Source organism: Paramormyrops kingsleyae, chromosome 19, assembly GCF_048594095.1.
Source record: "Paramormyrops kingsleyae isolate MSU_618 chromosome 19, PKINGS_0.4, whole genome shotgun sequence".
Classification (NCBI taxonomy): Eukaryota; Metazoa; Chordata; class Actinopteri; order Osteoglossiformes; family Mormyridae; genus Paramormyrops; species Paramormyrops kingsleyae.
Window position 1 is genome coordinate 22,786,609 of NC_132815.1, and position 144,179 is coordinate 22,930,787.

General features: G+C 42.6%; 4 protein-coding genes and 1 non-coding gene across 7 annotated transcripts; 4 read left to right on the plus strand and 1 right to left on the minus strand.

The window, feature by feature from the left end:
- The first annotated feature begins 1,685 nt into the window (after positions 1-1,685).
- Positions 1,686-1,767, plus strand: trnas-cga (transfer RNA serine (anticodon CGA)). Its single transcript has one exon. It is a non-coding gene; the product is annotated as a tRNA-Ser (tRNA).
- Positions 1,768-8,655: 6,888 nt separating this feature from the next.
- On the plus strand, positions 8,656-27,758 carry emilin1a (elastin microfibril interfacer 1a). 2 transcript variants are annotated; one of them, XM_023806723.2, is made up of 8 exons: positions 8,656-8,725; positions 18,178-18,303; positions 22,083-22,297; positions 22,473-24,557; positions 25,157-25,282; positions 25,562-25,579; positions 25,740-25,874; positions 26,073-27,758. In XM_023806723.2, exons 3-8 carry the CDS (start codon positions 22,096-22,098, stop codon positions 26,393-26,395), a joined length of 2,889 nt encoding a protein of 962 aa, XP_023662491.1. In that variant the 5' UTR covers positions 8,656-8,725; positions 18,178-18,303; positions 22,083-22,095; the 3' UTR covers positions 26,396-27,758. The 2 variants fall into 2 exon arrangements, with proteins under 2 accessions (XP_023662491.1, XP_023662490.1); XM_023806722.2 differs by lacking the exon at positions 8,656-8,725 and adding an exon at positions 8,739-9,378.
- Positions 27,759-30,012: 2,254 nt separating this feature from the next.
- Positions 30,013-37,091, plus strand: ankef1a (ankyrin repeat and EF-hand domain containing 1a). The gene is made up of 10 exons (XM_023806771.2): positions 30,013-30,189; positions 30,647-31,020; positions 31,450-31,649; positions 31,984-32,133; positions 32,552-32,675; positions 33,015-33,849; positions 34,106-34,332; positions 35,785-35,945; positions 36,531-36,668; positions 36,913-37,091. The coding sequence occupies exons 2-10, from the start codon at positions 30,669-30,671 to the stop codon at positions 37,063-37,065; spliced, it is 2,340 nt and encodes a 779-aa protein (XP_023662539.2). The 5' UTR covers positions 30,013-30,189; positions 30,647-30,668; the 3' UTR covers positions 37,066-37,091.
- Positions 37,092-57,722: 20,631 nt separating this feature from the next.
- Positions 57,723-85,059, plus strand: snap25a (synaptosome associated protein 25a). Of its 2 annotated transcripts, none has more exons than XM_023806727.2 (8): positions 57,723-57,886; positions 69,153-69,297; positions 72,035-72,076; positions 75,193-75,241; positions 77,885-78,002; positions 82,273-82,392; positions 82,677-82,821; positions 83,630-85,059. In XM_023806727.2, exons 2-8 carry the CDS (start codon positions 69,226-69,228, stop codon positions 83,696-83,698), a joined length of 615 nt encoding a protein of 204 aa, XP_023662495.1. In that variant the 5' UTR covers positions 57,723-57,886; positions 69,153-69,225; the 3' UTR covers positions 83,699-85,059. The 2 variants fall into 2 exon arrangements, with proteins under 2 accessions (XP_023662495.1, XP_023662494.1); XM_023806726.2 differs by lacking the exon at positions 77,885-78,002 and adding an exon at positions 78,198-78,315 and having other exon boundaries at positions 57,728-57,886.
- A 28,792-nt stretch (positions 85,060-113,851) lies between these two features.
- cnstb (consortin, connexin sorting protein b) lies at positions 113,852-137,371 on the minus strand. The gene is made up of 11 exons (XM_023806720.2): positions 137,126-137,371; positions 132,441-132,671; positions 130,682-130,821; positions 128,235-128,265; positions 125,939-126,025; positions 125,411-125,498; positions 124,734-124,755; positions 124,544-124,604; positions 121,061-121,779; positions 117,860-118,001; positions 113,852-116,014 (listed from the first exon to the last, which is right to left on the minus strand). The coding sequence occupies exons 2-11, from the start codon at positions 132,610-132,612 to the stop codon at positions 115,806-115,808; spliced, it is 1,671 nt and encodes a 556-aa protein (XP_023662488.2). The 5' UTR covers positions 132,613-132,671; positions 137,126-137,371; the 3' UTR covers positions 113,852-115,805.
- Between the last annotated feature and the right edge of the window lie 6,808 nt (positions 137,372-144,179).

Here is a 144,179-nt window from a genome sequence, read left to right on the forward strand (position 1 = left end):
TAATGAATAACACACCAATTTTATGTGAACATAATATATATACGAGGAAGAGATAATTAGATAATTTTGTTCCACTGCTTTACATTTTTGTGTAAAGGGTTATAAATTGTGTGGCCATTTATTACAGCCGTGGTTAGTAATGCACTGCCACCAAATATCTTCACAGCCCAAACTTTAGGGTACGTGAACCACATAATTCTCTGAGAGCCATAAAACAGCTGAAATTTACAAAGCAATTATGTGTCTGCGAAGTTTTCGGTTTTCATAGTGGGTAAATAAATATATTTGCCCTGGGTTACCCTTCAGCTTTCCGATTAAATGGCGTTTAAAAAGTGCATTTCCGTCCGCAGCGGACGCAGCGCTGATGTCGGGAGATTGATGATATCATTGCAAAAAGACAACACTTGGGAGGCAGGAGATGATGAAATGATCTGAGTTCACCATCAGAAATCTGCAGGGCTTCCCTTCCCACCCAGGCTGGCTTGGGGTCGGTTCCTGCTGCTCGCTCTTAACTCCTGTGCTCTCATCTGGCAGTTCTTGGAAGGAGGTATTTCTCTCCTAGTGTTGCACCCACTAAGCTTCGGTGCCGCAAACTGGTGAGTCGGTAGCCGGTGACAAACTAACTGCTAAGTCTACATGCCCATTCACACTTGAAAGCATCAAAGTGATTACGCCTTAGTTTGTCCAGCAGTGCTCTAAGCGCTTATCCAGTAGAGGGCCGGGGGTTTGGAGAGTGCACCAGCTAGCAGACGGCCAGGAAAGGGCATTGTAGGGCACACACACAATCACTCACGATGGGCAAATTAGAGATGCCAGCTCACGTGTCAGCATGCGATTAGGCTGAAATAAAAGCACCCGAGGATACCCTCATGACACGGGGAGAGCATGAATACTCCCCAAACACGGAGCAGGGTGACACTTAATACTCCTAGCCCTGGAGTGTGAGGTGATCAGCCAATGAGCCGCTCTGGCACCCTTCTTTAGGTGGAATATCATATGTAAATAATATAAAACTTTAAAAGTTACAAACAGTGGACAGAAATTTTCCATGTCCAAAATGAGGAATTTGTCAATATGGTTTTTGAACATAATTGCTAAAAAGCACCTTGGGGTTTAAATGAACTATCCTGCAGATAGAGTTATTGCTTTCTTTCTCGCTCTGCACTGTAAAGCAGACTATTTTTAGTTAAAGGCTGGAGAAATCGTGATAGCGCTCTGACTCCCATCCGCTAGCTTGCAGAGCACTTGTTTTATTGGGGGGGGTGGCTGACATACTGGTTTGATTAAACATATTTTCTTTAGCAGCTGGAATGTGAGCCGGGGCCTTTCCACGGTCTTGAAAACATGCAAAGCTTTGCTTACATCCAGAGATTTATTTTGTGGTTTCTATTAATTGAGTGTTCAGGGTAACTAAAGGACCTTCATTTCGTTTCACAGCTCGAAGCATGAAGTTAGCTCTTGCAATAGCTGGGAGTTCTGTAAACACACAATTTGTTTGTCTGAAGATTCCAGACCTACTCCTGAGGAACTCTGGACCCATAACTGGCTCATGTGTTGTTTTTTGGTATGTCCTTTTACTCCTAATTATACTTATACTCTTTAACTATAGTGTGAAATAATATTTTTTTAGTCCCTTCCCCTTCATAATGTCATAGTGTGCCTATCAGCATTAAGTTTTGCTCAGAGTCACAGTGGCCGAGAGGTTAAGGCGTTGGACTCGAAATCCGATGGGGTTTCCCCACGCAGGTTCGAATCCTGTCTGTGACGTGGTGCTTTGCTTTCGGTTGGTGCTGTTTCTTTTAGCTCCTGAAACATGCCTGTGATGCTGGCTTTTTTAATAAAAATATAATGTCCTAAGGATGCGATCCCTTTGGGGAAAAAGTCCCAGCAACATCTGATGCTCTACAAATAATCTGAAAACGTGCTGCCAAATCATCTCTGGGCCGCTTGTTTTAGCGATGGCATTGCGATATAAAGAGGCATAAGGAGCCTCACGCATCACATTCCGATTTTAAGAGGCTTCTCATTGAAAAGCACAACCTCAGACTACAAAGCCTCTTCTATTGCTCATGTGCCTGCAACCTCCCACAAATCAACAACCGTAAAAATGGCACCTACTGTGAACCATTTAGCTATTAAAATGTGTGCTTCAAACCAGTCCATACAAATGAGTGGGTGGCCCCTCTCCTACTACAAAATCAAGCAACAAGATTCAAATAAAAATACAGAAGTTTTTATAGGACAGGACCTCCACACTATCTATATTTACCACAAGTAGAGGCTGAACCATGTGTTGTATGTTAGGCTGAGTTATCAGCTGGCCCAGGACACTGGCTCTCGGAGAAGCCTGGAATCCTCCCAGTGGTCCACAAAGTTCACAGTCACTCCGCAGCCCTGCATGCACTTATCGTCTCCAAAAACACGGAAAGATGTGACCGTTGGTAATCTCCAACTGGACAGTTGTGGAGGAATGTGTCTTGGGAGAATGACCTTGGGTTATTCATCTAATGATCTGTGCAGAAGTTCGGGGGATGCGCTCTGACTGTTATCTGTGCATATGCATTAAACACCAGTTCAGAGTATCCGGCCTTCCTGGAGACCTTAGATGGGGTGTTGGAAGGTGCCCCCTCTGGGGACTCCATTGTTTTGTTCAGGGACTTTAATGTTCATGTAGGTAACAAGGGTAACGAGAAACCCGATTGGGAGGAACAGCCTGCCCGATCTGAAACCAAGCAGTGATCTATTTTTGGACTTCTGTGCTAAACCCAGTTTGTCCATAACAAACACTATGTTTGAAAATAAGGGTGTTTATAAGTGCATCTGGCACCAGAACAGCTTTGGTCGCAGTTTAACGATCAATTTTGTAATCTCGTCTTCCAATTTGTGTCCACTTCAGTGACACTCGACTTCTGGACACTCGACTGAAGAGAGGAGCTGAACTGTCAAAGGATCAGCACTTGGTAGTGAGTTGGATTCGGTGGTGGGGTAGGATGCTGAAAAGACCTGGTAGATCCAAAGGCATAGTGAGGGTGTGCTGGGAGCATCTGGCGGAGGCTCGTGTCCGGGCGATCTTCAACTCACACTTCCGGAAGAACTTCTCTTGCATCCTGAGGGAGTCAGGGGACATTGAGCCTGATTGAGCAATAATCTGGCATTGCAGTTCTGAGGCAGCTGTACAGAGCTGTGGCTGTAAGGTTGTTGGTGCCTGTCATGGTGGCAATCCCCAAACCCAGTGGTGGATACCAGCAGTAAAGGGAGATGTCTGACTGAAGAAGGATGCCTTCCAAAAACTCGGTGGTGGTAGGGCTCCAGGGGTGGATGATATTCACCCTGAGTTCCTGAATGCTCTTGAAGTTGATCGGCTGACACACCACTTCAACATTGCGTGGAGGGTAGGGACAGTGTCTTTGAATTAGCAGACTGGGGTGGTGGTCCCAATCTTTAAGATAGGATGTGTGCCAGCTTCAAGGCGATCACACTCCTCAGCCTCCCTGAGAAGGTCTATCCTGGGGTCCTGGAGTGGAGGATCTGCCCATTGGTTGAACCATGGATTCAGGAGGAATAATGCAGATTCCATCCTGGTCATGGCGCCCTAGACCAGTTCATCACCCTCACAAAGATACTGGAGGGTTCATAGGAGTTTGCCCAGCCTGTCTACATGTGTTTTGTGGACTTAGAAAAGGCATATGATCATGTGCCTTGGGGGGTTCTCTGGGGGGGGGGGGGGCTTCTGGAGTATGGGGTATGGTATACATTGTTGCAGGCCATCAGTTCCATTATGAATGGAGTGAAAGATTGGTTTGCATCGCCAACAGTAAGTCAGACTCGTTCCTGGAGGTTGTTAGACTCTACCAAAGTTGCCCTTTGTCACCAATTCTGTTCATGACTTTTTTGGGCAGAATTTCTAGGTATAACCAAGAAGTGAAGGGGGTCCAGTGTGGTGACCGCAGGACCGCATCTTTGCTTTTTGCAGAAGGTCCTGTTGGCATCAACGGGCTGTGACCTACAGCATGCACTGGGGTAGTTTGCAGCTGAGTGTGAAGTACTGTAGCTGAGATGAGGATCACACCTCCAAGTTCTTGACTGGAAAAGGGTAGATTGTCCTTTCCTCATGGGGAATGAGTTACTGCATCAACCAGAGGAGTTCTCAGAGCATCTTGTTCATGAGTGAGGGCAGAAGGGAGTGGGAGATTGACAGGTGGCTTGGTGCAGCACTGGCAGTAATGTGGACACTATTGTTCTGTTATGGTAAATAGAGAGCTCTGTTCTGTATTTCCCATTCTATATTACTCTCTCTAATGATGTTTAATGTATCACAACACATCCATGTAAAGTACGTTGGGACGACACTGTTGTGAAAGGCGCTATATAAAAATAAATTGAATTGAATTGAATTGAGAGCTGAGCCGCAGGGTGAAGCTATGCATTTATTGGTTGATCTTCGTTCCCACCTTCATGTGTGGTCACGAGCTCTGGGTAGTGACCAAAAGAATGAGATCATGGATTCAAGCGACAGAAATGAGTTTCCTTCACAGGGTGTCTGGCCTCCGCTTTAGAGTGAGGAGTTTGGATTTTCGGTAGGAGCTCAAAGTAGAGTCTCTGCTCCTCCACATCGGAAGGAGTCAGTTGAGGTGGTTAATACATCTATGTAGGGTGCCTCCTGACTGGCTCCCTGGGGAGGTGTTTCAGGTATGTTCAACCTGGAGGAGACCTCAGGGCAGACCCAGGATACACTGGAGAGATTATATCTCTTGGCTGGCCTGGGAATGCCTTGGTTTTCCGCTGGAGGAGCTGGAGTAGGTGGCTAGTGAGAGGGAGGTCTGGGCATCCCTGCTTAGACTGCTGAACCCATGACCCAACTCCAGATAAGTCGCACATAATGGATGGATGGATGGATGGATGGATGGATATCTTCATAAATATTGGTGTCATGTTCATATCTCATCTTTATATCTCATGCATTTGTTTCTGTTTTCTTGCTGCTGTTGATGTTTTTAGCAAATTGTATTATTTTAGCTTACGGACATAATACAGTTAAACAGATCTTCATATCTTGACTGAGGCTACAGTGCGTTACTTGACTGAATCTCCTGATTCAATGAACGTCTTTGGACAAATATTTGGACTAAGACAAAAATAGAAAATTGACAGTTACTTTCTGGCAAAAATTAGGAGTTACTGGGAAAAAAGATAACAATCTTTTGTATAATTCTGAGGAAAGTAAAGGTAAATTCAGCAGGTCCTAGACTCCAAGCAACAAAGCTGACCTGTCACATGGTGAGTGTCATGTGCTTAGTCTGCCACCTGAATTCTGGGTGAGCAAAACTGTGGCCTTTTTTCTCAGGTTCTAGTACAGCTGTGCATGGAAATTAAAAGCCACATGCAGCTGGATCCTTGCAGCCCAGGAGCTGTTTATATATGTAAGTCACACCATACCTGGTTTCCAAAGACATGCTATGGGCACATTTCTACAGCATGCAGAAGGGGGTGTGTATGAGTGGTATGAGAGGAATGTGATATTGTAAGCATTAGTGATCATTATGGCCGGCAGTGCTCTGAGGCCTTGTATATTTTAATAGTGTAAATGTAAAATAACAAAGCCTTGTAACTGCCTCTAATATTCAACCATAAATTTCTATTAAGTTTGTTTTATGATGCTGGCGTCCTGTCTAGAGTGCTCCCCTGCCCCGTGTTTCCAGGATAAAAGTTTGGAAGATGGATATATTCATCCTCAAAAGCATAGTGTTTTTATATGTGTACATCATGTCAGTCTTTTCAATTTTAAACTGTATTCAGATAGAACTGCTCAAAAACAGACAGATTTGGGTGTCTCAGTCCCATCAAGCCTCTGCGTGACAGACTGGGTGCACAAAACCGCTAAAAAAGTGACACATATTTTTGAAGACCTTTGTGTGGAGTAGAATCACGAATTCCTGCCTCTGTGGTAACCTCCCTTTGCGTAGGAATATTTGGTATATGTCTCAACATCACACTATGTGAGATAATAAGGTATATTAAAAGACACACGCTATTGTGACATTGTTGCGGCTGGGTGGGCGGTCAGCGTGGTGGGCTGTGCCATTTGCGGAAACCCCCACGTCGGAGGGTCACACATCCGCCCACCTGCTTGTCCCTTACCCTCTGACCCCAGATTAACAGAAGATCACTGGGTCCCTGTTCTGTCACCATTACCCCTGACAAGACCCAACAGGCACCAATATCAATGATCCTTCCCCCAGGACTGGGGAGTCAACCTGGACCCAGTTTAACCCCTCCTAGCTATATTTCAGGGTACAGGGACGTTACTTAAGCATGAGGGCAGCTTGGAAATGCTAATGGGATTGCAATTAAAATATCTCCATGGATCCCTCTTGATTCCTTTGTCCTAGGGCAAATAACACTGCCTTGTTTTATTTACCTTAAATCAGTATGGTTTTCTTAAGTATCCACCATTATGTCGGTGGAGATTATTACTTACAGTAGTGATGGTTTTTAGCTGTAATTGTTAATGGCAACTATATGTTCAGTCATATTCATTGTAAAACACTTTGGTTGGCTGCATGTTGGGACACAGGTCCTTGTGTCTGGTTGTACTGCTGACATGCTGGAGCCCAAGGCAATGTTGCAATGAGACCCATCTCCTCTGCTGCCAGAAGATGTTTTATCCAGTCGCAATGCAGATAACATCTCCCCAGCCTCCATGTTAAAATGGGCCCAATGTGTAAATATGCAGTTTATTCCTACGACGATAGGCAGAATAAAAACATGGACTGCAACCAAAAATCCTGATGCAGACTAAATGGACTTCTAAAATACACATTGGAGTAAATGCATGACGTATGGGGGGGGGGGGGGGGGGGGGGGGGGGAGCTGAATCCAGGCAGCACAGGGCACATGGCAGGGGAACAGCCTGGATTGGAAGCCAGTTCTTTACAGGGAACACTTTGGGCAAATTATTGATGCCAAATTGCCTAATAACATGGAAGGAAACCTGTGAGACACGGGGAGAATTTGTAAAATCCACAAAAAGAGTGGAGGCAGGATTTAAACCCCCTAACCTGTATGTATGACGCCCTGACCCACCCACTGAGGCACCCTGGCACCCAGAATTAAATTTTTATTGGAAAGCAGGACCAGTCCTCCGGCACGGCATTGGTCAGGATTCCTCGACAGTCAGCCCTGGACTGGTCACGGCTGAAATTCTAAAGTACAGACGACTAATAATTTCAATTTCAGAATATCACTTACTGCCCTCGAGTACCCATTTATAAAAACTACTCTGCTAAATAGTTTAAGATTGAAAACAGGATTTACTTCTTTTTTTTTTTAACAATCCCATGTGAATTCGTATCTTTCAAATACGTATTGGGCACTGTGACAGTCAGGAAAGGAACAAACTTTAACGTCTCCTGGAAAAGATGGCAAAACTTCAGAGGAGTACACTAAAATTGTCCGTCCACCCACCTAACAATCCATTAATCATCAAATCACTAATCCTGAGGAGACTCACTGGGGAGCGTGAAACCATCTCAGACAGCAGTGGCCACAAGGCGGGACTCCACCCTGGACAGGATGCCAACACAGGACACGTAACCTGCACACGTGACCTGCACACGTGACCTGCCACAGCACACTCAGTCATACACTAAGTGCAATGCAGAGATGCTAGTTCGCCTTACTGGATGTCTTTGGACGATGGGAGAAAACCAAATTACTTGGAGTAAACCAGGAGAGAACATGCAAATTCCCTGTGTGCTAAGCCATGAGTACTATTCTCTACAACTCCGGTTTGCCTGTGACATTTAAGGATGCTTGGTCACAACTGTTGAACAATACTGACTTAAATAGTAAGTCTATTCTTAGAAGTGCAAAGGCGTGTCATTCCAAGTGTCCCATAATCAGTTCTGCCAGAGGAATACAAGAAGTGGCCACTGTTTCTTTAACAAGGCTTTGAGCGAAGCCCAGGGCTGGGAGGAAGCAGGTCCGGTGAACAGGCCGCATGATTAACGATGGAGAAAATAAGGCAGCTATGGCAATGTGACCAGAGCATATGAGCATTTCTCCAGCAAGAAATCTGTGTCACTGGAAAGGAGAGGATATTTTACCTCAGCTCCCTCCAGGGGGATGACCGGAGGTAAGGCAGAGCGACGGCAGCATGAAGGACCACATCAATCAGTCTATTGGTGAAAACAACCGGAGGCGAACAGGTCAGTTAAAGGTCAATTAAAATAACCTGTCCATCTTCATACTGATATCCATAAAATCCACATGACAGAGAGGCATGAGGAGCTGATAATGGCATTTTAACAGGGGTCTTACTTGCAAAATAATAATAATAAAAATAATAATAATAATCTAACAATGATGACAGAAAGTGCACAGAAAGTTTTATTGTTCAACAGTTCGCCCTGAAAAGGGTGCTTAATCAAAAACAGATGTTTAAACTGAAGTCATAGCACAGAAAATATAAAAAACACAGCTTTATCCTAAAAAATAAATAAATAAATTGACTTGGATATAGGCTGCCCATCTAATAAAGACTTCTATAAAACACGTTGCGGTTTGCTTTCATTTAGATAATCGGAACTTTCCTGTGTATGATTCTCTACGCTGATAACTAAAATGTGGGAGGTTTTTTTCTGTAATCCTCATGGGCGAACTTTTTGGAAGCGTAGGATAGGAGTGTAGCGGGTACCGGTGGGGGAGCACAGAGAGGACGGGAAGAGTGAGTATATGCCTGAGAGAGCGAGAGAGAGAGCGAGAGAGAGAGAGAGAGATTTGGTATATGTTAAAGCATAGAGGAAGGCCAATGTTTTGTAGTTCCGTGAGTATTACCACCACTTCGTACGAATAACACTGAACTTATCGGGAGTGAAGTCTTCAGGCTACTTCAGTGGAAAATAATTTCATATGACTCTCATTATTTATATTATTTGCTTGAGATAATAAAATATCATTTTGAATGTAAAACGACCAATAAATAGACAAATTAAATATTTTCCTTGGACAGTAACCAAGAAAATCATTATGGAAAAATAGCATGAACTTCACGTACTCGAAAGTGGCAGCGTGCGTCACCACGGATTTCCACGTTACGGTTTACGATTCATTTCTGGGATCTGGAAAACTTGGAGTGTTCTTTGGAAACAGGCGATCTCTTGTTTTTTTACGGGTATTTTTGGAATATAAGTGTGTGTTGGAATCTATAGTGTGAGCTTTTTTTCTAGGGATGGCAGTATCTATTCTATATATTTTCTTAGTTTTTACGTTTTTATGGGGCACAGTCTGGAGCGCATCCTTTTCTAGTCGATATAATTCTTTCGGGGGGCAAAATCAACCCCAGACGCAGAATGGGGCAAGAGCAGCGAGCAGACACAGGTACAGTATTTTTTGTAAATTTTCCCTTTTCACTGAACTAATTTAAATCAGAAATTTACATTTGTTTTTCAACATTTGCTTTTATTTAGGTCGCGTACTGTGTAGTGTAATATGTAAAAGTATATCCATTAGGCTATATAAGTTAAAATGTTAATCGAAATACGTTTACTGACATTACAAACAGTCCCGAATTTAGCAACCTTAAAATTCTGTCAAATAAATTGCCTAATGCAAGAAAACACGGGAAATTGCGCCTTATTAACTATTTAGAATGACTGAGAGTGGAAGAAGGTGATATAAAAGTTGTTTCGTTTTTGATCCCGTTTAGTGTTTTTCCTGTCTTCGTGTGATTATGACGAATATGGCAAAATAAAATTTGGCAAGTGACAATTATGATTTTATAAGAAATTTGAAGACAATACAAGGAATTCAAAGAGCATAAAAGAGACAGATCGCTATCCTTAACAGACTGAGTATACGAGGCCCCAGAGGAAATGATAGTGTTAAGCATTTAAAGCGCTGCCTAATATAACACGACCGAATCCTTCACTGTATTTCCAGGAAAATTAAACAAATAGAGAATAAACCTGAAAACAAGTGTGCGCTGCAGGTACATAAAAAATGCGATAACACTTTACTTAAAGCTGTCATATAAATGCATTATAGATACCTTCATGATGGATTATAATGCATTCATAAAGTATTACAATCACGGCTATAAATATTTAGAAAAAGGCATAACATATTATAGCCATGTTTATTGTGCATTATCAATGCTGTCATGTATACTGCACTATAAATTCATTCATTGTGCATCATACTTACCATTATAATGCATTATGAAGCTATTTATAGTGCATTATAGATGAAAGCTTCATAGAGCATTCATAATGTGTGTTATAATTCATAAAGTGTTACCAAAAATCTTGTAGTTATTTTAGGGAATATATGCTGTATTAAAGTGATAAAATATTGAAACATTAATATATTACCATTGCACAAAAACGTGGATGTTGTTTAGTTCAAATAAGTGTTTTGGCAACTAGTGACAGAAAGATAACAGCTAGGTTCTAACCCAAGAAGGAGATTAAGATTGGGTTAAAAGGGAGGGTTACAGATTAATAATGGAGTATATGCAGGCTAATTCTGAGCCAGATTTACAGTAAGCTATTAGCCATTAGCTTTTTAGCTTATAGGAGAATTACTGTGCCATTAAATATAATGTGCTGCTTTCCCCAAGCCAACAAGCGTCCTTTGAGGAAATGTACTGGTGTCATGTAATTAGCTGGGTGTGATGTGGAAACTTCTCAGACGGTGATGTGATTGGGGCCTCCAGACCTCTGAGCTGATGTAACTCAAGGTTTTTTTAAAGTAATTTCACTAATTTCAAATAACAGGTATGTGGGAGACAACAAGCCATATCAGAGTTTGGCCTTGCTGGCCTTTGGTGGGTCTCTGTGGCTGTACGCTGGCCCTGCGGGGCTTGCTTAGTGGTGGCGTACTGCAGAGGCTGTGCCAACTGTACGTGGTGTTAAGTGCAGCTCGTTTGACTGAGTTCGTTTGAAAGGCTTAACTTGCGTGCCGTGCCTGTTTGGGGAGCACCTCCAGAGAATTTAAATAGAGCAGACGCTGTGAAACCCCCTCCTGGAATGTCACCCCAACCCCTCTGCTGTCAGCACACGTGTCATGTGGGACGCCCCTCCAGCCCTGCGACACGGGCACTTGGGGAGACAGCAGCAGACGAATCCCCCCCCAGAGCTCACGCTCACACCCCCATCCAGGGCCCAGAGAATGCGGGTCCTGCTGTAGCGGCCTGAGCATTTGTTTGGACAGATGTGCTGGCTGCTCGTCTGGAGTCTACGGTTTCTTTTTTTTAGTTTGAACACTTCACTTTCAACAGAATTCTCCAATTAAAAAATTATTTCCGAAATCTTAGCGCATTGTTGGAAATTAAATTCAGTTGTCGGTAATGACAAAATCTTAACAGTCAGTGTTTCAAACAGAGCAGTGTTTCTGCTTTAGGGGAGATGTGGTCATAAAACTGGAATTGGGGTGGGGGATGTTCCTGAGGGCTGCGTCCGTCAGCTGGCTCTCAGCTGGGGGCCTGTCAGACGGGATGTCACAGTGTTAACAGCAAAGGCCTGCGGCTCCCTGTGCCCCCCATGGGCGTTTGAACCTGGCTCCTTGCCGCAGGACGGTTCCCAAAACCCAGAGACACACCGGATTCCCCGAAGCCCTCTTGGGAGACATGTGACCACAGAGAGTGACGGTGCTCTCCCTGAGCGGCCGGCGCTCATGGCGTCATGCCAGCGTATCTTAAGCATTAAGAAGTTAGAAGTTAGCGCATGTTAGCCAGACGAAGCTAAATGGAAAGATGGAAGGAGATTTGAAAGAGTTACACACGAGGTGCAGATTTGTGACCTTGTGACACTTGGGTAAACCAAAGCAATAACATATAGCAAAACATTAACTAAATGCTTTGGAGTTTGAATGTGTTTAAAACCTGTTTCACTGACTGGTAAAAAATAGCCAAATGTAGCAGAGAAGGTAATCATATACAATGTGTATCAAACATAAACGCATCTAGTTAGTTTATTTATCTGCAAGCCTGCATTGTGTTATATTAATTTCGGTCAATGCTTGTAGCCATGAGTGCCATCAGGTACCAGGGACAACAGCGCACAGGCATGGTCACGGCGTCCGGCAGAACATGCCAATATGGTGCATGTTATTGTTTCAGGGCCTCTGTGATGAAATGGAATTATGGGAAGTGTGCGAATGGCAGAGGACTCCTCCTTAGCAGACTTTGTGCAGCATTGGCTGCATCCTTAAGAGCTACTTGGGACTCCTGGCAAGGAGAGCTTTGGGCCGTCTCGTCTAAAAATATGCTGTTTAATGAGCGAGCATCCTGAAATAATTTACCAGTGGAGTCGGTCATTAAAAGTGATTGGTGAGGTCTGGGTTAAAAGAAAAAAAAAGTTCCTCAAGAGTATTATTGTTAGGAAATAATCTCACACTGAATAATTTTTTGAAGTTTTTCTTTATTTAAATAAAAAAAAACATATCAGTATAATAAAGTTAATATATGTAGTTAAGTATGTGTATGTCTGTGTGTGGACATATATATACACATATACACACACACACGTTAGGACAAGTAGGTATAGTAAATGGGGAGATATTTGTATATACTTAAAAATACCAAAAATCTATAAGGTGATGCATGCATTTCAGGTCAAATTGATTTACTGAGATGTATAAAGGTTTTAATTTGAAAAACTTGGCCGAAGACCAAGATATTATGCTTTTATCTGAAGGTCCCATCTGTCAGCCTTGTCCTTTTCTGCTTATAAAAAGGTAGTTTCCTTCAGATAACAATATAAAGGACATAATGAAATTGTTATTGTTTTGTTCTTGAGACTCCCGTGATCTGCATATTAGGGCAGCCTAGCCGAAGTTCACTTGGGACCACATTACATTCGCTTTGTACACTTAAATCAGCCTAACATCCATATTGAAGACTTATTCTCTTGATGTGGTTTGGACAGGAAAACGGTTTGGTTCCGCAGCTCAAGTGAAAACATGGATTAGATTGAAGCTGTCGGTGATATCCTTTATCTGCCCTAGTAATAATACCTGACATCAATGACCAGACCATGTACCTAATGCTAAACAAATACTGCTGTCAATTCCCATCCCACTGCAAACACCAGTGTCCTCAGTTCCCTTCAGCTTTTGCTTTAGCTGACAGACCTTAAAATGAAGGTTGGCACGGATCGGCCACTCAGAAGCAGCTGCGTCTGGAGGATGTATCTTTTCTGAGCAACGCCTGCGCAGTTTAAGTGGTCATATGATGGCTATGGCCGCCCCGCTGGCATCTTAGGAATGGGCCGGGCCGGGTCTCTGTTTGGATCCTCAGCAGTTCCCGCTAAATGCTCTGAAACGACCCCAGTGGCTGTGGGAAAATGTGAATAAGATCGTGCAGAGTCAACATGCACTGGCTGCGAGTAGGCCGTCGGATGTGTGTGGGGGGCGGTGGATTCTGGGGGGGGGCAGTGGGCACTGTTAATTTAATCTCCCCGCATGACACGAGGCACGATGAAGGACTTTCAATAATTAGATTATTAAAGAGATTATTACCATAAACTCAGGGTGCTGGTTATTTAATTGGCAATTAACCTTTTTCATAGAACACGTGCACTACAGTGGTACATTTCATGATATAATGAGTGCTGCAGGGTGGTTTTGCGGATAACACAGTAACCTCACACCCCCTCCCCCCCCCCAGGGTTAGGAGTGTGAATCCCAGCCCCAGGTTCTGCGTGTGTAGAGTTTGCATGTTGTCCCTGTATTTGTGTGAGTTTCCTCCTGTTGTGCGGAACCCTGCCGTTTGATGTTCGGGTTTCTCTAAATCACCCCGATTGACTGCCCTCTGATGTACTGCATCCTGTCTGGGATGCTCTCCTGCCCAGTGCTCTATTACTGTTTACTGGCTAAGCGGAATGAGCAGTGAATCCTGAACTCTTAGGGCAATGTTTAGAAAACTGCAAAAATGCCTGAAGTCATTCATTGTCCAATTGTACATATTGAAGCATGAATGTATTTATTAAATTTACATTTTTCTTCTGATTTAAATATGAAGCATTTTATGTAGCATTTAGTAGCATAAATTATACATTCATGCACGCACTTAAATAATTTATAATGTCTCAGCAATAACTGTCTCCTATGCCTTTGGCCAGAAACACTAAAACCTTTGTATACCTACTCGGTACAAAGTAATGTTTCGTTAATAGCAAAATTGTCTTAAAAGCTCTTGGAAAGCTGAACCTGACCGATGTAGAGTCCGTTCCCTATTATGTGTTTTACTTGCAGGAGTAAAGGGGATGCAAACATCACAACGTTGTGTCTTGGTTGCTGTGATACCTCCCAGGTCGTAATTGCAAGTAGCACGGCTTAAGTGCTGCATAAAATATAGAGCTTAGTGTGCTTAAGCAACTCTGATAATGCTGGAACAGTGCTGTAAAAAATAATGAGATGGGCATAGTGTGAGGCAGGAGGTGATCTGGGCTCTGGTGTGGAGCAGCACTAAGCGGCCTGCAGCCCATGTAGCGCTGACAGATTACGGTGCAGTTACCGTTATCTCGCAACCCGAGCATTACGGCTCTATGTGGGGGGAAGCAGGGCGTAATGGTGAGATGGCAATGACATTCACATTCATTATTGTAACCGAAACAGATGGGGAATATCTTGATGAATCTTGTGGGCGGTGATTACAGGATACGCGCAGTTATGTTTCAACTCACTGAAACCTTCGCTTCAACTTCGCAGCGACTACCTGCAGAGTTAAAACGCAAGCGTTTGGAGAGAGGCAGGAATCAGATTTAACATCGCAGTTTGTCTTACCTCTGCCAGTCAGTTTTGATTGTCAGTGGCTAACGTTAGAGATTTCGTTTTTTGTGTTTCTCTGCTGTCGATGCTTGTTTTCGATACCAAGACGACTTTCGTGCTTGAGGCTGTTTTCACCCAACACACTAGTGCAGTGATTATTCATACCCCTGCAGGCAACCAGCCGTGTAACCTGGTTTTAGGAGCTACACATGGCTTTGCATTCTGATTTATTTCCATCCTTCCCATCATGGTCATCATTTTTTTAACCTTGTATAAATACTTTAACACACAAACATGACTCCGACTGTTTCTTCCCCGTTATAACTTGTCTGACTGGACAGAAGGCCTCTGAGAAATGCCTTTGACAAATGCACACATGCTGTTCAACCCAAGCCTGCTCAGATGCAATCTCTGTAATTCAGCGCAGTGCAAAGTGGAGATACAAATAGCTACTGTTCCTGTGAGTGGAAATGATGAGAAATGTTCAGAACAGGCATTCAAGCGGGGAAGTTAGTGCGACTGCAGGGAACAAAAAAGCCCCGCTTTTCCTTATTTTTGTACTTTGGCCTCTCTCCCCTTCAGCATATAGCCAGACCGTTGGAGAGAGTTAAGGAGGTAAATCAGACCTTTTTCCACTGCTTGGCAGGACATTGTGGCAATATGTTGACTTGATTCCAGAGTAAGACCTCGCTATGCTTTCAAGTCACTTTTCCAGTTAATTTATATACATTCCCAGCAGTTTACAGTGTGGCAATATGATAAATGTCAAACTGGGGGGAAATATATTTTAACATGAAAATAATGAAATGTCTTCTGACCTGCTGATGTAATTTATATAGTTTTTTATTTTCTATTCTGGGAGGGTGAGAAAAGACAGAACAAGACAAAGCTTGGGCATCTGATAGCTTATCTGTAAGAATGTCAGCCTTATTTAGAATGTTCCTTAATTAACATGGACTTTTCTCTCCTACAGTATGTATATAGAGCATCAGAGACTTCCTAAACAATCAATGATTTTTTTTTCTTTGCACAAAGAATATTAACAGGCCTTAAAGAATATTGTTTCTGAATATTGTGTCTGAATAGCCATTTGGTTGAAGGATGTTGCACATATAGTATATTTCTAATATGCTTTGAATTGAATTGAATGTATAGTTTCAGTTATGCTGCACGTGCACCGATCTTAGTACAGAGGGAGTGTTTCTCAGTCACACGTTCTGAAATAAATTCCTTGCAGGAATTTCCAGGAAATGTGCGGCCTCTAGGGGAATCGGATCCTTCACCCCTCTAGTGTTCAGCGGCCCGATCTGTGCCTTGTCAGAAGTCTGCTGTGCTGCTTCATGCATATCTGCTTGGAGGTCAGAACACTGGCCTATCGGACACTGAAGGAGCAGGAGGAGGTCAGAGGTCGCGACACAGCTCCCTGGGCCACAAAAAAATCTCATCATGAAGAAAATCTCAGCAGGAAAGCTTATTGTATTCATTGAACTTTTAAAGTCATTGCACTGGATCCACAGGGATTCTTATTTGGACATAATGGCACTTATTTATTTTTTTCTAACATTGCTGATGACTGAGCTGCACAATGAAAGGCTAAATGCATTTTGAGGCAGATGAATTATAGCCATCGGATTGCCTGAATCTTTCAGTCTGTTTTCAAATAAGATCTATATGCTTTACCCGTGTTCTGATTTGTGAATCAAACATTTAAAAAAATAGAATTCTTGGCTTCTGAAGACTTTAGCCACTTAAGCATGGTATTGCTTTCCTTTAATGTCATTGAACCCTGAACCAGACATTAACCAGTGCTTCTCTGTCCCTGGAAAGTTCTGCAGGTCACAGTATGAACTCGGTTACCTCTGGCAGTCACGTGTGCTAGTGGCTCCTTGGAAAATATGACAATGAAGGAACAGCATTTATAACTGCGTGGAGATTAGAGGAGCTCGTGAAAGAGGTTTCTCTGGTAGATTGAGTTATCACAGTTTGTGTTGGGCACAGAGAGACAGCACATTGAGGAAAGGCAATCTTGCCAAGAAACATTTTTTCCTGTGGGCCATCTGGACCTGACCCTGTGGTGAATGGGATTATGGAGGACTGTGAGTGTGTCAAAAGCGAAAACTCCTAATAACGGCTGCAGAACAGCTAGTGAAAATACTGGAAAGCAGAGACATGGTGTTACAGCAAAATGATAACTGTCACATAATTAACCGAGTGGATAATTACAGAAGCTGGTCACTGTGCCCTGACTGGCAGCTATATATTGTATTCATTGATGCTGTTATCCCCAGTGTTTTTCAGCTCCTTGCAGTCAAAAATAGCTGCATACAAGCAGGGTCCTCATTTTAGCTATTTAGAGTTAAAATTGGGTAAATCAGAGATAATTTTCCTGAAACAGGAATGGAAAATTAGCTATGGTATGATTCTCAGAGGGTAACACGATCTCTCACAGCCCAAGCTCACAGATTTGGCGTTAACCTTTGCTTCTTGTGTGAATATGCATTCCCTCCTTCAGTTAATATGGGTTTTCTTCAACAAGCTCTTCTAACCCCTTATTGTGGTAAGGCTCATGGGAGAACTTGAAACTTTATACCATATAGCATAGTGTATAAGGCTGGGGGTACACCCTTATGCTATTCAGATGTTTGTCTGTGCTTCTTCAGGAAGATTCCTTATTAATGTGTCATTAATGAAGACCTCATACATTTGTGCTCCTTTGCAGTGGTGGTCCCGGCAAAATGTGTAGCGGTTATAAGAGGTCTGTGCCACTAGGGGGCACTGATCAAAGCTTATGTTAGCTTGCCAACTGTAGCTGTTTGCACATGGCCGAGGGGCGAGGACTGCTGTTTAACTGGCTCAGCTCTCTTTCTGTCATGCTGAGACCAGTCTGAAGAACACGTACGAAGGCCTGCTGAGCTGATGGCCGGGAGTCACTCCAGTGGGTTACATCGTCTCAGTGGGCTCATTATTATCAAATGATCCTTATTGCATGGGGAAGATGAGGCTTTGGAGTCCAAGCAGAAGCGTATGAACTCACAGAAGAAGCAGGGAATCAGGGTCACCTTGCGGTTCTGTTCAGCATAGCAGGGGGACTGCAGTGACATGTGTCCTTTCTGTTTCAGAAGAGCACAACAAGCATTTAGGCCTAGTTACATTTTAAATGACTCTATGCAATGTTCTTAAAAAATCAATAAGCAATTTATTGAGAAACAGGTATGACTGAGGTCTTATGTGTTTTTTTTTTTTTACTTGAGGACCACAGTACTGATAAAGCCAACAATCACTCAGCAATCGAACAAAGGTGCCCCCAGTCTAATTACAGGCAGGAACTTTCGAAGACCCCTAAAGAAACAGGAGTGCCCCTCACTATGCCTGCTGGATATCCATGTTGACCTCTCCTCCTCCCCACAGGAACTGGTGTGCATATGTGGTGACGCGGACGGTGAGCTGCGTAGTGGAGGATGGAGTGGAGACCTACGTGAAGCCGGACTACCAGCCCTGCTCATGGGGACAGGGTCAGTGCACGCGGGTTGTGTCGTAAGTATCCATCCACTAAACTCTTTCATCTTTGGCTGTAAGTAAATATTAAGTCGAAAAGTGTCCAATTTATATACAGTCATCCATCGACTTTCATCCTATTGAGCAGTGTCTGATTGTGCTTACATCTCTTAAGGGCCTTAATGAAATTTACTGATCGACATCCGACGCAGACATACTGGATTTTAGCAGACGTCTTTTGCCATCTGCACGGCATGCAGCAAGACTCAAAAGACAACAACTGCAGTGCCAACATTTGGTCAAATGTGTGTGATGTTGTATCTTAAGTTATACAGTATATTTGACCTCTGCTCTTTAATGGTTGAGATACGTCCAGATTGACTTATGTCATCACTTCCGGAACATAACCCGGATGTAACTCGGTGGATACCTCTTATTGTACGATATTGTATTATTTGAAAGGAATTGTGTGATCAAAGGTTTTAGTCACTGCAGACCTCTTGGCATTCTATAACACTAAATAAATACATGGGCAAAAATAGTTTGCAGAGGTTCTTCAAAATTATTAACAGCTGCAGCCATAAAGCAATAGTTTAAATCTTAGCTGTCCACTTGCGGCGGCTTGAGGAGACAGGAAGTTTATTGCTGAAGCGCGTGTCACATCCTGTCACTGGGAGGGGAGATAAAGAGAGAGTAGTAAATGAGGATATCAGCAGCCAGACAGATGGCGCCAGATGATTTTATGACAGAACAGCACTGCTGGGTTACATAAGCCAAACACAGGGAAATGTAGAAAGGTGTAAATACCCAGTGTGTTTAGCAGTGCTTCTTCTACAGGATCTGTGTTTTCATGGGTAAGATGGGAGAAGCAGTTGAGTGCTGGAAACCTGTGCAGATGGAGAGTTCTTTGTGAGGGTTCTGGGCATGCATAAAGGTCTTTTGTTAACAGCCGCTTGGCTCTGGATCCCCGATGGCAGCCTACACGTACAATCCAGATGTAAGTGCTTAATCCCACATTCCCAGATTGGCTACACAGTGAGCGCTATGCTAAGAATGAGGCTACACACAATTCCAAGATTCACAGTCAGACCACTGCAAGAATTACGCAGGTGACTAATATCGTTACCTCTTCCTCTCTAATAGCAGAGAAAAGGAGAGGCTTCCTTTATTTTTAAGTGATTCGTAATAAGTGCGTGTCATAGGAATGTAATGGCCCATTACTGCCTTGTTTTGCAATCCTCCTTCTGCTGTTGTAAAAATAAAATGCAGTTCTGGACTGCTTTGTACACGGGCCTTAAGTGTAATCATAAGTCATTCTTTGTGCAAATGGGAAATTCTTCGAAATTAGATCAGCATTGTACATTGCAACCAGGAAAAATTAACAGCTGACTTTAAAAAAAAAAATCAGCCCAGGGTCATCTGAATAAGGATGTTGCGCAATGTTTTTTTTCATTTTTTTAAAAGTCATAAATGGAAATCAGAGTAGCAATGGTTAGAATTTAGACTAAATAATTATATACAATCTATTTGTTAACCTTTACAACTAGGAACCCAGAGTAAATGGAAATTGGTAATAAGTATATAAATTTACATGTTCATTTTGAAACCAAGCAAAATTAAATTAAAATTAAAGTTAAAATTTAAATGGCAAGATCAGGTATTTTACAAGACAGGTATTTCAGTGGTATTTTTGTTGTTTTTCTTACTGCGTGTCTGAGCTGAAATTAGGTTTGCTTTTGATTTTTCGTATAATTTTCTCTCTGAAAAAGACGTACAAAATAAACGCGACCCTAATGAGCCAGAAAACGCTGGAAGCCACGTTTTGCTTCACCCAATAATGGCTTTTCAGCAGGCAAAGCGAGAAGTGATTAATGGTCTAAAAATGCGAAATATCCTTCATTAACTATGAAATGGATATGGTACTTTAAATTTCTTTTGGAAATGAAAGAAATCCTGCCATATAGCAAGTACAACTCAGGAACAGGAAATATGCTTGAGGTTTCTCAGATCTGCAGTTCATTGGGCAGTGCTGTTCCTTCCCACCTCCAGATGCTTCCCACCTGTATATTCTCAATGCATCATGTCTACACATCGTGTTATACTCTCAACCAATCACGTTAAGACTTACAGTGCAGTAACCATTCAAAAACAAGCTGTTAACAGTACAAAGGGGGTTATCAAACTTAGCGACGTCATTCAGTTCATGGCTTAACCAGACCTATGGTTGAGGAGCCTTATACTAGCGGCACTTTTCCACTAGCATACAGGAACCAGGCTGTACCCAAGCTGTATCATCAAGAGACACTGGTTACTAGTTCCAGGTCACTTAGGTTTTCCACTAGCATACAGGAACCAGGCTGTACCCAAGCTGTATCATCAAGAGACACTGGTTACTAGTTCCAGGTCACTTAGGTTTTCCACTAGCATACAGGAACCAGGCTGTACCCAAGCTGTATCATCAAGAGACACTGGTTACTAGTTCCAGGTCACTTAGGTTTTCCACTGCAGCAGGGTCAGTTTGGTAAAGGAGAGCAACAGTGACATGAAACCAAAGAGATGCTTATTTACATTTCACATGGTGTGCATTATGATTTGCTACGTGCAATTATTCAGTGGTGGAAAGTTCAGGTTCAAAAAGGACTAATCCAGACCAAGATTTTGTTTCAACTAACCAGTTTAATATAAATAGTCACATTGGCAGAGTACTCAACTGGTTAGTTGAAACAAAATCTTGGTCTGGATTTTTACTTTCTCGGTCTGAACTTTCCTCCTCTGCAATTATTAATGTTATTATTTTTTAACTGTGTGTTAATTTCTGCTAGCACTAGTCTGTGGGAATTGCCATGTTGTGTTAGCATCAAACTAGCATAATTAGTATTGGCTTGCATAAATTTGCATTATGAATCCATTCTATTCAGCTGTTCTATAGTACATTTTCAAGCAGGAGGTTGGAAATTTTCAAGTTCCAAGTTATCAAGAATGCATCAATACTTTGCAATATGTGATATTAATAATGAATGATATACAAAACATGTCCTTTTTTCCTTCAGATAATCAATGCAAATCAATGTAGAACACTGATATCTCCATATTGGTGATTATGCAACCAGCTTGGTTTGGTCATGCTTTCTGTCTTTTGGTGATAAGCAGGGCCATGTCAGCGCGGGTACGGCTTGGGTACGGCGTGGGTACGGCGTGGGTACGGCTTGGGTACGGCTTGGCTACGGCTTGGGTACGGCGTGGGTACGGCTTGGGTACGGCTTGGGTACGTCGTGGGTACGGCGCGGGTACGGCTTGGGTACGGCTCGGATAATTTACAATGGAAAACCGTCTTGGGTTCGGCCTGGTATTAGATGGCAGTGGAAATCTGCCATGGGATACATTGTTTATCAAAAAGGGTTGTCATGGTTGCTTATACAGAGCCTTTACACACACCTCTGGGATCTACGCCCAAAAGGCTTATGTATAATGAATAGACTACAGCCTATTTATAATGAACATTTGTTAATTAAGTAAATTTCAGATGATTGAATAATAATTAATCACAATTATTCACAAAATAAGTCTGAGTTTTATACAATCCCCAAATCATTACTGAATAATATGAGACATATTGGCGTAAGATTGCACATTTGGCCTGTGATGAATTGCTACCCCCCCCAGGGTGTTCCCCAGCTTGGTGCCTGATGCATTCTGGGATAGGCTCCAGTCTCATCCATTAGCCTTGTGTTGAAGTTGGATGATGAAAGATTTCTGTTGAGTTTACAGTTTACTGCACATAAAAATGTGGAAACATTCCCCTATCTTGCCGACTTCAGGTATCGGACCTACATGAGGCCCCGGTACAAGGTGGCTTACAAGATGGTGACAGAAATGGAGTGGAAATGCTGTAATGGCTATTCTGGGGACGACTGTAATGAGGGACCAAACGAGCCATCCATCACCCAAATCTCCACCGCTGGACCTCGGCCCAAGCCATCCCGTCCAGGACAGGCTGGCTCCAGCACTAACCCGGGTCAAAATGGTCGAGACGGTATGTCAGCTTTTTGCATATGATGCCACCGTCAACTGCAGTATGTTATTCCAGTACTAAACACAATATTTAATCGGTGACTGGATAGGCAGAGATGCCTATATTTCAAATAGACTTTCTCAAATTATAAGATTAAACTGCAGTGAGTGTGACCTGCAGGTCTTTTCCACTCTAGGGAGAGGTGACTATGATAAGATGAAGCAGCTGGAGGACAAGATCCAGAGTTTAACCAAAGATCTCCACGACTTGCAATCTACTCTCCGGAGCATGAACGAGAAGTTCCAAGAGGAGCTGCGAAAGCCTGGTACCACTGGCAAGAACCCAGCAGATGCTGCACAGCCAGAGATAAAAGAGACCATCCACAGCATCCAGGCCAAGCTGGATCAGCTGGACAATATGACCCGAGCCCACGACAAGACGCTGGTCAGCATTAACAACCACCTTGTTAATGGCAAGGGTGGCAGCAATGACCTGAAAATACCAGATGGAAGTCAACTCTCAGTGATGAAGGAGGAGATCTTGAGGGAGCTGGAGCACCGAGTGAGCTTGTCCTGCGCCGCTTGCCAGTCTGGCATTGAGGACCTGCAGTGGCAGCAACAGAAGGACCGTGAGAGGATCCTTGCCTTGGAGAAACTTGTCAGCTCCCTAAACCAGAAGCATGGGCAAATGCTAGACAACATGCGCAGGGATTCGACGCGATCCCAAGCCTGTTGTGACCAGGTGAGTGACCTGACCAGGAGACTCAGCAACATGGAGCGGAAGATGAGCTCAGCTGAGAAGGCCCATGATGTCCTAAGTGACCGTTTAGAAAAGGAACTGACTGGGACCAGTGGGGCTGGAGGCATCTCAAGGGTGACTGAAGAAAGGTTCAACAGCCACTTGCATGACTTGGAGCGACGGCTGAATAGCACAGTGCAGAAGACAGAGGAGAATTGTGCTTACATGGAGAATGACTTGAAGGATTACCTTCATAAGGAACTAAATAACCACCATAATTTATTTATGCATCACTTCAATGAGCATCGCAGCAAAATTACAAATTTAGAGGTCGACGTGGGGACTCTAAAAAACAAAGTTTATGACTATGAGAAGTGTGTCGTTGAACTGGAGAACATAACATCTTACATGGACAAAAAATTAAACTCAGCAGTAAGCCTCTGTAGGGACTCCTGTGTATCCAAGGACAGCACAGGCAGAGGAGATGATACCGAAGATACTGTGAAGTCACTGGAGTGGAGGGTAATTGCTAATGAGGACGAAATTCAGAAGTTTGATACCAGGCTGAAGGATCTCAGTATAACAGGTGACTCAATGAATGACAGAATTGTGAACCTCAGTCATGATGTTCGCAAGATTAAGTCCCTCACAGGGGAAAATGGGGAGCATTTCAATAGAATCGTCACAAGGATTCAAAATCTTAGTAAAACATGTGAAGATGATGTGAATTCTTTGAGAAACAGCACAAGCAGGGCTTTTAACAATTGGCAGACGCAAATAGATAACATGTGGAATAGAATAGACAATGATGAAAGCACTTGTTCTCAGGTGTGCTCATCCCTACAAGAAGAAGTGGGGAGTCTGAAGGAAGATGTGGAGAAGTGTAGTCGTCAGTGCAAAATTACCTTGGAGCAACCAACTGAGGAGGGAGATCTGGGTCCAGAGAAGCCATTGGATGGACACAGTGTCATTGGCAGTACATCACATGGGAATTTGAAGGCCATCCAGGGAGAGCTGTCTGAGGTTATTCTGACATTTAGCTCCATCAACGACACACTGAAGGGGCTTGAACACAGTGTTCAAAAGCATGACAGCGTCATCACAGATCTGAGCAACACCAAGGACAAGATCATCTCTGAGATTGACAAAATCCAGCAGGAGATGAGCGAGCATGTGGAGGAAAGTAAGAACCGCTTTGACCGGGTGGGTCAGGAGATCCATCGGTTCGGTTTTGAGATGGGTGACTGCAAACGATCTGGAGAAGGACTAGAGAAGAGATTGTCTAAGATGGAGAATGTCTGTAGTCGCTTGGATTCCATCTCTGACAACCTGCAAAAGATCAAAGAGGGGCTGAACAAGCATGTCACCAGTCTTTGGAGTTGTGTCAGTGATATCAACACCACCGTCATCTCCCACAGTGGATTCATTGACGAAATCCAGAAAACTCAATTGGATGGAATCCATCGGAACATTAGGCACCTTAATTCTTCCATGCTACACATCCTTCAGGAGTTCCTGAATTTCTCAAACCAAGACTTTGTTGGTAGGAAACATTTTTATGTATGTCTACATCAGGGGTGGCCAATCTTATCCGCAAAGGGCCGCTGTGTATGTGGGTTTTCGCTGCAACTCCCTAATTAGGTCACTAATTAGAGGACTGATTGGCTGAAGAGTCCTCACACCTGGGTTTGAACAGCTGACCTAAAGGTCACCCCAAAAACCTGCAAATACACCGACCCTTTGCGGATAAGATTGCCCACCCCTGGTCTACATGGACATTTATATCTTGACCTTCTTACAACATGCCATTTAAATATTTTGTTGAAAACTCCTTGTAACCTATTGATGCAGCTTAACATGACATAATTCAAACAAACAAGTTTATTGTAACATTACTTGAGAGGGCACACGTAACATTGTAACTCAGTTACTACTAAAGTACAAACCATGAACAAATATAGTAACTGCATGAATACATGAACTGTTACAATTGATTAATGATGAATGAACATGGCATGAGTACATAATTTAGTTTGTGGTTAATTAATACGTTAAGTAAGAGTGTACTACTATGTTATTTGTGCTCTATCAAGTAAAGTGGTGTATTCTGAACTGAACGGAACCCTTCTTTGTTTCTGACAGGTCTGCCTGGACCTCCTGGGCCTCAGGGAGAAACAGGACCTGAAGGGCCTTTAGGACCAATGGGTCCACCAGGCAGCGATGGGCCAATAGGATTGCCAGGTTTACCAGGTCACATGGGACCACCAGGTATAGTTGGTCTATAACCTCCCACTCTACATTAATGTTGATAATCGTACCAGAAACAGTAGCCGGCTGAATAACCTTGGACAAGCTAAAGTTAATACTGACAGCACCCAATTCATGTTGAATTTTGACCTTTATCTCCTAAATCTTATCATTGTCTCGTCATCATTTTACAAAGGTTTCATGCAAAAGAATATGACAGGTGAATGAAAAATATGGAGATTTGTCCAGCTGTGCACACATCAGACCACTAATCATTATTTATTTTTTATGCTATTTCAGGCCTCAGAGGTGAACAAGGTATGCCATTTAATGATCCTTATTATCCTCATGGATGCTAATGTTTGCTGTCATATGCTGTGACTTCCTCAGAAAAAATGGTTTCTCTTTCCTGATGTTAACCCAACACAATTACGTGCACAAATCCTTTGTTTTCCCAATACCACTCTCCTGTCTCCAGGATCTCCAGGAAGTGATGCAGATGTCCCTCGACTGTCCTTCTCGGCCGCCCTCACCCACCCCCAGCTCAGCTCAGGAACCATCATTTTTGACAAGGTCTTAGTTAATGAGGGAAGTCACTATGATGCAAGCACAGGTAAAGCACCGATAGTATCACGTCAAAAGAAGTTCAACCTTGAGCTAGAGAGAGGACTGTCTAATGTAGTGCTTTTACTGTACATTTTGCTGTCATTTCAGAACCTTCTGTTGTTGATGTAAGACCTGAAGTCCTTCAAGTAGTGCCTGCTCATGGGGTATTAATATAATTTCTGTGTAATCCTTCCTTTTCCTTCAGGGATCTTCACAGCACCAGTGGAGGGAAGGTACTTCTTTAGCGCCATCTTGACAGGTCATAAAAACAAGAAGATCGAGGCTGTGCTGTCCAAGTCAAACTATGGTGTAGCACGTGTGGACTCTGCTGGGTATCAACCGGAGGGCCTGGAGAATAAGCCCACAGCGGAGGCCAAACCTACACCCGGGTCTCTTGCTGTCTTTAACATAATCTTAGCCCTGAAGGAGGGAGATACTGTCTGTATTGACCTAGTCATGGGCAAGCTGGCCTACTCTGTGGAACCTCTCACCATCTTCAGTGGGATGCTACTATATAAGGATGCATAATACACCCCGATGTGCAGGAACAGCATTGACATGCAGAGACTGCGACTCCCTCCAAAATGATGTGGCCAGACCATAAAGCACGGTTTCTGGCCCGATCACAGAAGAAGGAAGAGGAGAGGATAGTTTTCAGTCACAATGATGATTTAATACTAGTGTCACTGTATGAAGCGAATATTACGAGAAACATCTGAAGAAGATGTGTATACTTCCGGAAATACTGCTTATCTGAAAGGAAGCTGAGACAACTGACACTGCAGGTCTTTATCGTCAATTTTTTCATGCACTATAGATACAAGTGTTATGAATTATCTGCCAAAGTCAGCCGTATGATCTTGCAATCTCCTGACACGCCTTGCCAAAAATGTTCAGAAAGCAACGAAGACTGTGTCAGTATTTTTTTCAAGATATTGTGAACAAAAATGTATATTTTTAATAAGTTTTTACTTCTGTGTACTTCTGTGTGCTCTGATTCTTTTCCCTATCTGTTTACCGTAAAAAAAAGAATTAAACAAACCCTGTGCTCTGGCAGAAGAGGGGAAAGTTTCAGAACTGGCTGACTAAAGTATTTTCCTACCGTTCAAACCTTAGATTCATAGCCATGCTCTTTTTTATGCTGGGGTGAAGATGATCATTGTTATAACAATGATTTACTATTTATTCAAACACCATGCAATATTTTTCCAGCTGAAAACTTACTTTTAAGAAACTGAAGTAATTCATGTGAAGGTATGGTTGTGTGTTTATAATCATAATCAAAAATAAAGAATATTTTATATGTGACATCTTTTCGTAAAAGCTGTAGCAGGGTCTTAGTCACACAGCTTTTCGACCAACAGCCGAAGATTGTGCGCTTACTATAAGCAAAGCCTTTTAAACAACCGTATAAGGATCCATTAATGCGCTCGACCTCCCTTGGTGGATACGACTGAGGTTTGTCGTCTTCTGTAGGATCTCAAATACCTCAGTAACGAAGAGAGTTGAACGTGGCAGCCTCTTGCTTAAGCTTGAGCAAAGACATTCTCACTGGTGCCTCGATGATCTACAGTGAGATGATTCCACTCCGACATCCTCATAATAAACTAACTTAAGTGAAAAGCATGAATCAAACCAAAACCGAATACAAGTTTCCACACTGATTTGCTATATATAAAGTAGCAGAAATATCTTGCACCAGCAAACAGAACTGTTGTTAAACGCATTCTTTGGATAAAACATGGTGAAAGTGAAGTGTTTCTGTGCACTGTGCAATCTCAAAATTGGCTGTAAATTTTTCGTTAAATTTGTTTTATATGACTTTTCAGTTATCTGAAATGTGTTTGTTGGCGCTATGTGTGATTCAAATAAAGATATTTAATTTTACTCAGCTCCTTTTAACTAATTTTCTGATTTTTCCTGATCCTATCTAACCAACATTAACAATCAAATACAAACAGATGTTTAGTTGTAGGTCTGACACAAGGAGCCATTTTAGAAAACGTGGCTCACAAAAGCAGAGTTGAATAAAGAAAATATGTTGTGTGTTTGTGAGCTCAGTAACTGTACTGAATGTGTTGACTTGCTGCGGTACATGGACCAGACTTTACACAAGACCTGGGTATTTTGGCACAGAATGTTAAGTTGGCTGTTATCCTGGTGCGTATGTTTTCAAAGAAAAGTCAAGCATGTTACAAAACAATTAAGATTTTACTCAGGGCTCCTCTGAAACCTGCCATCTTGAGGTCACAACACTGGGCCCTTAGCAGCCATGTTACTTGCAACATACAGTATGCACAATACACACTGGATAGAGCCTAGTAGAGAGAATAGCCTAAAAACTGCAAAACTGCTCTGTTTTTCCAAAGCCTCATCCAAGAATGTGATTTGGAAACTAGCCCATAAGTTCATGGAGCCCTGATTTTTTTTTTCTGGGTATGTGTCAACAGTTAGGCCAACAAGATGGAGGATTCTCTCTTTGTCTTTTTTTCACACCTGCAGGAGCTGGTCTATAGCCTGTATTCTGGTAGGGGAACTGAGGGGAGCTCTACAGGAAGATTAGAAAAACACTGTCTGTGAAGAAGCCATTTGTGAGCAGCGCTGATTTCTTCTCACAGCTGAAAGATGTGGAAAATCTACAGCAGCTGGGCCAGGACTTCTCATTTAACAAAATTCATTCTGTTGCAGAAAAGGAGATCTTGGTAGCTTTTGTGTTTCTGTAATTGCTAAACTAGAACTCTGAAGTACACTAAAGGGCATTTTTAGAGAGACACAGAGATTGCATGAAAAGGCAAATAATAGATAAGCAAATACAAAACACATGACAAACATTAATATTATGAATGAAAGAAAAACGACAGTGATCTTGGAGTAGTGGTGTATTTTTAGTGTGCCTGTCATAGTTTTTATAATAACGATATGTTTTTTGATAAATCATTGTATCAGTTCTGAATGTGAGTAGGAGATGTTCTCCTTGCCAGGCCTACTGAGGCAGCACAGCAGAACATCAGATTTCCTGTTTATCTTTGCACAGAACCAGCACGATATTCCCCAGTAGGTCTGTGAGCTGTGCTCCAAAGCCTGAACAGTGAGAGCAGTAAAACAATGGAAACCACAGCTTTCTTTATGGGTCAGGATTTGGTTTTGGTCTTGCAGTTATGTTTTTTTCCCCAATTTCATAGAAACTGACAAGCTGTCATGTGTGAATTGAAGCAGAAAACATCCAACAAAAGTGATACGGTTCTCAAGCTGCCATGGCGTTTGCTGATTGGAAGGAGACATTGGTACAGCCGAAAGTTATTTTACAGCCTAACCATCATGTCGCCCTTTGCTGCTGCTGCTCTGTTGTAACATTGTTTCACGTTACTCAACTATATTCTCATCCATCCTTCTCTTTTCTGTTACTGCTTAGGCTATCCAGTTATAGCTTAGAAGTAAAATGTGCATCAATCATTGATGTCAACATGACATTTTATACAGGAGTCAGTATAGTGTTCCAGTATAGGGTTACTACCACTACCATGATTCAAGGATTCAAAGTTTTATTTTCATATGTACAAAGAACAGTTTACAGAGTACAATGAAATAATTCTTTCTTCTTACTTTATTTACTAAATTACTACTACTATTACTTTTATTATTATTATTATTATTATTATTTTTCATGTATCATTATCATTATTATTTCCGTTCATTTTGGGTGTTACACTACTGACATCTTGTGGCTAAATTGTTAACTTTTATAACAATAGGCCCTCTTATTCCTTAACCAATTTTTAATAGAATAATTTGCACCCTTTCCCATTTTCAAAGACATAAAAAAATGGACATGGTATTATTTTGATACTCAGCGATATAATTTTGCGTAGCAATAATAATAATAATGTTTAACATACATTTCATGATATTGAAGGGGTGCGAACATGGACCGGAGAATATTTCTCGCGTTTGCAAACGTCGGGTTAAAAGTATGGCCGTCGAGCTACGTAACAGTGCTGCAGTTAAAGTAATTCAAGCCGCGCCGAGCGAATAAATAAGACTAAGCCTGGAACACAATGCGGCGAGATCCTCCCGCAGACCGGCGCCGCCCCCGCTCCCACGGCGTTCTGTTGCCAAGGAGACGAAGCGCGCAGCCCGCCGGCCGCGCGCAGACGGTCCGGGGCTGTGCTTGGAAATCATGCTCTGCGAGATCTTTAATCACTCTGATTCCGCTTGCTTATAGTATAGTTAGCAACTTAGCGATTAAATTACAGTTCGAAACTTTCTCATGTTTTGATGCCGAAAGTTTTTTAACAGTATAGCCATCGCATATATCCATCAGGGTAAGTAGTAGGTTCCTCAGAAATCTATCGGGGCTGTATCTCTTAATTACATAGAAATATGGATACTATAATATTCATATTAGACACGAAAAGTTAATGTAATTAAACCGAGACTATCTGACGTCCGTTTTGACCAAAACGAATTAGACCAGAATTACACCAGGAAATTAGTTATTGCAGTGTTCTTTAGACTGCGCCGTTGTTATTGCATAACCTTAACACATTTTATTTGTATTACTCACTAGCTATTCTAATTGTATGAGATTCTTTGTATTAATCATTTTAAATATGTGCTGCTCTGGTAATAGGGTTGTCATAATTTAATGTCAATATCTGCTTCTGTTTTTACTGCCTCTGCTAAAATCTCTAGTGTTGCCCTACGATATAGGTCATACCCCTAGCCTTAGCTAGAGAATAGGGCAGTAATGGTAGATTGAGAATGTGCTTCCCATCCTAGGGGAGGTCCCTGCTGTTCCAGGATGTGTCAGTCTCTGGCTGAGGAGCGCCTGGAGGTCCTTCAGGTCTACAGACTGCTTCAATACGTGCATGAGGGCAACACAACTCAGATGGAGAGGCTGCTCCACAGGGGCGTTCCCGGGCTGATCAACCTCACAGAACCACAGGAAGGAAACTGTGCTCTACATCTGGCCTCGGTGGCAAACTGCCTGGACATGGTGAACTTCCTGCTGTCCCAGGGGGGCCACCCTGACGTGCAGGACAAAAAGGGGCGAACGGCCGTGATGCGGGCAGCTGAACTCGGCCACGATGCCATCGTTGCCCTGCTGGCCAACAGCGACACCAACATGAAGGCGGTGGACTCAGAGGGGAGAGGTATCCGTCTGCGAGTCACCGTCCACAGATTGCATGTTCTGGTTGGCCAAGTTCCCCATCTGTTATAGGATGAATCTCTCCCATGACCAGCCAGTCACGCGTATCAGACTCAGGGGAATTCTCCATGGCACCAGCGAATGCCTCACCTGATTGACTCATCACAATGCATGCTGTCCATCATTAAGTATTGATGGGTTTGGCCGAATGCTTTGAGAGGCCCTAAAGCATATCACATGACAGCCATCATAGTCAGCAGGTTGCAGTGCAGTCCGCAGGCATGGTAAAAGTACTGCACGGAATAAGCATGAACATGCATTAAAGCATTACGTCATCCAGAATGAAGGATGCCTGCCTTTACTGATAAAGCTACACTCCCTTGAAGGTCTGTCTTTAAGTTATTGTGCACGTGACGTGACTGTTTTTTTCCAGGCGTCCTGTTCTATTGCCTGTCTCCCACTAAGCGCCACATGCGCTGTCTGGATCTGGCTCTCGACCACATGGCAGACGTGAACAACGTGTCATTCGTGGGGAAGCCTGTGCTCCTGCTGGCCTGCGAACAAGCCCAGGACTGTGAGAGCATGTGCATCGCTTTACTGCAGAGAGGGGCGGACCCAAATGCAACCAATCAGGTCACTTCCTTTCTAGTGCCATGTGCACAGCCTTATGGGTTATGCGCATGCATGTATACTGGGACCATACAGTGAATTTTTTAAGCACTGTTTCTTAAGGGTGAAAGTCTACATTACATTGATTTTACTATCATGTGCCACATGTTGGTTTTATGTTCATTATGACTTTTGTAGCATATTTATAGTACAGTCCAATTAATAAAATTAATGTATCTGTATTCTAGTGAGGTTCGTTAAAGTTGCAGATATGTTTGCAGTGCTTTGCGTGCAGTGTGACTCCGTTATCACCTGACTCGGCCGTGATTGGTCTGCTGAACTGCTTGTCTCCACCCAGACGACGGGCCGTACACCTCTGATGGAGGCAGCCAGGGCTGGAGCCCTGGAGCTGGTGCGGGCCATCCTCCAGACTGGGGGGAACCCCAACGCACTGGACAAGAAAAGAATGCATGCAGCTCATTTTGCGGCTATGGGGGGCTTCTTTGAGGTAGCACACTATGGGCTTTAAATAACTGTCTATCAGTCATTATGGTTTCCTACCAGGTGTTTGTTCTAGAGTTTTGTGCATTTGGATCATGTCCCCCCCCCCCAGTCACCTTTGCTCAGCCCACCCCATCAATGGCTGTGAAAGGTGTGAAAAATGGGGTGTAGGTTAGATTAGGATTATTTTCTCTTCTGAATTTTTCAAAAACTTTCAAAGTCCTTTTTTGTAAAAATAAAATGCATAATAAACCTCAATAGAGAAGCAGCTTTGAAACTCTAATTAGGATTTCAGTCAAATAAATTCATTTCTACATGCCTTGTAATTTCAGTCATCCTTCTGCTTTTGATCCCCAGAGTTAATTTAGACGAGGTTTGAAAAGTTTGTTTGGTTAATGTTGAATATTGATTATTGGCTCCTGTAGGTCATTCGGGTGCTGTCTGCGTATTCGGCAGACCTTGGTATAATGGCTGCCGATGGGAACACACCACTCCACTATGCAGCACAGGGGGGTTTCTCCGAGTGCTGCAGGTTCCTAGCCCAGAGAGGTAGGCCACCATCAGCATGCCTTCTTCTGCATCCCCTCTTTAGGGATGGACTGGCCCAAATGCCTAGACCATGTTCTGTCTGTGTTGTGATTTTATCCATCCATCCATCCATCCATCCATTGTCTACAAACTCATCCTGGTCAAGGTTGTGGGTATATGCAACAGTTATTTAGTACTGTCAAATGTGATTAATTTTCTGCTCTCTATTGTATATTTTATGAGGGGATGAACAAAAATCAATCTTTTATCTAATCTAGTTTTATTACTGTTTGAATGATTTTTTTATTAAATATTAATTTGCCATAATAAGCAAGTGTGGTTTTATATTTGGGATTCCAGGTTGCAATCCTAAATTGAAGAACTATGAGGGTTTGTTGCCCCGTCAGATTGCTAAAGACAACGGCCACAAGCAAGCACTGAATGAGCTGAAGAAGGCAGAGAGGCTCCACAGCAAGTTCTCCAAGCCTGGAGCAGTGAACCCCAACGAGCAGTGGACTGTCACTCTTCACGACTGGTCCTGTGAGCACGAGGCCGTGCTGATGGCTCTCTTTGCGGAGGCAGAGGACACGGCCATCTCTGCTGAGACTGTCTCCAAGGAGACCTTTATCTCCATTCTGCAGAAGAGGGGGGCGCCCGTAGACATTGACCAACTGCATGCAGTCGTTTCCTCCCATGATAAGAAGCGAGATGGTCAGATCAACCTCAGTGAGTTTTTCAAGGGACTGAAGTATCTGCATAAGACGTATGTCATCTCGTCCTACAGCCCTAAGAGGAAGAAATCCAGCACAGGCAGCAAGGGCAAGAAGAAGGGTAAGCTGGTCCTCCCCATGCCTATCTGCACTTTGCCCCCTGAGCTCATCCAAAGGCGTGAGGATGGCGGTCCCCCCCACTTCATGATAGAGAGCTACCAGCAGTTCACTGACACAAGCCGCTTTAGCAGAGACCACCCACCAGCGCATGCCATTGAAGATGACTCTGCTTGGTATGTCGACGAACCTGAGAAGATCTACGTGAACATTAACTACTGCGTCAAGACGGGGGACATGGAGTCGCTGCTGCTGGCCTTCAGACAGGGCGTGCCGTTGGACGTCAAAGATCGCTACTACAAGACGCCGCTCATAACTGCCTGCGCTTGTGGGAGCTACCAAGTTGCCAAGTTCTTGATTAGTTTGGGGTTAGCGCATGTGATTATTATTATTATTATTATTATTATTATTATTATTATTATTATTATTATTAAGCCTTCAACATTAGTGTTTTGGTCAAAGTCATCTTAACCTTTGTCGTAGTTGCTGTGTAATATTACTTTTGTTTTACGATAAAATGTGTGAGAATATGCTAATTAGCTGAGGAATTATTACGCATGGCTAAAAAAAGGTACCTGCGGCTCCGCCTTATTAATGTCGCATTCATTGCCTGCTGTGCTGCAGGGCTGATGTCAACGCATGCGACCAGTTCAACTGGACCCCCCTGCACCATGCCTGCCACGCGGGGCAGCTAGACGTGATCGAGCTGTTGGTGCAGGCGGGGGCGATGGTGGATGTGGCAGCCTGGAACGGAGCCACGCCGCTGATGAGGGCCATCGAGAGCTGCAGACTGAGCTGTGTGGACTACCTGCTCAAGGCTGGTGCCAAGGTACAGGCACAGAACAAGAAAGGTACCTTAGCAGACCTTGTAGCATTTACCATTTACTGTTAGGCCCCTGAAAGTGGATGAGCTTGTGTTTAGCTATGGTTTGGAATTTTCAGTGTCAAAGATGTTAATATGTCTTTAAATAGTTTTTTGCAATTATGTTTTAAAATCTTTTCATTAAACTTAATTACATTTATGTATTACATGTTGCCTAAAGACTGATTGAGTATAACCAGAATATCTCAGCGCCGTCCAAAAGGGCATTCTGAAAATAGGGGACAGACTAAATCTGCAGAGTGCAGGTCCTCTGGAAGTATTTTTAATTGATTTTTGAAAGTCGCTGAAAACCAAAAAAAATCTGGAAAGTTCCCTAAAGCTGAGGCCTTATTCACTATTTTGAAAAAAAAAAAAAAGGCAGAGGGGAAGACTGAGAGGCAGGTGGGGGGGGAGGTTGTGAGGCAGGTCGAGGGGGGAGCCTGTGAGGTAGGTGGAGGGGGAAGGCTGAGAGGCAGGTGGGGAGGCTGTGAGGCAGGTGGGGAGGCTGAGAGGCAGGTGGGGGGGAGGCTGAGAGGCAGGTGGGGGGGGAGGTTGTGAGGCAGGTCGAGGGGGGAGCCTGTGAGGTAGGTGGAGGGGGAAGGCTGAGAGGCAGGTGGGGAGGCTGTGAGGCAGGTGGGGAGGCTGAGAGGCAGGTGGGGGGGAGGCTGAGAGGCAGGTGGGGGGGAGGCTGAGAGGCAGGTGGGGGGGGCTGAGAGGCAAGTGGGGGGAAGGCTGAGAGGCAGGTGGAGGAAGGCTGAGAAGCAGGTGGGGGGAGGCTGAGAGGCAGGTGGGGGGGCTGTGAGGCAGGTGGGGGGGGGGCTATGAGGCAGGTGGGGGGGGGAAGGCTGAGGGGCAGAGGTTAGACTCCATTCAAGGCATCGAATAGTCCGAAGCCTCAAGAGAAATCTGGCCTATCATAATGATTCAGATCCTTCACTGTCACACAAGGCTGTACATGGTTGCTTTGCAGACTATAAAAATGTAACCCAGTTTTTAAATTTCCAAGCACATGTATTATATACAGGAATGCCGGTTTAAAAGGGGAGGGCAGTCAGTGCTCACAGCTTCTGGGCCAGAGTGACCCTCCTCCTCCTTTAAGTGGCACCTGACTAAAGGTCATTATTAAAGAAAGGTGTGTCTGATTTACGTGACATTTGCACTCTCTGATGGGAGAATAGACCCCCAAGAGCAGGTCAGCCTATATACAAATGCTCATAATAGCTAAAACAAATTCGGAACAATACACACATTTGGCAGAATGGAGTTAAGCGGTCACAGCTTCTACGAAGTGCTCCTCAGATCAATCAGTTACATGAACACAAATTACATAAACCCACTGATTTGCATGTACTAGTAACTGGTTACTTAAAGTCACCATCTGCTTCAGTTGCTCTTCCTCTGTCTTAGCTGCATTCTTTCAATGTCTGGTATTTCATTTCAGAGCAAAACTGCTTGGACATTGCCAAGGTCTATGCAGACTTCAGGATAGTGGAGCTGATTCAAGCCAAGTTTGACAGTCTTCCTAAATCCAGAGACAACAAGAAGGGAAAGGGAAACAAACTAGAACCCAAACCCAAATCGGCTGCCTCCATTAGAGACAAGGTAACGTCTATAGATCTAAATTGTACTGAGACTTTATTTGCCAGTTGCAACGGTACAGAAGTGTGAGTACGTCGGAATTCCTGCAAAGATCCCTCACGCAGGATTTAGGAAAAACAGAACAAATGCGACTATGCATGGTCTCATTCCTTAAATTATTAGTTAAAATATCAACAGTTTTATATAATTTCAGATTGCAGGCTTCATCAAATCAAGAGACATTACTTTCAGTTCAAGCTCTTAACTAGTGATACTACATTGAGGAATTTCTTCCCTTTACAACAGGGACCCTATGATGTGTTTTTACAGCTTGTTTTATAGGTCTGGTTTCTTAACGATTGCTGTTCCAGTTACGCTTATTAAACTATCCCAACACATGTGAAAGTCTGAAATGAAGATAAGGGAAACATGAGAAGGTGGCTGTGTTGCTGTAGCTGGGTAGTCAAGGCGTGTACAGTTGCTTTTGACAGCGGCAGCCCAGAGATCTTGTCTCCAAAGACATTGCACCTCCTCTTTGTAATACTCTCTGACAATGTTGAGTTTCTTATCAGCTGCGACATTACAGTGCGCTGCAATTCTGCTTTGCAGGGCCCTGGTCCCGCCTCTCCCGTGGTATCAGAAATGCCTGTAAAGAGAGAAGCACAGAAGGAGAGTATTATATTCCACAACTCTCTAATCACCAGCCAGGCGGCCAACAAGCCTGACATCAGCTTTGTGCCCAAAACGGTACATTACCCAGAAGTATCTTTCATGCACCAGTTAACGTATCACTGCATTTAATCACCAATACTTTCCAGCTAAATCTGCTTAAGATGGTACTAATTTATGCAGCTCCGTATATTTTATCTGGAGGCCAGGTTCTTCTTGGGACTGGGACCAACAAATTAAATGGCCATGTTTTTCGATGTATGTGTTCTGCGTGATTTTCTTTCTATCCAGCTGTTTTGGTTCTCTTCTGGATTTGTCTCAGGTCTGGGGTCGCCCGAGGACGACCAGCCAGCTTATCCAGAAGAAGGAGGAGTGGAGGGAACGGCACTCATATGAGGTGGACTTCGAGGATTTTCTGATGCCTTTCAACAGAAACATTATGGAAAAGTCTCAACAGCTGGCAGAGCCCAACTAATGCAAATAAACCTATTTCTGTTTGTATCTTTTAGTCAGTTACCTTTATCATTGTGCTGTACTGTATGTTCTATGCAAAATACATTAGTGTTTTTACAGCTTATTCTATAGGTCTAGTTTCTTAATGATCACAGTGCCCACTGCCAGTGGGTAAAGAAATAGGTGAATGACAGGGAACCTCAGGATTTCAATGAGTTGCTTCCAGGCTCATGTTCCTACATTAATGTTTAGAACAGGGATGTTTTCCACAAAACTGGATTTTTTTAATTAGTCAGATAACTTAAGCAAGATGTAAATTATCTGGCTAATGGGGGAATTCTGCTTTGTGGAATACCCTCCAGGTCTGCAGTTTAATATGGATTATGTAAGGGATAAACCGCAACAAGGTGTGTGGTTATACAAAAATATTCAAGAACAACTTGGCGCAATGCTAACCAACCTAGAGGTGATTATTTTTGTATAACTGCACACCTAGAAGTGGTTTATCCAGCTTAAACAACGGCTGAAAAACGAAACATTTTACAAGAAGCAACTAGGTGCATTTAATTTTTCTGATTGAAAATTATCTCAATTAACAATTAGCAATGTTCCATTGTACTCTTAAACGTATAGTCCCTATAAGGATAGAATGCCTGGCCACACGGTTCACTGAAAGCGGAAAGTCCGTTAAGTAACCATAGAAACCATCAATGAACAGGTGCTTGCATTTTGAAAACCAAGGAAAATTAAGCTGATACGAATGACTTCTTATTTATAAGTAAAAAGTCAGACAGGTTTTTATATGAATATGTTTAATGAAACATTAAAATGCATTAATGTAGAACTGTTATTAGGCTGCCGGAACTACCTGTGTGGTTATATTAAAATAATCAACACCCCCATGACATCTCTGGACCAATAAGTAAATAGTAGTATTGACCGAAGCTGTGGTATAAAAAAAATTATATTGGCATGGACAGAACCGACTGAAGAGAGCTGTAGTAAACTGATTATTACTGAATTGATTGATATATAATGACCAGATCAGATTCCTTTTACAACCTGACAAAGCTTAACTTGAAGGGCTGTTCACTCGGGTGAACTCACAATGACTTATACACTAAAGGGTCATGGGGCAGGGTTGGGCAAAGGGCGGGAGAACATCCTGGATGCTAGTTCTTTGCGGGGTACATGTACACACACTACAGATCAGTGCGCCACAGTTACAGGACACATTCATCAGTCCTGCATCGCTGAAGCCTAATAATCATATCTTAAAGGGAAAGAAACATCAGCCTCCATGTAGTTTTTGACATTCTAATTAGTTAGTGAAGTTTAGTTCATAGTGCAGATTTTTCGTGATAGGGTCATTGGTAGCGTCTCTGAATCACTTTGACATTAAAATGAAAGCCATTAAAATTGAATGTGACTCAGGAAAAACAATAAATACATAGATACATAGACTACGGACAGTGACTGCATTTTCAGTGCAGTTTTGGATACTATCTTTGTAACAATATGTCCTATATCTATCTGAAAATAAATAAATGAGCAAATAAGTCCAATAAAACTTGAGTTTGAACTATATTGCGCTGTTTTATCTAAATAAAGGCCATATTGTCAAAAATTAAACTTTTACAACTTAGGGTTCTGTGAGAAGTTTGCTAACATGGCTATTCACAGCCATGTTTATAATGCTTTATAAATGCATTATAATGCAACATGAACGTGATTAAAAATGACTAAAAACACGGCCTTAAGTAAAATGTTACCAAAAGTTCTTTTGACTCACAAAGTCATAATTGGCACGATTTCAAATAGTGGTGTGAGAGTTTAATCTTAGCTATTCTAAGTCCCTTCTGAATTCCTAAACCTCTTTTTCATATTCTAATGATACGCATAATTCCTCCTCAAAAGTCTTCAGTTGCTTTCTTGGTACTCCTGGTCATCTCTCTTCCCCTGTTGCATAACAAATCTTCATGCTGTCCACTGGAATCTTCGTTAGACTGGGTTTCATATCCTGCGAACACTGACCACCTGCTCCCCTGAAGGCACGAGTGCCCTTTTCAGTTCTCCACGCCTTTGTTGTTCTCATGGCCCACATGCCTATAGTCTGATCCTATTGTCTCAGTCACTACTCTAAATTGTAGCTCACCAGAGACTTTCACAAAATCAGACTCAGATATTTAAAATGAACACACACTTCCTTAAAAAATATAATGTATGTTTTTAAGCAGGTTATTTGAATAAAAATACTTACTTTTGGTTCAGAGGGTAGCACTGTTGCCTCACATCTCCAGGTTGTAGGTTTGAATCCCAACCGCCACCCTGCGTGTGTGTACAGTAGTTTGCATGTTCTTCCTGTGTAGCTTGGAATTCCTCTGGCTTCATCTCTACAACATCATCTACAACAACCGACTGGGGAAATGAACAAAGGCAGGCACTTAAATACAAACAGAAACAAGGACTAATAAGAGGCAGGACAACATGCAACTGGTGGAGTGAATTACAATTAACAAACACAGGAACTAGGGAACACTGAGGGCAAACACTAGTAAAGACTATGAATGTAAGTGCAAGCAGAACAGAATTAAACCAGACACGGGCAGGGTAGACCAAAAACAAGGATACAAAGCAAAGACAATAACAAGTGCAAAGGAAAACAGTAAATCAAAAAATATTAAATAACAGGTGAGACTGGCCTCTGGCTAACATTAAACTCACAGCTGGAGGGGTTGAGCCTGAGCTGCTCACTCAACCAATTGAGCGACACAGCAGCCCAGGGTGCAGAGAAACACACTAGGGACTTAGGGTTACAAGACAGAGGAGGGAACAGGATGGCCAGCGACACCTGCTGGCCAAACAGGGACAAAACAAGTGGGACAGGTTCAGACGAGCACAGAACCTGGCATAAACATTAACATTCTCAACCACAATCCCTATTCTTTGTGGATGCGAAACTTACATAGCTTATACCCACCGAACAGTTATTTAATAAATGAAACATGACTAGGCAGTTTCATCACGTATAAATAGTCATTTGGAACTTGTTATCCTTCACCCTGTTCGTAAGGAAATGAGTGCATGTGTGGTACAAGCCAGACAAAGCCCACAGGCTCGAGTGCCTGTTTCCCACAGCCAATGCTTCTGGCACCTCCTTTGCAGAGTTGGGTTAATTTTCCTGGCACAGATTATAGCCAGTCACTCCCATTGACGACACGTAAATGCCAATAAATACAAATCTATTCTGAGAAATCACATTCATCCTGTGGTGAAGCATTTCTGTCCGGAGTGGATTCTTCAACAGAAATTCCCCCATCCAAGTGGTCGCTGAGTGGTTCAGCGAGCATGAAAACGATGCATGCTCTCCGCCAGGGCCACCCAAGTCAGCAAATCTTCACCCAGCTTATACAGCTTATTTCAACTTGTCAACAAAACACACAGGTATGGAATTTATTATGAAGGAATGGCGTTTAATCCTTTCAAATCTACAATTGAATTTATTCCAATGCACATTGAAACTATTTTGCCAGTTTGCAGTGATTAAATGACCTACTAAGTCACTCCATGTCTGTGGTTTTATTATTTCAAAAATGATTTATAACTTTAATCATATTTTAAGTAGTTTTTCAGTCAGTTTTATGCAATTTATTCTGTTTCATGGCTATTTGCCATGAGATTCCTGGTCAGTTAATTTTGCTTCTTTTCTTTTCAAGAAAGGGGCATAAGAGACAAATATTTAAACATTGTAACACCCAAAATAAAATACCTATCATTTTACATGGGCATGTTTTTCGATGTATGTGTTCTGCGTGGTGCATAAGTTAAGATTCATAGTATCGCTACGATAGTATGTAAGTTACATATTTCAAATAGCTGGTTATTTTATTTGTATTACTTTGTAATTATATTCTTTGCTGACCATGATGAAATACAAAAGTCCTGAGTAGAGCCACAGGATGGAACAGAAGGCCTGTGAACCGTAAAACTCACGGAGAAGCTTCTAGAACAAAAGACTAAAATATGCGAAGGAAGAGAACAGAGAGAATCGGGCAAACAGACGCATCCGTGACTGTGGGGAGCCTGGCGGAATCTGCGCCCCCCCCCCCTCACCTTCTGTTATAAACACACTGGCTGGCGCCTCCACGCCACAGGGGGCGCCACCCACGGACACTGGATCTCTGTACATCTGAGCAAAATGGCATCACCTCAGCCCCTGTGCATGCCTGCTCCTCGACAACCTTCAGCAGCAAACGGACCTCAACAAAGGTACCTGAGGCCGCACCAGCTCCCGCTCTCTGCGCTGAACACTAAGATTTGCACCTTGTCTTAGCCTATGCTTTAGTCATGTCATATAAAAATGTAACAATGTATCTCTTAATTCATTTAATATTTTGGAGCATATGGCTCCTAAACGAATTATTGGCCATATTTTAAGCGAGGTGCCTTGAGGTGAATATAAACCTATTTTCGTTTTAATGTGATGTTTTACATTAATTTCAGATTAACTCATGGAGAAAATAATATATAGACGTGGCAAAATTGTAATTACTTTTTAAGGCCCATAACAAATAGCATTCGTATTTAATAACACAATTTATATGGCTTACAACTGAGGTCTTAAACAACCTAGCAATTTCCATAGCTACAGATGTGCCTGGACGTCAACAGAGAATAGTGTATTACCTCCTTTTTTCTCCATCTTAATTTGCATTTAGTGAGAGGCATTATATATTCCATTCAAGTAGCACAGTTGCCATTGTCTGCAGGTCATCTTACCTCTGCTCTCCCAGTAGGGGGCAGTCATTGAAAACAGACGAGAGTTTACCAAGCAGTCTGAGGAAACTTCTAGAGGCCTTCCTCCTGCATTAATATTGCCATGTAAATGAAAGAAGTGTAAGAAAAAATAAGCCAATATTTCCTCCAAAATAATCACACTATGCACATAAAATATTGATTCTGATTGATTGATTCATATGGTGTTCAAATACATATTTATTTGATTTTAGTCATATATATTATTAATATAATAATAATAATAATAATAATAATAATAATAACTGACATTCATTTAAAAAGCGTTATTTGCAAAGACACAATACGAATTAATTAGGCCAAATTACATTATTAAATATGCAGGATTATTTACATTATATATATACATATACACATAGATATATATAAATCTGTGATGGGTTGGGGGCCCGTCCTGGGTTATTCCTTGCCTTGTGCCAGTTGGTTCTGGGATAGGCTTCTGACCACTGCGACCCTGCATAGGACATATAGGTATAGAAAATGGATATATGGGATTTATTTGTGTTTCATAATACATTTATTTGACACATACCCTTCTAGATGTTTTTGCTTTTATTGCAGTAATAAGAACTGCAGATGCCCTCAAAGCCAAGCCTCTGATAAGCAGTAATGTGATGTAAGGACTCGATCAATGTAATGAAGTCATCTAGCTTGAAACAAATTACAACTTATGTGTCTAAATCATGCGTGTGGAGGTACAGCAGGCAAATTAAAGTCTTGTGTTTAATTGTGAACCTTTTAACATGCACAGTGGATTTTGTTTAATGAGAAAGGCAGAGGATTGCCTTGTTCCGGTGTCTGGGCATTTCAATATGCCTGCAGAAAATGAGAATGCAAAATGCCAACTGAAGACTTCATGACATTTGATCCGTGGTTGCAATTCAATTACTGCCTTCGCTATAAAAGGGGTGACATAACATGAATTTATTTCAGTAGCTTCCCTCATATATCCAGCCTTAATAACAATGCAACAGATACTGTTCACTCACTTAATTGTAGCCTATTCCTTCCTTCCATCCATCCCTGTTGTATAACTACTTATTCAGTCTAGGCTCTAACCAAACTTGGAGCCCATTCCTGGACATGAGGCAGGATGCACCCTGAGGGGAGTGATTTCAGATTATTGTAGTGAGGTACGATGAGTCCTTTCCATACCATGCACTGCTAAAGCAGTGGACAGAAAATATAAAACAGCAAAAAATAATATCAAAATGATCATACTGAATAATGCAACCGCAGAACATCGCAATAATTCACTTTAAGCACCTTCTGTTTGTGTGTTTATGAGTCTCTCTTTCGATACAAAAAAGGAGAGACTTTTAGGGATGGGGTTTTAAAGCTTGTAATGTAGATGTAGAATCGAGTTATGAGAAGCGGGAGAGACAGCATTGCAGATGCCAGTCATGATTATGAAATTCAGAGCTAGGATGACTCGGGGTTGGTCTGTTTATTTTGTTTCCGTTCATATCGTTTGGCTATAAAAAAGTCTAACACTGGCTGGAACCTGTATTCTGTTGCTTCTAAACCGGAGGAGTTTGCGATTTTAAGGTACATCATCCAGACATTTGCCATCATATGTGCATGTAGTGTATGCACCTGCAGTAGCACACATATGTAACACAGCAGATCGGCGGGAGCTCACACTAGTCTGAGGTCATACACAGATGGACGTGTTTAGTGGCGCATTTTGCCTCTCTAGCCTGGAGACGGTCCTCTCCACTCTCCCTGCTAATTGCCCAGCTCTCTCGGCAATGCAGTGCTTCCGCTCCCACTTTGCATAGTCAGCAGTTCCGGCCCCCGTGGATCCCAGAGAGGCAGAGAAGGCTGGCGGGAAGCAGACGGCGAGCTTTCACTCCTCTTCGTCTCGCTGGCCCCTCCGGCAGAGCCCCTGGCTCCTGTGGACCACAGCATCGCCCGTGTCCACCAGGCATGCCGCACAGTGAGGCCACACTGTCCGGGGGGAGCGTCACAGTCATGCTGGGCCAACATAACTGGCGGTCTGAATTCTCCCAGTGCACCCATGGCTATATCCTGCTGTGTCGAATTAGCGTCATGTGGATAAAACAAAAAATAGCAGTTTTTCTAAATAAAGGATGTCGTGTGAGATGGAAAGCTGCCCTGTATCTGCCTGCAAACAAAATTAATGGCCAACTTGAGTTTTTGGTTTTATTGATGGTTTTTTAAAATAATTTAGTCAGATTATCTCCACAATCTGTGCTTGTGTGTGACCATGTTTAGGGAACTGAGTACTGCTGCTGTTCTGGGGAATCACCTGTGTATCACTTATTATGCCTGTGATGGTGATGATGAAGATGATGATGAAGATGATGATTGTTGTTACTTTATACTAATAATAGCAATAATAATAATAATACCGGCAATCCTAGGGTTAACAACGTCCAACTTACGGACAACTCATACTTGTCGTACTGCCAAAAAACTTATTATATTAAATATCTAAGTTAAATACAATGGATCATAAAAGCAAAAACACGCACTACTTTGTGATGCTCATGAAAACATTGTGCAGCTTTAGTGGTTCACCAGCTCCAGGTACAATACGGTACCATATGTAATTACTTTTATTATTACTGTATCATTATTGTTGTTATGTAATCTATTATTATTGTTCTGACTTACCTACAAATTTGACTTAAAGACAGACTTAGGGAACGGATCCCATTCGTAACCTGGGGACTGCCTGTAATAATAACAATAATAATCATAATAATATAGTTGAGAATTCATTTTCCTGTTGTTGTGCCATCTTTATATAAATAGAACCTTTATCTGCTCTAAATCTACCACACCCTTTTGCACATGCAATATCTGCAACCTATTTCAATATAGGAGCTCTACAGAGTTTGTTCTGCTGCAACAATGCATGTGTTGTTTTTTTTAAGTTTGAAAAGTTTAAAATTCTGGTTTTACGTTTTACTGCATTTTATCTGTGCATGCTGAGGCCCTGGAACCTCCCTTCAAGATCACTGTTTATAGATCTCCAAATTCATCCAAGTGCCTGATCTCCCATATGACAATATCTACAGCAATATTTTGTCTGAGGACTTTGCTCAGGTTCTTGCTGAAATTCCCATTTTTTATCATGCATCAAGTTTCACCCTACATACTCATCATACTCTACAGTACATACTCTACATACTCATCATACTCTACAGTACATACGCTACATACTCATCATACTCTACAGTACATACGCTACATACTCATCATACTGTACAGTACATACTCTACATACTCATCATACTCTACAGTACATACGCTACATACTCATCATACTCTACAGTACATACGCTACATACTCATCATACTGTACAGTACATACTCTACATACTCATCATACTCTACAGTACATACGCTACATACTCATCATACTGTACAGTACATACTCTACATACTCATCATACTGTACAGTACATACGCTACATACTCATCATACTCTACAGTACATACTCTACATACTCATCATACTCTACATTCTCTAGACACATACTTGGAGTTCCATGTCATCTTGACCCAAAAATAGTAAACTATGCAGTTCATACTTTACTGGAGGTACCAGAATGTAAATGATTCATTTGGCTTTAGTGCCTGGGAATAAGGCGCTATGAAGCATTATGAGTCTGTTGGTTAATTGGTCAGTCAATCAGTTAATTAGTCATTAGTTAGTTAGTGTGCATGGTTCATGCTGTGGGTAGGTTACTCTATGATCTTACCCACCAGCTTGAGGTGGTTTAAGAGCTTGTTAGGACATCTAAAAATAGGAAAAAGACATGCCATTAAACCACAGTTATGAACAAATGACACTGCACTTGAACTTAAAAAAGTGACTTAAGTTTAATAAAACTCACTTTTGAAGGGTTGGATTGTGCATGGAGGTCTAAAACCTTTCAGTGTGAATCTTCAGTGAAGAATTAAGTATTTTCTTAAGTTACTGAAAGGTTATTTATTGCAATGAAATGCGATTGGACAGCAGTACTGGACTGAAGAAACCTGACCATGTCTTTCAGACACAGTGAAAGGTGACAGGAGTGTTTTTTTTTTTTCCGATGAGGGGAAGTTATCCCCAGGATGTGAGAAACGAGATTTTGGAGACAGAAAATCCATTAGTGGCGACAGAAGAAACTTTCAGTAGAAAAGAGCCTAAGGGGAGAGAGGATACGATAGTTAAAAGATGAAGAAAAGCTGAATACTGAATGTCAGTAAGCAGTGGCAAAGATTTGGAAGTGAAATCAAAAATCCAGGGCAAAGCAATCAATATCAGAAAAGCCGATTCCGTTAGAAAAGCCGACGGACGAATAGCACATCTGATCAACGTCAATAGAGGTGAGGCTAAATACGTCAATATAGGATGAGCCGGGCCGTGACACGGTATTTTAACTACTATTGTTTGTAATTACAAAGCACTGGAGCATCAGCCAAGAGCCATGCACTGAAACATCTTTATTATCTTCATTAGAATGTTATCTTCATCGGGCAGCCGCAGGGTCTGACAGATCCTGTCTGAGAACAAAGCCAGCTGTGGGGTAATTTACTAAAACTCTTACTGCTTAGAGACGATATGAAGTAACATTACGTTATGATTGAAGATATCCTTATTTGGTGAAACAGTTATCGTGAATATCCAGTCCAGTCTTCCCTCTGTATCATGCTATTGATTCCTTAGAAAGGCACCCGAGCTTGCATTGACCCTGTAAAAGGAAACCGAACCCAAATGGATAGAGGCTGTGTTAAACTTGATATCCAATATTACAGTTCCAACTCAAATGAGAGACTAATGAAAAATCGCAGGTGTCATGGCTGAACAAGATGGCTGACATGTGAAGTCATCAGAAATTCAAGTGTAATTCCACATGCGAGGGATTTGGCAGTGCCAGTATGGATTGACAGCCCTTGGGTTAAAACTGCAAGCCCATGCAGATACAGCCCATCACACAGGAAGTATTATCTGCCTCACTGGTGTGTCACTTTGGACAATAGCGACTGCCGAATGAATAAATGTAAATGTTCATTTACGTGGCAGCCCAGGAACAGAAAGAGATAACAGTGTGACAGGAGTATACTGTCTACTGCACAGAATGATTTATTATTTTGGGGATTGTGAGAGAATTGGGGACAACTAAAATAAAGTATTTAAACTAGAAATAATGCAAATATAGATCCCAATATTCAAGACAATGCATATGCTAATCAGGCCTGCATCATTTAAATGTGCTTTAAGTTTAACAAGTGGAAGTAAAGAGTTCAAATCAAGTACCTATTTGCCAGAGACACAAAATATAATTAGAAGCTTATCCTCAATGGAGCATTAAATTCCAACTTCTACTTGAAAATGTAATTCTAGTTTTCTCTAAGCAGCAGAAACACCATTCCATGTCAATACTAAGTGTGAGGTAACGCTAAACTTCAGCTAGTAGGTGGCACCCAAATGTACGTCATCATTAATTCAGATGGTCATGAATCGCCCTGAATTTGTAAAAGAAGCAGTGAATATATTTCAGTGAAGTCAACTTAGATTTTGAGCTCATTGTGTGGAGATCTTCCGAGCCATGAGCAGACTTCAATAAGGACAGGAAGCGGGGTTGATGATGAACACAGACTCGAGTTACAGACTCGGAGTCTTTCTCATCTCGTAGGGCAGGTGATATTTTCTTTTAGTAGAAATACCTGAATAGTTTTAATGTCCATTCAGCTATACAAATAACTAATGTTTAAATTGTTATGGATAATAGTTTCTGTAAATATAGGAAGTAAATATAGTGATGTACTTCTGCTATGGTCTCAGTGCACACTGAGTCAAGGACTATAACGTGGACCTGCTGGTTCTGGGTGGTTTTGCTGTGGTTCTGTTTAATTTCATTATTTGATCTTCCCAGCCAAAGGGACTGTCAGATCTGGGAAATGGATGAGATTCCTTTCTCCACACTCCAAGCTGGGGGCTACAATTGCCTCTCGCAGCATTATCTCTCCTTGCAAAGAGCAATACGGCACTGTGCCTTATTATCATTACAGGCCTGGCCGTGCTCCTGCAGCAGTAAAAGATGTTGCTGCCCACGTGGCGTAAGAAGCATCGTTTTTCAGCTTCGTGCTCAAGGAGAGACAGGAGATCCGATCATCGCAACATTGATCTGGGGAAAATGAAACGAAAATGCAGCATCTGTTCTGTGAAGCACTTTACACACACACACACACACACACACGCGCGCGCGCGCAGGCATCTGCGTAAATGCATGTGTATTAACGTGTGCACTGCAGAGACAGACATGCAAGTGTATGCGCAGCCAGCATGTTGATTTCTGCCTACCTGCGTGCTGCTGAGATGTGGCACCTCCCTCACTGAGTCTCTGGGAGGTGGGGGTGAGGGGAAGCCCCCCTCAAGGCGAGCACTGCAGTGGACCCAAATCGCCTGGGCACGTGCCAGGGAGGTGCTGCAATGAATCGATCACGCCTGGCTGGCCCGGTAGCGGGCAGGGGTACCGTTTCACTGCAGCAGAACTATCTGTTCTTGGCGCGTGTCAGTGCCGGCTCCGGATGTCTTTTTGGCCCGCGCCAAGAAGGGACCCCACCCCCTCCCCCGAAGCCCCCCTTTGTGCCCCGAGCCCTGACAAGCGGGCTAAACAATGGGGTGACTGTGCTGCCCGCCCTGTCCCGCCACCGGCTGGCGCCGCTCCTCCTCTGGCCCGTCGCCATGCATCCCGCTGACTCTGCGGTTTGTTTCGGCTCTGGGGCACCACACTGCGGATCATTCACGCCGCCGGTCCATCCCGGTCCCAGCGCGCCTCATAACGCTTCATAGCGCCTTGTTCCCAGGCACTAGAGCCAAATGAATCACTAACATGCTGGTACCTCCATCGCGATGCGAAAAGGCTTTACACCTGAATGCGCGATGCTTTCCATGGTCACGCACAAATCCGGCTGGTCTTACCATTTTACTCCTTGGAAAAAAACACCGGATAAAACTAGGTTTCTGCTAAAAGAAAGGGGATGCTCTGTTTCCATAGCAACATGAAGGCGAGTTCTGAAAGGAGAGAGCAGCGATGTATGCTGTAATAAGGTATATGGTACGTGTACAGTGCGGCATAGCGTGTGCGTTTGTTAAGCCACTTAAAACACAGCAAGTTTAACAGCTGCCCCCCCTGCCTTAATGTCGAGCTGGAGGACCTGCATAAGACATCCACAGCCATGAGGCCACTGCCAGCTGCTTTCTGACTCACAAATGCAGTCTGCTGCATGGATCTAAGAGCATGTGGTGACAACTCAGTCCCAGTGGTGACTGGTGATGACAGTGACGTGAGAATGCAGCCTTTCTGTAAACAAGACCCTAAACAACGACCCCGTTTTGCTTGTAGGAGAGCATCTCACTCACAACCTGCTGTTATTGTTATTAATTATTACAGTACCAGCTAAAAAACTCACTAAAAAATCACTAAAATGATTTAACATATACAGTAGGTACAGGTATAGACACTTCTTCCTTCATATTCTGTCAGTTAATTCAACAGTTTTTTTGGGTGGAGTGGAAGATCTGAGGCTAAGGATCTGTGCCAGCAACTTGAAGGTTGGTGGGTCAAATCCCACGAATGCCCAGAGTGATTCTACTCTGTTGGGTCCTTAACCTGCAATTGTTTCATCCTGGGTATGATGTTAATGTACATCCAGCCCTATAAAGAGATCCTCCAATTTACTGGGGAAAAACTTGAGGTTGGTGGTAGGATTTGCCCTCCAGCTACCGGAAAAAACTCATGCTGGTCCATTCGGACTAGTGTGGTGCTGAGGTATCACCCACCACATAGCTGCACTCATCCCTGAGGTGCTTTGTTGTGTGGTGGGTGCAGCAGTTCACTGTAATCAGTGCATGCTCCTTACCTCTCTCAACCACTGGAGATCTGCATCGAGCGAATAGCATTACTTAGGTAAACAGCACAAACCCCTGACGCTGAGGCTAAAACATGCTTTTACCATGGTCTGCAGGCTTCTGTCCTCCTGTGCCTTGACCTGTGGGGGGGCAGGACACGTGGCCTGTTTGGATCCCTGCAGTGAGGGCTTTCTGCAAGGGCCCGATCTGAGCGAAAGCACATGGGAAAAAAAGAGAGAGATTTGTGAAACTGCATAATTCATGTCCGACGGGAAAGATGCCGCTGCAGCAAACTGGCGATCAGGACGCTGCCTGTGATTTAGCTCCGTGGAAGGCGTTGGGTCACTAAATCTTAAACTTAATGTTGAGCTGAAACAGATTCTTCCAAGTTAGAGCAAGTAAACAGCAAGGGTGGGGGGGGGGATGCAGAGGGTCTCTCAGAGTGGGCATAGGGCTCATCCGGATAATTTGTCCCATTATCTAATTCTCATGAACTTATCTCTCTTTTTTGTAGTAATTCTACAACCCATAATCCATAATCCATAATCCATAATCCATCGTATGCAAACAATACAATGAATTCCCCTGTGAAAAATGTAGCATTAACCTCCCAAACCAAGAAAGTTGCATTTACACAAAATAAACCTTAATTACATCTATCCTGAAATAATTATATCACTCATTGTTGCATAGTATAGATACTGAAATATGAGTCAGTACACAATAAAAGGTCATCTTTGTTGCTTATTAGAAGTCATAGGCAGGACAGTGTCTTATTTAATGTGGAGTAAACAACCTGAACACTGCTGTGCTCAGTAACTCAATCTGAGCATCCCTTTTCCATGGTATCGATTTGACTGCAATTGTTTCATATCAGAAGTTGCCCTGCTGGTAAATCTATGATGGTATGAATTGTGTGTGTGGGTGTGTGTGGGTGTGTGTGTGTGTGTGGGTGTGTGTGTGTGTGTCGGGGGGCTGTGGCTGAAATTGCTGCTCTCAGCACCTGCTGGCTGATTATTGACCAGCTAAAAAGTGCAGCGACAATAAGCAGCTGCAGCACAGCAGCCTGTGGCTGTTTCCCATCATGCTCGCCGGCCTCTCCTTCCCCTGCCCACACGTCCCTGTAACGGTGGCCTCTTGTGCCCCCGGGTGCAGCGCAGCGGCCTCGCCAGTCTGGGGCTCAATGTAAATCTCTGCTTCCTGCAGCAACACGCCGTCCATGTGACCCAGGCGCTCCGGGGCTGCGGTTTGCGCGATGCCAGCAGGATGCCCAGCCGCTGATGCTGGGTGTCCTTGACTGGAGCTGGCCGCCACCCCCTCCCCCCCCCCCCTTCAGCCAATAGAATCAGGCAGGATCAGGTTGTATCCGGTCCAAACTCTATGCATGTTTACAATAAGATGCACTGCATTACAGAAAGACTGGTGACTAGGGGCTATGGTTCAGTATTAATGTACCTTTTGTGCATTTGTATTTGGCAAATCTCCATTATTTGAGCACTTATGGATGAAATTACACAGATTACTATTATTATTGATTATTATGATGGCAAAAGTATAAAATAGTGGGATAGCCACATAGCGAATGGCAGACTTGGGCTCCCTGGGCCACCTTGGCTGTGACTGTCCGCTGTGCAGCTTTCAGTAATCTCTCACCGCCCAGTACTGGGACAGATTTTTCTGAACACACACCTAAATGTGATTAGAGGAGGCATTTACCCCACCTGCTCATTTGGCTTCCATTTTCCCTCCCACTGTTTCACATCCTCCTCCCCCACCCTTAATTCACTTCCTAATTAATAGGGCTCATATTCATATGCAAATGCCCCGTGATGGACTGGCATCCTGTCCTGAGTGTACCCCGCTCTGTGCCCCGTGATGGACTGGCATCCTGTCCTGAGTGTACCCCGCTCTGTGCCCCGTGATGGACTGGCATCCTGTCCTGAGTGTACCCCGCCCTGTGCCCTGTGATGGACTGGCATCCTGTCCTAGGTGTACCCCAGTCTTGTACCCTGTGCTGCCTGGGATCGGCTCCAAGGATTCCCGTGACCCTGTCCAGGATTAGTGGTTAGAAAATGGATAAATTTATTACCTTTATAAATAATAGCCTGCTTTTAGTGGCTACCATGACGATAACACTTATATGCTCGGAGTGTTGGGTGGGAATCTATTGGCTTGATTGCTAATCTTCTATCTTCTAGTGAGAATTCTCACACCGCCTTCGGTGAACAGATGCGAGCCCACTCATGCAGCAGGACTGGCTGGGTTGCTCAGTGCTTTGGCCCTTGGCACGCACGCGCATCAACACGCCACATATGGAGTCTCGGAGGGCGTGTGACTCCGCCCCCGCGGTGCTAATGCGCCGCGTCCTGCCAGGCTGCCTGGAGGAGTAACCGTGCTGCGATCCAAGTGACCTGGGATCATGGGGAGGTGCGCTGCTGCTCTCATCCTCGCTAAGCTCGGTCCCCCTCACACTGCTCCCCCCCCCCCCCCGCCCCCGGCTCTGATGGAATCTTCCACCACTCAGCCTTTGCGGCCCAGTTAGCACACGGCTGCTTGTGCTGCCCCTGCCCAAGCTGTGCGGCTTAGCCTGGCTCCACGAGGCTGCCAAGCAGACAGCAACCAGGGGGGTCTATCCCTGGCACGGGGGGGGACATAGCAGTGAACGGGCACTGATTCTGTGTACTCATATATACCTTAATGTTTACTGATGTTTTAATACTGATAATGCAGATAGGGGAAGCAAAAACTGGACTTAATTCCACATGCAAGTGAAACGCAATGGGGATGATCTGATTGACGGGGATATTAGTGATGAGCAGTGGTGAAACAGCAGTGTGAGACTGAGTGAGATGCAGGACACGGCTAATTCATCGTGCCCGTCACGCATCTCCCTGCACGTCTCAGTGGGACTTTCCCATCGCGATGTCATTACTGAGGCTGTGAGACTTTGCAGACTTTCTGTCGCGGTCGGGAATAAGCAGGACGATCGTGCCAGGTGGCTGGAATCGCTAGGACCGGATCGTATCAGGAAGTGACCTTGTGCTCTGCTTATGAAGGGCGGAGCTTGCGTCCATTAGGTAAATTGACCGTGGTCACGCTGAGAGCGTACCATCAAAACTGGCCAACCATAAAGAACCGTCAAATTATGATCAAAGCTGACCAACCATAAAGAACCATCACATTACAAAGTACTCAAAGTATGATGACCAGCAGGCAGAAAAATTCTCCGACTTCCCCTGAGTGTCGACTACGAAAAGCCCAGTGACTCCACGTATCACACACAAACGTTGGCTCATCTATGTGAAGATCTCATTAGCATTCTCACCGGCTGGCATGAGGAGGAAAGGGGACTTGTTTTGGTTTCAGATGGGATTTGCTGAGTCACAGACGCCGCAAGAATCTGTCTCTGCCGCATGCCTGCCCCTCCCTTCCCGGGCCTCGCCGGCTCACTCCGCTTCAAGCTTTCTCTCCCCCCCCCAACACACACATTCACCCAGTCGTCCCTTCATCTGCAGGTACCTGCATCTCCATCGCTGATTTCTCACACTTTTAATATTCACAGATGGTATGAATTTTAATACGTAACCCTCTATGATTGCGAATAGCGGCAAACTCAATGGGCAGCAGTAACACTAAGCACAGTTGCCTGCCCCCGTTGCTGTGTCTGTGACACCCCCACTCTCTCCCCCCCCCCCCCCCACGGCCAGTTTTTTCTGGTTTAGTTCTTAAGCAAAGGCAAAACAGTTATTACTGCGTCCAGTTATTGCGGTGACATACCTGCCACGCCGCATGAATCTCCCGCTGGTTGCATATAATTCTGTTACAAGGGATCCGGCTTTAATGCACGAGTGCAAAGGGTCACGTATTATTTTAGCTTATTGCCAAGTTGGGCTCTTGATCTGCATGGAAGGAGAAAGACAAAAGGCAGAGGCAGAGACACACGGCACAGCCATTCCCTGCTCTCCGAGTGCCACTTTCCAGCCCGGAATCGACGCACAGTCCTCTCACGTCATCGGCCTCCGTCCTCATTGTGATGTAACAACGGATAATATGCAGTGCAGGCTGCAGGCCCTCAGAGCGCCGTCACTGCAATCATGTGTTGGGGTGCATTTCGTAAATGACACTGCATTCTCAGAGGGGTGCAGTGTGACCGTGGCTGTCCCGTTCGCACCATCTGAGGGCTGATTCAGAGCGGTTGGTTTCTGACATCGCCTTTTATGCTACATCACATAGCATGGCTAATGCTTTTAACCCAGCTCACAAAGGACCTTTACTTTTATGTGTTTGACTTTGTAGCAAGTGAATGGTTATTAATTTGCTTGTTGTTGTTTGTTGTACAGTATAACTAATAAAAATGGATATATAACTGCAAGATCTACAAGATCACATTCTGACTGATATTGAAGAGATTTTCTCAGTTATATAATTATGTACAACAATACTCTGCATGATATTGTATGGTAGAACTATGATAATTGAAGTGAACAAACACCTTTCAGTCACTAAAGCAGGTCCAATTGCATCAAAATGCTGAGTTTGATTCACTAAGTAGTTATTGGGTTTTGAAAACAGAGGTAAGTAAAACACATGCAATTGATTGCAATATATACTCCTGTATGGCATAAATTTATTCAGTTGCAGGGGTGGTCTTATTATGACATGAGACTTCTGCAGCGTAATAAGCTTTAGAAACAGTTTGCAAAGGGCAAACAAAACAAATAATGTGTGATTGTAAAATGTGAGTGAAACTAAATGATGGCTGAAGTATACTGTGTCACAGAGTTTAGGTAATTAGTTAGCAATTGTTGACACACCATAACACACAACAACAACAACATGTGTCCTCTGCATTTAACCCATACAGTGTGTCACACAATTACATAACAGGGGGCAGCTAATTCAGCACCTGGGAAGCACTATCTTTCTCAAGGTACCTCAGAGGTATTTTGCTGGTCAGGGATTCAAACCAGCAATCTTTCAGTTACAAGGGGGGGCATCCCTATCCAAACCCCACCACTGCCCCCATCACTGTTAGTGGTGTTTGGCAAACAATTAACAGCTGCTTTATGTTGATGAAGGTCCGGCCTCATCCCTCGCCATTATGTTAATGGTTCTGGCAGAAAAGGGAAGCTTTGTTGACATAACATGGTAAGATGCAGATGAGGCACAGAGCTAAACGCATCATCATGGACGTCTAGTGGAAGTAATATACTCAGGTATAAAGGAATATATGGGTAAGAGAGAAACAAAAAACCAGTGGGACTGGCTTATTCAAAACAACAGTAATGTTGCAGTGTTATCCTGCAGCATTTAGCCTGAAATTTGGGTGGAGACAAAGAAAGATACAGCAACCCCACAAAGCAGAAGGTGAGAACCGACAGGCAGAAGGTGAGAACCGACAGGCAGAAGGTCAGAACCGACAGGCAGAAGGTCAGAACCGACCGCAGGGTCAGTCTACTGCTAACACTTTGATGCCAAGGACACTCGATAAGACCAAACAATCCACAGCCTATTTCACATCAGCTTACATACATATCACTTCCATCCAGACTTGATGTTGGGATGTATATACTGTGTTTACTGGAATGGGCCTGGGAAAATGGGGAAGGAGACTCAGTCACCACTGACTGTAGGAGTCGTGTGCCAATCAACGCGCACACAAACACACTCCGCATTTAATGTCTGTCATTTCAGGCAATGAGCAAAAACATCAATGTCATGATGCATTAACAATAAAGAAGTTCATGCAGCACCACTAGTTTCAATGCATTTTAAAAATGGACCACTGATGCCCCATCCTGGGTTGTTCCTTGCTTTTCATCTATAACTCCTCCAATAGGCTGTGGACCCCCTGTAACCCTCATTGGACATATGGGTATGGAAAATGGGTGGATAGGATCCATGTAGATGCTGTGTGTGGAGTTAGGTGGCACCTCTCGGGGCAGAGTGGTAGCAGTGTCCTGCGATCAGCATCTCAGCACGGGATGAGCTGCCTGGTCACCCCCATTGAAGCACTGTGGGGTCCCTCCCTGCCTCTGCTAAGCTGCACAACAGGCCACATGAATTATGTGGGGCAGAGGAGGCACATAGCCAGCTGTATCACTTCAGCTGCATTACCATCATCACCTCGAGGCTGGACCCCCCCAAGCCCCCCCCTCCCCCATACCCCATAACTCTGCTTCCCAGCCAAAGAAATCAGCTGGGAATGAAGAAGCTAGATGCTGGGATTTTTCTTGACAGACTGGGAGTTCTGACTGGGAGTGCAGACTGGTGGGAGTTATACTGGGAGAGCTGACGAAGGACACAGACTGGGAGTGTGATTGGGAAGTCTGATAGAGAGCACAGTCTGGGAGTAATATTGGGAGTGCGGTCTGGGACTGGGAGCACTGGCAGAGGGTGCTGAGTGGGAGGTAGACTTGGAGAGATGATGGAGGGTTTAGTCTGGGAGTCTGACTGAGAAGTCTGATAGAGAATACAGTCTACGAGCTAGATTAGAGTACAGTCTGCAACTGGGAGTACTGGCAGAGAGTGCAGCCCAGAGCTACAACACTTCTTGGTCATGGGTGTTGAAGCAATATGGAAGAATCTATGGCTAATACATAATGCATGTTCTAGGATCAGAGAGGACAGTTAGGGTGTTTAAAGACATATAAACTGCTCAAAATGTAGCTCCTGGCTTCCCTCCCAGTACATACTGAACACAGTATAATGAACCAATAAATCAGGCAGCATAATAATTTGACAGTTTTTTCAGCACCATGTGACTGAGCGGAGGAAGGCAAACAGAGAAGTCTGCTTATCATTCTCCTGCGTAGACACTGGGGCTGCGGGCAGCTACTGTCTGGGGGAGTTCACAAGCTGATATTGTGAGAGAAGGCCTTAAAATGAATGCACACTTAAGAGCAAACTTATAAAAGTGCCGGTTATAAATAGTCCTTCATCTCCTACAGGAAACAATAGCGACAAAATCAAGGAGAGAAAGACGAAGGGAGAGAGTGTGTACCCATTGAAAGTATCACAGATGCAAAATAATCTTCATTAAGCACTCGCTTTTGTTTATTTTTATGAGTACTTGCCTTTCAGGGCATAAAAGCAAATGTTATAAACAAGGTGTGATATGGTAAGATAAATTGATATCCCGGAATGAGGCAGCCTTTGAGAGTTCATAGGAAATGAAATGAAATGGTTCTTTTTTTTTAATCTTGTGAATTCGGTATTTGCATCATAAGTAAAAGTACTGTTGTAGAGGCCCTGTCAGCATGTGATCTGTATCAGAAATTTATTTCTGAGGGCTCATCAATATCATCTGCCAATCTGTCACAATGGCATCTTGGGAATATACTTTCTGAGATAATATCATTTCAGCTTTATCTCCATAATGGGAGGAAAATACACATTCCATTTAGCACATACCCATATTGGTTAAAAGGTCAAATTTACAATTCCCCACAAAATATATTTATATAATGGTAACTACTAATACTAACCTAAAGATTAGTTGTTTGGTACATAAATCCACATTCATATATCTCCTGCGCACTGTTCAGCAGAGGTGGTACTACGCTTGCTCATTTTAATATTTTAATTCCTTTTAAGTAGATTATTATCAGCCATGTACTATGAAATGCCGGACAGGGCTGCGTTTTATTTTGCAAACCGGAATCGTAAACAGGCCTACTGCGTACCTGCACATCATACCGAGTGGTCTGCAGGGATACCCCCCCCCCCCCCCCCCCCCCTGCAGGCAGTACACAAAACTCAACCTTAATGCAGCATTTCCGAATAAATCCAGCAAAGCAAGCACATCTATAACTAAATCTCAGCTGCCACTTACAATTATTACAATTTTATTTATTATTTTTTGCAACGATCTCTACGAAGTAGAAACAGCCCCTACGTTTGCAGCGGATTATGATGATTCAAGCCCTCGCTGGCGCCCCTCCTTGGAATGACTATTAAAAGGTGCTGACGTCAAAAGCGGTGGCCATCTTTGACGATGGCAGAGCTGCTCTCCATTCAGGAAGAACTGATGAGGCATCAGCAACGCGCAGTTCCTTTGCAGTCTTGAAAAAAGGGGGGTAACATTAGTTCGTGGTTGAAATACGCAGACATTTCCTCCTCGGGACTGACTGCAAACCACCCAGCACCAGCTCAGGTAGGACAATGGGCTTTTTTTGTTTAATATCTTTTATTATTATTAAATACAGGTACAAAATAAATATTTTTTGCTACCTTAACCTATAGATTAATGCAACATTAATGATAAGAGGTTTTAAAAGGTTATTTTTTCAGGGTCACGGACGAAGAATTACTATGGAATACAGTTAATTTTACCAGGTTTTATCGCGGTTTATTGAGCATTTTTTTATATTTTGTAATTTTTTACGAGTTTAGTTTGTTGAATCGGACCGGGTTCTTTGCAATCATGACGCTTCAGTAAATGTGCAGAAGCGGCTCTCGGATCGCATGGCCGTAATGCGGCGTGGGCGGATTCTGCTTCTCAGAACCCTGGACAGCGACCCATCGACGATCGCCGTTTGCGCAGTGGGAAAAAGATCCACGATGGGAAAAAGACCAAAAAAACACAACAAGGGCCAGACATTTGTATATGTTTACAGTTGCTTGTTGTAAAACATAGGGATTCACGTTTAGAGATGCTGCCGTTTTACGTGTCGCTTTGGGATTTGGTTGAGCATTTTGGGGATTTTGCGCAGGGGCAGTTATTCTCCTCCGAGATTAAATCAGGTGGTGCCATTAGATTCGTGCCGTCGTCCGCCAGCCCCTCGCTCTTATGTCGGGATTAAACCACTATGCTCAGACACGAAATGCGGAATACAAAAGCGACGCTGCAGTAGAAGGAGCGATTCCAGATGAAGGAGAAGTTAGAGAGGAAGCGATATGCGGGGTCTGCGATGATACGTGCGACATGCAAACTGCGACACAGCGCAGCAACGATAAGAGGAGGAGGAGGCTTAGGCGGAGTGTCTAACTTAATAAATGTGCATTTATTGTGTGCGTCGGTGTTTATGTGCTAATCTAGCAGATGCGTCAATATAACCCCTTCCTTGTCGCGTTTTAACGTGAGATCACCGGTAATTACATCTTTCCTGCCCGGTAAATGATGGGTGGGGGTTGTTTGGGAGGGGTCCGGTGGGTTATTGTACCTGCAGAGTAAATCAATATGGTGTCAGACCGTTTTAATGGGCTTAGTTCTTTGAAGAAGGTAGGCTGCATGCTGCATTGTTATGAATTAATGGAGCATTTAAAGCAATATGGTCAAATTGTGAACAAATATCTTCGGGTGGTTGGTGATTTTTGTGTAAAATACAATTTTTTCGTGATAATCGATTTATATTTGTTTCATGGTCGTCGCTGTAATCGAATCAGTGACGTTTGTTAAAATTTGAATGAAAAGCAGGAGAAGACACACGGGAAGACTGACAATGCGGACCTTTGATCGGGGTGTTTGTGTGTATCATCAGGTATTTTGGCTGCGACAGAAGCCTGATATTTAGGTCACGAGCTCATTGTTCGTTAAGTCTCCGAAACTGATACATAAGTAACAGATTAAAAATCGTTTAAATATTACATCTGCATTGTGGCATGTAATTTAGCATTTTTGAAAGTTGACTTTCTTATACATTTCAATTTGAATACTTATCTCTTAGTTTACCATGATATAGGTTCACTAAACTATCAGATTAGTTAATACCAGTAAACACAGATTCCTGATTCTTAACCAAGCAGTGAAACCCCATGTATGCGTAATTGCTCCTGTGATTGTGAGCCTCTAAGGGAAACCCCCGTGCTGCCTGCTGGCTCTGAGTGGGAGAGGCGGGCAGGGTCTTGGCAGTCTCTTCTGCGAGCTTAATGCAGCTCAGATTGGTTTAGTACAGATGATCATTAGTAGGATTTACACCATGATTGCTGCCACGCATGTTACTGGTATCCCGGTCAAAGCACGCCGTTCTCTAGGAGAGACTGCAGACACTAAGAACGATTTGGTATCGCTGAGGCAGAATGATTGTAAGTTTTATTTAAAGGGTCATTAATAGTAATCAAAAGCATAGATTTTTTTTTTGCAAACCATGAAAATTTCTCTTTCCCTGGATTCTGAACCATGTTGGAGAAGTCAGGAGCCATTTAGGGAAGCAGGAGTTTAGCGAGACATCCTCATTACCTTATCAGTTCTCTTCTTTAGATTAAGTGGTATGCAGTGCTGTGATCAACGCTGTATGGAATTTCCGAGACCTTAATAAAGGAGTGACAGTGGTTCTGCCTTCTCTCCAGTGCCCCCTATAGCTGAGGCAATGTATTGAAAAAGAAATTTCAGTTTTTGCGATGGCATAGGCATATTGATTTGTTTTGTGTGTCACAGGTAATGTTATTAAGCACTTTTTATAATGCGTCTTTGACTTATAAGAATTCGGAATATTTTTAAATATAAATATAAGAATGTGGTTTGATTCTTCTTTTTATGGCTTTACTAAATAGTGGATCTTTGGTAAATGTGAAGTAACACAAGAAAAACATTCTTTCAGCCTACCTGGATATATGCATTTTCTCCAAATATCCTATTTGCTGAGATATCTAAATTGCAATGCACTGGATTTAGCACATTGAGTTCTCAATTAAGAAAGAAATGGTAAAATTACAGTCACGATTATCTGTTACATTACATAACTAGTTACTAACTTGTGATTTATTAGCAGTAACACCATACTGTGTTTCAGGGAAGCTGGTGAAATACACAATTATCTTTTGTGTTACCAACTGGCATGCTGTACGTTTGGCCACAAAACAGGATATCAAATTAAGTGCTTTAAATGATTAATCTGCCATTTCAGGAGATGTAAGGGTTTCACTCCCGTTTCAGGACTAGGAATTGCGGTGATTTCTAGGGATTCTCTAGCTATCATTACTGACCTCTGCACATGTGAGTAACTTGGTTCATGGAAATTTGTGTGATACATATATGGGAGAGAGGCAAAGTGACATACCAGCCACGCACCTCCGTCGTTTCTCTGCATCTCGCATTTAAACCAGGTGAAATGCAGCAGCACTGCAGCTAGGGGCTGAGCTGCAGAGGGAACAGGCACGGTGGACACATGCGCCACAGGCCTGCCTCAAAATGGCTGCTCATTCCGACTTAATCATCATTAAAAAGCGCTCACCCACTGTGACAGAGCACCTCATAGATTTTGTGCGCTCAGATCACTAGTTTAGCATTTGAAAAAGTGCACAGATCCTCCCAGCTCCGTTCTAACCATGAAGGGCACATCGCAGGGCAATTCCATCTGACTTATCGCCATCTTGTCTCTGAGCCTACACAACACAGGGGATCTCATCATTATTATTATTATTATTATTATCATTTTAATAACAGAGAATGTTTCTGTGACACTAACGGGAACAGCCAGTCCTAAATCACCAACTTAAGGTTCATCGTTTACTCATATTTTAAGATTAATAATCATATAAGAAGACGTTGAGTAGGCTCGTCACGACGTGTGGCACGTCCATCTGAATTATGACACAGAGCCAGTTTAATTTGAGTATCTTTGTCTTGTTCAGCTTCATTAAGAAGCGCTCCCTGAAATCCTGTTGTCCTGAATTACAGAGCGATTACTACGACACCACTGGAGGTGAGGGTTTCTCATATCGCCAGGAGGACAGACCATAGCCCCGTTTTCATGATGGCATCTTAAGGGATTTCCTTGGTTTGTTTGTTTGCTTTACTAACACATTGTCCTGGATTAAGAAAGAGCCCTCAAACAGATACCCACTACAGCAAAATGAGGGATTCATGTAGATTCATCCACAAGATCTGACACAATGCTGATAAAAATGGCAAGTTAATTAAATTAGTCACTTTGTTCATACAAGAGGAATAATTTGGTCATACAATATTTATTTTAATATTTAATAGTAATTTAATATTTAATAATATATTAACATTAATATTTCAAGCAACTCAAAAGAGCTTTCTGGCTGCATTATTTTTATAGTTTGATATAAGACAAAAATATCCTCATGGATGTACAAGGTATTGATTATGGAATATAATTAGCTATCCTCTGGATAGGTAATAGTCTTCTGACCATCACAGATGTTAATGATGCTTTGATAATGAAATAAACTTTTACATGTAGCAGTCATGGTATTTTTGGAGCTATTTTGTTTCTAACCTGTCAAACACAAACTTTTGTCTGTCTTGAGGTCATATCAGCTGCCTGCCTGGTTTTTTTCAGTTTATGGGAATGACAGCAGTTCTGCCCCATAGAGAATCAAGCTCGTGACCAAATAAGCTGTCTAACCCATTCAGTTAGAATGCTGATGAAACCGCTGGTGACAGAATTTCCTGCAGATCTGCATACAGTGGCACCTATGTCTGTCTCGATGCATCAACTGTAAAGTCAAACCTACTATTTACTAAGGTTCGTTCTCAGAATATAAAGACTTTAGTCCATTAACATGATTATTTTAAGCCAACAAATTACACAGAACTGGTCATTGGCAAGTCCTTCCAGAATACAACTGAATAAAGATTGAACTAATCTAAGTAATTGTTCACCAGCAGCATAACATAGATCTTGTTATATTCTTCTGCTAACCTATTATTTGTGTAGAAGACATTAACTCAGAAATAAATTTTTTAATTCAATATTGATCGAAATGTTGACAGACATTAAAACCTACATATTTTGGGGTAAAAGAAACCTCCACCAGGTCTTACTAAATTAAGCTTGGGCTACTAGTGGTGCAAAATTGTTCTAACAGTGTTGGTGAATTCTGTCTGAATCCACGATGATGCAGAGGAGGTAAGTTAGTGACGAAGCAGGCTCTGGTCACAAGCTTAGGTATACTAACCAAGTAGAAAGTATAAGTTTCATTCTTTTGTTTACTAAATGATTATAGAATTAATGTCAACAAGAACAAATCTGGACACGTGAATCAGTATGAAACCATATAATGTTCATTTGAAAACATTCAACAGTCAAGTTCCTGAGCAGATTAATCGTTTCCTTTTATTTAGAAAAAATCTCTCAAGACTGGCCTTACAGTATAGTGAAATTTTATAAAGAATGCCAGCTATTTTTGGTTGCATCGCAATAATCAGAGATTTTTTCTCTGTAATTTGTGCTTCTTTTTGCATTTTTTATTAAACGAGCAAATCATTCCTGCACGAAATCGGTTAAATCAGGAGTGGTTCATAATACCATCATTGTTACATTGTATGTTTAAGCAGTGAAAATTTGGTAAATGCACCTGGTTGCTATGTGATTGTAACACAATGAGAGTGTCGAACATCTTATTTCTGCTGCATGTGTTCCCTCCAGTTGTTTGTACAGCTCCTTTTACCAGTAAGTGCTGATATGTTCTCATGCATTTGCTCTTACCTCATGCTGAATTATTTAGTGATACACTACAGCTGTCATTAACTAAGAGAGGGGATCAATTTCATACTTCTTCTCTATTAAGAAATGACGTGCTAATATAAAACTCATATAAACAAAAAAATGCATGCATACCAGTAAATTATGAATAAGAAGTTTTGTTTTATAATACTGTATTACATTTTAATTCCAAAGCAGATGCCTAACTAAATAACTACAAGAACTTTGATAGTTAAGATTAAGGTTAAAATGGACTTTCAGGGTGGGCCACACACAGGGGTGCCTCTAGAGATTTTGGGCACCATGAAAGCATATAATTTTGGCCCCTCAACTCAGACCAATCTAATTATATTCCTAATGCTTTAGGGCCACTTTAATTCAGTGCCTCTTGGAATCCTCCTAACCCCCTTAGTGGTGTGCATGGTCACACATACAAACAATTGGATATTTTTCCTGAAGCAGCTCTGCTCAGAGACTTTAGATAAGGACAGCCTGTGTTTTTGTGTAGAAGTGAAAGGGCCCCATTTTAAAATGAGGCTCCGGCTCAGCTTTTTATCCATTAAATGAAAAGTTATTCATAATGTAACAGCCGCTGCTGCGGCATATCGGACGCTGACGTGTGGCTGACTTCCCGTACTCCACGATCATCTGCACAAGGCCCCGGAGGAGTGGGGGCTAAATGGGGGGGGGGGGGGTGCAGTTGGAGGTGCTTGTGTTTAACGATCCCGTCAATGAAGTGGCTCCACTAGCGCATGTGAGAACGGTCGGGGGGGGGGGGGGGTGTCGGCCCACAGGTCCCGCCCCTCTGCTGCCCTCCCCTAACCGGGGGAACAGGGTGAGCGTTGAGGCCAGGTAGCGCAAAATAGCGAATCGGTGCCTGGTGAGAGCAGCATGCTGCAGAGATCATTGGGTGACCAAGGTCTTTCTCCAGTGTCATTACCTGCCAGTCAGGTGTCACTCATAGTGAGAAGAAGATTGGCCAGACACTAGGAGTACTACATTTATCACGGTTTATGTATATTTTCACTCCTCATGTATCGTTTCTGGTTTGCTTCAGTAACTTTAAGTAGGCGCAGCCGAGTAAAGGTGGGATATAAGATTGAAAACAGGACGTAATGAGCCATTTGGGACTAAAGCTTCAGGGACGTCTAGCCGCAGAGTTGTGTCTGGGTGACTGATTTATTGCATTTGGAGGGGGCCAGAGGTTTCAGGAAGGAGCCTGAGAGCAGAAGCGGGCTGCCACTGGGGCCCCGGGAGGACGAGCCCTGATCACAGGCAAAAGTGCTTAAAGTGGCTCGTCTGCGAAACGTCCCTTGATTCCTGATGTCAGAAGTGTGGATAGATCAACCTGAAAACGCCGGATGCTGGGTCTTAAACACTAAGTAGGGATCATCTGTGGCTTCAACACCATAATTCTCTAGTAGCGGTAGGGCAACATTTTAGGTTGATTTTTAGACCACAGAGACAATTTAACACAATGAAAACAACTTCTAAGATTTATTTATACAAAATAAATCATTAAAAAGTCCCATATGTTAAGTGCTTCTTTAAATAAACAAACAAGCATATAAATGGATGCATATTGATGAAAATATGCATGAAATGTATAACAGAAATCTGCCTTTTAGGCCTTATACGATATGCACTTATGAAGTATTGAATGATAAAACAAAAGAGCAATGTAAGAGTACATACTTCAGACATATTAATTAATAATCCTTCCTAGTATGCTAAAGATGACTTTCTGTCCAGTTATAGTCATTGTGATTGTAACGCTCTGCGACTCTGAACATGCAGTTGGAGGATGCTTGAATAAACTGTCACATTGCTTTTAAGGCAGTGTTTAATTATAGCTACTGTGCATGTCTAGTTTTTAGGTCAGTGAATGAATAATACTGCAGTGCTGAATAAGAATGTTTGAAAAACCATCTTTTCTTTGGCAAGGGCAAATATCTTAATTTTCTTGGAGAATCCTGCTTTATATCATTGATTTGAACATACTATTTGCAAAATATCCTGTATGTAGTTTCAACAACGGAGCAAGAAATGAATGGGGTACATTTCATGATTCATTCTAAATATAGTCAATGCAATAATGTCTGTGGAACCAACCAAACCTTTATAATGCTGGGTGGCACCAAGAGCTGGTGAGGCGTGACAACAGTCTTCGTGTTTATCATGTCTCACATGAAGACAGAAAACTAGTTTGATAGTTTGCTTGTAAGCCTCTTGTAATGTGATCTGAATTGGTAGCGACATTCCCCCCCCTTGTAATGTAATCTGAATTGGCAGCGAACCCCACCCCCCCCGCCCCCAGTTTTCCATCTTATGCTTTTATGTGACAAGCATAATAACTTTGGCTTGGCTGAGTAGGTAAGGAAAGACCAGAGGGTTATAGAAGATAGCTTTAGTGGTGAAAATGTCAGATTTAATGAAATTTAGGGGATGGAATTGGCCAAGATTCTATTATATGGTGCCAGACTTCACAAACATGCTCGTACAGGTGGGACACTTCGGGCAGAGTTCGGGCATGGGTGGAGGCATGGCTCGTTGACAAGTTTATTGGGCACAAGTGAACATGTGACCCACAAGAGCCAAAAATAGACTAGCGGCATCTGCTAAAGCCAAAACGGTGCTCGTGGTGACAGCCGACGGAGGGGTGACAGCCGAAAGCCAGGCACATATGTTCATGGCGTACCTACAGAGAATGTAAAATGACAGGCACGGGATTGCTTGGTAGCACGGCATGAGGTTGGCGACTAATGCTACATGTGTCAACAAGCATTTGCCAGACAGAAATGTCAGGCAGGGGGGGTTTTGCCAATGATTCCATGAATAGGACTCGATGGAATTCTGGGTAATTCTGGTACATTGCCTCGTTTACATTGTACATGTGTCATGTTAAATTGACAGTTTGAGGTATATATCTGGCAATCTAGTCAGTACTGAGTTCTATGATTTAATTCACTCATTGCAAAAAAGTGCATTTATCGTTACAGCTGTCACTATGCAATACCACGTCCACTTAGTGAAAGGATTAATTTACTTGGAACATTGCAGTGTTGATTCCTACTTTTGTCTTTTTGGATTAAAATGACGGAGCTGTTTTCTCAGCTGTCTTTTGGCACTGGGTAAGAGTAACCGTGTTGTGTAATTGGCACTGGGTGCCTGTCCCTTATATTATGCATTACAGATGCATTTGTTTGTCCTGCGTCCTCGTGGAACTAAGGCGGCATTAACAGAATGACTCATTGGCGAGATGCCTTTCGTAAAACGGCATTAATAAAAACAAAGAGGCTCCGTTCCAGAGAGTCATCTAAGACGAAACATTACTCTATGTTTTCAGTATTCAGACCATTGCCATGCCTCATCAAACCTCTCGGGACTGTAAATATTACAGCCACAGCTCATTTTGTGAGTGACAATCCGTTTATGCAAGAAGGGCTTTTGAGGAAGGAGCCATACCGATATTGGGGATATCAATTTTGCATGTGTCCTATGAGGTATTGTGGAAGAGCAAATTGCAGGCGGTCCATCATCCTCATGTTTTCATAACGCCTGTGTTAGTCCTCTTGAGCTCCACCCATTTAGCTTCACGTCATGCTGCTGTGCTCCCAAACAGCTTCGCTCTAAGGTCACCTTGCTCCAGTCTTCCTTCCCATCCAACAGAGCTAACAATTCCCTCTCAGCTTTACCCCAGAGTCTCACCAAGACTTTGGTAGTTAAAACAATGAGAGGTTTGGGATTTGAAGTCTCATATCACCATTTTTTGTTAGCCCCAGAAATTACCGTCATTGTTTATTTCTCTGGAGCTGTAGCAAAGCCTGCCGCATTCTCTGGGGTTCAGAGACTTCCGCGTCTTTGTTTATGGTTTCATTTTCAGTTTTTCGTTTTTTTGTATGTGCTGAGATCATGTGGCCTTGGAGTATTTTGGTGGGCAGGACAAAAAGTCGCATGTTATGCAATGGGCTTGATTAAAGGGTGGGGAAAAAACACCATTTATGGTAGAACAGTAAGAATATTTTTCCACCATAAAGGAAAATACATCCAGATATATAATCCAGATTAAGTAAAGAGCAGTCAAATAACTACAGAATCAAGGAGGTTTTAGAGGCCTTTGGGTTCATGGTCCCAGAATTGAGAGGTTCAGGTGGATGAAGCCCCCTGAGACATACTGCAGCTCTGACCAGCGTGTGGAATATCATTTCCCTACATTACAGACCTCCCATCCCTCAAAAAGAGCGAGCTTGCTACCCCTTAAGTGACTCATAAAAGATGTAGTATTACTTTTTTTTGGTTTCCATCATTGACTTGAAGGCATTATTGGAAGGATTTGTGCTCATAGGTGAAATAACGCATCGAAGTGTAACATTCTGGGCAAATTGCTGAAAGACGACTTTCTCAGGTGAATACCTGAGCATTCTGGGAATTTTTGGGATTTTGTCCTGGACGTGCAACCTTTCCTTCACACCGGTACCCATCTCTACATTTTACTGGTTCAAGGTATTATAGATGTACTGAGTAGAATGGACCAGAACTCAATTCATAATGACCTTGCCTCCCCATGTACTCCATGCACAGGATACCAAAAGCTCTTTGCTGATGGTTCTCTTGCTCGCAGATTTGTTCACCAGTCCTCCCTCCTCCGTGCATTAGAGCAGGTAAAGGACAGTCAGTGACCTCCGGGATTTTATGTAACACATGATCAGTCAGTCGAGGAGAGAGACAAATAAAAAAATATTGACAACGAATCTTTTAAAGCCTTTTTTTGTGCCAACGATCCCCTAACCTTTCAGAGTATGTGAGCGTTGAGAAGGTTGGTTTTCCTTTGTGCCCAGGGATGATGGATTTGCAACATTTACTACCCACTCACTAATGTACTTTGCTGCATCCGTAGGACAGACAGCTGAGAGGATGCATTTTATTGTTACACTGAGGCATCCTCCTATTTTGCTACATGATGCTATCGCTGTTATTGGCGATCGCTTGGTTTTCTTGCTTGATGGCTCCATGTTGTTCCAAGTCGAAGCAGATTCCCTGACACGGTGCAGCTGACCTACTTAGGATCCATAGCGCAGAGTGGCTGCCTCCTTTGGTTAATCTGCTTGTGTGGCTGCCAGAGGCTAAAGGCGCCGTATAAAAGCTGGAATAATCGCCTGTCACGCTTGCGCCATGTAACACGCAGCTGGGTGCCTCATTCTTCGCCATGCCGTTCCGGCACGTCGTCGCCGCTGAGGTCAGGACAGCCATTCGGCGCCGGCCTCATTCGGCTCTCCATAGCCCAGCCATCCCCCCCCCCCCCCCCCCCCTTCCAGCTGGAGCCAGTTTTACCTTCTCTTGAAAACAGATGAGTTGCAGCCCCCAAATCCCGCTGGGGGCAGGGGGCCCTAATAGCCCCCTCTTACTCTCCCTCATTATCATGTTTGCCCCAGACAAGCCTGAGCCTGAGTGCAGGCTTTTCATGAAAATCAGTTGAGCGAAAAATTATACATCCAGATCAGATATTTACCATTTGCATAGGAGAACAAGCAACTGGTACATTGTCACTTAGATATGCACATTATCTCTGCCCTCGCCATGCCCAGATATCATACACACAATTTGCTTTGGGTTTCTGATTGCTGTCCGCACTCGGCTGGGCCACAGTAAATGAAAGGCGCTTCTGCTCAGTGCTAAAGACTAGCTACACATTGCATAGTGTCGGGAGCAGGTTTCTGATGTCTGGGTCGCACATGGAGACATACGTGTGGCATATATGGGAAATCCCTGCCGGGTGATCGGACATGATCCTCCAGAATGAAGCAATTCCGTAGGCGAGAGCTGAAAATTCTCCTGTACAGCAGGAGGGTTGCATTGAAGTTTGATCATTAACTGCATTGTGGGTCTTATCACAGTAATTACCCTTAGAGTGAATGTTAGACCTCATTTAAATTTGGCTGTATTTCTCAAAATGTGTCTCGCTTGTTTATCCTGAGATGACATCGTTTCTGGATACTGACCTTGAGCACCGTGTTCTCCTTCCAGTCTTCCCAGTGCCTCCTGGTAGACCCTACGATCGCCTGCTGGTGAAGAGCACGCATCAGCACACCCAGCAGCTATGGCGGACGAAGCGGACATGCGCAATGAGCTGTCGGACATGCAGCAGCGCGCCGACCAGCTGGCCGACGAGGTGAGAGGCCGCCGGGCTGCGAACCCAACGCGTCAGGGAGAGCCGGGAAGATGGGCTCTCTGTACCCACCTCAGAGCACTCCGGAATAATCTAAGTTCAAGCTGAAATGATGCAAAACGTCCCCAATTTTGAAGTGATATAAAACATTAATGTATGACGAAACTGCTTATCATAAATATTACTATATAGCATAAATACATACTCAAAATAAAGCAAAACCATTGGTATTTTTGCCAGGGTGTCATGCTGTAGAGCCCCAGGGATAGGTTCCCCCCCCCAAGGACACTATACTGCATAAAATATGACAAAATAAAGCAAATAAAGAAAGAGAGAATCTCTTCGACCTTTGAGAACAACAGACTGTGCTCCGGTGTATGAGGGTGGGAGGTCTCCTGGGGATGGGGCTCCAGACTGTGCCCTCTGGGGTGGGCGGGGCTTCCTGCTGGCCAATCGCGTTGCAGCAGAAGACGCCCGGCTTCATTGTTCCCCAGGTTGCCAGGAGTCGGCGACATAAGCGGCTCGTTCTGCGGTCACTGCGCAGCTCGGTCTGTGCGTTTGGTGTCAGGGGGAGGGCGGGTGGGGGGGGGGCCGCGAGCGATGCCCGTGCTTACGTAACGCTGCAGCATTTCGCTCGCTACGCCGCCCAGCCCGAGAGAAGCTCTCATGGAGTCGCCCCCGTCGAAAGGCTGATTCACCGCTCCGCATGACCAGCATCTGAAAGTCAGCCTTGACTGAAAAGCCAGCAGCGGTGGGCCTTCATACACATATAACAAACACATACAATACATTCATTAGTTTTAACTGATCGTGTTAGATGTTCCATTCCCTGAGTCACTGTGGTACATTGTAGCGTTTAAAGAAGACCAGATTATGGATGGTATAACCTCTAAGGAAAGGTAATTGAGTGTCAGTTGCAGAGGTTGTCATGTCTGAGTGATCATTCTCCATTTTTGTAGCTTGGTATCTGTCCGTAAGCCAGCTAGGGCTAATCTCCAGCAACAGAGGCTGTTACTGTCACTTAAGGTGATGTCAGTCGCTTGGACAGATTCGCAAGCTTCTGTGCATAAGCTTCTTAACGTTAATGTTTTCCTCAGCTCTCAGGGACAACACATTTTCAAATGATAATTTATTAGGAGGATGAAAAACAGTAAACAGTAATAACGTAACTGGAGGTTTTTTTTTTTTTTTTTTTAAATTAGCTACAATGCCCTTTTTGGCTAAATGTTTTTTACTTCAAATCTCAATGAATCTCAAACTAAATCCCAATTTAGTTTTTATCGCATGCAGTATTTCCTAATATAGTCCAATTATCTAAATTATTATACTTTTGTGCATCAGTCAGTATTTCCATATGAGTGGAGCTTATTTCTTTCAAAATTTTTCCAAATCAACAGATAAAAATGACTCACCGTACAAACATGCTGCAGTGGAAAAACAGAACTTCCTGGAAAGCAGTTTGCAACGTGGCTGACCGTTCAACCACCTGTGTGACGGAGCATGCTGAGAAAATCTGCATTTTAAACGCCGCGTTATTTTGTAATGAGCGAGGAGGACATATCACGCCTTCCCGCAGGAGAATATGCTCTGTTTGACTCATGAAAGATTCATAGCTGGCTCATGCAATCCAGGGGGGCTCATCGGTGTTAGGGAGAGGAGGGGGAGGCTGCGCGGGGGCGGGTAGGAGGATCTGACAGTAAATCTGTCGCCCCTGAACCCTGCAAAAGCCCAGTGTTATTGGCTACAGAGGGGTCTGCGCCCACTGCAGTTCACTGATGCTGCCACACTGGCCTGTGCACTGCGACCTGACACACACACAGTGCCACAACAGCATGGGTGTGGAGCACAGCCCGCCAGCTGGAATCAGCACATGCTAGTTTTTGAAATGCTAACTGAGGACGTACCCCACTGTGGCACACTGCCAGTATGTCTCAAACACGGATGCTCTGAAGTGTTGCTTCCTGCGGGAGTGGAAGGTCACGCTCTGCAGAGATATGAAGTGTCCGTTGCAGAGAACGTGTACAGATACTGATTTCATTACTTGTAACAATTTGGGAATGGATGCAAAAAGAAAATTGCAGACTCATCTTCCCTGAATCATAATTATAGAACATCCCCTTCTTGTAGAATTACCCAAAAAATTGAAGTCTTTATTTTTAGAACAGAGTCATTGAATCAGTGGTGAAATTAATTAATTCTAGAAGCAGATTGATCTAATTTAAGTAATGCAAAGTCCTATCATTGGACTATAACAGTACAATAATAGTGATACCTTTTCACTGATGAAAGCAACATCAAATTTATGATGCATCTTAAAGTGCATGGATAGCTTAGTATTGAACTTTGTGCATAACGTTTGCTATGTGCCTCTGTAAAGCATGGATTGATAAAAAAAGACAATTTTATTGATATATTTCTAATACTTAATCCATTTCAATTTTGGATTATTTTTATTTTTTCTCAAACTATGTGCAGTACTGTCAAGACAAACTCTTGACGCTCAAACATTCTGCGAGAAGTGTGTCAGCATTCCGATCTCTAAGCGAGCCGTTAGTTATGTGAACTGGACAGCGTTCGGTCCATTTTCCCTGTGACAGAGCAGCAGTGTCGAGGTGACTGGTGAGGATTTTTACTGAAAGCATCCGCTGGGTTTTGGTGAAGAACTCTGCCCAGCCCCCGTCTGCTGCATAGGGGGCATACGAGTCTGAAATGTACCTGTTCTCTCATCTTCTCTCTTCAGTCCCTGGAGAGCACTCGCCGGATGCTGCAGCTGGTGGAAGAGGTAAGAAGCAAGCCTGGGAAGCGAGAATATGCGGCTGCGGAAGCCCTCGAGGGGCTTCACATAAAGCGTATATGACTATCTGTCGCAAACACGAATATCTAGCATACCTTTCCTGCTCATACACTGTCAGAGATAAGGGAATAGCCCTGGTAAAGTTTTGTTCCCAAAGGTACAAAAGACATGAATGTACCCCCAATGGTAGGGTCCATTTCTGTACCTTAAAAGGTACATTTACCTACAGCTAGGGTACGTTGGCAGACCCTTGAGGATACAGCCCCAGTGATAATTAATTGTACCCATCAATGTACAGATTGGTACGTTTTTTCTAGCAGTGTGCGAGAACTCAGCTTCCAACACTGTACTGCAAATCCTCATTTTTCGACTTGCACAGAATACACATTGTACTCTTGACTTTCTAGAAGGTCCTGCTAACATTGCTGCCTGCTTCACTTTCCCGGTTGCCTATGGCAACGTCAGGCCGGACAGGGGTGACAGGATGCAGAGCCTCATTGCTCACAGTCAGGCATCATGGAAGGAGGGGATCCTGTTAGTCCGAGGTGTTTAGAAGAGCACTGAGCTCTGTACCTGTTACTGTGTAACTCGACTTGGCGTGCAGTGCTCATGCATCACGCAGTTACAGATTGGTGTTCCTGATAGGAGATCAGGCAGAATTTATGCACGTAAATACTGTATAGCTTGATGTTCATTTCCGTGCCGGTTCTTGACATTACCATGCTTTGCATTTTCAGATGGGACATGGATTTGACATATGTAGTTTAATAACATCGGCCAGAGACAGACATTTCGGGTACAGAAAGTAAAAATGCAGACCAACCAGTTAATTACTCTGTGACTGTGACTCTTTATACTCAACTGGTTGGTTGAAACAAAATCCTGGTCTGGATTTTTACTTTCTGGACCTGAAATCCACCTCTGACATCGGGGCGTACCTCAGTATATCGCACAGGGACATAAAGTTCAGCATTGCTTGTGAACAGCCAATGTCTTGTAGGCAGAGAAACTCCTAAGCAGATTAATAACAAGAAGCTGAATACATGGAGGTTATATGTATTATATGATTATACAGAGGTTATACAGTATGTGTTAAATGAATATACGGAGGTTATATGTCTTATATAATCAGAGTATTCATCTACAGAGATGGACACCATGTTTTTTATAGCATAGATAGATGAGAACATGGAAGCCTGGTCACATGGTATATCAAATGCGATACGAACACCAATTAATTAAGCTAATAGAAACATGTCATGGTGACCAGCTGAATATTAACTAATAAATATGAGTAAAGGCTCATAGTGCTCATTAGTGGTGAGTGAACCTATTATAAGAACAGGTTTAAACTAAGTTATTTTTGTATGTTAGGGAAGAGAGAAGGGAAGCATAACTTCACAGTGAAAAGCCTCCATAGTGAGTATGGGCAGAGTTTTGGGAAACAGTAACTGTCAGCCTTTCTCACATAGTCAGGGCAGAAACCATACAGGAAATCAAGCAGAGGGATAGGCTGGAGCCAGGGCACTTTGGGGGGGCACACAGTGTGAAGGCTGCCTCCTTTATAATGAGCCCCCGAAGACACATCTTCAAATCTCAGCTGGAAGGACACTGTCTTTAGAAACAGCTGTCATACATGCACCCTGAGATTTCCAGAATGCCATCTAATAGGCCTATCTTAATGGATAAAAAAGGAATCTGGAGAGAAATCCAATGCATAAATAATCAGAAATAGAAACAGCAGACTTAGCAGACCGTAGTGCTTGCTGTCATACAAAGGAAACAAAATATTTTAAATGAAAAACATTTAACACTTTACATAAGGGGGCACAAATAATGTAGCAGTACACTCTCACTAACTGTATTCTTTAAACAGAAAGTAAGTGTTAGTTACGTACTGATCCTATGTTCGTTCACCATTAATCAGTCATAACGGTTCATATGTGTCAAGCAATCACTATATTCGTTGGTGACTTGTATTTGAGCATCAATTGAGTTACCAAGTTACTTGTGCCCTCTCAAGTAAAGTGTTACCAAATAATAATAATAATCATTCTGGAGTTAGGCTTCAGTGCTCGATCCCTAAGAAATTGTTTTCCAGTTTTCTTCTATAAGAGGGTGGGTCTTCACTAGGTGGGTTGAATTTCCATTACAGCATTTCCTGAATTCTTTTTCATTATACAGTAAATCTGACTAAGCCAGAAATACATGATTTCATTCTAGCTGCAATAAAACTCACCTCATTTATGTGAGATGTGCTGTGCTGAAGCAATCAGGCCAATTATATCTTAGACACACAGAAATATATTACCTACTTCTCATAAATATGGATTTAAACTACCTAGCGAGGTGTGCGTCTCCCTTCGTTAATAAATCTGTACGGTGACCCACCTACAGCGTTTCCCCCGCACCAACGCAAGCTCCTTGTATCCACACCCCGTTTAGCCACCGAATGCTCGTAAAGTCACGATGTAGCACGGCGCTCCATTAATGAGCACCAGCATATTCTCGCTGTGTTCTCACCCTGCCGTGGACACAGACTTGGTAGATGGACGGACACAGACCGAGAAACCGGTCTGCCGCCTCTTCCAGTTGCGTGTGACAACCTTGAAGCAAATCATAAGTCACACGGTGCGTCAGGCTATATTTCCGGCAGACGAAAAGCAGAGCAGTTGCGTTTGTTATACGCCCTCGTTATTTTATTATTTAGAGGGAAGTGCAGCTGCATTACACCATACATTTGTTATAGTCGCAAGTCTGGAAAACTGTGTTTATAAATAGCGAAATTATATCTGTGTTTATCAAATCAGACGGCTTCCTGCACAGATTTATACGATAGTTTACACACTTTACCAAGCAGCAGGGCAATTTATGTTCATCAGGGATTAACACAAAATAACAAGTACTCTGCACTATAATGTCATTTATTATTTTGTAATGTTCCTAAGACACTGTTTTATGGCGGAGCGCCGTGTTGTTTCTGTGCTTAATCCTTAACCTTTCTCTGCACTAAGTTACCTGCATATCTGCTGATCTCATTTCTCTCCTTCCGTTACTTTCCCTGTCGCTGTGCGCCTTTCTTTGCTGTGATTCTCCGGGGACAGAGTAAAGATGCTGGTATCAGGACATTGGTTATGCTGGATGAGCAAGGAGGTACGTGTGGACGCCGGTGACGGTCCTCTGTCAGTAATGGCACTGCAACCTCATCCCGTATATTTAAAACAATCTGTACATGGAGAGAAATCATAAAGACAGTAGGACAACAACGAGGTTTCAGGAATTAACACTTTTGCATAATGATATGGGATGGCTTTCTTCCCGTAACTCCTTAATGAGGAAGTAAAAAAACTGATAGTAAAATCCTCCCACATTTTGTATAATATATATGTATGTATTTGAATAGCTTATAAGACTCATTTTCTGTGGGTGTGTGTAGAAACATATTATTAGAAACATAGAATTGATATATATTGTCATTTCCATGTACTTAAATCAGTGTGTTTGAAGCACATAAACTGATTAAATTCGATATATTTTGAAGCACATATGATTTGAAGCAGAAATGGTTTCATTTGTAAATAATACTTTGAAGTTAACGATTAAAAGCTATAAGGCTTCTTCTGCCACAGGTACTACATTCAATCATGACAAATGCCTTTGTTAAGAAATGTTATTGTGTGACTGAGCGACATGTACCCAGTCTTTGCTAAAAGGTATCCATGTTCTGCACAATGGAGAGGTTTACCAGTTTTGCTTGTTCATTCCTGTGCGTCACACGCAGGGAGTCAGTTCAGGGCCACGTGTCGAAGGTGAAACTTAAACGATCAGTTCTGCTGGTAAAGACAAAACTCACTTTCCTCCCCAAGCTCCATATGAATCCCCCACTGTCTTACCCCCGTCTGGACGCTGTCCTCAAAGGCACGAGAATTCCCACCCCGGCGAATACAGCCCATGCGGAAAAGGCAGCAGGCAGGACTCTCTGTGAGATTTAACTGCCTTTGTTAATCTGGTGAATACTCACACGCAGGCTTCTCGCCTGTACGGTAGACCACCCATCTGCCCACGCAAGGTATAACTGTCCATATGCTGTCTGGACCACAGAGGTTACAGTCCCATTAAGGGACTGCAGGAGTGATTCAGCTAAATTCTCCTGCCCAAATGCCACTTTAGATGCTTCAAAGCAGCAGGGCCGTGTCCACGTGACCTTCATTCAGCAGAGACTAATACCCAAACAGGATCTAAGACTGAATCGAACACATCAGTAGTATGTGCAGCTTACTAAATTGTAATATCAGTACTTGTTATATATAACTGTATCTGGGTGCTCATATTTTTCCATGACCGTAGAGGCCCCTCCCCATATGGATGTTTTGGTTCAAGTTCTGGAAGGAAAAAAATGTTTGATTAACATAGAACTAGAATGAAGTGTAGACTGCAGCTTCACGCCGGACGTCTCCATGCCTGCTGTCCCGGGGGCTTAGCAGCCCTTCCCTGGAATAAAGGGGATTACGGGGATGTCAGCTGCATCTCTCTGTTTCTGTGCCAGCCTAAGTCTGGCCCATCGGTGGGAACCTGCAGTAGGGCCAAGATGAGGAGTGTGGTGAAAATCGGTGTGAACAGCGAGGGGAGGGGAGGCCGGCAAAAAGTGAGCAGGCTTATGAAACTAAATCGTGAACATTCTCCTTACATCAAACATGAATTTATTCATATAAAATGGTTTTGTCTTCTTTAAGGATAAAAGAAATCCATAAAAAGAACATGTTTCCAAACACTGCATTACATACTGTACAGGACCATGTTTTATTAGAAATACTTTTGTACATTAATTATATTAATCGGCTGATAATAATCTCTTTTGATGAAACTGGACCATAATGCTTAAACAATGACACCATATGGGTCAGTTAATGTGGAGCACAGTCGCAATTAAAACCCGCAGCACACTTTCCCAGCAGAAACTGGGTGCAGAAATGCTGCTGCAGAGCAGGAGATTGTCCTGGGTATAAAGCTGACTGACAGGCCTGAGACGGTGCAGCGTGGAACTGCAGAACCCTGAAGGTTCTGGGGAAGTAGCGTAATGAGAGTCCGGATCCAGGGTAGTTGCCCCCAGTGCAGAGGGACGGCTTCTTTCCTCAACTTCCTGCTCCTTCTGTTTCTCTGCATCTCAAAGTCATATTTATCTTCTGAAGGACAGCATCTCCACATATATGAGTGGTGCATCGCTGTGCTGCAGGGATCTTATAAGAGCGTACGACATCACCGAGTTTCAGCTTCCAGTCCTCAACCTCACCCCCCACCCCCCACAGCCTCTACAACCATAAATCAGGAGCCCTCAAAGCTTCCATTAATCGACTAGCCTGGTAGAATTCCCAGACCTGCCCCCCCGACACCGATCCCCCCACTAAAGATGCCCATGTAACAAACAGAAGCACTAGGGGATTGACAGAGACTCGTGGCTGACAGTCGATCACGGCCACGATCCCCACAAGACGTCAGACTCACCGCCCATGTCCTGGCTTCTCTTTCTTTAATTTTTGAAGCATCCTTACAATGCCATGACATCAAGGCTAACACATTTATTTTAATTATTATTCTTATTATCAACTGATGGATGGTTTACTTTATTTACTTATTTGTTACTACCATATAGTAAGGCTCTGCTTACCCGACGCCATACCCGCACATCAGCCTTCTTTAATGCATCCTAGTTGTCCTGCCTAGTGCTCATTTACTGTGTTTTCTGAGATAGAACCAGTAAGATTCATTCCACTGCTGTCATCCCTTTATCCTGACCAGAACAACTCGATCGTGTTGAAGATGGCATGAACCATATCAATCAAGACATGAAGGAGGCCGAGAAAAATTTAAAAGATTTAGGGAAATGCTGTGGCCTTTTCGTATGTCCTTGTAACAAGTAGGTACTGACCAAGTGCCAGAGGCCCTTGCTTATGTGGTCGCGTCCAAACCTTTATTTTTCTTTCTGTCACAGTGAATGTCTGAAGTTTTTTTGTCTTCTCTTCTTTGTCTTCTCTTTTCTCCTTTCTTTCTTTTTTTCTCTCTTTCTCACGTGCATCGTTCTGTGGGGGATTGAATGCTTGTGTTTAATCAGAGCAACTGGAGCGCATCGAAGAAGGAATGGACCAAATCAATAAGGACATGAAAGAAGCAGAAAAGAATTTGACCAATCTAGGAAATTTTTGTGGTCTCTGTTCCTGTCCGTGTAACAAGTAGGTGCTGCCTGCCTGCCTGTCACCTTGCCTGCCACAGAGATAGCGGTCATAGTCGTACTGAGAGGTCGTAGCAAAGGACACCTTAGCCCCCTACCCTGTTCTCCTCCATCCCTCCCTCTCTTTCCTCGAGTTGGGGCGACCCTCTACGTCAGCTTTTCCCAATCCGGTCCTTCGGGACCCACAGTCAGTCCACATTTTTGCTTCCTACCGGGAGTTGGGAGGGAGCAAAAACGTGGACTGTCAGTGGATCCCCAAGGACCGGATCGGGAAACACTGCACTATGTTCTTGAGGGTGGGGGTTGAGGCACGTCCAGCATGAGGCATGAGAATCCCTTAGCTACGGCTGTAGGTTTTAGCACGGCCCCGTGGGGGAAGTACGCGTCTGAATGAGGCATGCTGCAGTGTGACCATCCACGCGGTGTTCCTGCCCCCTCACTCGATCCGGCTCTGCCAGGTCAGTGCTCACAGCCTTATGCTTCATAGTCTGTTTTGAATACAAAGAATAACTAAAGAATAAATGCAAGCATCACCTGCATGATGTAAAAAATCACTGAAGCAGGATGACGCCCGGCTGGTCTTTGTGTCTGGGGAATACCTTAAAAAGCTCACTCTTTGGCACTTCCTGTTAAAAGTACCCATCTGAATTATGTGCACTGCCCTTACAGTGGCTCATACCAGCTGGGGGGGCTGGGACACTGGGATCACATGGCACAGGGAGCTCCAGTGCATCTAGCATGGCCAACCAAGCACATGCCCCATCTCCCAACCACTGCACCTAGGCGGACAGTTCTGGTCCACCTGACTGGGCCGGGCCGCAGGCCCATCCTAATTACAGAACCTGGCCATGTTTCCGTGCCATTCAACACGTGTGCAAATTTGATTCAGTCAAACATAGAGTTTTGCCCGTATCGTCAAGGTCAATGTGCTCTTATTGCAGCAGTTATTTTTGGCCATTAGATCATTACTCTTCTGAAAGACTATTGAGTGTTATTTCATATCCCTACTCGTTCCAGACAGTTAATCTGTTTCTGTTATAGCTTGAGGTAAAAAGGACATATTACATTACAAAGACATATCTCCACATCTCTCCATTTAGCCTTTCTTGGTTTTAATTAGACATTTGATTCTAGGTATTTAGGTAATTATTCTATCCTTAAATAATAATCAAGGATGATTATAATTTAAAAATATAATGTTTTACTTTTTCCCAAAAATATACAAAAAAACCACACACACAACTGTTTTTCATTTATTATAATTGTACTTTGGTTGGTTTGCAGATTGAGATCTGTTAGCTAAGATAATTCCCCAAGACAACATGGTTGACCTTGACTGTACCTCATATTAATACCAGCCAAATTTAGAACATGACATTTTGGTTTGTGGGAAGCTCCCATTTTGCATAAGCACAACCACACACATTGCAGGTAACGATCAACTGATAATGAAATGATGATCAAAATCATGAACTTTTGCGGTGCATTGAACCTGCTTAGCGGTAGACATAAAAAATAAATGGAATGTGATAATCTTTTATTCTTATTTTTCCATTCAAAAATAAAAAAAACATAATTTACTAAGATTACTTTGTGGAATGTGGTATAAATGAGCTCTGATTATGTGTACATGATGATCTTGATAAATAAGTGGTCAGTCTGCTGAATGCCAGGTTGCATGCACCTCACTGACGTGTTAGACTGATAGACGTGCCCTTGAATGCGATGCATGCTATCGGATACGACGACGATGTGGATGATGAAGGTGATATTGTAAGATGACAATGATGTAAAGGCTGAATACTTCTCATTTTCCCCACACATTTCCACAGGGTAAACAATTTAACGGACAATATGATGTAACCTCCTTGTGGTTCTTACATGTATTTATTTGTTGGGTGATTTAATATGTAACCCGGAGGTTATATATCTCATGCCAAAATGGCAGGAAAGGAGTTAGTAAACATCTAGCTATCCAGGTCACCTCCAATGAAAATCGTTGTTACTTCACACAGGTATTCCTGATTCTCCTTCACTGTTAGTCCGGTTATCTTAAACTCTAGTTCACTCAGTTATTCATGAATATAACATGAAAATAAAATGACCTCAGACCACTTGTCCCCTGGTCTTTGAATTTACTATAGTGCTGTAAGTCTTGTTCTTGAAAAATTTAGAGAATCTAAAAGATGGCTGATTTTATTTATGCGATTAACATATTCATTCAAACAGCATTATTATAATACGACAATTAAATTCCTAATAGGGAGACAAAGAAACTTATTTAGAAAAATAAATTCCAACCCTGTTTCATACAACAGCAATCAAGGTTTAGGGTTAGGCTTAGGGTTAGGTTAAGGTTAAGGCTAAGTTGAATAAAATGTGCCTATATTATAAATATATATATATATATATATATATATATATATATATATATATATATATCACCTAATATGTTTTCTGCTGTACTTAAGAGAAATTCTCCCTGCTGTCATGTGAATTATAGATGCTACACTTTAGAAAAAATACAGTAGGAAAGCAAATGACACTCTGTTTCTGAAATTAGACTACAGCAAGGAGGCTTCTCCATTTTTAGGTCATGCAAGAAGATTCATAATTCATAGTTTAGGATGCTACATAGAGGGAAAGAGAACAGAGGGGATAAAATGGCCCTATGTTAGCCTGAAGCACCTTCATAACTGCCTCACAACTCAATTAGAAAGGAAAACTCAAGCAGGGGATGCTTGTTACTGTACCTCGGTGAGCAGATCCCTTGTTTCCTGTGCTGTGTTTGAGAAAGATATGACTTATGACTGTGGTCTGCTGTTTATGCTTTTTCTGTTCGTTTTAGCTTTTGGAAGCGCCAATTTCATTATGTGCTGCCATGGTGCGGCTCTTAGCCTAGCTGCTAACTAGCCTTAGGAAGCTCCAAATAAACAAAAACGTGCATTAGGGGTACGAAGCATGTATACTGACGTTTCAACAAGAGCTCACTGAGAATCCTGACTGAATATTGAACAAAGGTCTACAGCTGAACCCTCAATAAGTGTTATGACCGAGATCAAGTAGTGGGTGAAAGTTTCTGCTGGAAGGGTTAGCAGGACAAAGAGATCAAAGGGGCAGCGCAGAGTCCCTCAGTCAGTACATCTATAGACCTAAACATTTTATTGATTAACATTTCTCCATAATTTTTAACGATCAAGATGTTACATTTTAACATTAATATAGCCTAGTAGATAGCTGCGAAGTAAATCGCTCATTGAATGTATGTAGGATAGCTGCCATCGTGGCCTCCTGTGGATTAGCAAAAATAGCAGCGTTCCCCTTTCATGCTTCCAAAGACAGATTGCTTACTTTTTGTGCATCCTTGCAACTATGCTCATGCTACATTGCAGTGCTATTTGGGGCATTTTGAAGACCCGCAGATGTTGAAAGTGCTGATGTAATATTACTGTAACATACAGAAGGATTGTTAGCAGCCGCGCTAAACATTGCTGGCATTGCCATCGTTCGGACTTGGCAGACTTAATCAAGCTATGAGCTTGGTTACTGCTGTAATACATTAGAAATGCTTCTTGCACAGAGAGCTGCAGTTCTGATCCTGTTTGTTTTGCCCTCCGTTTTTTGCTAATGTCCTGCAGTGTACCCACTGTGTGACAGTCCCGTCACTCTATGTTGTCTGTCTGCCATAGCCTGTCCTCTATGTTTTTATGTCACAGTCTAATGGAGAGGAAACTTAGTAGACTTTTGATATTAAATACTTCAGTTTACTTAGATCTGCAAGGTCATCTTTGAAGTGTAGAGGGCTGTGTACTAAATTAGCTTTGCATAAGTTTCTTCTTTGACACAGTTGTTACAAGATAATAAAAAAAAAACATAAAAAGACTATAAATTAGACCTTAGGCCTGTGAGGTCAGGTATAATGAGGTCAGATGCTTATTTTTTCTTCATCTTCACTCAGATTGAAGGGTGGTGGAGGCAAGGCTTGGGGGAATAACCAGGATGGCGTGGTGGCCAGTCAGCCTGCCCGCGTTGTGGACGAACGCGAACAGATGGCCATCAGCGGTGGCTTCATCCGCAGGTGAGAGGGGTCTTCCTCTGTTGGAACGGTCTCTCATCTTCTGCAGGGATGGCCAAACTGAATATTTAATTTCAAAATGTAAATACACTGGCAAAGAAACCTACTTGTGAATTTTTCCTGGAGCAAAGTATTCTACTGTAAATGTGTCTGGGGCCTCTGAGCCCATATCCTTGACCTTGCTGTAACTCCAGAGACACTGTTACAGTGCGCGAAGCTACAGCACAGGATTAACTGAGTCTCCGTTGGACCTCACAGTCGACGCATGTCTGTCCTGTTGTTGGCAGGGTAACGGACGATGCCCGAGAATCAGAGATGGATGAGAACTTGGAGCAGGTGGGAGGAATCATCGGCAACCTGCGCCATATGGCCCTGGACATGGGCAATGAGATCGACACTCAAAACCGCCAGATCGACCGGATCATGGAGAAGGTGCTGACTTACAGGGCACTTCCTGTTCTGCTCCTGGGACTCTTGGATTGTGTGGTCAAAACTCTAGTTTTTTTCCCAGAACATGTTAGGATGTCTCAAGCTTCTTTAACTTCTTAGCTCGTCTGTGTGTCATACACGTGGTCCAGTTTCTTAGAAATGCTTTGCCTTCAAAATACTTGGAAAACGGCATTTCTCTTTAGGCACTGCAGAAATACAGACAGCATAATGGGCAGCACTGCGGCCTGACCCCTCTAGGGCTATGGGTCCATTTTCAGTCCTGGTTCTGTTTCGTGGGGTTTGGATGTTCTCGTCATTTTTAAGAGGTTTTCCTCCCATCTTCCAAAAGTGGGCAGTTTTAGTAAATTGATGTTTCTCGTAATGTATGGTAAAGTTTTTCGTAATGTATGGTCTGGCATCCAATCCAGGGTGAATCTTCTGCATCCTGGGATAGGTTCAGCCCGCTCGTAGGAGTTTTACTTACACAAAAATGTTCTGAAGGCATAATAGAAAATGATTGGTTCAGAGAGTTAATCAATCAGATTGTAGAGGAGATGGCTCTAAGCAACTAGAGAAGGCGGGACCACCTCATCTAGTTGCTTAGAGCCATCTCGTCTACAGTCTGATTGGTTATCTCTCTGAAACAATCATTTTTCGTTCCACCCTCAGAACATTTTTGTCTAAGTAAAACTCCCCAAAGCGTTCAGCCCTCCATTGAACAAGTGATTATAGAAAATGGGTGGTATGCATATAACTGGTAGCCAGATACAGTATCCCTTAATGCATTCTGTCTTTTCCTCTTCCCCCCCAGGCTGATTCCAACAAAACCAGGATTGATGAAGCCAACCAGCGGGCCACAAAGATGCTGGGCAGTGGCTAGACTGCAGCATCGTGCTTTTCCCCCCGCGCTGCTCTCTGAGCGGCGTCGATATGCTTTTATCATGGTATTTACCTAATAGGTTTGCACACATGCACATATCAACCCCCCTCCCCCATTGTAAATGTCGTTCTGTGTCGTCTGTCTGCTTTTTAAATGATGGTCCTTGTAAACGATTTCTTTCGCTCCTTCTTCCTTTCCAAAGGTTGTATATAGTGCTGATTTGATGGCTCCTGCTCACTTGTGATGTTTCTGTTCTCTTTTTTATATATATATATTATAAATATATATATACAGTATACCTTTGCTGGATGACAACTATTGTAGGAATGCTATACAAACTGTTTTTCCTTCTCAGTATTTCAGTATCGTCTTAGTACTACTGTGTCAGTCCATTAAGCTACTGCCATGCTCCTTATTTTGATGTTGTAACGATAAACGAAGAAGAGGAAGAAAAATATTGAAAATTTATCCTAATTGAAAAAGCACCTACAGAACAACAGCCGGCCTCAGTTTCTCTCCTCCATTCACCATTCTGAGTTCATGCTTAGACAATGTGCAACTAGGCGAAACATAGCTGTAATAGACATTGCACTTCGAGTGATGTGATTTGTCCGTTATGCATGACCAATGATAGATAATAGAATCTTATAAATAAAACCCGTTGAAAAAGATGGTCCGACATGGCAGCAGCAAACTGACAGCATGCTTAGATATAGGAACACAGTCCGGATGAGTCATATTCCTTAAGGTTTGCAATAGTGCCACTATTCCTGTCAATATACATTTACAGACTGTGACCATCATTGTAAAATAATACTCAAATGATCTATGGTGAATAAATATATGAAAAAGACAAGGCTGTAGCACAAAAATCTGTTTTTTAAATGAATGTGCAGTTCATTTAACATGTTGAATAAATGCTGAAAGGCGGGGCTGGTTTTCTGCTGTATTATAAGGTTTGAATGCTCTTTATGATGAAAAAAAAATGCAATATAAGTCAAAAGGCGCATATTTCTGAGAGACGACACTTTTTTAAAAGACTGTATCTTGTTAGTTTATTCTCCCCATGTGGTTTGTTACTTGGTTAAACGAAAAGAAAAAAAAAGATCCTGAACAAAAAACTGCTAACTCAAGTTTTCTGTTGCTTCTGTACTGAGAGCTATGCACACCAAAATCGCTGAAATGTTGAGTAGTTAGAATTCAGAAGATGAATACCTACCATAATGGAATGATTACCTAGATTCAACTATGAGATCAATGTCCTTGACGCATGGAATAGTAATTCTCCTTCTGTTTCCTGTCAATTTGTGAAGTGGTTGACATTTTGTAGCTAGTTGAGATGATTAAAATTAATAAACCTGCTCGGCGTGCGGCATCCTTGTTTTCCTTGACGTTGCGTGAGAATTCTCCGCCAGAAAAAATCCCCTCTACCCGATTCATGAAAGGGAAGTGGCTAGTAAGCTTCACATAATCTAACCCTAACCCTAACCCTAACTTAGAATTAAGGATGGATTCAACAATTTAGCCATGGGTAGGCCGTAAGCTGTTTGTGCCATATGGGTCCAGCTGTTTATGACAACATTGAAACAGCTTTATATAACCAAGGATATACAGCGAATTCCAGAATTATTGGCCTCCCTCATGAAGATGAATTAAACATTAATGTCTATGTGTAAGATGAACCACAAATGCAACAAGTGATATTTTGAGCGTAAACAATAGTGCAGGCCTCATGTTTTATTTTAGTTTTTTCAAAGACCATTTTTAATGGTACCATTTTAATGGACAATGTAAGTTTCACAAATATTGGCAACCACATGCTTAATATTTGGTGAACTCTCCCCTGGCAAGGATATCAGCACTGAGCCTTTTTCTGTAACTTTTAACTAGGCTGGATCTTGGACCATACAGTATAAATATTAGGTCCTTAATATTCTTGGGTTTACACTGATGGGTGACCCTCTTCAACTCACCCCAAAGGGTCTCAATAGGGAAATTCAAATCTGGAGACTAAGATTCAGATGGCCATTGCAAAACCTTGATTTTGTGTTTTGCAACCATTTCTATGTTGATTTCGATGTATACTTGGGCATCATTTGGGATCATTTGTTGAAGGACCCATCTACAGCCATGGTTCAGCCTTCTGTCGGTGGCAGGTAGGTTTTTGGCTAAATGTCCTTATATTTCCTGGAAATCATGCTATTGATCTTCACAAGGGGCCCTGGGCCACTTGCAACACAACAGCCCCAAAGTATCAATAATCCTCCAGCATATCTGACGGTGGGAACCAGGCGCTTTTCCTTCAATGCAGCCCCCTTTGTTACACGTGAATGGTGTGCATAACCAAAAAGTTCAATTCCTGTCTCATCTGACCACAACACACAATTCCAGTTGTATTTCCACTTCTCCACTAAGAAATGGCTTCCTTTGAGAAACTCTTCCTAAAAACATCTGATAATGCAGCTGATGTCTGATAGATGATTTTGAAATATTAAAGCCCCTAGATTCAAGAAAATTATGCCGTTCAGAAGATGTGATTTTTGGGTTATTTTTTTCCTTACCTGTCACACCATAAGTGTGCAGTATGCTGATGCGTCCTCTTTCAGGTAAACTTTCAACCGTTCCATTCCTGTGATGTTTTTAATAATTGCACTGATTGTGCTCAATTGTATTTTCAAAAATTTCTCAACCTTTCTATGCCTGTTACCCAATTTGTAATGGTTAACAACCTTTAATCTCATTTTAAGGTAAATACTCTTTGGAAGTACCCATGTTGATTCATGACAAAGGGATTTTGCATGTGTGTGACGTCATACATGTACCCCAGAGAAACAGAAAATGGTCGTAGACAACACGTAACATCCTGGGCGAGAGACATGTATGGGGTATAATGTTTCCTCATATCTCCAGGGTAGAGCATTTCAGTCTTGGCCCTACATTTGCTCCCTGTATGTGCCTCAGGTTCTCTGTCTTCCTTCCTCTTCAAAAGCATGCAGCTGAGTTGACTTGGTCTCTCTAATTGCCCAAAGTGCTGGGGGTTCCCTGTGATGCCATCCAAGGTATTCCCCTGCCTTCTGCCCCATGCTTTCTGCAATGTATGCCAGCCATCTCCCCATGACCTTGTAATGAGTAACTGGTTAGCGGATGGATGGATTCCTATTCTTATGAATTAACAAGGATATGCAGCAATCTAAAATGAAATTTTATGATGACATGTATATATATAGACAGCTAAACTTTGCAAGTAGCAGCTAATTTGAACTCCAAGGCAGCAATGTAATCAAAATAACACTCCACAAAGTTCTTACATGTCACTGTTCAATGATAAATTAGCCACTTCTTCCAGAGTCTCATCAAGAGTCTCCAAAATTCTTTATAGAACATCAGAGATTTTTTTGGATGAAAGTTATATTTTCCTAGTTCTCCACTTAACACATGCAGAAAAGATTTTAAATGGCTGATTTTGATAATCAAAAATCCCACACAAGCTCAGGTAGAAACCATATGTCTGTTGAAAGCAATTCTGTGCCATATGGGCAGGGACAATTAAGGTCATGAGTCCATTAGGCATGTCTGCGTCCTTCGTTCACGCTCCTGCCTGATGACTCATACACCACTTGCGACTGTTGTCACAGAAAGCTCCACGTCACCCTCGAGCCTGCAGTGCCACTGCATGTCCCGTACTAATGATGATCATCCTGTGATGCCCATGTAAGAAAATGCTTTGTTTTTGAAATGTTTGCACCAAAACACTTGGTCTATACTTCTGACCTCCAAGCTGTGAACTGAAAGAAACTAAATGCTGCAAGGATTTAAAAAAGACGAAGAACGTTATGTTGAATACAGAGTTTATATTTGTTTGTGATTGTATGTTTGAGTGTGTATTTATCTGTGCCTGTGCCTATCGCAATTTTTATCCCGATGCTTTTCTGGTGATGAGCATGAGGAAAGTTAACTTCATTAATTAATTTTCTTCTTTCTATCTGCTTTCCAAAATTAACAAAAGCTCCTCTCCCTCTGTGACTTGTCCTGATGCCATTGGTAATTAATTCTCCATGAGTTTTGTTGCACTGAAACAGAAATGTAACTGCTTCCCAGACACGCATCGTTAATTCCAGAAACACCTTTTTTTTTTCCTGCCACAGGGATCTTCAATTGATAATCATCATACTTGGGAACTCAGATAATAATGAATGTAAATCTAAATGCAACCTTTTTATTATTTTTACAAATGCTTATCCAAACCACAACCTTGGGAAGCTTGGAGCCTATATCCCAGGAGGCAGACGACGCTTCCTAGATGGTGCCCATCACTCTGCCCATTGAAATGGCAGTTATTGTGTTTGCGATACAAAGGGGTGGTGTGGTAGTGCAGTGGTACAGTGGTTAGTATTATTGCCCAAAACCTCTAGGACTACGGTTTGAGTCCCTGTCCCCACTCTGTGTGTGTGGAGTTTGCATGTTCTCTGTGTCACCATGAGGTTTCCAATAACATGCTACAGTTAAGTGGAAATTCCAAATTGCCCATAGGTGCAAATGGTGGACAGCACTCTCTGATTTTTGGTGTGCTCCTCCTCCTTCCTATTCCCGACATGTGTGCTTGTGTGTAGCTTTTGGATACGTGCAGTTGTTCACCATTTTCTCATTACTTGGTCATTTTTCAGCCCCATCAATTAACATCGAATTTTGGAATCGAAGGCCTGACGCTGCCAGGTCAAGCAAAAGCCAGATGAAGAGAAATTGACTCTCGCTCATTTTCCCCCACATTTTTCCTATCCTTCCATCCTCCCATTTACTTTCATTCATTATTCAGTGGCTTCTCACTTGGTCTCTGTCCATTTAACAACCTTGACCGCCTAACTCAGACCATGCTTCCCAACATACACTGAAAGCTGAATTGGCCTGCACTCATTCTTGTGTCATTTTTTTCATTACTTGTTCCTCCCTTTGACTTCCATTCATTTCTTCAGAGGATTCCCACTCAGACACTGTAAATGCCACAGCCAGTGTACCGCATAAGCTACCATGGCAACACTCTAGCAACCGCTTTAACTGCCTTAGCAACACCTTAGCAACCACCTTGAGTAGAATAGTGACACAACACCATCCATGACAGATATCCTAGCAACCACCTGGCAGCCACACAGCAACCCCCTAGCAACTCCATGGCAACACCCTAGCAACCACCTTAACTACCTTAGCAACAACATAGCAACCAGCTTGCAACACCTAAGCAACCACCTTAGTGTTTTGGTTTGTATTTTCTGCGGATTGAATGAAGTAGAAAACAGGCATCCCATGCTTTGCAAACATTCACTTATTATATGTTTGTGTTATTTTAGGTTGCATGTGTGTTGCATGTATGATATGGTAGCTATTTTTTCAGTATGGAAATGCTCAGATATTATTCTCATATAAATAAAAGGTAATTGCTTCTTTGCTTTATGCCATTGCAACTTACAAAAGATTTCATAGGAATGTTCTGCTTTCAGATAGTGGGAGAAACCTGTAGTTAATTGTGGGACACCCTATCAAATTATTTTTAAATATACATATAATAAATACCTCAATTTGAAGAAATCACACTCATATTTTCTTCAGGAAATGCACTTCTTTTAGAAATATTTAGGGTTTTAAAATGTTTAAAATTGCAAAGCAAAAACATATCAACAGGTGAAGGCCACAAAGAAATGCATTTTAATATTCTCCCTACATTTTGAGGGAGGTTTTGTGTGTGGCTCAGCAGGCTAGCCTGTGATCAGAAGGTCACCAGTTCAAATCCCCTGGTTGACAGAGCGATTTCACCATTTGGCCTATAAGCAAGGTCCTTAACCCTCAATTGCTACAGGGACTGTCTGACTCTGCTTTCTCAAAAAAAGTATGTTGCCTTGGAGAAAGGCATCTTATAAATAATAAAAAAAATCAAACAAAGCCAAATGGTAAACAGAATATGAGAAAAGATATGTAATACATATTTACATTTTTATTCAGGTATGTATGTTTGTTGAATTCCTTTTCCTGTTGCCACCCATCTGATTCACCCAGATTAATATAAAATGCACAACTTTACTTTCCGTCGTCTTTTCATAACAGTACTGTCGCTAAGCATATCACGGATGTGGTGTGCTCCACAAGTGCCGTGCGAATTCAATGAAACGGCAGAGAGGGCAGCCTCTCCATTGCCCTTCAGCCTGATTAGCAGAAGGCTTCCTCTAGCTCTGCTGCAGCCACACTCGACCACCCTCACAGAGTATCTGCTGTCCACCTCCAGGAACCGAAATGCAAATTGGAATTCAGCATTTTTCTCAGAAGTGGAAGCTGAGAAATACCAGATAACCCATGTAAACTAGGCCGGTTTGCCTCTAACAATTATTTCTTCTAGCATCACTGCAGACACCAACTGTACTCAGATAAGATAAGATAAGATAACATGACAAAACAACTTCATTGTCATTGAATTACTGAGAATATTACAAAAACACAATTATGATTTAACAAGCCCAAGACAGGCAAAGAACAGTATGGTGTACTAGTCACAAACAACAACAAATAACATAAACAATCACAGACGAATAAGGCGCAATAGCAACATATTAAGCAGGAATGTGAATTAAAATAACAATGATTGGAGGAAGGGTTAGACAGCATTCAGCAGTTTAACAGCACTGGGGAAGGCAATTAACTTATGACACCTTCTTAGGCCAGTATCTGGAAGAGGTGGTGCGCAGGGTGGGACAGATCTCTAACAGTGCTGAGCGCCTTGTACATACAGTACAGAGAGAGCTGCTTAACTGCTGGCAGTTGCGTGCTGATGATGTTCTGAGCCACCTTAGCGACCACGCTGTAACGCAGTGTGTCAGTGCTCTTTCCAATGTACATCGGTGAACGTTTCGAAGAAGGCCCTGCGGCAGCCTCGCTCTCCTTAGCCTCCGCGGCTAATAGCAGCATTGGGGTGTCTGCCCAGTGGCAGAGGAGGAGTGTGCAGCACAACAGTGCTCCACATACTTACTGGTACCTATGAAGCTTTCATTTGCTAGAAATTTCCTAGACGGGTTGGTGTTAGTGTATGAATATATGCTTCAAATCCTTTAACCTAATGGGATCCTGCTCACCACCAATCCACACACCCTGGCAAATTCCCCTTTGGGCAAATTCCTTTTAAAGCCTAATTCAGTCATTTGATTATGTTTCTCCTGTATCTCTTGCCCAGCTCCCCCCCCCTTCATGCAGCTGAGCTCACTTGCACTCCCCCCTCCACTCACCCTGATTTTCTACCCCCCCCCCACATTTCATTATCGCTGATATATCTGCCTTCTCGCCAGTTTCCATCCCCCTGCCTGCTGACTGAGGTTGTGCCCAATTCGATGGAGTCAGCAGGCGGCAGCTTGAAAAAACAAAATACATAAATAAAAGTAAAGTGGGGAAAAAGAACCGCTGTTCCTAATCGATGTTTTTCGGTACTCCACATGTTCACGGCTTGCCTCCGCCATGTATTCCTGCTGCATGCAGCGAGAAGCCCCCGGGTATTAAGCGAGATCACATAATGCCGTTTGACAGGACACGGTGTGCAGGAGGACTGAACTGGGAGTAGGTTATGTAAGGCTCACAGAGCCATCTGAATGAGAGGGTGTGTGGACTCATCGGTTGCAGGAATCGGCGATCGGAGAAGGTTCGCGACATGGCAAAATGAGCAGCGATGCCGCAACCGGATTCTGGGGGGAGGAAAAGAACGGATCCTCAGCGACTGACCGGACTGTGGTGGAAATATATGGGAAGCCGGCGTGAAGGTCAGCCATGCTATAACTGGGCTCGCTGTGGCGCGGAGGGTGACTGATCTCCTTCCCTTACTGCCAGCAAAATATAAAATACATGGCAATTTATTATAGTGTTGGTGTTAATTTACAGGTTGGCATTTGCCACGGGGGGTCACAGGCATCTGTCATTGGGATGATAACTTAATTCCCCCTTTTACGCTCCCATAGAACACAGAGCAGAGCAGTTATACAGTCTGGATTGCTAAGGTCATATGACAATGAATTACCAGCTGAGTCACATCTGTACCGTGACCTAAAGTAGCAATTCTCGACCCATAGGTCGCGACCCAAATTTGGGTCGCGGGGAGTTCTGAAAGGAAGAGTTGGAAAGGTAAGCATTTTAAATCCAGCAAGCTCCTATGTTTACCCAGATTTCCCAGTCCCAGATCAGATTTAACCTGCAGTATATAAATGGGTCTTGGGTCTGCAACCCCTTAATGCAAAACTATAGTGAACACTCAGCCAATCTATAAGAAGATAAACTACAAATGCTTAATTTAAAATTCACTGGCACATCCAATCAGTTTTTTGCGATAGGCATTGATTGACGCAAATTTCAGAGTGCACTGAGCGCTTGATCATGCAGTAACTAATTAAATTAATTCATTTAATTAATTTAGACCTATATTTTTTATATAGGGTCGCGAATCAGCTGGCATGGTAAAAATTGCGTCGCACTGACCTAAAGTTTCCTCATGACCTTAACCTTGTATTTTATCCGGATATTGCCGTATACTTATCATTCTGAATGAACCCCGATGAAATCATGTCCAGACAGTAGCCTACAGGAAAATAATGACATCTAGTGGTCATTAATAAGAGTGGAATATGTTAGTATGTACCATATCTACCGTCTGACAAACAACTAATCTGACAATTTGATAACTCACCCACTGACATTTTTTACATTGAAAGCATAATATGTAAATAATAGTACTAGATTACTACACATCAAAAGTACCGTGTTTTAAAAAGTACGGTAAACTTAAAAGTATTTTTTTACTTTTAAACTACCGCTTATTGTTCAACTGTAGACGTAATATGTACACAATTGTAATACACAAATCTAATTTATTTTTTGTTAAAAAATTATTTCGAGTGTCGGCTTTTTATTTCTGTGGCATAAACAAACACCCTCTAGCGTTAATCTAGGTACTGTTTAAAGGGTACTGTTTTCTCTATTGTAGCCTATGTTTTGTGTTAATTAATGTTAATATTTCTTGATCATTATTGCAATAAAAAAATGGGTGACAATATTGCTGTTTGGGATAAGTGTTCACGTAATTGACAAGTCTTCTCAACGTTGAAATAAAAATAAAACAAAACTTTACAACACAAATATGTGCACACGTACGTGACTTTATAACACTGGTGAATATACGGTATCCACCTACAGTAGGCAAGCATGATGGGGACTGCAGCTGTAACTTTTTTTTAAATGATCTTCAATATATTGCATTTGCTAGAAATTTCCCAGACGAGTTGGTATTAGTGTATGAATATATGTTTCAAATCCTGAAATCCGCGACCACAGTTGGGATTAAGCGGTTTCAGAAAATGGATGGATGGATATTGCATTAATTGTGACATAACATTACCCATGTGAAGCAAATACATTAAAACTACTGTTTGTTTTTAAAGCAGCTGTAGCCCTGACGCTGTAGTTAAAGAAGTATTTCATAACGATTAACGCTCCAGCTCAGACTGAGCAGTTTTTCAAATACGGTTCCGACGTTCACGTTACGTCACGTGATCCACGATGGTATAGGCTAAGTTAGCGATGTAGGGTATAGCTTCTGCATGCTACATTTTGGTCGATTTGGTCACGTCGATTCACTATATAGTGAATGCTGAGAATTCATTACAGATGACAATTAATTTGAACAATACTACAAAATGGCACACTCACTGACTATATAGTTGGCGATGTGTATACCGTTCTCCACTGGAACCCCAGACTATGTTGTTTAGCATTGATTTTGTCCAGTTTCATTGATCTGAAACTGAATATGGGAATTTATTATGGACTATCTAAGCAAAATATGAAGACTATTAATGGAGCAATGACCTGTGTGACATTTGGGCTGAATTCTTTGCACAGAGTTCTTTTGGAAAACGTCAGTTCCGAGAGGTTAAAATGGGAAGGGCGATGTCACCTTAAACCCTATACATCTATACATCGCACTTGATGGAAGCAAATGTTGGGATCTCAATACATTTTTCTTCAGAAATTAAATTGTTACAGGAACTTGAAATGTAGACTGGAGAAGGAGCAGGGATTTTATTTGGGTCAGAGCTGACATTGGGGTACCAGAAATACACGGAAAATGAAGACAATGCAAAGTCATTTCTGTGTGAATTTAGAAAGTAAATAGCATGGATATCACATAACAGCATTGGGTGAAAGTACTGGGGCAGGAATCAAGGTCTGAGCAGTTTAAGATGGGGATGAGAAAAAAAAAATGATATTCTTTATATCTTAGATAAAATACGTTAGAAACATTAAATGAGATGTTATTTTTATTTTTAACAGAACAGTCTGGACACCTGTTTTTGGTTATTTGGCTGCATATTTTTTAAATTGTTTTTATTTAAGTAGATCCTGTGATGCTTTACCCCTTTCCAAATAAGAGCAGAGTGATAAAAGTTGCCAAAACCCTTGAAAGAACTGCAAAGGTATTTTTAGACTTAACAAAAACAGGACAAAAGTAACATTTTGGGAAATTTACCTAGAAGTAATGAATGAGCGGCTATCCACCATACCAAGAAGGCAGAAGCGAAAGCTAAGAGTCACAGTGATGTCAGAAGGGGAATGTAGGTGTCATGGGATGAATTCAGACTTGCTGATTTTGGCTGCAGAGAAAACAAATGGGAAAAAAAACAAAGATCTTTTTGCTGGAATAGATGGTAACTTTCCTCATTCTCTACTCAGTTTCCAAAGTTTTGGCTCTGCAATGTGGTTTTCTTTCAAAACACACACCCATACACAGATGCTGCAACAAGGACTGCATGGTCTGAATCAGCTCAGACCGTGTGCACTGCCTCCTCCACATATGTGTAGGTATGTGACTTGGCGGACAGTAGTAATGTTTGGAATATCCATGATTTAGCATTGAGATCTTCAGAAAAGCCACAGATATTTGCATCATGAAAAATCTGTTTTTCCCCCCTTTGGCTCTTCACATACTTCAGGTATCAGTCCCTGCTAGAGGGTGGATGGGGTCTTTCACATCTTCCACCTGCCAGGACCAGTGAGATTTCTTTTTCTTGCTAGCTGCACACTTTTATATGTAAAGCTTGACGTGTAGCACTCTGTTTTGTTATTGTAAATTGATAATTATCACCTTCTCTAGTCGCCGTGCAAAGGACTGAAGTGACACAGTATGATGGCTCCCCATCGTGCTGCCCCTCAGAGAGGACAGTTGGCTCACTCTCCACATGCTGTAGTCAGCTTTCCGGGACGGGGAGCGTTCTTGGCCTTGGGAAGAGTACTGTATGAGGTAATCGAGTCCTGGCATCTGCTACGGTCTGTTCAATTCCCCGGACACTGGAAGGCTAAAATGCATCTCTGTTGAAGACTGGAGCTTGCAGTGAAAGGTTACGTACCCTGACCCCGCTGGGCCTGGAGTCCCTTGAGGGGCCAATGCATTCATTACCTGTGTTGCGTACTTCCACAAGCAGCTTATCCCTTAAATGGAAATCCATCTTGTGTAAGCCTCTGAACGGGACTTTTACCCACCTTGCTACACGTTTAGGGGTACTGAGACCTAAAGGGGATGCTAAACCTCCTTTCTTATGCAAAAAGAGAACTCAAACCCACTTTTATGACGATCTACCTACCTATCTAAATCTGACCCCGTTCTATTTAATTCAGATCTAACACTAACCCTAGCTCTATTCTAACTGAAGATACTGAATACCTCTTCTTTCACACAATTTAACACAACTGAATACGTTCTAACCCAACTACATTTAGTAACCTAGTTCTTTGGGATACTGTTGGTGCTTGCAAAAACTTTTCTGAAAAGAAATTTATGTCACAGGCAGAATCAGGGCCTCCCACCAACATACCAGCCTGCAGGCAGATCTCTGAAATTGGGATGCTTTTATGAAAAAGATGTTTCGCAAATTTCTTGTAGCGCTGCTGTTAGGGCTGCAACTAACGATTATTTTGATAATCGATTAATCTGTCGATTACTTTTTCGATTAATCGATTAATCGGATTGGGGGGGGGGGGGGGGCAAAAAACAATTTGATTTCCAGCAATTTTTAATAACCCAGTCTGTCTTTGTACAAAAGTTGTTTCCAGCAACTCACATAAAAAACAAATGTATGCTACATTAAGAGTATACAAAAAAAATTAATAATTTGTAGCAGCTGAATCAACGTAATGAAATACACAAAATCTTGTTTTATAAAGTGCAACCAGCATGGTGCTTTAGATAATGTATTCAATGTAAAAGCACAGACTACCGCTGCTGCTACTAAGAATATTATTAAATAATTGTCTAATGTTATTTAATGTTGATACACATATATGACAGGGGGAGAGAGCACGCCAGCGAGTCTGTCTGCATTTATTACGGACAAATAAAGTAAACATTTATTGCGAAGAAAAAGCCTTTTCCGCATCTTACGCTAAAAATTACTGAGCAACGCAAATAAGACGATTGGTGACGAAAAACCCGTGAACGGCAGGCGGCAAATTTTGTTTTAAAACGTGTCCGGTTGTTTCAGCATACAGTACTACAGTGATGAACTGTAAATAAGATAAATAACATAAGGCTATTTAGTTTGTTTAATAAAAGGACAAGATATAAACCTGTTCTATCGGAAAGGTAGCCTTAAATGACTTCTGTTGCGATCTGGAGCTATATAGAAAATGAAATTAAATAAAATTAACTTGGGGCGCCCACCTAATAGAATGGTAGGGTAAACACGTTGTGGTATATACTGTATGTAGCCGCATTTCTAGCCCCATAATAGCTGATTGTGTTGACAACCACGACTTCCCCTGCGTTCATTTAAACACATGTGCGTGTGTGAAGGGACGGGGCGGGTAACGCGGCCGGCAGTAACGCCATTGGTTGCAGTTATTAGTTATCCAATCCGACAGTAAACGGCTCATTAATAAGAATATTCTGAGTTATGGTCTCGAAATAAAATCCCGAGTCCTTGACAAGAACGAGTACAAATACGGCTGCTTCAAAGACAAGATCGAGACCTTCAAAAACTGGTCTTGAGTACTACAACATTTGATATTACTATAAATTTCTATCGTGAAGAAATGAAGCAGTGGTGTAGTGGTAACAAGAAATTTAAGGTGGGTAAACTATATGCACAGCAGTAAAAACGGTGGGTAACTATATCATTAACATTAGTGATCTTAAAAAAGGTGAGTAAAAGCTGTTTTGTAAATTTAAAAGGTGCGTAAATGGCGTTTATGTGCATTTACTTTTTTCTTTTATGGCGGTCGGCATCGGTTTATGTGCATTACTGCCACCGCGGCTTTGGTTAGCTTACTGCTCCCAAATTAGGAGGTTGCCACTGTACTTATGTGTATAATAACGTAGACCCAACTAATCGATTATTAAATTAGTTGGCAACTATTTTAATAATCGATTTTAATCGATTAAATCGATTAGTTGTTGCAGCCCTAGCTGCTGTCAGGAATCTCCAGAGATGGTCCAACTCACAAGTAGCCAACAGTCTAATGACAGCATAGTGAGATGCTCAAAAGACAGCATAACAAAGTACACTCAGTGACGGAAAAAGGAAATGAATATGCACGTGGTGAAAGGTCATGTGACTGTATCACAATGATTATAATATCAGATCAAATGGTTAACAGAGTTGGCAGTATGGGCACACTGCTGGTCCCATTTCAGTAGGGTGTGGCACCCCCCCAGGCCTGGATACATGCAGCGATGCTTGGGTGCATAAGGGAATCGTACAGCTGTTGCATACCCTTCTGCAGCAAGTCGCCCACAGCTGCTGTAACTGGCCCTCGAGATCCTGCAGATTGGCACTGGGTCTGAGTTGACGTCCAAGCTGATCCCACACACGTTTGATTGGGGAAAGACTGGGGGACCTGGCTGGCCATGGGAGGACCTCAACATGACGCAGGCAGTCCATAGACAATGTGGGACGGGCATTGTCTTGTTGAAAGACTGTACCAGTGTGCTGTCTCAGGAGGGGTAAGACATGCGGATGCAGGATGTCACTGGCATAGCGCTGTGCTGGCAGGGTCCCCGAATCACTATCAGAGATGACCTGAAGTCATACCCTACAGCTTCCCTCACCCTGAAGCCAGGAGGAATAATGCCAGTGCGTCTCTCCACAACATTGGCAGGATTGGTCCTCTCCCTTCTGCGCCGCCATACGCGCACATGACAGTCATCTGTGGTAATGCAGAACTGAGATTTGTCACTGAATATGGTGCGATGCCACTCGCCATCAGTCCATGCCACCTGGTTATGACACCACTCCAAATGTAGTCGTCTCTGCACTGGTGTCAATGGCAGCCTACGGGGGACAGTGAACCTGTAGTCTGGCTGATGCCAGTTGTCGAGACACAGTGCGGGATGACATGGTGTGTTGTTGAGAGTTCAAGACCTGTGTCCAGATGGCAGGCGTAGATGTCATGGGGTTCTGTAATGCTTGGCACAGAATGCGACGATCCTCCTTACTGTGGTCTGTCTTGGGCGTCCAGAAAATTCACAATGTGTGTGGGTGCCCTCATGTGCCCATCGGTTCCAACACTGGGCAACTGTGACATCTGCATGCCCCACATGCCGGGCAATTGTACAATATGACCACCCGGCCTCATGCAAACCCGCAATGCGACCCCTATCAAACTCTGTCAAGTGCTGGTAATGCTGTCTAATGCGTCTACGAGGCATCCTCTGTGTCTGGTGACTAGACGTGCCAGCTCCTTGCAAATCGAATCATTTACATATCCAACGCTGGTCTACATTTGTACCAAATTACATCCAAATCAGACCGTTAACTTTTTTCTGTCACTGAGTGTAAAAGTAAAGATGCAAATTGAAGAGACACGGAATCCTGCAAGGTAAACTCCAATGCCCATCTCCAAAGGTGTCCCATGCACTTGTACACCAATCAGCCATAACGTTAAAACCACTGACAGGTGAAGTGAATAACATTATTATCTCATTACAATGGCATCTATCTATGATGCCATTATATATTAGGCAAGGGAACGGTCAGTTCTTGAAGTTGATTTAAAGGAAGCAGGAAAAACGGGCAAGTGTGAGGATCTGAGTGACTTTCACAAGGGCCAAAATGTGATGGCTAGACGACTGGGTCAGAGCATCTCCAAAACAGCAGGTCATGTGGGGTGTTCCCAGTATGCAATGGTCAGTACCTACTAAAAGTGATCTAAGGAAGGCCAACCAGTGAATCAGCGATGGGGTCATGGGTGACCAAGGCTCATTGAAGCGTGTGAGGAGTGAAAGCTAGTCTGTCTGGTCCAGTCTCACAGGAGAGCTACTGTAGCAAATATTGCTGATAGAGTTAATGCTGGCTATGATAGAAAGGTGCCAGAATACACACTGGATCGCAGCTTGCTGCATATGGGACCGGTCAGAGTGCCCATGCTGACTCCTGTTTACCACTGAAAGTGCCTACAATGGGCATGTGGGCATTATAACTGTATCATGGAGCAATGGATGTAGGTGGCCTGGTCTGATGAGTCACATTGTCTGTTACATCATGTGGACAGTTGGGTGCATTTGCGTCGTTTACCTGGGGAAGAGGTCACACCAGGATGCACTATGGGAAGATGGCAAGCTGGAGGAGGCAGTGTGATGCTCTGGGCGATGTTCTTCTGGGAAACCGTGTTTCCTGACACTCATGTTGATGTTATTTAGACATGTAACACCTACCTAAACATTGTTACAGACCAAGTATACCCCTTCATGGTATTCCCGAATGGCAGTGGCCACTTTCAGCAGGATAATGCGCCCTGCCACACTGTAAAAATTGTTCAGGAATGGTTTGAAGAACATGCAAAAGAGTTCAGTGTGTTGACTTGGCCTCCAAATTCCCCAGATCTCAATCTGATCGAGCATCTGTGGGACGGGCTGGACAAACTAGTCCGTTCCATAGAAGCCTTAATTTACAATTTACAGGACTTAAAGGATCTGCTGCTAATGTCTTGGTGCCAAATACCACAGGACACCTACCTTCAGACGTCTTACGGAGTCCATGCCTCGATGGGTCAGAGCTGGTCTGGCAGCACCTGTTCTTCAGCTTCCCTGCAACTCACATCACAGTGAAGCTGCTGCAGAGACAGATAGTGAAATGCAAAATGCTTAAAACCAAAATAATACACATTTGCAACAATACAAATGAGAATATTTCAGATCCACCTATTTTAATTCCAGCTCAGAAGAGACAAACTCCAAACAAGCATTTAATCATTGGCATGCTAACAAGGGAAGCCCTAACATGACTTTCAAATTCCAGAAAGAGAGCATATTTATTACCACCCATGTACTTAAAATAAAGGTCTAACCTATTTTAGTCACCTATAGCCAAAATAATCCCATAAACCTGAAAGTATTTTAAGAGCATTAGAACAACTATATATTGAAATAGAAAGTTAAAATGAATATCTCCTATGTGTCCTTCCCGGTATATGAAGCTTGTTAAAACAAGAATTTAAAGGTACACAGGCTGTGGCCCTGTGCAATGACACCGATCGCCACAGTAACATACATGCTAAGGACTCTTTGCTTCAGTCAATTGCAAATCATAACCCATTATGTTATGCACTTAGTACTATGTATTTTCCTCATCTTGTTCACACCGTCCTCTGCACAATCATTCAGGAATCCCACTATTTAATGCTATATGCTGTCCATTATTTACGTTTATTTCCTTGTTTGCTTGGTTCTTGAACAAAAATCGAGTCAAATTCCTTATTTGGCCAATGAAAACTGGTTATGATTCTAGTAATGGCTGCATTCACTCTTCAAAATAGCACCTGCATGGCTATAGCTCGCTCTTCTCTCTTCCTTCCCTGGGCTTCTTCCTTACATGGGATTTAATATTATTGGCCGCCAGCCATGTCTCGTCAGCTCCCCTTGTGGCCAACGCTGTGTGGTGCTGATCACTCCCTGGTGGTGCATAGCAGGTTCCCAGCAAGCCATCACATCACAGTTGATGATATTGTTAATTTTGCTAACTTCATAGCTCCTTGCCAGCACTCCTTTTGAAAGAGGATGCCGGCCTTTCGTTAGATCATTGTTGATCTAATAGGAGTACATCAGCATGCTTTGAGAGAGGAAAGGCTGATGGGTTTGCAATCTGATTCTGCGAACATAAATAACACACTGCCATCAAGGTGAAAGGAGGTGATACACAAAGGATAGAAAGAAAGGAGAGAGGTGGAGCTGCCTGGATTTTGTATTCTTTTCTGGAGGCTGGAGTCTCCACAAGGCTGAGGGAGGAAATGACACAAAGAAACTCTTTTCCAGCCTGTTCACATTTCAGGTATGCAAATGGAAAAGAAAGTGAAGCAGACAAGCCAGGATACAGTAAAGCTTCGTGAACAGTGAGCAGCCACAAACCCAGCACCAGCTTCACCATCCAAAGACGATGCTGAAGACTATGGGCAACAACTCCACCAAGACCCCAGTGAGGTGCAGAACACAGGATATTCAGCACCAGTCATGCTAGCAACCTTCCAGCTGAGCAGGTGAGGTTTGCTCACAGGCCCATAGGGGGTGGCAGTGAGGTTCCCCAGCCGCTGCTTTAGGCTCAGGAACCCCATGAAGCTTGAAGTTATCCAAAAGAGTGCTGGTAGGAGGAAGTGGATGAGAACACATGTCTGCATGCAAAGATGCATTTGCTTTGCAGCACTTCTCATAACAAATGTGTCTTGTGTGATACATAAATGATCGGCATGGACAGGTAACACAATTCAGAAAATAATTTAACTGAGGTTTGGTTCCAAAGAAAATTGACACTGCTGCTGCTTCATGTCTCTCTCTCTGTCATAGACAACTGAAGATAAAGAATTTTCATTTTGACTTCATGTTCTCCTTTTAAACATTGTAATTTGCGTTCATGGAACTCTATGGCACGTGTCCCACAAATGGTCAGCCTTTTCCCCAATGGCCTGCTGCCTGGATTAGAGATGTTGCTGGATTTGTTTGAGCCTCCTGACTCTGCCCTGAGACCCCCCCCCCCCACCACGTTCTGGGTCAAGATCAGGTCATCTTTGTATGGAAAAAAATCTAGTATTAGATTTGACTTCAAGAGTTAAGGTCATTACATTATTTTTATTACAAGAGCAAGACATGACTTACGTTTAAGTATGTTGGCTGGGATACCACATGCTAAATGAGATGTGTCCTATCAAATGACTCTTGGAAAGTTTCCTCACCTGAACTGTCCAGATGGCCATCATCTAGAATACCTTCCACTTTTCTCTGGTGGACCTGGGTCCCCCACCTGTCTTGAAACGCTCTTGAGGAGCAGCAGCAGTTGATTTTTCCAGGTTTATTTTTATATTTTTCCACAGGACTTTTGAAAGATAATATACACATTGAGCTACTGTAGGAGTTATATGTAATATTGTTTGTCAAATTTCTGTGCACATACATGTCAGCCCCACCCTGTTATGTTACATAAAACATTTATAATTGACTGATTTGTAAGATTGGGCCAACAATAAATAAAACCTGGAGTGACCGTTTGGTTACTTTTTCATTTGAGCCGAATTCATTCAAAATGGATATCCATGCCACCACCTTCTTGTTTTCTGCACCTGAATCATGCTGTTTGTTTATTACACGGTACTTTGATACAATTTGTTTGAAGAGGGTCTTCTCAAATTCATTGAAGTTTTTTGAGCGTTTTCTTTTGCCTTTATCCATTTTTGGTTAAGTTTAGTAACACCTGTTCCACACACTGCTAAATGCTAATGAATTGCAAGTATTCCACAACAGGTTTTATAGCAACCTCACCTTAGCAACATGTGCACACCATTAATTAATCAGGTTTCCAAAAGATGATCTCATTTGTCCTTGATTACCTTAATCTGAGACTCAGTAGTCTAGAACTAATTAATCTGAAGTTAACATCTCAGAAAGACGGTTGTTTAGTCTGGATTAATTTCAGTAGAATTAGCCTGGTCCTGATTTATTTTAAGCCCCGAACAGGAAACTGGGCCCAAAACCCAAATAAGTTATACTGAATAATTTATAATGCAATCAATTTTATTCTAGTTTTCTGGGTAAGATTACTTATTCTTTAGGCCATATCTCTAACAGTAGGAAAAAACATTTTAATTTTTAAGTACCTATTTTATGACGGGAACCCTGGATGGATGGCACCTAGATCCTCCTTGGTGGAGCCCATCTTGCACTAGGCTCACTGCAGCACATAATACCATTTCACTGTAGAGCCTGGTTCTCTGGATCATATAAATAGTAAGAACCTGCCACCTGAGAAGACGTTCTGCAAAATACTGAGTCTGTGGGAAGACAGCTCTGCAGGCCAGCTCTATGCCCCCCCCCTGCTGTTGCTGTCCATACCTGTTAAAACTGGTAATGATTCCCACAGAGCGGACTAGGATTCAGTTTAAATAAATACTTTATCACAAATCATGGTTGCTGGTTGAGCTGTTCATTATCAAATACAGCAAACTCACTGTATAATATTATCATTGACTAAAACTTAACTAACTTAACTGACCATCACATATGGCCAGAGGTTCAGGGCTTGCAAGTGTCCTGGATGAAAACCAAGGTCCAAGCCTTTGATGACCTTTTGGTCATAGCCATCAGCAGTGTGTCTGTCTCCGGAGAGAATGTCAATTGTTTTGAGAGGTTCACTGACCTCGGCAGTGACATTCATGCCTCTGATGACTCATCCTAGTCAGGAGACTGATTGGGAGAGCATGGGGGGTCATGAGGTTGCTCCTTGTGTGTCACTCCTGATATCTTTGTAAGAGGACGAAGGTCCAAGTCTTTAGAGTCCTGGTGCTCCCTGTTTTGCTGTATGGCTGCGGGGCATGGACACTGTCCAGTGAGCTGAGACAAAGACTAGACTCATTTGGTGCTATATCTTTTCGGAGAATCCTTGGGTGCCGCTGGTTTGACTTTGTGTCCAATCAGTGGTTGCTCAGGGAGTCCAGAAAGAGGCACATTACCTGCATTGTGCGGGAGCATCAGTTACAGCCTGAGGGTGATCCAGCTCGCAGGATCCTCATTGCTGAGGACCCAAGTGGCTGGAGCGGGCCGAGGGGACGCCCACATAACACCTGACTGCCACAGATAGGTGATCATTTCTGGAGGATGGAACTAGACTGTGTGACAGCCTAGGGGGGTCACCCTTGGCAGGAGCCATTGTAACAAGATCAATGTTATTCACTTCACCTGTTAGTGGTTTTAATGTTATGGCTGATCGGTATCATTGATATGATTCCTTATGCTGACTGGAATAGACTCCGGCCTTAAAATCTCCATATTGCATATTGGGATGATGGTTGGATGGCAAGTTGATGCTGAGGAGGTTGTACAAATGTTGACACATTTCCAAGTGACATCTGAAGGTCACTCTTTCTTTTACATTATAGCAGCAGACCGGATTCAATAGAGACAGAGCCAACAGAAATGACTGAAGAGCCAGGAATAAATTTAGAGGGCTATAGAGGAGCTTCTGTCCCACATTATAAAATCAGCTCAGGTTAAAGGGGATGAGACAGCACAATGCAAGAGGTCAAGTCTGTGTCGGTTGTGAAGGGAGGAACAGAAGAAAAGTTGGCTGCTATTATACAGGAAAAGTAGCAGCGTGCTGTTGATGATCTGGCTATGCTAAGAGCACGGCTTCCAGCTCTGATTCCATCAGTATCACAGGTTATAGGTGTGAAAGTGAAGCTTTGGGCAGACAGGGCATTCACATAATGAATCACAGCGGACGGAAAGGCAGATACGCAAAGGCTAAAGGTCCTTAGATAGCAGCTAAAGTTAATTACTATGCTACAGTAGTCTTTACTATTTTGTCACCTCAAACAAGGAAGTGATGCTCACTCTGTCACTGTATAACAAGGAAGTGATGCTCACTCTGTCACTGTATAACAAGGAAGTGATGCTCACTCTGTCACTGTATAACAAGGAAGTGATGCTCACTCTGTCACTGTACTGTATAACAAGAAAGTGATGCTCACTCTGTCCCTGTATAACAAGGAAGTGATGCTCACTCTGTCACCTCAAACAAAGAAGTGATGCTCACTCTGTCACTATATAACAAGGAAGTCATGCTCACTCTGTCACCTTAAACAAAGAAGTGATGCTCCCTCTGTCACTGTATAACAAGGAAGTGATGCTCTCTCTGTCACTGTATAACAAGGAAGTGATGCTCACTCTGTCACCTCAAACAAAGAAGTGATGCTCACTCTGTCACTGTATAACAAGGAAGTGATGCTCACTCTGTCACTGTATAACAAGGAAGTGATGCTCACTCTGTCACTGTATAACAAGGAAGTGATGCTCACTCTGTCACTGTATAACAAAGAAGTGATGCGCACTCTGTCACTGTATAACAAGGAAGTGATGCTCACTCTGTCACTGTATAACAAGGAAGTGATGCTCACTCTGTCACTGTATAACAAGGAAGTGATGCTCACTCTGTCACTGTATAACAAAGAAGTGATGCGCACTCTGTCACTGTATAACAAAGAAGTGATGCGCACTCTGTCACTGTATAACAAGGAAGTGATGCTCACTCTGTCACTGTATAACAAGGAAGTGATGCTCACTCTGTCACTGTATAACAAGGAAGTGATGCTCACTCTGTTACTGTATAACAAGGAAGTGATGCTCACTCTGTCACTGTATAACAAGGTTTCTATCATTTGAATGACTGTCTAAGGTTTATAAGAAATGCTTAGGGATGGAGTGGTGGCTCTGAGGCTACAGATCTGTGCCAATAACTGGAAGGTTGCTGGTTCAAATCCCATGAACACCCAAAGTGATCCTACTCCGTTGAGCCCTTGAGCGAAGTCCTTAACCTGCAATTGCTTTGTCCTGGGTATGATGTTAATCTTTTCCCCGTATTGGCCAGCGGGTGTCATTGGTGATCCCATATCTCCCCTCCCTTGTGTATCCTGAATTGCCACATAGCTCAATGGGTTGGGTGTGTGACTAATAGACTATAATCCTCTGGTCATGGGTTTGAGACTGCCCTCATCTATTTACTGGTTTTGTTTTCTCCAGTGTTTATTTTCTATTGTGTTTCCGCCATAGGTGTGCCCTGCTTGTCTTGTAAATATGTTTGTTCCATGTGAATTATCCTAATGTAGTCTTCCCAGTGTCTGGTTAATGTTTCTGAGTTTCAGTGTTTGTTAGAGATCCCTAGTCCTACGCTCATTAGTATTAGTCACTCCACCTGTTGATTGTTGCCAGCTCCCATTCTGTTTGGTTGATTGTCTTATGTTCTACACCTACCCCCCCCCCCCCATTAGTGCCTGCTCCTGCGCTGTTCTCTAGTCAGTCATTGTGTTCATGTTACTATGTGTTATGTTACTGCATGTTGTTACTCTGCCCATTTGCCTAGTTCTGTTCTCTGTGTCGCCCAGTTACTTTTGTAGATGTATTTATGGTTCTGTTAGTTGTGTTTTCCCTGGTTTCGTTTTTGACCCCTCATGGTGCAGTTATTTTGTGGTTTTCCCCAGTGCAGTAACACAAGGCAGTAACACAGGGCAATCCTGTGGGTCCACAACATAGCATTAAAAGGTGCAAAATTATTATTAAGCACATGTATTTAAAAACCAGCTTCCAAGCATCAACAAATCGCAAAAGCTGTAGATAATACCATTAATTATCCCCCTTTGGCAACGTATAAGCAAATGCTGAGTCTACTTTTCATTCTTGGCCTAACAACACAGAGAGGCTTGTAGTCAAACTTCCTCCTCTGATTCCTCAGCTTTGCATTGTCAGCAAAAATGTAGATGGATAACTTCCAGGTGCTTGCAGTCACCCAATAAGCAAAAGGTATCCTAGAATATAATTTCAAAGGCCTGATGTTTATCAAATAGACATCCATAGTTGTTCAATGCTGTGTTTTCCAGTTATAAATGACTGCTTTTTAATTTTTATGAAGGCAAAGCACACATGATGGTCTCTGTGATACATTAGCCCCATAATACATAACAAATCCTGTACCTGTTGTTGTTACAAAACTTTCAGTCACCAAATAGGATGATCCCTTGAGTCGTATCTTGCCTCATGTCAAATAGGCTGCTGCTGGTGGCATGATGATGCAGGGAATGTTTCCGCACATCAAGCTTCATCATAATTCATATCCATCCATCTTCCGTATGCTCATCCTGGGCAGGGTTGTTCTCTAATTCTTTACTGCCTGGTGATGTTCTTATGAAATAAACTGAAGAATCTAAAAATACAATCCTGCTGTTATTTCTGTCATTATTTTATCGTTTTAATGAGGGAACGGTGTTACTTCTAGCATGGTGTAGGACAAAGGGACGATCCATGCTGTGGCTCAAAAAACACAAGGAACTTTATTGAACTCAAAAACAAACAAGAAACAAAAGGAACCAAGAGGGGTCTAATAAAGGCAGGTAGGTAGAACACAAGAACTAAAGTAGAGAGCAGCACAGGAACAAATGCATAAGATACATCTAGCGAAAGCAAACATAGAGCAACACATGCAAGCAACGCAGGAGCAAACCCACTAGGAGCTAATAATAGCTGGATGGCTGGCGACACCTGCTGGCTAAATGAGGAACTGACATACCATAGGGGACAGGAAAGGGACTGATCCTGACAGTACCCCCCATCTAATGTGCAAACACCGGGTATGCGAGGTATTGCCAGGACCACGGAGAATAGGAAACACGAGCCATGACAACACAGAGATACACCCAACAACACCCAGAGACAGGACAGACTGGAGTAGGGCACCAAACAAAGGGGGCATCAGGACAGACAGATGGAACACTAGGAGTTAGGTCAGGGTGACAAGATTGGGGAACTCAGGACTCAGGAACTGGAGCCACATGAAGAAGACAAGATGCACAGGGAGCTATAATATGGACCAGAAGACGGACTTGGGGAACCAAAGGGCAGAGGCATGAATGGGACTTGGTGGGAAAGCAAGGGAGGGAACTCTAAGAACTTGGTCTTGGTGGCCCCCTCTGGACAGGGCTCTGGAGACATGGCAGCCTCCCCCGGCCAGGGCTCTGGATATTCGGCGGCCTCCCTCGGGTAGGAGGCTGGAGACACAGGAGCCTCCCCCGGGCAGAACTCTGGAGATGTTGCGGGCTTCTCTGGGCCTGGAACAGGAGATGTTAGTGAAGCGGGTTGGTGAAGTGGGTCTCCTTCTTCCGCTTCATCTTGGAAGAATAGCCAGGCATGGCACTCGCTGACAGTGAGGGAAACCCACTGACCTCCTCTATGCCTGGAACGTGTGATGCAGCCCCTTCTGTCTGGGGACTCAGGACTCTGATGAGGTGGCAGTCCCTTCTGGGCTGGGTGCTGGATGCCAAGTCCTGAAGGAATGTTCTCTTAACCCTGTCCACCTCCTGGGGGCCCAACACAGGAGAAAGGTGCAACAACCTTCTTTCCACTTGCCAATTTAAAACTGATCTGCTATAAACTGTGCTTGACAACTGGCCAGATGTTGGAGCAAGTCCATTCACATAGATCAGAGGACAAGTTGTCAATCTGGTCATCTGGAAAGGGCAACTTGGGTGGAGCAGGGTTCTCTGCTGTGCCAGAAACTGGAGATGCGGGCTCCGATGCTGGACCGGTAACTAGGGCTTTCCTTCATTTCCTTGGGAGTTTGTGGACCTGGGGAATGGCACAGTCTAGATAACTAGAACATTTAAATCCACATTGAGAACCATACCAGGGTTCCTGAGAACTGACCCCACTAATTCTGGGTCTGTAGAACTCCAGGTCTTGGGCTAGAGCCCAATCCTGGTCCCAGTGCCCTGACCCAACCACTGCTGGGTCAGGTGAGGATGCATGGGATGCGAATGCCAGCATGGCATGTGTTTTAATTATTAATTTTTCTTTTGGGGGTCAAAGATATTTGTTTAAATGTTTATATCTTTAGAAGGTGTAACTGGTTTTTGCTGGATAAATTGTATTCCTCAGAAACAGAATACACATGGTTTTGTGAACGGTTAACCACTGCTGCTGCCACATACACATGTCTCCTTAGCATGTTAACTCAAAGAGTATTTGACAGATCTTTTTCAAGCTCTGTAGACATTGTTCACATGAAAATTTGGAACTGATAAAATCACACAAAACCAATACCACATAATAATGAAAAGAATACATAAAATACTTTCAGAGTTACTATGTTCATGAGATCAAGTACTTTCTGCAGTCACCCTTTCCTTCCTTTATTGCCACGATTACTGCTTCAATTTTGGACTGATTTCACTCCAAATTAAATCAGGTATAGGTCTTCATCCATATAATGTTCTTTTTTGTGAAGGGGAAATGACATCCATCAAGTACTTTTTGAGTTGCCATGTTCACAAGGTCAAGTGTCTTCTGTAGTCCCTTTGCTGTCGCTAAGCAGCTAAGTTGCTTCAATTTTCTGTGCAATTTGTCTCAAAATTTGAAGAGGTGCAGATCTTCCCCATAAAACATGTCTGCAAGATCCATCAAATATTTTTTGAGTTATCCTGTTAATGGGATTAGTGTCAAAAATGGCCATCTGAAATTCTTGTAGCACTTTCTTGTCAATTTTTACATCATTCTGAATTCGAGCAAGGCCAGTCAGTTGGCTGACTGTGAAACTTGTTGAGCCTGCTAGCACATATTAGCAGTATGATGTTACATCATTTACATTTAGAAAGTCACTTCCCCTCTCTACCTGGCTGGTTTTTGGTCATTCCCAGTGTCTCTTGTTTTTGCTCTTTCCCAATTCCCTGGAAGTTGGAAGGGAGCAAAATTGTGGACTGTCTGGGGGTCCCGAGGCTAGTCTGAGAAACACTTACCTTAATTATGACAAGATATCTAGCGAACCAACAAATCTTGCTTCATGATATAGGTCTCAGGTGTGCTTGTATACAGCTTTTTGGTACTCACTCTAATCAGAAACCTAATTTCTTCCTTCCTCCTGACAGTTTCTGAATCCGTGGACAGTAATGTTTCTCACTACAATTGTTCGGTGCCCACTAAATACAAAAAGGTTTGCGCAGCCAGGAAGCCAATACAAAGGTTTTTCACCTCAGCACTAATGGAGTCTTTAGAAAGGTTCCCTGTAAGCAAAATCAAAAATACTGCTTGATAGTCACAACTACAACTTATGCGTTTAAATTCAGCAGGTATTGATTTAAATGTCCAGAATTCTGTCTGTTTGCATGATTTTTTGTGCTTCTGGTTTTTGAAGGTCAGCTCTAGATAGATCTGTTCACTTTCTCGGAATCTTACTTCCTGTCTGCGAATAATTATTTGCTTCTCTACACATTCTGTACAAATTTAACCACATAAACCAAATGTTTGCACATGGTGACTTAGTCTGAGGGTCATTGATCCAGCTTAAAATTGTAGTTGATTCGGTGAATTTCTGGTCTGCCAGTGGTGGGTGCTGTTTGCCATCCCACACGCTTGCCTTTCTGCTTCAGCTTCTCCGGGATCTTTCTGGATCTGTCAGCCCAAATGATTATAGTTTTATAAATCAGAGAGGATTCTTTATACAAGAGAATACAAAAATTAAAAGAACTCAGTGAATTGAAGGCTTACTGATATAAGAGATGTAAGAACTATTCCTACCTGAAAAAAGAGGCCAGCATTTTGCATGCCTCTCCAGTTTCTCCTCTGATTTGGCACCGAGTTCATTCAGCTGCCGCTCAAGATCTTTGATAGTCTCCTTCAAAAACTGAATTTCATCTACATTTTTATCCGCAGCCCCCTGTAATGCTTCCTAGGTATTCTTTGCTCCTTTCTTTGAATCACGAAGCATGTTCTTCAGATCTTGTCCTTTAATGCTTGTCCTTTAACCCCTGGGAAGTCTGGCGGTTCACGGTACCTACCCAATCTGAGAGGCTTTAGGAGCTTACGCTCTACAGAGCATTACATTTTGTGCGCCTTTTCAAGGTGGATGGACACACTGGAATAGAGAACACGGCACACTGCTCCTTGCTCTCCATGGTTCAACAAAATCCCTAAAAAAAAACACAACCCTGACAATTGTTACAGCATTCAACAATGCATCCGAGTTCATAATCATGAGCAATACATTCAATTAATTTGTTTAAAAATAACAAAATGCATCATGCAGTTGCTGTTTGAACTGCAGAACCAAATAAATAAAAAGGGCACCTCTTACATGACGTGGACCCCCACATTTTTTAATAAAACCAAAAGTAAAGCCAATCACCTTAATTTGAAGAATTTCATACTGAAAACTTTATGGAAACTCCTAAGCTATAAGAATAATCAAAACACGAAAATGTTTTAATAACGAGACTAATGCCAAAGCAAAATGTTATAAACTGATTAAAGAAATTCCGAATTAGGCTGACTATTATGGTTAGTGTTAGAATTAAGATTATGGATGGAATTGGGGATCGGGTTAGAATTAGGTTTAGTGTTAGAATGACGATTAAGGTTGGCAAAGACAACTTGGCATTAGGTTACAGTTACGATTCTCAGTTGTGTACTTAATAACCAGGAGGTGCTGGTGATGCATGAATATTTTTGATCATTTTGGTGTTTTTTCATCGGGTCATTTAGTTTATTAATGTAAAATGTCCAAGCACACCACTATGTTAATATATCCATCTGTCCATAATTATTATTTAGCAGACATTTTTATCCAAAGTGATGTATAACTGAGAACTGCATCCTAACTGGAGTCACGGGGCAGTGGTGGCTGAAGCTTATCGCAAGCAGCAAAGGGCACAAGGCTGGGGTGCACTTGCACGCGCACACGCACGCGCACACACACACGCACGCACGCACACACAATCACACACAATAGGCAATTCACCATTTGGCCTAACAGCTAGTGTTTGGACTGCAGTGGCTTGCAAAAGTATTCAACCCCCTTGAATGTCATGATGATCGTCTGGAGGATAAAATACATATACACAATTTTCTCAAACAACATTTATGTATAGAACAAGTATATTTTCAAACACCAAAATAGGTCAGTTGTCCACTAACATGAAAAAGATAAAAATAAAAACAAAAACATCATATGTGCTGTTTGCATAAGTATTCAGGCCCCTGTGCTTCAGAAACTCCACGTTTGCACAAATGACAAATTAATCACAAACGACATAAAGGTGACAGTTATTAGACCATAATTAAACATAATTAGCTACTACTTAGTCTTGATGTTTCTCTATGGATATAAAAAGTGCCCTTTGAAAGGACCATTGTCTTTGTTTGACTGTCACTGCATACATGTATACAAAGAAGCATTTTGCTGAAGACATTTAAACGCACAAAGCAAGAAAAATATCGAAGAGTTCGAATGTCATGTTAATCACTGCTGGAAGGTTCATCACAGCACCCAGGCTCTTACTAGAACAGGCCATACCTCAAAACTAAGCATGAGAGCAAAACGTCTACTAAAGGCCTCTAAAAGTCCAACGAATAACACACAATATTGCAGGAGAACTTTTCCAGTCTGCTATGATCCTATGGCTGGGGAGAAGATTCATCTTTCAACATGATAATGACCCTAAGGCCCAAGAGACACTGGAATGGCTCAAAAACAGAAAGGTGAATGTTCTGGAATGGCTGAGTCAAAGCCCTGATCTTAACCCTGTTGAGAATCCGAGGCACTATTTTAAAACTGCTGTCCAGAGGTGCGGCCCCACCAACCTGGAGGATCTCTATAAATTCTGGCAAGAATTTGCACATCATCACTCTGGCATGATGTGCAAAGCTGGTACATTCTTACCCCAAACGAATTGAGGCTGTTATTGCAGCAAACGGGTTCTCGACAAAATATTAAGGTGTAGGGATTGAATACTTATGCAAACACTAAATTCTGAGTTCTTCTTCTTCAGCTAAATAACTACAAAAATGGTTTATTTTGACTTTGGAAATGTATTGTTACAGCATGCGAGTTCATGATAAAAATATTGAGTGGACAAATGTGTACAAATCTTTTTCAATTATAACTTTCAAATGGGGCTGAATACTTTTGCAAGCCATCGTACAAGACATGCAGGACTACCCAACATGCAAACTCATCACGCAAAGAGCGGAGGCAAGATTTGCTTCCCCAAACCTGAAGGTTAGCCACTGTGCCACCACCATGATTAACACTATTAATTGTCTTCTGTCTGTGTTCATTGGTAACTTACTGACACCTGGTGTACACACAGGGCATTGCAGAAGTTTGGTTTCATTATTCAGAAAGTGCCCAAGATACGAACCAGTTGTGTTCTGTGAGTGGGTTCACAAGTCCAAACGTTCATAAGTGCAACAAAGTTAGCCTGGGCATCCAGCTGATGGGGCTCCAGCCCCCAACGCTCAGCTCCTACCAAACATGAACACGAACAGCTATTTCTACATAAGAAAATGCTCTCAAAAGTTAATCTCTATTTTTTTTTTAATAAATTTCTGGTGTATTTTAACCGGAAACAACTGAGAATTTTTTATTTCCATTGCTTTCCGTCAGTTAATCTCACCGTTTACCATTATCGAGCTGCTCTACACTGCATATATACACCTAGCCTACCTCTCTCTTCATTTACATAAAAAAATGCTTTTAAAAGTTAATATTTGTATTCTTGTTATTGATTTCGCATTTTCCAACAACTGAGAGTTCATTTTTTCCATTGTTTTAAGTCAGTTGATAAGTCTACGTTACTGCATCAAGAATACTCATTCACACCTACCTCTCTCTCCTCCCCCAATCCTCAACTCCTATCAAGAATACTCATTCACACCTACCTCTCTCTCCTCCCCCAATCCTCAACTCCTATCAAGAATACTCATTCACACCTACCTCTCTCTCCTCCCCCAATCCTCAACTCCTATCAAGAATACTCATTCACACCTACCTCTCTCTCCTCCCCCAATCCTCAACTCCTATCAAGAATACTCATTCACACCTACCTCTCTCTCCTCCCCCAATCCTCAACTCCTATCAAGAATACTCATTCACACCTACCTCTCTCTCCTCCCCCAATCCTCAACTCCTATCAAGAATACTCATTCACACCTACCTCTCTCTCCTCCCCCAATCCTCAACTCCTATCAAGAATACTCATTCACACCTACCTCTCTCTCCTCCCCCAATCCTCAACTCCTATCAAAAACAAGCATCAGCGTTAGGAACTAACTTACACACTGTTGCAAAATTTGAAATTCCGGCACAATTTTTAATTTTGCAATTATTTAAACAATTTTTAATTTATTGGACATGCACATTCATATCTTGAAGGTTCGTTTGTAGAGGACTTTCTGTACCAGTGTTTCTTAACCTAGTCCTTAGGGACCTAGAGACTCCCTCCCAGAACCCAACACACTTGTACCAGGTACTCAGTGTTCTGGATTTCTGGGTGCAAGTATGCTGTGGTACCCTGACTGTTTATGGTGAAAGTGAACAAACTAATGGGAGAAACAAAAGAAAACATCCACATAATGTCCCACTATATTTTTTTTCCAGATTACAATAGAAACAAAAACTACATATTTTGACATCTGGGCAATTATACCATTTTTTTTTAGAGCTAAAATAAGAAAGAACATTTCAAAAACAATCATAAATAATACTTTAAGACAAACACTTTCAGACAATTTCATTTGAGAATGTGTGTTTAAACGTATTTGTAGCCAAATACAAACTCATAACTTCTGATTGCTGTACTATATTTTCAACCATTTTCATTGCATTCACCACATTTTCCACAAAATTGGACAAGGACATTATAATTCAAGAGTCTAAACTGAGCAATAACACATGGATATGTATTTGGATAAGTCGTCATCTTAGGGGCACAATGGGAAACTCCCCTGAAGACCTCGTTATTGTGATTCCATGTCACCTCTATTAAAATGATTTGATCATAATGAAACCATAAAAATTTCCCATAAAGAACTTGAGAAGCACATGGTACATACACAATGGGTTAAATTTAAGACCCGTGCTGATCGGTCTCTGCATACCCAACAAATAACAAAGCATTTACATTCTCCTATTCAGTTTCCTGGATAGTACATGAAATAAATACTTTGACACACACACAAACATGAAGGGCACCTTCTGATCCAGCCAGAAGACTTATAACAGTAATGAGACACATATACATTATCTTCCTGTGGCATCCAGGTTTTGCAACAAGTTTGGTTTCAGATTCAATCCTAGGTTATGTGCAACATGCAACATCAATACATCTTGATCACATTTACAGTGGTGGAAAATGGACTCTGAATCAGAACTAAAAAATGAAGAATATAACTGGAAACAAAAAAATTAAAACACACCAAAAATAACCTCAAAATCTGACTCAAATGAATTGGCTAGGAACGGGGTGATAGCCAAAAATAATAAAAGGCCAGTAAATAAATAAAATAAAATAGGTAATAACCCTAAAGCAGATCTGTAATGAGTCCATTAAGTGCAGAACATGTCTGCAGCTCTGCAGCAAAGGTGCTATCTGTACCACAGCAGGATTCACATATTGCTTTCCTGTCCCTACAGCGTGATCCTCACCACACACGTTTCTCGTAAAATAAAATAAAAAATAGGGAAGCACAACTTCCAGGCTACATTTAATCCTACCTTTGTCTTTTTTGATTGCTTATATTTTTTAAAACACCTCTTTAGCTTTCATTCCAGACATAGTGATTATGAAGTTCGGACTTTCAGCATCTTAAAGTACAAAATGTCCTGTGGGGTTTTCTTGTAGTTCTGTGAAACAAGGACAGCTAAAAACGGCAATGCTACAATCACTCTCTGGGCCGGGGGCCGGGGTCAGCAGTGGGTCTTTGCTTTTGGCTCCATCTCTTGGAGGATTGCTGTCCTTCATTAGTGGTTCAGGTTGAAAAACAGGATTTACCAGCCACTCTGGTCCAAAGCCCTGGGGAGATCCTTTGGAGATTATGGATGCAGATCCTATCTGCCCCTTGACTAAAATGTAGAGTTAGGAGAGTCCGTATTCTTCAGGCACAGTGTAGGCTTCAGTTGGTCCGTGTTTACTGCTGTGGTGCACTGTTCTTTATCAGCCACGCACGAACGCACGCACGCACGCACGTACACACACACACACACACACACACACACAAGGAATAGTAGATCTTTCTGCTGTCTTACTAGGAGCTGGGGGACAGCCAGTGTTTTATGAGCTCCAGGCCTCGCTGCATGTGCCCTATGTAGAAGTCCACATTATGGGAGAAGTCCGCGCACACGCTGGATGTCACGTCGGCAACAGCGCAGTAGAGTGCTGTTCCACCTATGCTGACTACCACGGTGGCCAGGCACAGGACAAGGAGGACCAGGAAAGAGGCTCCGCCCACCTCATCTGCAAATGGAGTCAAACCCACGAGAAGAGAGAGATGTTACAGTACACTTCAGATTTGCACTCCTGCCCCCCTGTGTCTGTTGGTTTTTGGACCATTTGACTTCTATTTTGATTGAATTCTTCATTAAATGTACTATGCTGTTGCTTGAATAAAACCTATAAAATCTATACATTCACTACAGTTCAAAAGTTTGGAATCGCTCAGAAAATTTCACATCCATGAGAACTCAATTTTTAATCATCAAATAATTGCAAAATGAGTTGAAAATATAGGCAAGACATTGACAAGGTTAGTCATTCTACTTGAAATGATTTTGTGCTGCAAACTCTGCTTTAATCAAAGAATCTTCCATTTGCAGCAACCACAGCCTTAGAGACCTTAGTCATTCTGCCTGTCAGTTTGTTGACATGATCTGCAGAGAATTCACCCCGTGCTTCCAGAAGCACCTCCCACCAGTTGGATTGGCTTGATGGGAATTTCTTTAGTACCATTCAGTCAAGCCGTTCCCACTACAGCTCAACGGGGTCGAAATCCAGTAACTGCTTTTCCTCCATCCAATGTCTGTATACCTTTGCCCATTTTAATCTTTTCCGTTTAGGTCCCACTTTACAATAAGGCTACCCATATAAAGAGTTTATGAATGGTTTATAATCTGGACACTTTGTAAGTTATTAATAGACAATTGTAAACATGATATAACACAGTTTTCTTTTTATTAATGACCATTTACAAGTGGCAAATGGGAGCCTTATTGTAAAGTGGTGCCTCTGTATTTGCCAGTGTCAGATACGGCTTTTTCTTTGAAACTATGCCTAAAAGTTCACCATCCTAGAGTCACCCTTTCACTGGTGAAGATGTGACTGGTGTTCTGCTGAAACTGTTTAATAAAGCTGTCCGCTTTGGACCTGTACTGAGTCTCTTTCTCTGTTTATATCTTTCTGCACAGTTGTGCAATGGGGCCTCCCAGTTCTCTGTCTGTCCTCGTTAGTGCCTGTCTGCAATTGCACAAGGGTTCTGAAATGATGAATGAAACTATTAACATTATAACTTAGGAACAGCCAACTTGTTGTGACATTGGAGGACAAGAGTGATGGTTGCCAAAAATGTCCCTTTGTACATCTATATAGAAATTTCATTAGAAATCAAAAGTTTCTAGCTCAAATATTCATTAACAATATCTATACTATATTTCTGATCAAGTCAATGTCATTTAAATGAGAAAAACTGATTTTCTTTCAAAAGCAAGGAAAACTGTCAGTGACTCCAACATTTTGAACTGTAGTGTATATAGTGCTCACAGAAAGTCTTGGAATGTTTGCTTAGTTCTGTAAAAATGTCGCAGATTTATTGGTTTCATAACAAAAATTGATTGACAAGTAATGTTTAACATATTTGCACATATCTTCCACACAGACATTTAAAATTAATCTTTTACTTGAACTTTTTTGTAAACAAATGAGTAAAGTAACAATCTTTGGGATATAAAACCAGTAAATTTGCACTATTTTTACTGAATCAATCAGCAAGTGTCCCAAGACTTTCTATGAGCACAGTATCTGCCCATTTGTTTTATTGATTCCAAATGGGAAATTCTGATAAGAATGTTAAGCAATCAACTTTAAAATGTTACTGGTTTTGTTTGGTTTAACATTAAAAAGTCTGAACAAATAACATGTCATAATGTCGTTTGAATGCATAAAACTTTGGCATCACTCAAGCATAAATAAAACTGAAAATCAGTATGAATTCTCAGACACCTGACACCCCAAATATGACCAGCACATGCAAAGGTCATGCACCACGAAATCCACCTTCCTCCTCCAAAGCACAGACCTAACTCCTACCTTGATCGAGTTCATCATCCGGCTCCCTGAAGCGGACTCTGCGTTTGGACGTCTGTTTAGTGTCTGCAGCTTCCTGGCTCATTCCTCCATCCTGGGAAGGGCTCCTCTTCAGTATGGACACCAGACCATCCACAGGAGCCATCTAAGGACCCAGAGAGAGAAAGTGGAGAACAGGAAAGGACAAGAACATCTGAATGTTAGCTGCTGGAAATGAGCAGAGCTACCAGCAAGCTGATGGTGAAAGCAACCTGTTGTACTGTGGTTTGTTAAGATAACAGCTAAGAGCGTGAAATACAGATTAACAGATTTAAAATATGTTTAAGTTAGTTGTGCACCCTTCCTTTAACTACATCAAAGACATTTAAAAGCACTAGAGCAGGGGTGGCCAATCTTATCCGCAAAGGGCCGGTGTGTATGCAGATTTTTGGTATAACCTGTAGGTCAGCTGTTCAAACCCAGGTGTGAGGACTCTTCAGCCAATCAGTCCTCTAATTAGTAATCTAATTAGGGAATTGCAGCGAAAACCTGCATACACACCGGCCCTTTGCGGATATGATTGGCCACCCCTGCACTAGAGAATGAACGTGATTTGCAAGTACATGCATAAAATACCCGCAATGACAGACTATGACCACTTGATGTCAATGTAGAGCACAGTATTTTGTTGAACACAAGCAGTCACCAGGTGAACAGCTGACTGACCGACAACTCATATGTTTGAACGGACTACAGTAAAGCTTATTATATTAAATATCAAAGTTAAATACAATGTTTTGTGAAAACGAACGCAGGCTCTGCTTGTGACGCTCATGAAAACCCCTCGCTGCTTCAGTGGTTCCTCGGTTAAACACACAATGCTTTTTTGTGGCTCGTGGATTTTCAAGAAAAAAAGAAGAAACACACAGAATTCAGATACAGAGCAGATGCAGAATTACAGAACACTGGCTTTGCTGCTCACTCCTCCCAAGCCAGTAGAAACCAGAATCAGACTCTCCATCTCTGTCTCCTTCTACATAAGTAAGTGAATAACATGCCTACGGATGCCGAGACTCCCACAAACTCAATCTACCCCGGACAGCTACACACAATATGTTCAATCCTGGAGCAAGTTTAGTCCCTTTGCTAGGAGGGAACATACAGGTGCCTCACTGAGGTAGCACCATTCAGCACCTAGCTTCAAGTAAACTCCTTCATGGTCTTTTAGTTTGTTTTAATGTAAACAAGGCTGATTCTTCCCTATAGGTAGCAACAGATTGCTTCTCTAACAGAGCAAGATTCCTCTTCAAACCTTTTAAGACACATGTTTGTTCAGGCTCACTAATGGGTAATAAACACAGCCAGCCAATCACTGCGTCACAAACCTGGAGGGCAATTCTGCTATCGACCAATCAGGAGCAAGACACTCCGGTACAGTGATAATGCAGCAACGCACGCAAGGGTTAAACTAACCGATACAAGGATAAAAGACCAAAGCAATCTAATCCATGGGTGGAGCATGATGGTAGTAGTATGGTTCTGGTAACAATGGGCCACCAAGCACACAGCATGGCGAGCTGAACCTAATCCTTACGCTATGTTGACAACACACAAAAACACATACCATAGTCTAGCTGATAACTACTCTGACCAGATGCACTGTGGAGGTGCTGATTTAATCATGTTTTTTTGCACACAGATAACACATCCTCAGTCAAATGAGCCAGAAACCTTTTTCCAAGCTGTATGTCTTTTCCCAGAGCTTCATCTACACACAGATATAGTCACAATCGGTCACCTTAAACAGTCACTCTTCACTCACATTTCCAATAATCAAATTAGTAACCATATTCTCCCATTTAATGAAATATTAAATTCTCCTTTGCTCCCGATACGTTACACTAAAATGGGCTATCACTGGACATTGTCACAGCATAAACATTTTTGGCATTGATTAAATACAGGCACTCTTCACTTAACGATCTAGCTGTGTAACGACCATTTGGACTTAAGACCATCTCTCCGACCAGTCAAAATTGAATGCTGTACGAGAACTTTGGTCACGGAAATAGCAGCACGGCACCTCATCTCACAGTCTTGTTCCCACAATCGACCAATATGCACTACACTATTATGACACTATTATTGATGACCATGGAGAAATTCTCTTTTCACCTCCCCCATCTTGCTCTCCATGAATTGCAGGGTTATGGACCATGCCCAGGTACCTACAAATGCGCTGAGGCCAGGCGTGAACCGGCAACCTCTCAGTCACAGGTACAGAGACTTAGCCCGCCGAGCCACACGCCACCCACTCGCCAGCGTTCGAAAACTTCAAGACTACATAATTCATCTAGAAATTAGTACTTTAATGTGCAGCACATAGTACAAGAAAGTGCATGCAGCTGCATTAGACCTAGAGGGTATGAACCTGAATGTTGAATGGCTCACGAAAGTGGAATGGCAGATGAATTAACTTTCATGGTGCTATGAAACAAAGAAAATGACAAAGCTTACAAAGCATAATAAAACTATTATAAATGGTGCAAAGGTGACATTAAAACAATATCTGAAGATGGTTGACACAAACCCACTACCAGTACAATATGCTTGAAATAGAGGTAAAGACCGGCTCCTCGTATATTGACCAATTCTCTTAATGACTTAATGACCCTAGGAATGGAACCTGGTTGTTAAGTGAGGGGGTTCTGTATCAAATAAATTCACACCAATTAGAAGACCGTTTCTGATCTTAAACATACAGTACAGTGACCTCTTGCTGCACAGTGGTGAATGTGTGCACAAACGAATGGCAGTTGATTAATTGCCACTGCGTATTTGTGCCGCAGGAAGCTCAACTGTATCCTGGACTAGACTAGGCTAGAGTCAAAGCATGCAGTGCAGATGGGATGCACAGAGAGAACCACCTTAGCTTGGGAGAAAGAACAAAACAGTGTTAAATTAGTTAAACATAACCCAAGTTAAGAACAAGCCGGTCATGGGTAATTTTAACCTAGACTTAGTAAATAATGCATAAAAACCTTCCAACCAGTCACAATGAAAAACACACAGTGTTATAGGCTACAGAATGTCAGTGTAATCAGAGACGCAAACGATACATGAATGTTCTCCGCGGCAGCAGCGGTACTATAAAGTCACGCTAAAAGCTTCAGCCTGTGCTATGATAAAGGCGGAGAACATGAATGAGGCAGTAGGCCTCCTCACCTCCTCCACCTGTATGCGCTTCGCCAGGTCGTCCAGGGAGTCCTGTCCAGCCTCTGCCTGCTCCATGTCGTCTTCGAGTCCGTTCTCCTCCTGGCCGTCTTCCCCGGCCTCCTCTAAAGCCTCGCCATCTGTCACTTTTTCTTCCTCCTGCTCTTCACTATCCTCTACCTCAGCTTGTTCCTCTGCAGCCTCCGCCTCCTCTTCCTGTTCCTTTGGCACAGGCTGGTCCGTCTTTATGACCACAGGGGAAGCTGTCTCACTAGCCAATTTGTCACTGATCCCATTAATCACCATAGCGTCCTCTCCGGCTTCCAAGGGCCCGTCGTGACCCTGTGAGGTCCGCTGTTCTCCCGTTCCGTCCACCTGGCTGCCTGCCTCGGGGGCGTGATTTGCGGTTGCCAGATTCGCTGAGAGAGCTCCACCTTGGAGGAGCACCTGTCCCTTCACCTCATGCTGCTGCGAGCGGCCGCCCGCGAGTAGGTCACCAAGGAAACCCTCCTGCTCTGCCACCCCGCGCAGGATCTCCTCGTTACCAGCCCGTCCAGCTGGCATTTCAGTTACCGATGTAGTGGGCGTGTCAGTTCTCTGAACATGGGTGTGGCTGGGTGAACAAGGCCCCTCCCCCTCATGCCTGGCTGTGATGGCATCCCGTCCCTCTGCTTGTACAGGGGAAACCTCCGCTTCCACTCTTAGCTGTCCTGGTATCTCAATGGTGCCGCCTACAAGACAAAGGAGTGCCGTTACCAGAGGCGTGTCCTCTGCCTTCGGCCCGCAGCTCCACCCAGCATCTCTCCGCTCTCCATCTGCTGGTTTCAGATTACTCACCTCAACTTTATTCACAGCTTCACACTTGGACAGTAACAATCTCACGTGTGACAAGTCATCTTCTCCAGAAACTCTGAGCTACTTGCCACTACATCAATTCAGGATTTCAACTTGCAAGCCCTAAGGCTTTTGCCTAGCAACGAAACAACGCAACCCTCGGACATTTTAAACTACGTTTGCTACGTGCTTTTAAAAAAATGGACACTGGGAACTGGTAGTTTTCAATTGGCCTCGTTTGGCTGAGCTCTGTGTTGGCAGACTTTTATCTCTGATTCTATATTAACATACTTTGGAAAGACACCAACACCAGCTAGTGGGAGGTGATATTTTGGTTATAGACAGATCTTGCAGGTTCAACACACAATGTATCTGCAAAATCCACTGAGAGTAGAAGCTACACGTTTTTACAATATGACAATACAGCAAAATGGCTTCATTTTACTCACTGACAGGCAGTATTAAAACCCACTCACTGCATCTGAAGCTAACATAAACATACGACAGGAAAAAAACCTACAGTGATGTTGTTGTGATGTGATGTCACAGCTTCAAGCCAGTAAGTCATAAATTACCAGAGTGTAATCTGGGAGAGTCCAGAGTCCTTTCAAAATGAAAGCAGTGGTTCAAAGTTCCAACTGAACCTTGTACAAAACTGCCACCACTTACACTTCCACGGTGGAAAATTCCACAAGTTGCGTGGTTCTGTAGCTTCCACAGCACTGGGTTAGCCAACACTGTGTAGGACACTGGAAGAAAGCACTGGACGCCCCGCCACCAAAACTATGACCCCCAATGGCACATTGAGCACAATGGTCTCTTTCCTACAGGTCTTCACCTCAGAAAACACAAAATGCCTGCCTGTGGCAAAGAGCTGGGAGAGGAGCTGCAGAATGGACATCAACAACAGATGGTCATTCCACTGGGAGGTATGATCAGGGGTGGGGGCAACTTATGGCTGTACCAGTAAAAGCAGGTGTTAAATCCTCAGGCCTGCTTATTGGTGGCATGGCGATGGGGGATGGGCGATGGGGGGTGGGGGCACTGTATCCCGAGTAATGCATATCATACACAGCAAGATGGGGCAGCAGAGATACTGAAAAATAACCCAGTGAGAAAAGAATAACATGCAGTGGAGACCCACAAGGATGTGAAGATGCATTTGGGGCTGTTTGGACGGACATCCTAACACTCCTGGGCTTAACAGAACCTTTTCAGCTTGAATCCATCCATCCATCATCGTAACCGCTTAATCCCCACTGGGGTTGCGGGGGCCTTGGAGCCAATCCCAGGAACAACGGGCGCAGGCGGGAACCAACCATGGGTGGGCACCAACACACCACAGGGCGCGCACACTCACCCAGCCACACGCACACTCACACAACTACAGGGCCAATTCAGACACGCCAATCAGCCTACCCTGCACGCCTTTGGGCTGTGGGAGGAAACCAGAGCCCTGGCGAAAACCCAGGTGAACACGGGGAGAGCGTGCAAACTCCACACAGAAAGGACCCAGGATCGAACCCAGGATCTTCTTGCTGTGAGGCAGCAGTGCTAACCACTGCTCCACCCTCAGTCCGTTGTGAACAAAAATTTCCCATAAGTTGTAATTCAGACCAACTATCATGGGCCAGTAAAGACTGGATGACTATAATTAAATTTATCAGGATCAACGGTTCAGTAATTTCAGGAACGTCTCACAATTAAGAGCTTTGAAAATAGCAATGAGCTAAGCAATCAAGTGGGGAAAAAAAAACAAGGAACGATGAAATCAAGTGTGAAATCAGAGTTCTTAATGTGTTTTTGAATATTTGTGTCATATTTGGTACCAGGCTGATTTATAAATTTCCCCTGCTGAATATATCCTTATCAAGCATGAACATTTTCAGTACAACTATTTACATATTAATCATAAAATTTCTTTGGTGTTTGTGAATGAAGAGCCTCAGAACCTCTGGATAAGGAAAACGAGAAAACTATTCCTCACAATTAAAAATAACAACATACATATATAGACGTTCCTCTACTTCCGAATGAGATACGTTCCAAACAGCCGTTCGTAAATTGAAATGTTCGTAAATCGTTATTAAATGTCATTTTAAGGGCATATGCCAGTACAAAGAACTAGGATGCTAGGAGTACACACACTACACTGCTGCACGGCGGGAGTAGCGGGCAGAAGTCGTACCAGGAGGAATTGGCGTGCAGAAAAACAAATTGATGTTGCGGACAGGAAACGGGAGCCCAATGAACACAATTTGCACTTACGGTCCTCTTGTCTGAAGGTTCATAAGTTGAAAGTTCATAAGTAGAGGAGCGTCTGTAATACTGTATTTGCACATACGATTAAGTTAGGTTACTATGGTGACATTTGTTTTAAAGCCAATAACATTTGTTTTTACATTTATTATTACTTTTTGAAGCTAGCCTGGTATTCAATGGACATTTATCAGTTTTGCTGCTGCATAATATTCCATCTAAAAAAACCCAGACAGTGGCTCAAACACAACAGAAGCAGAAGACTAAGTAAGACTATAAATCAAAAATCCATTTGCCACTTAACTGGTTTTCATAGGAATATAATACTAATATGATGCTATAAGTGAAAGGTACGGCAAAACTGGATTCCAGTAACCGCCCCACAGTAACGGCTGTGCTCACCTGCGCTGTGTGCCTTGGCATCTGGCTCATCCCCTTCGAGGACTTTGCCACCAGTGACATGCTGTGGAGGCAAGTGGGAAGCCCGTCTTAGCAAAATAAGACAAGAAAAGACGCAGCACAGAATAGAATCTCTCTGTTGTCATTGCACATGCGCAACAAAACTCTGTAGAGGTGGTCACAGATTTCCTACCTTTGGTGATTTGAGGACAGGTCTGTGAACAAACAAACAAAAAGTGATTCACACAGTTGACTTCACAGCAATGCCCAGAAGAGAATTAGAAATACAGAAGGCTTACACAGCTACTTACTGCAGTAAGAAAACAATTGAAAATCTTAATGTGGATACTTTGTAATCCATCTGTACAGGGGAACCATTCGGGTTTACAGGTAGGGCTACCCGTATGTCTGGGTTTCCCCGGACTATTTTTAGGCTCCTCTAAAGGCATCCACTCGTTTTTTTCAAAAATTGGCAGTTTATCCGGATTTAACACTGCAACCCGTATAACCCAGTGTTGCAAGTGAAGTACCAAGTAAAGGAAAAGGCACCGATTTTCAATATACGGCAGCACTCAGTATCATCACACAGCATTTGCAAGGCTCGTGCACATGCTTACTAATTGTTTATTGAACAATATGCACATCGCTATGGGTCACGCTGCTCATGAGTGAGATCAACTTCTGGAAACCATTGGCACACTTTATTTCCTTGTTTGCTAACTGTGTTTTGTAACTTGTATATTGAGCAAATTGTGTGTAGATTGTAAAACAAGAGTTAACTGTAAGGTTCTCTCATCCGATATGGTAACCCTATTTGCTAGTAAAACTCAAGTAAGAAACCCCAGATTGTATACCTGGAAAGCGTCTCACCTCAGGTGTGTCCTGCAGATGCCGATCAGCGTGTCCAGGTTCTCTGAGCATGAAGCCTCCAGTGACCCAGTGGCTCTGAACTGGCTCTCTGAAAGCCAGTGGGAGAAGTATAAGAAAAAAAATCTCATGTCTCATATAGCCTTACCACCAGCCCCAATGTGGACCATGATAAGCTTATGCATTTATTCTTGAAATAATCCCATAAGGCCACTACAAGGTCTAACTGCAATGGGTATATTAAATCATCAAGAGTAGTATTTTTCTGAACAACTACCACAAAAAAAATAAAAAATGGCTCAGACAGAGAGCCAATCACATCTTGATCAGATGTCAGGCCAACCAATCAGATGTGTGGTCCCGCCTCCTCTTGTTGCTTGGACCCACCTCCTCTACAATCTGATTGGTTATCTCTCTGAACCAATCTTTTTTTGTTCTGCCCTAAGTCCCAGGAGAGTTTTTTATTTAGTGCAGCACAGTGTAGAACAGCAAGAAAGTTAGTAGATGACAAGAATAAATCAATCAAGTTACCCCATTGCTCCTGCAGGGCGGCAAGGTTAGAGAGGAGCCGCTCGTGGTACAGCCTCTCCAGCTGTATGAAGCGGATTGCCCATTCATCTGTGGGACGGTCTGGTCAAGGAAAAGGGTGTAGAGGAGGTGTTGTTTCAAATGAAAAGAGAGTGCGAGAGACTAAAACAAATGAGTCACACTCCATTCCCATATTTAAACCTAAGGAAATGTGCATTTTCTAACCCTCAAGAGTCTGATCAGAACACGCTGTTGAAAAATGAACAGATGGACATTTTACATACTCCACAATCCTGACCAGAATAGGCAGCTATTGTATGGATGGATTGATTTTATATATTATACGAATATAATCATCTCTAGCTTCATATCAAAAGGACAGAAATTGCTCTTAAAATGCACATTTGTGAGTAACTATCAAATCATCTGACCAGGACATTAATAGTATTTTTCTTTCCAATCTGAGGAGCAGTAAAAAGTAACCTTGTCAGAATATAATGAGTAACATCTCACAAAAAACCAAGAAGGAAACTTTTTTATTATATTGGGGTTTAGCAAAAAATGGCAAAACATTGTTCAGTTCTGACACGACGCTGCCATAAATCGAGAAGGCGTTTGTCAAGTTCCTCCCGGAGGGGGCTGGGTTACTGAGCTCTTAGGCGTGAGCCGACTGGCTGGCCACCAAAAACAGCCACACGTTCAGAGTTGCTACAGAAAGAAAACGCGGGAAACGCCCTGAAAAGAGGAACTGGGCCAGAACTGGGCCAGGCACAGCACTGCGGAGGCATTCGGCGAGTGTCTCAGAACGGCGAAGCGTGTGGCCTTCAGAAGCAGCAGAACTGGTATCCCAGGCTGAACGAGGAAAAACCAACAAACAAACAACAGCAACAAGCACATTTACATACATACATACATACATACATTCATACATGAATAAAAAGCCCTGCATTAGAAGAGCCTGTAGCCACAACACTGTCAGTGACTGTTTCCATGACACCCAAGTAAACAAGGAACACATGCTGGAGGGGGGGTGGGGGGGCTGGGCAGAGGAAATTACATACGAAAGCAGATAAAGAATGAAAGCCAGGACCAAGGAAAGCACTCAGCTCTGAACAAAACCTCAAGAACCCTCAAGGTTGGCAGATCCTGCAGTGTCACTGATCTGTTGGGCTTCCCTACTTTTCAAGACCATCATCTGGTCTTTGTTGCTTTAAGATTGCAGATTTATGCATCACACGACACAGAAAAGCGCTCAGTTTTGACAAAGACGCTGCACCAGATGAAATCACATACTGGTCTGGATGGTTATCTTTGTACGCAGGTTAAAGACCTGACCACACCCTCTATAAGCCCACGTTTGGGATCAGTTTGGCCTTCTTCCAAGACCCCGAGGCCCTGAGCTGCTAACGGATTCTTCTAGCAGAAATTCTCCAAGCCAACAGCCCAGCTGGTTACACAGCAAGACAGAGTCTAATGCACCCCGAAGACTCAAACACTGAACATTACAGTGGACATTAAGGTCTAAAATTTAAAAATAAATGTAATATTGTGACCTAATGGCTGTACAGTGGGCTAAGCCTGTGTGCCTGTAATCACAAGGTTGCCGGTTCAAACCCAGCCTCATCATGTCTGCGGGTCCTTGAGCAAGGCCCTTAACCCCCAGCTCCCCGGGGGCCCCAACAGGTGGCTGCCTGTTGCAAGTCGAGGGAGGTGTAAAGACAATTTCCCCACGGGGACAATAAAATATCGGTTATTATAATAATAATAATAATAATAATGTCTATTGAACAGAACCTCCCTTTTCTTTATGTCAATCTGTTATAAATGAACCGAGACACAGACACCACAACAACTGGACAGATGTTTTTTCATGTTTACTTTAGTGTGCTGTTTAACCTGTAGAAGACCTCATTCTGGAAGTTTAGTGTAGTTCTCTCTGCTCCTGCCTTTTTCCCCAAACTTTTAAACTTTTTTTCCCCCAAACTTTTTCATCTTTTACTTATTTACTTTGTTTGCCACATAATTTCCTCAGGATCAACAAAGTACCCTGAATCTGAATCTTGACTACAAGATCTTTTGAATGACCTGACATTTATATACATGGCAAGAGATCGGATACAAAAGTCAGTTTTAACTAAACAGTTGAATGTCAGCCAATCATACAATGAGAAAATAGTTTTAGGCAAAAACAGCTGAATTAAAACCACTAAGGATAACTGTGACTATCTTCCAAGCGCAGGAATAAATGGATGTGGTCAAAAACAAAAAGGGCCAGTGTAGCAGTGAATGTGAAGGATACAATCTCTCTCGAGGAAGAAGGCCTCAGCCACCTGAAAGAGCAAGAGGCAACGTTAGAAAAGCACCAAATGCTCCTCACTGTCAACAGCCCGGCACTGCATACAGCAGGATTCCAGTGGCCAAAACACAGCAGTACTCCTGTCCTCCTCCCAAAGACCTACAGGTAAATGATATGGAGAACGTCATGAGTGCCCGTCTCCCAGGTGGAGCAGAAGACCTTCTGGCCCCCAGCACTGTGCCTACCGCTGCCACCTACAGGACAGTTTCTTACACCAGACCACAGAATGCGAAACTCTGTTCAATAAACCCATTACCGCATTACTACTGTCCATTATATTTACTAAAATTAGCATGTCAAAGTTGCAAACTACTTATTGTTGTATCTTTACCATTTTTTACCCCTCCAATTGCACTGTTTGTTTCTGCTGCTGCAGTGACACTTGCACACAACCGTTTCAATCACCTGCACATTGCCAAGTGTCAGGTGGAGTAACAATAATGTGATCTGATGTACAGTAATTTACATGATCTTGAAGCTGATTAACAAGCCTAACCAGCAGAAAAGGCAAAACTTTTACCTACCCAGATTTTAATATAGGTGAAATTCTTATAGAGTCGCACATATTTGCTTATACGATTTCCAGACAGTTTAAACATTCGGATATTTATGAGTCACTGTGGACATCCCATAAGGGGCTTCCCCAGCCCAGTCCTGGATTTTCATAACTGTTATTGTATTATAGCAACTGTCAGTATCAAGGTCATTCATCACACAAAAGGGGAAAGTAACCTGAAAAGGAGAAAAATAAGTATTTTGTGCGAGCAAAATATGAGCTGGATAGATTCGGTAACAGGTTCCCTTCCACCCCTGGGTGTGACTGTCTTCTGCAGGCTTTTGAAGAGCTCAGGAACATGGCAGCTTGGAACACAGCAGGTCAAGTTACAGTACATCCAGATCTCCAAGGTTTCACATTAAAGCACAACCTTGAGGACAGAGGGAAAGAATGACGTGGCACAGAGGACAGAGCGAGAGGGAGACCATTAACATCACAGAGAAGAGTGTCTGTGAGTCTGCGACTCCTCCATCGTCTGTGTGTAAAGCAGCTAATCCAAGCAGATTCTCTGGTTTAACTTCTTCAAACCAGTTCCACCGTTTAAAATCTACATACACCTGCTAGCACAACAGGCCCTTTTATACTCAAATCATAGAGTATGATCTCCTAACCTAAGGTGTTTCCAGGTGTCCAATTCCAACTGCACCTCTATAACAGAGGATGTAGTGCATATTGATGGAGTTTTCAGAGCTGATGACAGTCATCATCAGAGTCCTCAAAACAAGGAGAAGGGATTTCAGCAGCTGCAAAACTGAAGATTCATTTCAAACCATTTGCACACCATGATTCTTTGCCAGTAGCCAAAGACTCGAAACATTGCTGGTGGTGACCAGCTAAATAAAACATTTAACTGTCACACATTTATCAGTCTTCCGGCAACTTGAGAGCGGGGTTTATTTCCTGAAACAATCTGAAAATGTCAAGCCAAATATGCACTGTTTTGAGCTTCTGATTTGCTGTGCCAAAACAGAGCTTGGTGTCAGACACATTACTAGACACCCAGACAAACAAGAATTCTGCTTTTAGAAATGTCGCCATACAGAGCATTCCGATTCCTCCATGACGACATGCTGATGGCAAGACTGACCAATCAGAGCAATGAGCAGGAGCTTTCTCAGAAAACAGAGCACATGTTCAATGGATATCACAGCCAATGCTCTCCCTGGGATGGCTCAGTTGATCATGGGCAATAACTTTCAGGCAATAACTGATGATAGGCACAAATTATACAGTAAAGACATTCTACACTGTTTCTACGCAATTAAATATTGTACCAAATCTTACAATAAAGTATATTTTGACTTAAAAGCTTTGTTAATAAAGCCAAAATCTTGTTAGTATTAGTTTACTAATGTGTCGATCCTTTCTGGGGATCTATTATTTGTATAAATTATATATAGTTTTATTAATTTTATCATTAATTATTCACATTCGAAGTACATCCTCTGGTAATCTAAGATGCTGATATTATCTATGCCAATTATAAACCACCTTTTCCTACATAATGTATTACTATTTTAATAATTAATCACAAGCATCGCAGAACACCTTCGTCTTTTTTAAAAAAAAAAAAACACACACCCTTTCAATCTAAACTCAGAGCAGTGATAAATCTCAGAAACGGTGAAGATCTCCCAATTTCCATGGGGGGAAAAAAAACATACTTTTGTACACATTACAATAGATTTGTTTCCGTTCCACAAAACTGCATTTGTGCCCTGTTAATTTATAACAAGTCTAAGGGTTATTAGGCATAAAGAATAGTCGTCATGGACTGTAACCAGAGTGCATCTCGCATTATGCGCCGCGCATACAGACGGCAGCACAGACACACCTGGTGCAGCGACAGAGGCAGCAGACTGTGGTCACTGTGTTCCCCCAACTCCCTCAGCCACGCCAACAAGGCAGGGCTGGGTCCGAGAGGGGCGGGGTCACCAGAACGGAACAGAGATGGACAGCTCCCGATGGTGACTACTGCAGACACAAAACACAGAACACAAAGAAGCAAGTCAGTCCGAGAGCAGGCAATGCTGAAGGCAATGAGGGGGCAGATGAGGAGAGCTCACTGGGATATGGGAAAGGGTAGACCGCTAGAAAGAAGAAAAAAAAACACACACACCTATTGGCAGACATATTGGAATTTATTAAGGAGAGGTGGATATTCAAAGCTTATTTAACTGCCTTTGAAACAAAAATGAAAAAAACAAACAAACAGAAAACAAAGAAAAATATCCCCCATTTACTAGAGTCAGTGTCACGCATAAGAGTTATGCATGGAGGGGTTCTGTCATGAGACAAGGCTCATTAGATGACATCATCACCTCCTCACTGTTCAAAAACTGCAAGTGTCTCTGGCCTTCAAGGTAAACCTGCTTGAAACCTCTGTGTAAGATGCAGAGATGGTGGGTGGCTCCTATTGACAAGCATGGGCGTGGCAGTGAGATGGCCGAAGGGGCCAATCAGATTTCAAATAGGCTGGTGCCACCCTGTGCCCTTCCACTGCCTCCATCTCTGGCACTACCCTGTAGAAAAAAGGGAACAGCTTTGGTACTGTTTTGTTCCCCAAAGGTACAAACAACACTAATGTACCCCCAATGGTACAATATGTTCCTCAGAGTCCATTTATGTACCTTAAAAAGTACATTTACCTACATCTAGGATACAATTTCCAGACTCTTTAGAATACCAGTGACACAATAATGTACCCTTAAAGGTACAAATTGGTACTTTTTTATGACAGTGTACCATTCTGTCAGGATCACTACGGATCAGACGACCCTTCATTCTTGAGGAAGACAACAAGTCACAAGAGACCTTAAAATTAAATTAAATTAAAAATTAAAAAGAACTATTGCCCAGGCTTATCCAGTCTCCACACTTCAACCTGACAGAACAGGTCAGACTGGACAGGAGGTTCAGAGCAAAGTGCTCCATAAGAACCTCACCCCTCTGGGAACGGCTGTGTAACAGCTGGGTGATTTCTTTGCTGAAACTCGTTAACCAAATGCCTTGACTTTGTGAAGCCGTTATCAAAAGATGGCCTCCCAGAGACAAATGGTGACATGTTGGACATAATTTTCAGTTCTCTTATTCTGCTTGGATACTGCTTACATCTTGTCTGCTTACATTTCTGTTTTTATCTTATACAATTATACAAAAATATAGACCATTTGTTTCCAGCAAGCTTTTCACTGGTCCTCTAACTTGTTTGCCTGCAGATTAATTTACATACATTCATATGGAATTTTCTCATTTTCACTTACTCAGAAAAAGGTCCCCTCCTGGTAAAAAGTTATTGTGTTTTATCACATTGTGGGGAAATCTTGTTGCCACAATGTAATAATTAACCACACACACACACACACACACACAAACACACACACACACACACAGCTACTATTTGAAGATTATTCTGCACTGCAAAACATGGGGTTCCGTTTACATGCCTGAAGAGGACTTTCTGTGCCGATATTGGGACCATTAAAGGTTTCTTATTACTTTAACTAAAATGGATGCTTCGCCTCTGAGATAAGACACAACCTTCCACCCAGCCGGCTCAGGCTGTAGTGAGCACGGTTCCCTGTGAGAGTTACCTAGTTGTTCCTGAGGTCCCAAGTCTTCTTCCTGATTGTCGGTCATGAAATTCTGATCAGGGACTTCCTGCCCCGCCTCATGGCCATGGTGACAGGACACGTGACCTATGGAACGGTGATCGGCCACAGTCTCTCCGACCTCTTCATCAGTCTGGAGCTCTTCCTCATCCATGAGCTACTCCGGCAGGTGACCATGAAGCTTTAGCCCCCCCCACTTTTCCAGAGGCGACGCTGTGAAAATAGATGGTGTTTATTTCAATGGTCACTAATGGAGTGAGAAAACAAGATGAAATACAAGATACACGTCTTTCTGAACACTTCTGAGAAGTAAGAATCCCAGCCAAAGTTACAAGCACATTCATAATGTGTCAGATTGTTAAAGCTGCACTATTTTCCTAACCTGTTTTCAAATCAATGAAATCATCATTTTCAATGAGCCATAAGTTCGTTCATTAAATGAACCAAATCCATTCCTGCACAAATATGCCAAGGCTCTTAATGGCTATACAGACGTGAACCATTACTGCACTGTTTCTCGGCCTTGTGAATATTTCAGAGATCACGTCGCTCTCTTTCTGAGAGGAATCCAGCTCATTCAACATTTAACTGGAATACGACTGAACGTTTCACATCTGAGTACCTTCAGAGATCTATAAACAGAGTGCTCTCCTAATATGCCCAACAGGCAGAGCACTGATCCAGCTATAGTGTAGCAGACTCATTAGTAATTCCCATCAGTTACTGTGAAACCTTTCCTATAAGCAAAACAAGAGTGACAGGCAGCCCACAGAGCTTCCTGCAGGTCCAACTAATGCACTAAACACCATCCTGTTGGACAATATTGTCCGAGGCTGTTAAAAACAGCTTCAAATCAGGCGTGTTACTCAGCCCACACAGACAGATTAGTCTTACCAGCGAAGAACGATGATGGTAAAACATATCAGCTAATTTTCACACATACAGTTTGCAAGTGATGAGGACATTTCAGTTAAGAAGTGTTGAATTTCAATAACAGATGCATACATGAAACTGCAAATGTGTCATTGCTTAGTTAGATATTTTTTCTACAGATTTTTTTTGTGGCAAAGAGGTGGGGAAACATTTGAGACAAGTCAAAGATATAGACAGTAAAAAAGAAGACAAACATGGATGATCTAGGACTTTATTCTGGTGTATGGCTCAGGGGGTTAGGGTTAGGATACTGGGTCTGTAATGGGACTGTCACTGGTTCAAATCACAAGGCTGGAAGTGGGATTTTATGGTTGGGCCCCTGAGCAAGGGCTCGAAAGATTGTCTGATGTCTCAAAAACATACGATGCTTTGGATAAAAGGGTAATCAAAATAAAGAAAATATGAACATAGCCTTGAGCTGGATCTACTGAGAATGAGGTATCTGGATCTACTGATAATGAAGTAAGGAAGCAGATGCAAAATGCAGCCAGTTTTCTGAGTCAACCTACTCAATGCATCTTCCCTCACAAACTATTCATATAACCAGATAATGATGGAAGGCAAAGACCGGAATATCAAGCATTTCTAAGGTTTGCAAGGAGTTAACCAACCTGCAGGAAGTAAGAACACTAAAACACTAGCTGAATATTTAGGGCAGTGTTTCTCCATTTTCAGTGGGTGGCGGAAAAGCGGTTGAAGAAAATGTACCGCCAGCCTCAACCTCAATTTCACCGTGTAGTTCATGATTCATGGTTTCAGTAATTAACTGAATTTTAGATACCATGTAGTATTTGTGAGACGGTAATGCAGTCAATAGGGTTCTGAATACTTACTTTGCTCCCTGTAAGAGCTATGATACCCTTGCTCGACAATAGATTGAGAATCACTTGCTCTTAAAGCCTCTCAAAGCACAACTGTGAAAGTTTTACTTGGGATTTCCCCAGCAGGGACCGAAATGACTCATAAAGCACCAGCTCAAAAAGCCAGAGGACACAATGTCCCCCCCCCCCACCAAAGACAGTTCAACAGCAGGCCCCAGAAACAACCTACCTACCCACAAAACTGCAAATCAAAGACATTTATGCCAGGGTCGCCATTCAAATGCATGTCACGCAAAATAGATACATACACATGTACGAGTCGACATAACAGATACAGTATAGGACCTCTGCCTCTCGGTGTGAATAAGGCAGCGCCTGCATTTCCACTACAGACAAGTCCCTTTTACTAAAGACTGGGCCCAATACAGACACAGGAAGGGGGCCCTGGAGAGGGTCTGCAAGTGGCAGGAGACATCCTGCAAGTCAGATGGTCACAATAGCCCGCCGAAGAACAGCAGAGAGCGGAAAATGGGTGTGACGCCCTGCTGCTAGGTTCTCGTGCTTCTCCGAGGTTTAACCAGCTGAGCTAGTGGACAAAAAAGGAGAGTGAAGGGGGACACAGGCAAGGTCACCGCTCTTCAGTAATCAAGCAACAGAATGAACATGCACACAGGGCAACACAACAACAGGATGCATTTCAGTAAGAGCAAGCAGGTCAACAAGAGGGTGTTGATATTGATTCCATATGTCGCTGGGGGAACGGGAAAAGAAAAAGCTCATAACCAGGCCTCCTAACAACAGACTCATTCATGTACGTATGGCTGGTGGGATTTAAAAGGCCAGACATCCCAGCTGCTGGCTGTGTTTTCTTCATGCTTCAGGTCGACTATTTAAGCATGTGGCGATTCTCAGAAAACACTCGCTTCAAATCAAACAGGTAAAATGGCAAAGAAATCAAACTACATTGGTGATTTCTCACAGAAGTGGAACTAAATGCCATACAAATTCAGTAAGTTAAGTAATATTGAGTTTAGGGGCCTGATAGGTGTCCTGATTGTTTATATATAATCTGTAATGCAGAAGGATACACATTTATGCTATTTGAATGATTGCATGTTGTTATTTATATGCAAATTGATCTTAACGTAATTTAACGTCTGTCTGCATACAGGTTAGATATGCTGTCTTAATGTTTTAATGTATATCTGCAACAAAGTCTGTGGCTGCGATTTCTTTTTTTCAGGGACACGTTTCCAACGTTTATGTACTTCATTTTGACAAATGGTGATGGTAAACACCGAGCAGGACAGACGCTACAAACAGAATGAAATACGAGTATTTTTCCCTGCTTGACTGATATTTCGATTACAGTGTGCAACCTTATGGAGCCAATCACATTCAGCTGAGGTTGAAAAAGTACTCAACTAGTTGATTGAAACAAAATCTTGGTCTGGATTGGGACTTTCTGGACCTGAATTTTCCACCTCTGTCATTCAGATGTGTATATCCATGTATAAGTATTAAAACCAAATCTTTTATGTAACAAAAAGAATCAACATGACAATAGAAAATGAAAGAGTATAAAAGTAAAATTTATGGAAATACATGCGCAAAAATATATACGGTAATACAACCAATATCATATTAGCAATACAATAAAATACTAAAATGTATGGGACATGTTTTAAGGTTGCCATTTCAGATAGCTAGATAGGAAAAAATGTTGTCTATAAACCCCATTAAAACACTTGGGTGATGTTTTTAGAAAGATGAACATTTTAAATTACAATATATTCATTAACAGAACTGCTTCGTTAAGGTTGTGCGTGTCTCTTATCAGTGTTACTAAAACTCTATAACAGTAAGACATTCAATTTTACAGACTAGCAATATTGTGTGTACATGTTTATGCGTGCCACCCAACATGTTTTACATGTTAGAGGCTTGTAATGTACTTTGTTTGTATTGGAACAGAGTGTGAAGACAAATATCCTTATAGGACAATAAAGGCTATCTATCTATAATGCCTCAGTGGGATTTCTGTCAAGGGTGGTGGGGGGGGGGGGGGTCTGCAATTGGATTCCCGATAACAAGATGTTTAGATAGGAGGAAAACTATATGACCTCACTGGTATTTGCGGTTTAACAATCTCCATAAAAAGCAAAGCAGGGCAACAAACATCTGAATCTGGAGATATGAATTACATTTTGACTTGCTATGTCCGGCTTCATAAATCGTGTTCAGTACTTGCACACAAGTCTTTTCCTAATCCAATAAAATAAAATACTGCAATAAGCATCCTTGTACGTTGCGAGAAATATGAGTTATACTCGGCGAGGTCAGCCATAAAGAAATAAAGAATTCGATAGTTATAATTTTTTTCTGCGCGTAAGCATGGAAATTTTGCTAATTTTCGCTTGCCTAAAGTGCATGGACAGCTGGTCAAAACAAATCTCATTCTCCTTTCCTCGCATACATTTGCTGTGCTGTTCGTTGGTGCAGGATATAATTTCTGCAGGTCAGCCGCACGCACGTTAAGACCGCGGTCACATGACCACCTGAGGTCACATGATCCGTTTACAGTCCGCGGATCCGCACCTCCTTCTAGCTCCGAGAGCAGCTGACAGCTAGTTGTCCTCGCCATTTGTTATATAGGAAGAGATCGTTCGCAATTTATGCACATATGAGACGCTGACATCGAGAAACGGCTACGGTTAGTGCCCATCAGCCGCCCAGCCGACTACCACGCTGAAACCTGAACGACAAAATGTAAAATTAACTGGAGATATAACACACTAAACAGTATGGTAATTCTAGACGGATATTTTCTTTACCAGCACAAACTACGTTTTTCATATGTTTACGGTTACACCACTCCTCTGATCGAGCTGTAACCTGAATTTTGTTACTTACGATATCGTTGCGTGTGCCGTTGTTTTCCACAAGAAATGACGATCGAGACGAATCGGAATTACTTAAAAAGACCTGTGTTCGGCGACTCGTTAAGCCGACTGCTCGTGGATCGCCTTGCTGTCAGTGTTGCTGTTCGTGATTATATCCGGGCATTCCTCAACCATTCACTTAAGACTGCACGTTTTCGCAAGCGTTGGCTGCCATCTTCCGGCGTGACTGACTTACTGGCACACCTACGTCTACGACTGTCTTTAACACCATCGCGAGGCGCTGGCTTTAAGAATGTCACCTTTTTCATTGCTCTTGACTTTCATCCGGATCAAGCAAGCCATTTATTCTCATTTAGCTGACGCGCGGGTGTGTTACATAAGTACGCCAAATGTTATTACTCAATTGCGGTTTTATTAAACCGTGACTTCTACTTCATAAGTGATAGGAAGTTGAATGGATGTATTAATTTGTACGTTAATAAATCATAAAAACATGATTATTGTTATATAATAAAATATCTGTTATTTTATATTATTGCATTCATTATTAATTGGGATAGCTGTCTCAATACATTTAATACAATGTACAGAATTAATATGTATTAATAAGCAAAAGAAAAATACATAAATACCAATGGAGTTATTTAATTTAAGCATGAACTGTATTGTAATGTTGTGTGTCAAAGGCACCGAATCACGTGATGTTAGCGGAACGCAAACTCGGCTTCATTATGCTGGGCATGTAACCCAGAAGCCAGAATAGTGCAGTGTGGTTACTAAGCTGCCGTCATTCCTCTAGGGTACCCACCAGCAAGCCTCCCTGTCTAGAATTCAAGCATTCTAAGTTTTATAGTGTGGTGTGAATGTATTAAGCTGATGAGAAGAGTGTTCATGTGATGCGCTTCCTGCAATGCTTGCAGTCCTGAGATGAGTAGCTGTCATACCAGAGTATTATGCAGCCTGGGAGTGTGGTCTCCACAGCACACATGTACAGTGATAATGATAATGAAACTTTTCATTTCCCATTTGTATAAGTACAGCAAAATAAGGATTCTTCTTTGCACATATCCCGTCTTGCTGTCCTTTGAGCATCTCCGAAACAGCAGGTCTTGTGGGGAGTTCCTGGTATGCAGGGGTCAGTACCTACTGTACCAACAGTGATCTAAGGAAGGCCAACCAGTGAACCAGCGATGGGGTCATGGGTGACCAAGGCTCACTAATGCTCATGGGGAGTGAAGGATAGCCTGTCTGGTCCGATCCTACGGGAGAGCTACTGTAGCACAAATTACTGAAAAGTTAATTATGTTTATGATAGAAAGGTGCCAGAACACATAGTACATCACAGCTTTCTGCGTTTGGGGCTGCTTAGCCACAGATGGGTCAGAGTGCCCATGCGGACCCCTGTCTTCCACTGAAAGTGCCTGCAATGGGCATGTGAGTGTCAGAACCGGGTCATGGAGCAATGGAGGAAGGTGGCCTGGTCTGATGAGTAACATGTTCTGTTACATCGTCTGGACAGCTGGGTAGGTGTGTATAATTTCCTGAAGGATGTCATGGCACCAGTATGCACTCTGGGAAGAAGGCAAGCCAGTGGAGACATTATGATGCTCTGGCCGATGTTCTGCTGGGGAATCTTGTGTCCTGGCATTCATGTGGATGTTACTTTGGCATGTACCACCTACCTAAACAATATTGCAGACCTAGTACACACTTTCATGGTCAGTGGCCTCTTTCAGCAGGGAAGTACACCCTGCCACACCACAAAAAATATTCAGGAATGGTTTTAGGAAGATGAAAAACAGTTCCAAGTGTTTGACTTGGCTTCCAGGTTCCCCGGATCTCAATCCGATCGAATAGAGGCCCCACCTAGCAATTTTCAGGATCTCCTGCTAACATCTTGGTGCCAGATACCACAGGACACCTTCAGAGGTCTTGTGGCATTCTTGCCTCAACAGGTCAGAGCTGTTTTGGTGGTATGAGGGGGACCAAATATTAGGCAGGAAGTTTTAAGGTGGTGGCTGATCAGCGTATATTCTTGCTGCATCATGTCCATCCCGTGTCTATGCTTCATCGGGTCAGGGCTGTTCTGCGACACAATGTTATGGCTGATTGCTCTACATAAAGTTGAGAGCGATGCTTGGGGAACGCGAGCGAAGGGTCTCCAAGGGACATTTGTGTATGTGACATTCTGGGCCTCCTTAGATGCCTGAGATGACGCGGCTGGTTGGCCTTCTTGACAGCGGCTGCAGAGTGTGGAGAGGTCTGTGGAGAGGTCTGTGGAGAGGGTGACACAGAGGAACTTAACATTACTGATGCTGTCTACAGCTTCCCCAACAATCACAATGGGAGTGTGACTTGCTAGGAAGTGTAGGATCCACTTGCAGAAGGTGGCGGTGGGTCCCAGATCTGAGGCCTTGCTGTGGATCCTCAGTGGGTCTGTCATGGTGATAGGCAAACAGGAGGTCCAGACTGATCAGGATAATGCCCTTAATGTGTTCCCGCACCAACCTATAAAAGCACTTCACTGCAATGAGAGTAAGTGCCACTGGGTGGTAAACATTAGTGTAGTTCACTTGGTTCTGGGACAGGATAATGGCGGTGTTTTCAAATGTGGGGACCATTGAGATTCCCTGAGAGAGATTAAAAATATCAGTGATAAAAGCTGCAGATTTACAAAACACAACCAGAAATACTAGCCTGTCTTTTCTGGTTGCCTGGCAAGTCCAGTTGCCCCTCACTCTCCCTGCAGAAGGTACCTACAGGTACCCTGGGCGGTTTTCTCATTAGACCCAACCCTTTTCGGGACCCTAAGCAGAATTTGATCAACTTAGTTGTCATCATCCTTGCCGTTCTCACAGGCTGAACAGATGGTGCGCCCCCTGGTGGCCAGTGAGTCTAAGCAGCCGCTTAGTTTGCGTTCACCTTGGGCCGCCCCTGCTCTTGATGTGAAAGCCACTCTTTCATCACCCATGGTTCGGTGTCCGTTTTTGGACACTCTTTTTCATTCTCTTTCAACCTGTTTGAATGTGAAATTATCGTGTTATAACGACATTATACATCATTGTGTTAATTATCTTGTTAATACGAGAAAGGTTTTGCGTTATAACGTAATCCTAATTTATCCGGTTAAATCAAGAACCTTGATGATTTATTTAAAACGACGAACGTTTCTATGGAAGTGTATTGCTACCATGGATGTCGTTTTAACATGAAATTATATTGTTTTAACAACATATGTCATTATTACAAGATAATTATCTTGTTCAAATGAGATAAATATCACGTTAAAACAACGTAATTATAAATTTTGCTGTGGCTTAAACCTAGGTAGAAATAAAAAATAAATTTGTTGAATCAGTTTCGTTATAATGCACATTGTCTTGTAAATAAATGAGGCACAGTTTGGTGAAGATTGTTGGCATGATATGCCTCTGTACACACTGTCCTGTTCCTGTTTGACCAGCAGATGTCACTGCTGGCCATCCTGTGTCCTCTCATTGCATTAACCCCAGATGTTTTCCATTAGTCAGTTGTTATGGTCCACACCTGCCCCTGGTGTAATACTCATTACCTGTGCATACATGTGCCTGAACACGACAGCCTTCCTAGCTTGGTCATTGATGGTGTTGTTAGCTGTTATAGCTGTAGTACTGTCTCAGTGCCTTACCTGCTGTGCTCCTAGCTGTGTAGATGAGTTCTAGTCCCTTTGGAGTTATCTTCCCCGCCTTCTGTTTTAACCCTTCGTAGTCCTTTGTTTTCTGTAGCAGTCCCAATGTTTAGTTCCCCCAGTGGTTGGACCTAGCTTGTGTTCCCTCACCATTGTGATGTCAGCTGTCACGTGTCACAAACCATCTCATTTTAACAAGACAATTATGTCATTTTGACGTGATATTTATCTCATTTTAACAAGACAATTATGTCATTTTAACGTGATATTTATCTCATTTTAACAAGACAATTATGTCGTTTTAGCAAGATAATAATCTCGTAATAATGACATAATGTCATGTTAAAATTTGTGACATAATTTGCATTAATCTGATGTAATCTAATCGACTTGAATGGAATCCATTAATAGTCATTCAAACTATAATTATACTATAATAACTAATACATAGAAAGGAGAAACTGGGCAAGTTTTATTTTGTCATTGTGGCAGCATTTCACCAATGTACTTTTGTAACTACCATCAAAATACCGTTTACCGTGGCATAAAGTACAATTGTTAGCAAGCTGAATATGGGGAGACAACAGCTGTTTGTTTCCATGCCACTTGTCACTTCAAGTGGAAATTCTCTACACTCTGTAAAAAAAAAAAATTATTACAACTGTGAATTAAAAATACCTCCTAATATTTTTTAAATAAAGCACTTTTCAAGTCCTTTTCTTGAAACCCTATGTTTTGGCCTAAGTAATCATTTAGTTGATCGGCTGATCACGATTAGGTCTAATCCATAATCAAAATAATTGTTTTTTGCAGCCCTAATAATGCAGTTGTTTAGTTCTTATAATACTCTTTAGCAGTAAAATGCCAGATAAAAATCACATTATGTAAAACATTGAAATAAAACCTGAGGTGCTCCATCCATCCATCCAATGACTTATACAATACAGGGTCTCTAAGAAATACACAATGTATGAGCTACAATTCAAAAATAACTTTTATAAATTGTAGGCTATATCACTCAACCATGGTTGCACTGTTATTTCTAAATAAAAATCTCTCCGCAACTGATGCATAATATTTTGGCATTTATGTATATCTTACAGTACATTTGTATTTCATTGTATAAAGTGGTGAAATCTGTTCATGGCTCACACTTGCCTATTTGGCCTGTGCTTTCAGCGATAGGCTCTCTGCTCACCACAGCCCTCTTCTGGATAAGTGGCATGTAACACGGGTGGATGGTGAAAACGCTGTTGGTTTTTTAAACATTACCACAGACCGCTGTATTGGTCAACATTCCCACTAGACTCCAGTTCATTTTCTCAGCTGCATGCGTATGTAGAAGTAGTATCAAGGTCGAGGCCAGTAGATAAACATATGACCACTTGGTGGCAGTGTTACACTGGAATTATTAAATTTCCACTGAACAGGGAAAACAAAATGCTAAATAAATGCAGCTGTCTCACCAAGAAGAGTTTATACAATTATTCAGACCCGCTTGATTGTCATAATTAGAATTATACATTCAGCATCACATGCTGGTTAAAATCCAATCCAATCGTGTTACCCCATCAACAAATTTGCAGATTTCTTTCATAATACTGTCTGTGTTTTGCAGCGTACATAATGAAAACAAAGTTTAATTTCACTACTTAGGATGCCTTATCTTTGTAGATCTTAACATCTGGCCTAAACAGTCTTTTATGTTTAAGAATCATTCTATTCATATCATTGTTGCTGCATGAATCAGACCTCTCCCATGTTTATTACTCTAAATGCTTTATGTCGCTGGTCACCTGGAGGACTCTGGTCCACATCTGGACTGAAACACAATTCAATCTAAACTACGATCGAGAGGTTGGTGAATTTTATTGTTGGGGGGATGCGGTGGACCTTGGCTTTGTGCTGCTGATCAAATTTTGCCCTCAGAGATAAATAGTTGGAGACCCCTGCTTTATATTCACTCACCCCATCTGTACACAAACAATTCGGTATTTTCTCTTAATAATTAGGCTATTAGAATGTATTCTATACGTTCTAATAGACTACCACCTAATACAATCAACTAAACTATATAGCTTTAGGAAGTTAGGCACAATATCTTTAAATTGGGCAAATTGCTTCCTGAAGTGTGGTTATGTGTGTTAACTGAAATTCAGATTTTACTGATGCTGGACCACAACAGATGAAGATTATTTACTTCATAAAGACTATATAAATATCATTTCTATCCCATTGTCCCTCTGGGCTCAGGCTTAGAATCTGCCCAGGCAATTCTGACTTTATCATTCTCTCATAGTTAGCAAAGAGAGAGAGAGAGAAATGGAGAGAGGGAGAGACAGACATATATATAGAGAGAGAAAGAGAGAGAGACAGACATATATCTATATATATAGAGAGAGAGAGTTTGGTGCATCTAGAACTCAGTACAGCTGAAGATATTTCAGGGCAGTTAGTGTCCAGCCTCAGTCTCTTCCAGTCTGTGACTCATCTGCTTAAATGTCCTGCTGACAGAACTCTGCTGGAGCCTCTCTGATCCTTGCCAGGTCAGGGAGGTTGCAGGTACCTGGCTCTGTGTGATGATTGTGCGATCCTCATCTACTCAGTTTGTCTTCCTTGCCTTTCTATGCTCACGATGAATTCCTCAAGTGCTTTGTGATCACTGACATTCCCCCAAGACCAGTTCTCGGGGACCCCCAGACAGTCCACATTTTTGCTCCCTCCTAGATTCCAGCCAATCAAGAACACCGAATATGTAGAACAAGTGTGCAGGGAGCCAGGAGGGAGCAAAAATGTGTACTGTCTCCATTGAGAAACACTGCGCTACATGATGTTAGCATCCTTAAGCAGTTCATATACATGTAGAAGGGCACGGTATATAGTATATAGGTATACGTAAGTAAGTGTACTGTTGGGTTCCCTCTTCAAATTATAATATATTGTTCTGCTCTCGCTCCTCCTTCAGCTTGTCTAAGATAGCATCCTATTTAAACCTTTCAGTAAAAAAACTGAAAACACATTCGCCTTCAAGGACTCTGATGAACACGTCCCAGCTCTGCCCTTTTCAAACTGGACTTACAATAATGTAATGGCTATTGCTTCATTGACTATGGCTGCCAGTGCCTTCAGATTGAACTTGCAGGTACAGTGCCTCTGTGTCAAATGACAAACGTCCCTCCTCTAGTCAATATGCTGGAGGATGTCCCAGTCTGTAGTGACAGCTGTGCTGCGGTGCGCACTTTCATAGCCTCCACCATAATAGATTTTCTGCTAGTCACCCCCCACCTCCCCAATAGTCCCCCAGAACAATGTTCTGAAGATCTCCACGTGGAGTATGCTGTAGTGCGCAACTCTGTGTGATGTGCCCTCTGATGGGGTCACTTGGAAAGAGATGGAG

Excerpts from the sequence above, each read along its gene's own strand:
- snap25a (XM_023806727.2), top strand. The coding sequence starts at position 69,226 with ATGGCGGACGAAGCGGACATGCGCAATGAGCTGTCGGACATGCAGCAG. Across the intron at positions 78,003-82,272 it reads TTCGTATGTCCTTGTAACAA|ATTGAAGGGTGGTGGAGGCA; the intron begins GTAGGTACTGAC and ends ATCTTCACTCAG. Across the intron at positions 82,393-82,676 it reads AGCGGTGGCTTCATCCGCAG|GGTAACGGACGATGCCCGAG; the intron begins GTGAGAGGGGTC and ends TGTTGTTGGCAG.
- cnstb (XM_023806720.2), bottom strand. The coding sequence starts at position 132,612 with ATGGATGAGGAAGAGCTCCAGACTGATGAAGAGGTCGGAGAGACTGTG. Across the intron at positions 124,605-124,733 it reads CTGTCCTCAAATCACCAAAG|CATGTCACTGGTGGCAAAGT; the intron begins GTAGGAAATCTG and ends TTGCCTCCACAG. Across the intron at positions 116,015-117,859 it reads GGATGATGAACTCGATCAAG|ATGAGGTGGGCGGAGCCTCT; the intron begins GTAGGAGTTAGG and ends CTCCATTTGCAG.
- ankef1a (XM_023806771.2), top strand. The coding sequence starts at position 30,669 with ATGTGTCAGTCTCTGGCTGAGGAGCGCCTGGAGGTCCTTCAGGTCTAC. Across the intron at positions 33,850-34,105 it reads AAGTTCTTGATTAGTTTGGG|GGCTGATGTCAACGCATGCG; the intron begins GTTAGCGCATGT and ends GCTGTGCTGCAG. Across the intron at positions 34,333-35,784 it reads ACAGGCACAGAACAAGAAAG|AGCAAAACTGCTTGGACATT; the intron begins GTACCTTAGCAG and ends ATTTCATTTCAG.
- emilin1a (XM_023806722.2), top strand. The coding sequence starts at position 9,230 with ATGGCAGTATCTATTCTATATATTTTCTTAGTTTTTACGTTTTTATGG. Across the intron at positions 22,298-22,472 it reads GGGTCAAAATGGTCGAGACG|GGAGAGGTGACTATGATAAG; the intron begins GTATGTCAGCTT and ends TTTCCACTCTAG. Across the intron at positions 24,558-25,156 it reads CTCAAACCAAGACTTTGTTG|GTCTGCCTGGACCTCCTGGG; the intron begins GTAGGAAACATT and ends TGTTTCTGACAG.